The sequence below is a fragment of the Heterodontus francisci genome, chromosome 14 (genome assembly GCF_036365525.1).
Source record: "Heterodontus francisci isolate sHetFra1 chromosome 14, sHetFra1.hap1, whole genome shotgun sequence".
NCBI classification, from domain to species: domain Eukaryota; kingdom Metazoa; phylum Chordata; class Chondrichthyes; order Heterodontiformes; family Heterodontidae; genus Heterodontus; species Heterodontus francisci.
Genome location: NC_090384.1, coordinates 35,482,680 through 35,626,858, shown reverse-complemented (window position 1 = coordinate 35,626,858; position 144,179 = coordinate 35,482,680). Strand labels below are relative to the sequence as shown.

The 144,179-nt window shown below is 44.0% G+C and overlaps 1 protein-coding gene across 2 annotated transcripts; it reads left to right on the top strand.

The window, feature by feature from the left end:
* Positions 1-65,296: 65,296 nt before the first annotated feature.
* Positions 65,297-136,626, top strand: LOC137376966 (plakophilin-3-like). 2 transcript variants are annotated; one of them, XM_068045985.1, is made up of 13 exons: positions 65,298-66,112; positions 76,741-76,829; positions 78,797-79,593; positions 81,273-81,396; positions 86,414-86,621; positions 101,062-101,233; positions 106,141-106,258; positions 108,376-108,543; positions 109,024-109,203; positions 112,695-112,848; positions 113,868-114,054; positions 120,159-120,243; positions 134,387-136,626. In XM_068045985.1, exons 1-13 carry the CDS (start codon positions 65,890-65,892, stop codon positions 134,420-134,422), a joined length of 2,541 nt encoding a protein of 846 aa, XP_067902086.1. In that variant the 5' UTR covers positions 65,298-65,889; the 3' UTR covers positions 134,423-136,626. The 2 variants fall into 2 exon arrangements, with proteins under 2 accessions (XP_067902087.1, XP_067902086.1); XM_068045986.1 differs by lacking the exon at positions 120,159-120,243 and having other exon boundaries at positions 65,297-66,112.
* Positions 136,627-144,179: the final 7,553 nt, after the last annotated feature.

Sequence of the window (144,179 nt, the reverse complement as noted above, 5' to 3'; positions counted from 1 at the left end):
TTTCCTGCTTTCAGACACCCAAAAACTGATACCCAAGGAGGAAAAGAGAGAGAAAAACAGCACAACACTTATGTAGATGCCCCATCACTTGATCTGACACTCACAGCCACTGGGCTGGATTTCGTGGTGTCAGCAGGGCTCCCAGGGCTCGGCTGAAAATTCCAGGGGGGGATGGGGAGAGGGGTGAGGGTGGGGGGTGGCGGGGTACCCCGTCTCGGCCTTTTTGAGCCCTCCTGGCGCGATTCTACATTGTTCCGGAACCTAAGTGCCTGGTGCCAGGATCTCCGTCCCTTGAAAGACAGGGATCCCACCTCCAAGAGCTGCTGGCCAATCTCAGGGCCAGCAGCTCAGCAGTGCCACTGAGAGTGGTGGCCACTGCTGGTACTGCAGAGTCCTTCGATCCAGGCCCAGTGCTGCAAACCCGGTCTGCAGGTAAGTGAGGTAGGATCGCCAAGGCTAGTCCGGAAGGCCCGGCGAGGGGAGGTGGGGGAGTGGTCATGAAGTGCAAGGGGAGGGGGGCCCAGGAAGATGCAGTCTTTCCTGGTGAGGATCCTCCATGCGCCATAGATTGCCCATGGAGGAGGGCACCCCCTCCCAAGCCTGCAGGGAGGGTGCTTCATATTTAGAGGTGACAGCCGCCATGGCGGAGGCACACCCCACCACTGGTTAAATCCCAGCGGCGGAAGGAAGAGGCCGTTACGTGGCCGTTAATAGGTGAGGCAGTGGCGTAGTGGTATTGTCACTGGACTAGTAACCCAGAGACCCAGGGTATTGCTCAGGGGACATGGGTTCAATTCCCACCACAGCAGGAGGTGGAATTTGAATTCTGTTAATAAATCTGGAATTAAAAAGGTAGTCTAATGATGGCCATGAAACCATTCTCGATTGTTGTAAAAACCCATCTGGATCACTAATGTCCTTTAGGGAAGGAAATCTGCTGTCCTACCTGGTCTGGCCTACATGTGACTCCAGACCCACAGCAATGTGGTTGACTCTTAACATGCCCTCTGAAATGGCCTAGCAACCCACTCAGTTGTACCTAACCGCTACAAAGTCAACAAAAAGGAATGAAACCGGACGGACCACCCGGCACTGGAAACGACAACGGCAAACCCAGCCCTGTCGACTCTGCAAAGTCCTCCTTACTAACATCTGGGGGCTTGTGCCAAAGTTAGGAGAGCTGTCCCACAGATTAGTCAAGCAACAGCCTGACATAGTCGTACTCACGGAATCATACCTGACAAACAATGTCCCAGACACTGCCCGGGTATGTCCTGTCCCACCGGCAGGCAAGACCCAGCAGAGGTGGCGGCACAGTGGTATACAGTAGGGAGGGAGTTGCTCTGGGAGTCCTCATCATCGACTCTGGACCCCATGAAGTCTCATGGCATCAGGTCAAACATGGACAAGGAAACCTCCTGCTGATTACCACCTACTGCCCTCCCTCAGCTGATGAGTCAGTACTCCTTCATATTGAACAGCACTTGGAGGAAGCACTGAGGGTGGCAAGGGCACAGCATGTACTCTGGGTGGGGGACTTCAATGTCCATCACCAAGAGCGGCTCGGTAGCACCACTACTGACCGAACTGGCCGAGTCCTAAAGGACATATCTGCGAGACTGGGTATGTGGCAGGTGGTGAGGGAACGAACAAGAGGGGGAAACATACTTGACCTCGTCCTCACCAATCTGCCTGCCGCAGATGCATCTGTCCATGACAGTATTGGTAGGAGTGACCACTGCACAGTCGTTGTGGAGACGAAGTCCCGCCTTCACATTGAGGATACACTCCTTCGTGTTGTGTGGCACTACAACTGTGCTAAATGGGATAGATTTTGAACAGATCTAGCAATACAAAACTGGGCATCCATGAGGCACTGTGGGCCATCAGCAGCAGCAGAATTGTACTCAATCACAATCTGTACCCTCATGGCCCAGCATATCCCCCACTCTACAATTACCATCAAGCCAGGAGACCAACCCTGGTTCAATGAAGAGTGCAGGAGGGCATGCCAGGAGCAGCACAAGGCATACCTCAAAATGAGGTGTCAACCTGGTGAAGCGACAACAGAGGACTATCTGCATGCCAAACTGCATAAGCAGCATGCGATAGACAGAGCTAAGCGATCCCATTACCAACGGATCAGATCTAAGCTCTGCAGTCCTGCCACATCCAGCTGTGAATGGTGGTGGACAATTAAACAACTAACTGGAGGAGGTGGCTCCACAAATATCCCCATCCTCAATGATGGGGGAGCCCAGCACATCAGTGCGAAAGATAAGGCTGAAGCATTTGCAACAATCTTCAGCCAGAAGTGCCGAGTTGATGATCCAGCTCGGCCTGCTCCTGAAGTCCCCAGCATCACAGATGCCAGACCTCAACCAATTCAATTCACTCCACGTGATTCAAGAAATGACTGAAGGCACTGGATACTGCAAAGGCTATGGGCCCTGACAATATTCAGGCAATAGTACTGAAGACCTGTGCTCCAGAACTTGCCGCGCCCCTCGCCAAGCTGTTCCAGTACAGCTACAACATTGGCATCTACACGGCAGGACAAGTTCAACCCGGCCAATTACCACCCCATCAGTCTACTCTCAATCATCAGTAAAGTGATGGAAGGTGGCATCAACAGTGCCATCAAGCGGCACTTGCTGAGCAATAACCTGCTCAGTGACACTCAGTTTGGGTTCTGCCAGGGCCACTCAGCTCCTGACCTCAGTACAGCCTTGGTTCAAACATGGACAAAAGAGCTGAACTCAAGGGGTGAGGTGAGAGTGACTGCCCTTGACATCAAGGCAGAATTTGACTGAGTATGGCATCAAGGAGCCCTAGCAAAACTAAGGTCAATGGGAATCAGGGGGAAAACCTCCGCTGGCTGGAGTCATACCTAGCGCAAAGGAAGATGGTTGTGGTTGTTGGAGGTCAATCATCTCAGCTCCAGGACATCACTGCAGGAATTCCTCAGTGTAGTGTCCTAGGCCCAACCACTTCAGCTGCTTCATCAATGACCTTCCTTCAATCATAAGGTCAGAAGTGGGGATGTTCGCTGATGATTGCACAATGTTCAGCACCATTCGTGACTCTTCAGATACTGAAGCAGTCCGTGTAGAAATGCAGCAAGACTTGGACAATATCCAGGCTTGGGCTGATAAGTGGCAAGTAACATTCGCGCCACACAAGTGCCAGGCAATGACCATCTCCAACAAGAGACAATCTAACCATCTCCCCTTGACATTCAATGGCATTACCATCGCTGAATCCCCCACTATCAACATCCTAGGGGTTATCATTGACCAGAAACTGAACTGAAGTAGCCACATAAATATCGTGGCTACAAGTGCAGGTCAGAGGCTAGGAATCCTGTAGCGAGTAACTCACCTCCTGACTCCCCAAAGCCTGCCCACCATGTACAAGGCACCAATCAGGAGTGTGATGGAATACTCTCCACTTACCTGGATGGATGCCGCTCCAACAACACTCAGGAAGCTCGACACCATCCAGGACAAAGCAGCCCGCTTGATTGGCACCCCATCTACAAACATTCACTCCCTCCACCACCGACGCACAGTGGCAGCAGTGTGTACCATCTACAAGATGCACTGCAGCAACGCACCAATGCTCCTTAGCACCTTCCAAACCCACGACCTCTACCACCTCAAAGGACAAGGTCAGCAAATGCACGGGAACACCACCACCTGCAAGTTCCCCTCCAAGTCACACACCATCCTGACTTGGAACTATATCGCCGTTCCTTCACTGTCGCTGGGTCAAAATCCTGGAACTCCCTTCCTAACAGCACTGTGGGTGTATCTACCCCACATGGACTGCAGCGGTTCAAGAAGGCAGCTCACCACCACCTTCTCAAGGGCAATTAGGGATGGGCAATAAATGCGGCCTGGCCAGCGATGCCCACATCCCATGAATGAAAAAAAACTTAATCCTCAATGCTGTCATCGGCCGATCCCACTCCCGACAAAATTGCTTGGAGATGGGGAGATGATGGGCCTTCTGCTCCCCACCACCTATTGTGATTCCATGGGCCCCCCCGCCTCCGTACCCATCTCAGGGAGGCCCATAAAATCCAGCCCACCAGCACAGATACTGGCACTGCATGTACCTTGGAGGCTAATATAGAGTTGTGATCAACATGAGGTGGGACATCTGGCACAAGTGTGCTGCAGCCAGGCCAGTGGTAAAGGATGGTTTGTTTGCCAAGGCGAGGTCACAAATGAGTTCTGCTGCAAAGGACTTTGATGAGGATCTCGATGGGGTGGCATATAGGAGAACGCTGATGGGCGTGCACACCAAGATGCTGGGTGCATTGGCTGCAGTGCCAGACCAACTCCTGTCACTCTCAGGTTGACAGAGAACATTGCACAGAGCTTGCCCTCTCCACAGACACTGCTCCATCTCCTTGTTGTGCTGCAGACCCAGAGGCAGTGCCACTGCTGCCCCTTACTTGTGTGGACATGTCACCTACTCCTTTGCCTTTCCTGTTAGGAGGCAGAAACTCTCCCCAACAAATTCAGGAACTCAACAGAAAAGATCTCCAGAAACACTCCAGAGTACTTGCAGTGTGATGCTCGGTATGTAGGCTACATGTCCCAAAGACTGGCGGATCGTATTAAACAACATGACCCTTCTGCTGTTCGCAACGGGCAAGGTACAGGCCATACCCAACCAGCCTGTGCTTGCAAAACTCAAAACACAGTGTCCAACATTAGATATGATTCTTCCATTGGACAACATTTGCTAAATAATCCTCAGTGTGCTAATATTATGCTGACAACCAATTTAAGGTCATCAGTCGGGCTTGCAATGTGGCACATTTGCGCGTACTAGAAGCTACATATATTAATACACAGGGCCCTGTTTGTAGACAGAAAGAATATGCAAATACAATAAACAAATTTGCAAGGAAATTACAGAGAAGTGCTAAAATTATAGGGTAGTTACAATGGGGGACTTTCATTATCCAAACAGACTGGGATAATAATAGTGTAAAAGGCAGTGAGGGCCAAGTGAGGGCCTAGAGTGTATTCAGGAAAATTTTCTACAACAGTATATTGCTCGTCTAATGAGAAAGGAGGCACTGCTAGACCTGGTTCTTGGGAATGAGGTAGACCAAGTGGATCAAGTATCAGTAGGAGAGCATTTAGGGGATAGTGATCATTGTATCATAAGGTTTAGGCTGACTATGGAAAAGGACAAAGAGCAATCCAGGGTAAGAATAATTAACTGGGGGAAAGGCCAACTTCAATGGGATAAGAATGGAGCTGGGGTGAATAAATTGGAGTCAAAAGCTGGCAGGAAAACCCATAGATGAACAATGGGCTACCTTCAAAGAAGAGATAACTCGCGCACAGTCAAGGTATGTTCCCTCGAAGGGGAAAAGTAGGGCAAACAAATTCAGAGCTCCCTGGATGACAAAAGAGGTAGAGATGAAGATAAAGAAGAAAAAGTGTGCTTATGACAGATGCCAGGTAGAAAATACTACTGAGAACGAAGCTGAATATAAAGGGTCCAGAGGGGAAGTGAAAAAACAAATAACAGCAGCAAAGAGAGAACATGAAGAGGCTGGCAGCTAGCATTAAAGGAAATCCCAAAGTTGTCCGTAGGCTTATATATAGTAAAAGGGTGGTAAAAGGAGGAGTGGGGCCGATTATGGACCAGAAATGGGATTTACACATGGAGGCAGAGTGCATAGCTGAGGTATTAAATGAATACCTTGCATCTGTCTTTACCAGAGAAGAAGATGCAACCCAATGTTGAAAGAGGAGGTAAGTCAGACACTAGAGGGGTTTAAAATTGATAAAGAGGAAGTATAAGATAAGCTGTCTATACTTAAAGTGGATAAAGCACCAGGACCAGACGAGATGCATTCAAGGATACTGAGGGAGGTGAGGGTGGAAATCGCAGAGGCACTGGCCATAATTTTTCAATCTTCCTTAGACTCGGGGCTGGTGCCAGAGGACTAGAGAATTGCAAACGTTACATCCTTGTTCAAAAAAGGGTGCAAAGATAAGCCCAGCAATTATAGGCCAGTCAGTTTAACTTCAGTGGTGGGAAAACTAGAAAAAATAATTCAGGACAAAATCAATAGTCACATGGACAAATGTGAGTTATGTTTAGCTAACTTGCTGGAGTTTTTTTGAGGAGGTAACAGAGAGGATTGATGAGGGCAATGCTGTTGATGTGGTGTACATGGACTTTCAAAAGGCATTTGATACAGTCTCACACAACAGACTTGTGAGCAAACTTGTAGCTCATGGAATAAAAGGGACGGTAGCAACATGGATACCAAATTGGCTGAGTGACAAGAAACAAAGAGTGGTGGTTAATGGATGTTTTTTGGGGTGGAGGAAGGTTTGTAGGGGAGTGCCCCAGGGATCAGTGTTGGGACCCTTGCTTTTCCTGATATATATTAATGACCCAGACCTTGGTGTACAGGGCATAATTTCAAAGTTTGCAAATGATACGAAACTTGGAAGCATTGTGAACTGTGAGGAGGATAGTGTAGAACTTCAAAAGGACATAGACAAGTTGGTGGAATAGGCAGACAGGTGGCAGATGAAGTTCAATGCAGAGAAATGTGAAGTGATTCATTTTGGTAGGAAAAAAATGGAGAGACAATATAGAATAAAGGGTTAATTCTAAAGGAGGTGCAGGAGCAGAGAGACCTGGATGTATATATGTATAAGTCATTGAAGGTGGCAGGGCAGGTTGAGAGCGGTCAATAAAGCATACAGTGTCCTGGGCTTTATTAATAGGGGCATAGAGTACAAGAGCAAGGAAGCTATGTTGAACTTGGATAAGACACCATTTCAGCCTCAGCTGGAGTATTGCATCCAGTTCTGGGCACCGCACTTTAGGAAAGACGTGAGGGCATTGGAGACAGTATAAAAAAGATTCACGAGAATGGTTCCAGGGATGAGGAATTTCAGTTATAAAGATAGATTGGAGAAGTTATGACTGTTTTCCTTGGAGAAGAGAAGGCTAAGAGGTGATTTGATAGAGGTATTCAAAATCATGAGGGGTCTGGACAGAGTAGATGGAGCGATACAGTTCCCACTCGTGAAAGGATCGAGAATAAGAGGGCACAGATTTAAAGTATTTGGTAAGAGAAGCAAAAGCGACATGAGGAAAAACTTTTTCACGCAGTGAGTGGTTAAGGTCTGGAATGCGCTGCCTGAGAATGTGATAGAGGCAGGTTCAATTAAAGCATTCAGAAGGGAATTAGACAGTTATATGAAAAGGAAGAATGTGCAGGATTATGGGGAGAAGGCAGGGGAATGGAACTGAATGAATTGCTCTTTCAGAGAGCCAGTGCGGACAGAAGGGGCCGAATGGCCTCCTTCTGCACTGTAACGATTCTGTGATATGTACAGACATTGCGCCTGTGTTACAACCAGGTGAGAAGGGGTCTAGGGATTCCCTCTCAGCCTTTGCCTGCTTTAACCGTAACAGGGTTTAATTTTAAAACACCGTGTTTCTAGCTCCCCCTCAGTGAATCCTTGTTCACTGCTCCAATTGTAAGGCAAAGAAATCAGACAGGTTTCCTTAGATTTAAACAAGAAAGGTATTCAAGAAAAGTTTATTAATCTTAAACTCTAATCTGGTTAACGACTGCGAATCTGTGACACGACCACGCTAGCATGCATACATGATAAATACACACGCAGATAGAGACAGAAAAAGTGGAAAGAATAAAGGGGAACAGTTTGAGGTAATATCTGTTAGTTATTTACTGTCCTTCGAGTTCAATGTGGCGTCTTTGGTTGCCGGTAAATCCTGCTGTTCATTGGGGCCCAGTTCACGCTTCAACTTGTTTCGATGTAGAAGTCTTTTCTCACTTGAGGTTTACGTGTCTTCTGTGGGTCCGTTGGCTTGGGAGAAAGCGAGAGAGAACCAGACAGAATAGAGGCTTGCTTGTTCCAGCTTCAGTTGCAAAACTGCCTTCTGAATTCAAACTATGCTGTGGCTAGTTCAAAAAACCTGGACTCGTCAGTTAGTCATGTGACCAGACAGTTTAACCAGTCCTGGATTTGTGGATTGTATAATCTTAGCAGGCCCTGAAATGCATTTCCTTACACCTTCAATGTCTGGTGATCAAAATCCATTTGGGTTAATTGGAACAGGGAATAGACTTTTGTCTCCACAAGCAGCATCTCTTAGTATGCAAACGTCCTTCCAGCCCAATGTCTGGTGTTCTTCAAACAAGTCATTTCTTCACTCCAGCAATAGTTAAAAAAAAATGTTCATATGGCAAAATTAATATGCCTCTTTCTTGGCAGGTGGGGGTCTGCCTGACACCTCCATACCCTGCGGAATGAAATGCAATTTTTAAAAAGGAGCATTTCACTAAAAGCGACTAGAGAGAAGATAAGGATAGGAAGACACACATGCATCTCTCTCATTCATTCAGAAGCCTAACAATTGTTACAGCCTGTCTTTTCTAGGTAGCAGTGTTGCTTTAAGCAGCCCTTTTTGGCATCCCAATAAACATGGGTTTTTGGGGAAGTTTTTCCAGTTTGCACATTTCCATGACTGCCGAAGATGTCTTTGTTCTTGTTGAGGTCTGCAGGGGGAGGGTTAGGTTTAATTAGCCCTAGGTTGGAGTTCTGCTCAGGGGCAGCGGCAGTGGGCAGTTCTACCCTGAACACTCTTTCAGTGCTTTGATGAGTCATGCAAGGACTTTTCATCTCAGGGAATGGCTGGTTCCCTTTTTTCCTGACTGTGGGGGGTGGATTCTTTGCTAATCTTCCCGTTGTCCTCTGTCCAGATTCGACTACACTCCCCTGCGGTACCTCAACTAGGTGAGGCATCACCCTCACGGTTTCTTTTCCCTCTGGAGGACTTTCTTTGTCTCTGCCGGTTCCTGTAAATGCTGTTAGCAACTCTGGCAGGATGCTTCTACTGTCTGCATTTACACAGGGGGATGTGGGATCTAACTTTTCAAATATTTCGGGATTGGCTGACCAGACAGTAGGGGTTTCCATTCTGGGATTTCTCCCAGACTTCCTTTAACCTGCCCTTTTGGTTCCTTTTTCCCCTTTCCTTTCTAACCTTTTTCCAGCCCTGTGCATGCCTGTCCCCTTTTGTTCTCAGCAGGGGTCCCTTACAGTTCACCAGCACTCTGCTGGAGGGTCAGATTTCACTGTAGGTTGGGGTTTCCCCTCAACCTGGCACATGTGGCAACTCCTACAGTACTGTACCACATTTATGTGGAATTTTGGCAAGTCAAACTGCTGTCTTATGTGGGCTTTGGCTTTTTGTATACCGATATGTACAGCCACTGCAATCTCATGGGCCATTCTTATTATTTCTCTCCGGTACCTCTGCAGCACCACTAACTGGTGAACCACTGTCCACTCCCTGCTCTCAGGACTGTGAGGAGAACTCCATTTCCTCATCAGTACCTCATTCTTTACATAGTAGCAATTAGGGACTCCCTCTGCTTCAATTTCAGACTGGGCAGCCTGTGCTAACTCTCTCAATACTGGGTCAGCTCACTGAGTCGCAGCTAGGGAAGATCCATTTAACTCATTCCCTGGGTCTTCTAACTTTCCAAAGAAAGTCTCAGACAGACCTCACGGTCATCTGCCTGCAGTGCCAATTCAGTCTCCTTTGGGGGAGCTGGTTTGATCATGGCCTCACTCATTACACATTCAGGGAAACTGCAAGGGACTGCCATTGCCCTGTCTCTCTGACCTCCTGCATTCTCTCTTTCGCTACTGGGGAAGCTACCACCTTCATCCCCGCCAAATTATTAGCTAGGAGCAGGTCAACCCTGTCCACAGGCAAACTAGAGAATATCCTTATGGTCACCGGTCCCGAAACTAGGTCACACTCCGAGGGCACCTGTAAAGGTACAGACATACACTGCCCTCCAATACCATTCACCACCATGGTGGAGTTTACTGCACTCTCTGGGGAAAAGGTCAGGCCATTTCCCAGTAAAAGAGACCTAGTGGCCTCAGTGTCCCTGAGGATTACTATGGTCTTGCTTGCCCCACTCGACAGGCATGAGTTTACTCTTCCTTCAGACACAAACCCTGATAACCTTCAGGGATCCTATTAGATTTTCCTGCACTTGCAGAAGTAAACTTCCTGGATCTCACTCTTACTGCAGTTAAAGCCACAGTTTGTTCTGCTGTGCTTTCCATCAGCGTCTCGTCTTCACTGAGTGGGTGTGCCCTGATTAACCCTACAGGTTTTCCCTTTAGTTTCCAGCAGTCAGCTCTTAAATGCCCTGCTTTATTACAATGGGAGAACACAGGTCTCCGGGTCTCACTCCTGCTTACAGCACCTCTCTTTTTGGCTGGAGGAGGGCCCCCTGTGTCTCCTGCTTTTCTTTCCCTCCCAGGACTGCTTGGGTTTCTATCACCTTCCCAACCTTTGTCCTTTTTGGATTTGTGGGGGTGATTAGGAAAAGTTTTCTCCTGGGAAACTGACTTATAAATGAGAGCAAACTCATCAGCCAGAACTGCTGCCTGCCGAGCTCTATGAGCCTTTTGTTCCTCTACATGTGTCTTTATGGAGAGTGGGAGAGAGTTTTTAAATTTCTCTAACAAAATTACTTCTCTGAGATTTTCATAGCTGAGCTTTAACAGCCCTAAGCCACTGGTCAAAAGCTAGCTGCTTATTTCTCTCAAACTCCAAAGTTTGTTCAGCTTGCTTCTTGAGGATTCTAAACATTTGGCAATAGGCTTCCGGTACTCATATGCCCCGAGGATAGCATTTTTTATCAGTTCATAATCTGATGAACTCTCATCTGGCAACCTGGAATAAACTTCATGGGCTTTCCTACTAATTTACTTTGTAACAACAGAGTCAAAGCCTCAGCTGGCCACTTTAACTGCCTTGCCAGTTTTTCAAAAGACACAAAAACGCTTCCGCATCTCCCTCATTGAATTTTGGGATCAGTTGCGAGAGTTTTAACAATTCTGTATCCAGCCCTGAATTATGCTCCTCCATATTGGCCATGCTTTCACTGGGGTTACTCTGTTGCACCCTAGTTAACTCAAGCTGTTTCAGCTCTCTTCCTTCGCATTCTTTCTGGAAGGTTCTTTCTCTTTCTTTCTTGCTTGCTCTCTCTCTTTTTCTTCACGTTCCTTCTGGAAGGCTCTTTCTCTCTCTCCTGTCTCTCTTTCTCTTTCTCCTGTCTCTCTCTTTCATTCTCCTCTCTCTCTCTTTCTCTTTCCCCTGTCTTCTAATTCAAGTTTCCTTTGTTCCAATTGTATCTTTGCTAGCAATACCCTGCTGGGAGCTACTTCTAACCCTGCTTCTGCTTCTTCAGATTCAAGGGAAAAATGGTTCACCACTAGTCTTAGGAGTTCAGACTGCCTAGCCTTGCTACATACAGTGATCCCACACTGCTCAGCCATTTTCCTCAACTCCTCCATAGGCAGTGCTTTTAACTTATCCCAAGTTACTTCACTCTGGCTTGGGGAGCTACTAGCTTCAGTCACAGACATGTCAGTATTCTAGCACACACAATCACAAGAAAATATGTATTTGAAATCTTTTCTCTTTTTTGTTTGGGAACAATTTGGCTTCCCACTTCCAATTTCTCATTTGTCTGTGGGTCAAATCCAGGACAAGCCCCAAAATTTCTGTTACGTCCAGCTGAGAAGGGATCTGGGGGTTCCCTCTCAGCCTTTGCCTGGTTTAACTGTAACAGGGTTTAATTTTAAAACACTGTGTTTTTCGCTCCCCCTCAGTGAATCCTTGTTCACTGATCCAATTGTAAGGCAAAAAAACCAGACAGGTTTCCTTAGATTTAAACAAGAAGTTTATTAATCTTAAACTTTAATCCAGTTAACGACTACGAATATGCTACTCGACCACGCTAGCATGCATACATGATAAATACACATGCAGATAGAGACAGAAAAAGTGGAAAGAATAAAGGGGAACAGTTTGAGGCAATATCTATTTGTTCCTTACTGTCCTTCAAGTTCAATGTGGAGTCTTTGGTTGCCAGTAAATCCTGCTGTTTGTTGGGGCCCAGTTCACGCTTCAACTTGTTTCAATGTAGGAGTCTTTTCTCTCTTGAGGTTTACGTGTCTTCCATGGGTCCGCTGGCTTGGGAGAAAGCGAGAGAGAGCCAGCCAGGAAAGAGGCTTGCTTGTTCCAGCTTCAGTTGCAAAACTGCCTTCTGAATTCAAACTGTCCTGTGGCTAGTTCAAAAAACCTGGACCAGTCAGTCATGTGACCAGCTGGGTTAACCAGTCCTGGCTTTGTGGATTGTATGATCTTAGCAGGCCCTGGAATGCACTTCTTTGCACCTTGAATGTCTGGTGATCAAAATCCATTTGGGTTAATTGGAGCAGGGCATAGTCCTTTGTCTCCACAAGCAGTGTCTCTTAGTATGCAAACGTCCTTCCAGTCCAGGGTCTGGTGATCTTCAAACAAGTCATTTTTTCACTCCAGCAACAGTTTAAAATCAATGTTCATATGACAAAATTAATATGCCTCATTCTTGGCAGGTGGGGGTCTGCATGACAGCCTGTTTCAGCTAACCAAAGTAAGTGACAGCCATTCACTGGTTCATTCCTCAGGATAATGCCTTGACCAATCAGAGTCAAGCTGCCTGGTTTAAATTATAAACAAAGCTTGGCAGTGAACTGTCAGTCACCGTTAACTGATGCGTTCTCCATGGCAACGCCTCTACCAATCAGAGTTCACTTGCTAACCAATTAGCACTCTGTTCATACAATATAAAAGTTGTTGTTTTCCCTTACATTGGTATTCTTGCGGATTGTCCTGATGAGTACAAGACAAAAAGCTTTGACAACAAGTCTCTATTTGTAGCAATACTCAAGATCTATACTACCAAATGACTAAATATGTAATACCTTATCTATCGTCACAATTTCATTTGGTGCCTAGTCACTGATTATTAGCCTTAATTGGCCAGAGTTCCCAAAACTTCGAGTTCAGGCTGATTTACCTCTGATTTGTGCCCAGGGGATACTCAATTCCTAGATGTACCACAAAGAAAAAGGGGTCTCTGTGATACCTCGCTCCAAGGGCTTCACATTGCTCTGGGATTTTCCTCTGAAGGGCTGCAGAATGCATGTACCTGGGACAGATACAAGCATTGTAATCTAATGGAACTGAGGCAAGAGTGACATAACAACACTTTCTGCCTCATTTTCAGGGCTACTCATTTGAAAGGGCGCCTAGAAGCAGTAGGCCTTAGGCTCAGCCCTGTTCAGATCTGAGAAGTAGCAGGCAGCAGGAAGGTGGAGCCTGGACAAAGGAGGATCTTCAGGACTGGAGGCCTTCTGGTTGCTATTTTTGTACAAGTCAGAAGGCCCTGCAGTTGGCAACTGTTACTGTTTACTACAGGCCACTTAGACCTGCAGTATTGGTTGGGTTTCTATCCCCTTATTCTGTGAGCAGGCCCCTGCTGATTGGCAGGCCAGCACTAGAGAAACGGTGGGCTCATTCAAATAACCTGAATCTGGAAATGCAGACAAGTTATGGTCATGTCAGGTAGAATGTAATTCAAGAGTGTTCTGTTTGGCTAGTGACCATAGGCAGTTGGGAGTGTTGAGGAGGTTAGAGGGGTGGGTAAGAAAATCAGCCAAAATATTTCCTGAACCTTGTCCTTTATTTTTTATTTGAAAAGGGGCACCATTTTGGACAGGCCAGATTCCTGGGATTGTGCCGAAGATCAATTTCCAAAGCAACCATTCGGTTATTGGGAAAGATGCAGCAGATCCAATACTTTCAGCTTAGAAGATTGCAAAGCAGTTCTTCGGGGGATGTTTAATTCTTTTGCATATATATTATTGTACGTTATTGTGCACCAGTGGTTTACAAACCCAGCAGTCAATTGACCAGAATAATGATGCCCCTTTGAGGAGAGACTGCTGTTGCTCAGTGGGAAGCTTTCTGGCCTCTTAATTACAAGGTTGTGTGTTCAAATCTCCTTCAAGCACTTGAGCATAAAAATCAAGGCTGACACTCCAGTGCTGTACTGGTGGAGATGGCCCTGTTTGGAGGGGATATGAAACTGAGGCCCTGTCTGCCCTCTCAAGTGGATGTAAAAGATCCTGAGGTGCTATTTTGAAGACCAGGGATGTTATCCCCAGTAGCCTGGTCATAATTACCCCTCAATCATCATCACAAAAAAATAGAGTATCTGGTCATTATTACATTGCTGTCTGTGGGAGCTCGCGGTGTGTAAATTGTCTACCATGCTTCCTACATTACACACTTCAAATAGTGTGCTTCATTGGTTTTCAAGAACTTTGAGAAGTCCTGTGGTCATGAAAGGCACTATATAAATGCAAGCTTTTTTTATATTGTCAGATGTTTGTTAGCTTCACCAATGCCTCAGCAGGTTATGCTAGCATGTACCAGAAGTCCCAGATTTAACTGTTCACCTGTACTCAGCTGATCTTACATCAAGGCAGCAGTAGAAATACTACAATAAAAGCAAAATACTGCGGATGCTGGAAATCTGAAACAAAAACAAGAAATGCTGGATTCACTCAGCAGGTCTGGCAGCATCTGTGGAAAGAGAAGCAGAGTTAACGTTTCGGGTCAGTGACCCTTCTTCGGAAGGGTCACTGACCCGAAACGTTAACTCTGCTTCTCTTTCCACAGATGCTGCCAGACCTGCTGAGTGAATCCAGCATTTCTTGTTTTTGTTGGAGTAGAAATACTACCATTGGCCTCAACACACCTGAGGTAAGGAGGACAGAAAATGAAGTGGGGTTTTTGCTCCTAATCACTGTCCAGGGTTCTCCCTCCCTTCTTTCCTGTTGGAGGTGCACATTGTTGGGCTTCTGGTGAGGTGAGGTTTGGGCTCAGCTGTTGATTCTCCCCGGGATCAAATGATCTGGATAGATTGTAACCCTCAGGCGGCCAGCTGGTAGAGTGTGCGGGCTGATCACCTAAACCTGCTGAGGGCATTGCTTCATTACCATGCCACCGGTGGAGTACATGACCCCAATGGTCAATTTCGGGGTCAGGGAATCCAATCGTGGGGGAGGGTCTGATTGCAGGGAGGGAAGCAGGTTAACTTAGGAGGCTGAGAGGAAGCAGTCCTGCTCCTCCTGGTCCACAAGCAGTGCTGGAAAGGCACTTACCTCTTCCACGTAGCAATCCTTGCCTCCCTTTAGCTGTTGGGTATCCCAGGGCCCAGGAAACCCAGTCAGCCAGGGCTAAACCTGGAAGAGAGATAAAAGCTGAGGCATGGAGCCTCATTAAAATAGTTAAATGAGCAACTCATCTGCTGGCAGTGGGTTGATTGCCCACCATCCATATCACCTCTGTTAAAAATGAAAGTGATCAGGTTCAAGGTGGATTAGGTTCGAGTTTGAGATTTGAATTTTTAAAATCCCAAACCCACCCAATTTTGGGGTTTAACCCCCCCCACCGCCCCTTCACTGCCGAGTTGTCCCATGAAATTGTAGCAGGATTTCATGTACAATGTAGAACCCTGATTTACATATCGTAATGAGACCCCCACCTGCTTCAGGAAATCTCCTGGGCTGCCCAGCAGAAGGTCCTATGGCAGACAGGAAAATGGGGTAAATTCATCACAGCTATTCGAACTCTGCTACTGCCACGAGTTAAAATTGGGCCTTAATCTCCAGGCTCAACCTTGAAGATTTATCCTTGGCCAAGATATTGGAGAATGGCCAGGGCCCATGGAATTGTACGAGAACAGGAGGAGGGAGAAGAAAATTGCCCAAAATGGAAAAAAAAGAAAAGTGCTTTCAGTGTTTATTCTCACTGATACGCTTTACTTTAATTCTCAACAAAAGATGTTACTGTGTCATGTAAACATCATTGCATCAGTTGCCTGTTGTGTAATTCTGATGTAGATGAAGTGCTGTTGCTCTAGCTGTTCCTCCGTAAGAAAGACTGCACTTTTTAAAGGTAAGGTCCACTTCTACTGAGAAGCACCATCCTAGAAAATGTCACCTTCCTGCAGCTTTTTAATTCACCAGCAGTGGGCGCAAATTCTCCAAATATCTCAAACGACAAGAATTGGTGATTTGAGCCTCGATTGTTCAGTTCTCCAAAACAATACATTATGAATGGCAAACTTTACTCATATAGGATTCACAGAAAGGAAATTGTTTGAAATATTAAGATTATTGCACTAATTTTTGGAAAAGTAATTAATTTCAACAACAATAGGTGTGAAAGTAAAGCAGTAATGTTCAGCATCCTCCATCTTGTCATCCTAATTGAGGTGTACAAAATTATGAGGGGCCTAGATAGAGTAGACAGGAAGGACCTGTTTCCCCTACCAGAGAGGTCAATTACCAGGGGGCACAAATTTAAGGTGATTGGTAGAAGGATTAGAGGGGACATGAGGAAAAACTTTTTCACCCAGAGGGTGGTGGGTGTCTGGAATTCACTGCCAGGAATGGTGGTGGAGACGGAAACCCTCAATTCTTTTAAAAGGCACTTGGACATGCACCTGAAGTGTTGTAACCTGCAAGGCTATGGACCAGGTGTTGGAAGGTGGGATTAGATTGGGCAGCTTGTTTGTTCGGCCGGCACGGACATGATGGGCTGAATGGCTTCCTTCTGTGCCATAATTTTTCTATGGTTCTATCTGAAGAGGAGTGTCATAATTCCCTAAATACCCCCACCTGGACCCCTGCCACCAATACTGACAATTAATTTAACTCTTATATCAATTAAGAACCCAAACATTCAAATACCCAGCTTCTTATTAGAAAGTTCTGTGACAAACATACTGTTATGCAGCTGTCAAATGACAATACTGTATTTGTCTGGGCATCAGAATTCTGCTAGCAGCCAATATAAACACAGTAAGTCAAACACTGTTGAATGCCTTGGCTAGACTGATGTAAACAGGCCTAAGTTCTGTCCTCTTCTGCAACAAAGAATATTTATGACATGCTGCATTGTACTCAAAACCAGATTGCTTCTCAGATAGGTCTGCAATGTTGTGAGAATCTTCACTGAGATTGTTAACTGTGAGAAGTCATGGTAATTGTTCCAATCACACTCCTCAACTTTGTGTTTATTGTTCAACTGCCAGCTTGCCTCAGTTGGTGGCACTCTTGCCTCTGGATTAGAAGGCTGTAGTGTCAAGTCGCACTAAAAACTGGAGTACGTAATCCTTTTTGGCAGTCTACTAAACCTTAAGCTGAATTTTAAACCCCACACCCTATTCATTGTCAGACTGCTTACTTCCAGCTTTGTAACATTGTCCACCTCCATGCATACCACTGCTGTTTTTACCATCTCCAGACTCAACAACTCTAACATTCTCCCTGATGGCTTCCCATCACCAGCCCCCATTAACTCCTTATATCCTCAAGAAGCTCAACACCATCCAGGACAAAGCAGCCCACTTGATTGGCACCCAATCCACACCTTCAACATTCACTCCCTTCACCACCGACGCACAGTGGCTGCAGCATGTACCATCTACAAGATGCACTGCAGCAACTCGCCAAGGCTCCTTTGACAGCACTTTCCAAACCAGAGACCTCTACCACCTAGAAGGACAAGGGCAGCAGATGCACAGGAACACCACCACCTGCAAGTTCCCCTTCAAGTCATACACTAACATGACTTGGAACTATATCGCCGTTCCTTCACTGTCGCTGGGTCAAAATCCTGGAACTTCCTTCCTAACAGCATTGTGGGTGTACCTACACCCCAAAGACTGCAGTGATTCAAGAAGGCAGCTCACCACCACCTTCTCAAGAGCAATTCGAGATGGGCAATAAATGCTGGCCTAACCAGCGACTCCAACATCCCATAACCAATAAAAAAAAATCCTGTCCCATACTGAGTCCTGTTCTCCCATCATCCCCCATCCTCGCTGGTCAACAGTGGCTCCATATTCCCCAATGCATTCACTTTACAATAATTGTTACTCTCTTTAATTTCTTCTGTGACCTTGACCGACCATATCTTTACAATCTTCTCCAGCCCTGTATCCCCTCCCGAATGCTTCATTCCTTCTACTCTAACCTTGAGTGCTTCCTCCTCCTTTCACCCCACCATTGGTGGAACAGCCTTTAGGCACCTTGACCCTTATCTTTGGAAGTACACCCCCAAACCTCTTTGCCTCTCCACCTTTCTCTCAAACATGAAAAACTTCCTCATGAACCATTTCTTTGACTATGGTTACCCTTCCTAATCTATCCTCTCCTGGCTTGCTGCCCATTTGCCTTAAGTCTAGTTGTCAAGTGCCTTGAGACATTTCTTCTTATTAAAGATACTATATAAATGTAAGTTGTTGTTACTGTTGGTAGTGCTCTTGTCTCTAAGTCACAGAATTGTGAGTTCAAGTCCAATACAGACTTGATGAATGGCTAACACGTCAATGCAGTACTGAGTGGCTGCTATGTCATCAGAGTTGCCATTTGTCAAATGGGTGTTAAACTGAAGCCCAACCATTTGCTCACAGGTGGACAGAAAAGATCGCATAACATTATTTGAGGAAAAGCAGGGAGTTCTCCCAATGTCCTGGTCAACATTCCTCTTTCAACCAAACCTGATTCATTGGACAGTTATCTCTTTGTTATTTGTGAGACCTTGCTGTGAATAAATTGGCTGCCACATTTGGATACATAACAACAATGGCTGCACTTTAAATTATTTGTAGTGCTTTTGGTGATATCTGGATCACTGTCAGATTTTTCACACCCCTCACCCAATCCATATCTCACGAACAAGTTTAGCATTCCCTAGGGGCATTCGCCATGTTACCATGATCATGGAGGAGAAGGAGGAGGAGCAGCACAGGATGGAGCAGAGAAGAGTCAGGCAGCATTTAAGGAGGTTGCAGCTCACTAGACTTACTGAGGAGTTGTGCAGAGGAGGCGTGCACTTCAAAAGAGGCCATAAGGGATCCCAGTCACTAACTGCATGACAACCTAGAGTCAGACTCACCTGTCTGCAGTGCTTTCTCTGTGGCCATGAAGGTGGCCACTACACTCAAATTTAATGGCACTGGCTCATTTGTGACCTCTGCAATATCAGCCAGGGTGTAGTAAGAGGCAAGCATTTGTCAGCTTGACGATGTATTTTACAGAAGAGCTGGTAGCAAATTCATCACCTTTGACATCACAGCAAAACAGCGGGGCAATTTTAGAGTAACTCGTCCCTTGGATAACTGATTTTATCTGTGATAACACTGTGATTGCTCACAGAAACTGGTTTTCATTGAAGTAATTAGAAAGCTAAATCGATTGGAGTGTAAATCCAGTGTTGCACCCGATCCCATCAGTTTCCTGCCAGACAAGTGAGATTAAAATTGCTCAGTTGTTCCTTTCCTCATATGCATAAAGGAGTTTAAAGATGGGGTTCCTGTCTCTGGTGGCCTACCTCTGGCAGTCAATATTATCTGCAGCAAGAACGATTAAATGAGAGAAAGGCTTGCAGTTCAGCAGTATGGGTCCAATTAGCTATTTTGTCTTTGTTCTGTGTTAAAAACAATGTTAAAATATATCTATATTCTTACATAATGGCATAGGAGATCTGAAATATAAAATGTGGGATACCAGCCTGTTAAAAGGGTTTCAGGGTTGTGCACGTAAGTAATTGCTGCTCGGAGAATTGGATATCATAGTGCAAGATCTCGAATTGCAGCCTCCCTTAAGCAGAGTACATGTGAAGGGTTTGTCCTAGAGGTGCTGCTTTAAGATGGTGAAGCGTATGCGCAGGGAAGAAAAAGGACAGTGTCCAGTGTTTACCATGCCTGCCCTGGAGAGGTTGTTAAATGTTTTGCTGGTCATTGTTCGAGCGTGCACAATGGCCCACATGATACATTTCCCATGAAGTATCGTTGAACTTGTTTGTGAAACTCTACAGCAAGGAACTGACAGAAGTGATGATTTGACATCTAAAGGGTTAAAAGTTTGAAAGAGTACTGGATGTCTTTCAATAGCTGATGTTTGAACTAAATGAGATTTCTCAGAGAAACAAACTATAATTGAAACAAATCTTGACAAAAAGTGACTGGATTGACTGTGCTGGAATAAGAACATTGTTTGCTGTTTAAATGAAGTTGGGGAGTTGTTCTTAGAAAGGGTAAATGACCCATTATGGACTACCTCATTGCATATGTGTTTTTTTTTGTATTTTTAGGAAATTTGCTGTTGATTTTTAATATTTGAAATACGGAGATTAGTTATTTTTGTCTTACATTGAATTTAACATCACAGAATCAGGTTATTAGGCCCGACATGTCTATGGCAGTGTTAATGTTCCACACAAGCCTCCTCCCATCTTGCTTCAGCTCAACCCATCAACAAATCCTTCTATTCCTTTCTCCCTCACATACTTATCTAACTTCCCTCTAAATACAACTTTTGTTTGCCTCAACTAGTCCATGTGGTAGCAAGTTCTATATTCCCACCACTCTCTGAGTAAAGAAGTGAAGCTCCTTCTCATTTAGAGTCATTTTATTTATGGCGTAGAAGGCGGACATTCAGCCCATCAAGTCTATGCCGGCTTGCCGCAAAGCAATCCAGTCAGTCCCACTCCCCTGCTCGATTCCTGTAGCCCTGCAAGTCTATTTCTCTCAGGTGGCCATTCAACATCCTCTTGAAGTCATTGATCATCTCTGCTTCCATCACCCTTGTGGGCAGCGAGTTCCAGGTCATTACCACCTGCTGCGTAAAAAAGTGCTTCCTCATATTCCTCCTGCAGCTTTTGTCCAAACCTTTCAATCTGTGCCCCCTGGTCCTTGTACCATCAGTTATTAGGAACAGTTTTTCCTTGTCTAACTTATCTAAGCCTGTCATAATCTTAAACACCTCTATCAAATCTCCCTCAATCTCCTTTGCTCCAGGGAGAACAATCCCAGATTTTCCAACCTAGCCTTGTATTTAAAATCCCCCACCTCAGAACGATTCTGGTAAATCTTTTCTGTACCCTCTCAAGGACCTTCACATCCTTCCTAAAGTGTGGTGACCAAAATGTACCTAACCAGAGCTTTATAAAAGTTCAGCATAACTTCCCTGCTTATGTACTCTGTGTCTGTATTTATGAATCCCAAGATTCCATATGCTTTGCTAACCACTCTATCAATATGTCCTGCCACCTTCAATGATTGATGCACATGCACACCAGGCCTTCTGTTCCTTCACACTCTTTAGAACTGCACCAGTAAGTCTATATTGCCTCACCCTATCCTTTCGGCCAAAATGCATGACCTCACAATTGTCTGCTGTCACCCTCATGACAGGACCCGTTAGGAACTAAAGTGAAATGGAGCAATTATGAACTGTAAAAATGAACTGGTGAATTAAACTCCAAAAAATGGACATATTTTGCTGCAGACAAGATGGAGTAAGAGATCAGGTGACCCCTTCTGTACTGCAAATATACATTGTGACTGTTGGAAACTAAAACCATCATCAGGTCTGGACTAGTTCTGGGGAAGGCACATTAAAATGCTAAACAGGCCATTCAATGCTAAATGGCTTCTATCTTCAAGAATTGGGCTGACAAAGACCGTCACACATAGGGTGACTCTGGAAACAAAGCCAAGATAATAGGTGGGAAATAACATCACTTTATCAAGATAAGCCACATTCAAACCCCATTGTGTAACAATGGCCATGCGTTCAAAGACATTGTATGAACACACCAGGAAAGACCATCCATGGTACCTAACCTAAACCAAACCCAATAAGGTTTTTCTTTTAAAAAGGGATTTCTCTGAAAGAGAGAGAGAGAAAACCAGCAGCTGAGAGACCCATTCCAGCCAAGAAGAGGGCCCTGCTTGTAACATCTTTAAATTACCAAGACAAAGACTGAAAAAGGTGACTTTGAAAACTCCCCATCTGCGAAATTTTAACAAGATTGTTCACCGACTTTCACTGACTCATAAACAAAGGAATCTGCAATATTTCAGTGAACCAAGACAAGGAACATCAGGCCTACAACGCTGTTAAAAATTCCTCCCGGAAAATCAAGAAGTTTTCAAAGTGAACTCTTTTTATAACAATCGGACTTAAATGCGTGCTATCCTCTAATCGCTATCTTTTCTTGTGTGTGTGCATGTGTGTGGCCGTGTCAGTGGCTGAGGTTGCGAACATTTTTGGGTATTGTTTAATAAATAGCTATCCTTTTTAAACCTATGAGAAAACCTGTCATTTGTCTGTTTATTTGACCCTTAAACCACTCAGGGACTAAAACAATTCTTTTTAAAAAAACACTATCTGTGGTGATTTGAGAGTGAAAAGTGAAAGTCACCCACGCCATCTCCCACCTGTTCGTAACACTGTATTAAATTCCATCTCTCACTTGTCTGTTCATTCTGCTAGCCTATCTATGCCTGTTGCAAATGGTACGTATCATCCTCACTGTTTACCACTCCTCCACTCAACTCTTCCTCTTCACCATCCCTTTCAACTTATTGTATTTGGTCTGGTTCTCACTTCAAGAATTCACCTGGCATGCATCATACACCTTTTTTTGTTTCATCATAATCTCTATCTCCCTCATCATCCAACGAGCCCTTTTTTGGTTCCCCTACCTTTTGCCCTTGTTGGAATGTACATAGCCTGTACATGAAGCATCTCTTCCTTAAAGATAACCCATTGTTCTGTTACAGTTTTTCCTGTCAGTCTTTGGTTCCATTTTATCCTGGCTCATCACATTGAAATTAGCCCTCTTGCAATCTAGCTGTTCTACCTAATATCGTTGCTGGTTTTTCTGCATTATGAGTCTAAATCTTATGATACGATGATCACTCTTAACCAAGTGCTCCCCCTCAGACAGTTGGTCCACTTGGCTCACTTCATTTCCCAGCACCAGATCCAGAAATGCCTCCTTTCTAGTTGGGCTGAGAAGTTCTCCTGAACATAATCCAGAAGTTCCTCCCCCTCCTTTCCCTTTACTCTAAAATTAGCCCCCAATATCACCACTCTGTAGTTCTTGCACATTTCTGTGATTTCCCGGCAGATTTGCTCCTCTCTCTCTCTCTCACTATTTGGAGGCCTATAGAATACCCCAGGAGTGTGATCGTACCCTTTTTGCTCCTCAACTCTAACAAAATCGATTCTGTCCTTGCCCTTTCAAGGACATCCTCCCTTTCCAACAGTGCAATGTCTTCTCTAATCAGGACTGCCACCCACCTCCCTTTTTTCCTTCTCTACCTTTTCTGAACACTTTATATCCTTGTATATTAAGTGTCCAGTCCTCACCATTTTTAAGCCATGTTTCCATTATTGCCACCACATCATATTCCCATACTGCTATTTGTGCTTGTAGCTCACCAACCTTATTCACCACACTTTGGCCAGGACTTTGTTTTGGTGATGGGTTGGGGGTGTTGGGGAGTGGTCTCAACCACTGGCAAAAGCATCACCTCCTCTGGGGAAAGCCCGCCAAAGCAAGTGCCAATTAGGCACTTAAATGCATGGCGGACCCCGGCGATGGAAGTCCCGCATGCTGAGAGCTGCTGGCCAATCAGAAGCTGGCAGCTCTTTCACTGAGTAGCGCCATCATGGAGGTGGTGGCTGCTACTGGTACTGGACTCGCCTGAGGCGCTGGAACCAGGCCACTGGTAAATCAGAGCAGGAGGGGTTTCATGGGTTAGGGTCGTGGGGTATGGGGGTTCAGCAGCAAGGGCAGGGTGTGGCTCTCAGTGGGCCCCACCTTTTCGGTACTGTGTCCCTCATTCAGGCACCAAGTGCCTTTTAACAAGGGATCTCCCCACCCCGGAGCCGACAAGTAACCCACATGGGTTTGCTTGCCGTGCTCCCCGTGTGGCAACAGGCCTGCCTGCCACTGCGCTAAATCCAGCAGCAGCAGGATGAGTCCCTTACTTGGGCATTAATTGCCCTCTTAAGGGCCTCAATTGGCGGACATAATTTGGGTGGAGATGGGATGTTGGCGGGGTGTCCCCCCATCATCATTCTGCCCGATTATATGCTTTCCCTGCCTCCAAACTTGACGTGGGCAAGAGTATAAAATTCCTCCCTTTGTGTGTTTACATACATGCACTGTAATCCTGTCTTGCTTTCCTCGTAGCCCTTTCAGTCTGCTCCTGTCTAATATGGAACTCTTCCCAAGTACTCTCCAATAATCTCACATTATTCCTCTTTTCTGTTTCTATATGCTGGTTCCCATCCCCCTGCCAATTTTGTTTAAACCCTCCCCAACTACTAGTAAACCTTTCCACGAGGACATTGGTCGCAGTCCTGTTGAGTGGCAACTCATCCCTTTTGAATAGGTGCCTTCTGCCCCAGAACTGGTCCCAATGACCCAAGAATCTGAAGCCCTTTCTTCTGCACCATGTTTCAAACCATGCGTTAATCCACCCTATCTTCCTATTTCTACTCTGTCTAGTGTGTGGGACTGGGAGTAATCCAGATATAACTACCTACGCTTTAACTTGCTGCCTAGCTCCTGAAAATCTGACTGTGGGATCTCAATACCTGTCCTCTCGATGTCATTGGTCCCAATGTGTACCACAACTTCTGGCTCACTCCCCCCTGCCGCATATCCTGCACCCTCTCTGTGACGTCCTTTATTCTGGCACCAGGGAGGCAACACACCATGTTGGACGCACAATGACTGTTACAGAAATGCTTGTCTGTCCCCCTAACTATGGATTCTCCTATAACAACTGCATTTCTACACTTTGCTGCTCACTCCTGTACAATCCCATGCCCGTTGGTGCCATTGCCTGGGCTGCACTTCTTCAGGATATTGTCACACCCCACAGTTTCCAGTGCTGAGTACCTGTTTGAGAGCGACACACGCCCCGAAGACTCCTGTACCTCCTGCCTCTTCCTACTCTTCTAGATGGCCACCCACCTAGTCTCCTGAACTCTTACTGCTTGTGGGGTGCCCAGCTCCTGGAAAGTAGGATCCAGGAAACTCTTCTGCTCCCTGATGCTCCACAGTGACTGCAGCTGCCCATCCATTATCTAAAAAAAGCTCCATTCCCGGTCTTAGAATCTAGTTGGTACCTTGTTTAAACTTTTAATTTAATTAATGCCTCTAGACCTGCTCTGTGCTACTACTCTTATTAATTCACTTACTGTTATACACAGCTTGATTGAGGTTATTAATTTCGTGGCTGCTAATTTGAAAGAATGTCTTAGTTTTAAGAGAGAAAAAGAGAAATACCAACTAATCAGTTACCTGCTTTCCTGCAACATCACATTTTTTTCTTCATTTCCACTTGCAGTGCTCTCTCTCTGCCATGCTTTATCCCCGCTGTGCTCTTGGACCTTCCACTGTTCTTGCAGTGCTCTCTCTCTCTCTGTCTGCCATGCTTTATCACCACTGTGCTCTCAGACCTTCCACTGTTCTCACAGTGCTCTCTCTGCTGCTGCTTTGTCACCGCTGTGCTCGCAGACCTTCCACTGTTCTCGCAGTGCTGTCTCTCTCTCTGCCGCTGCTTTATCCCCGCTGTGCTCTCAGACCTTCCACTGTTCTCGCAGTGCTCTCTCTCTCTCTCTCTGCTGCTGCTTTATCACCGCTGTGCTCTCAGACCTTTCACTGTTCTTGCAGTGCTCTCTCTTTCTGCCGCTGCTTTGTCCCAGCTGTGCTCTCAGACCTTCCACATTTCTCGCAGTGCTCTCTCTTTCTGCCGCTGCTTTGTTCCCCCGTGCTACTCAGACCTTCCACTGTTCTCACAGTGCTCTCTGCCGCTGCTTTGTCCCAGCTGTGCTCTCAGACCTTCTGCTGTTCTTGCAGTGCTCTCTCTTTCTGCCGCTGCTTTGTCCCAGCTGTGCTCTCAGACCTTCCACATTTCTCGCAGTGCTCTCTCTTTCTGCCGCTGCTTTGTTCCCCCTGTGCTACTCAGACCTTCCACTATTCTCACAGTGCTCTCTGCCGCTGCTTTGTCCCAGCTGTGCTCTCAGACCTTCTGCTGTTCTCATAGTGCTCTCACATTGTCCTGAATTACTTATTGAATTTATTAGTGACTATCTTATATTTATGGCCCAAATTTTGGACTCCCCCACAAGTGGAAAACTTGCTCCATGACTACCCTATCAAATCCTTTCATAATTCTGACGACCTTTATCAGTCTTCTCTAGAGAAAAAGACCCCAGCCTTTTCAAACTTTTCTGATAGTTGTACTCTCTCAGTTTTGGTATCATCCTTGTAAATATTTTTCATATTTTCGTTGTGTTGAATTTTCCAGCAATTTAGAGCACAAGGCTACATTAAAATCAGTGAGCAGATTGTTGTAATTGGGACAATTATTAACATCTCTAGTCTTCACGTCTGCAAGGACAGAATTAAGCAGGTCCACTTACAGGATCCACTAGAGGTAGAAGACAGTACCAAAAACTCTGAAACTGTAACAGTGCATACAAAGAAAGAAAGACTTGCAATTATACAACACTTTTCACATCCTCAGGATGTTCCAAAGCACTTTAAGCTCTAAAGAAGTTTAATTGAAGAGTAGACACTGTTGTAATGTAGAAAACATTTCAGCCAACATACACACAGCAAGCTCCCACAAACAGCAATGTGATAATGACCAGATAATCTGTTTTAGTGATGTTGATTGAGGGATAAATATTGACACCTGGAATAACACCCCTGCTGTTCTTTAAAATAGGGCCATTGGATTTTTTACATTCACTGAGAGAGCCGCAATTAATGCCTCATCTGAAAGATGGCACATCCAACAGTTCTTCAGTACTGCACTGGAGTGTCAACCTAGATTTTCATGCTCAAGTCTCAAAGTGGGATTTGAACCCATAACCTTCTAATACCCACTGAGTCATTGCTGACACCTGAAAGGCAGAGCAACTGTTCATTTTAATGATTACTAGATAATGGGAAATAGCTATTGAAGACACGTGGGCGTGAAAACAGAACTGTGTCAGAAAAACAGGCTTCAACTATAAACATGAATGTATGAAAGAAAGTTTTAAAACAAGAGAAAGAGAGAGAGGCAAACAGGCAGGGGAGAGAGAGAAAATTCTCACACACGCACACACAATAAAATGGAATTCAGAGATAACTTGAGGGTTACCACCCACCAGGTTGTATAGTGCACAATGCAGTTTTGGAGTGGGCTTTCTGGAACTTTATAAGATATAAAAAACAAACAAAAAAGGGGAGAAAATAGGATGTCAAGTGGACTGAGTGATTGATTGGTGCACTGGTCTGTGCTGGCCTGAACCTTGAGCCAAATTTAACATCAGGCCTTACTTATCTGAATGCAAGCACCAAGTTGCAGATGTCAAATAGGCATTCCAATGTAGTTAACCAGTTGGGGCCTTATGAGTTACAAACAGCTCTGACACCGAGTTGGCCAACAGTTCGGTGCAGGGATGGCCGTGGACATGGCAATTGGAGGGAAGCAAGCTCGGGTTGGCAGCAGCGCCGGTGTTTTTGTGGATGCAGGAGGAGCATTACTGCTCTTTTGATGACTTTCCAAATATTTTGTGGCCTTGTCTGAGAATCCTCTAGCAGTATCTTTAAACAACCTCTGTCCATTTGTACCTGAACTTTGTATCGGGGATGTACAACCAGTGTAGCGTACCGATTTACATAGAAAAGCAGCCTTGTGCCTGTTTCAGGTAAGTGACCTGCTCGCTCAGTTATAGACCCACCTGAATATAGCATCAATGGAGTGCTGAGGTGCCATGCCCCTGCCAATTAAGGCGTCACCCACTCCCACAAACTTTCAACTCATAGCCACCTGTGTTTCAGGTGCATAACAGGTGCTGTGAGTTGAATTTCTCCTCCCAAAAGTCCATTCATTAAAAGTTGGGCTGTGAAATTCATCTCTGTAATGTTCGGTTTTACGACGCTAGGAATGTTGTTTTGCTTCCAAAATAGCCTCCACGGTGTGCATGCAAACTTCTGGTGTTAGCCATGGTGGATGCCATTTAGCACGTGTGCAGGGAATGTATTGCTGCTTTGAGGCCAGCAGTGTCATTTTGGAGATCAATGCTCCAGCTAATGCCATCTCTTAAACACACACAGCTGAACATACGTTCAGCAGCAGGAAGGGCCACCCACAGCGCTATTTAAAGGCATTATCAACTACTTTTGAGTTAGTTGCTGATTGATTTCTACTAGCTCTTGCTGCGAACATAGAAGCACTTGCTGGTTTCCAGAGTTGCTTAAAGTTGCTGAAGTCTACAGGGAGTAGTGTGACACATGCTGAAGGGCTTTGTCCTGTCTTCAAGGCTTCTGCAAAAAACATTTGCTCCTAGACATGGGTGCAATACTATGCATCCCCCTTGGCCTACAGTATAAAACAGAAAATGTATAGAGGTGGCACAGAGCAGGGCAAGCTGCTGGAGGAAGGAGGAGGATAGAGGAGAAGTGCTCTCAGCAGGAGGCCGTATGTGCTTAGGGTATTCAGGCAGCAATTCTCCTACCTGAACCTCAGTGAGGAAGTGTATCAAATGTCTCCGCTTCATTCTGCTTTCACTGAAATCTGCCACCTGCAGGGCAAGAACAGCATTGCTAATGGCTGTGAAAGTCTTTCCAGGTTGAAGCAGGCAATATTTGCAACACCTTCCTGTTTGCCAACTACTGTTACATAAGGGTGGTAGGTCACTGAGGCTCTGTATTCCAAGAGAGCTGAATACATTTCCTTCTCTCTTGTCAGAGAGAAGCAGGTAGAACGAGCATGCAGTTTTGTGAGGACTGCAGGCTTCCCCACAATGTAGTGTGCCATTGACTGCATACACAATGCTTTGCAGGTGCCACATGCCGACTCTGAGATATACCACAACTAAAAGGGATTCCACTCTCTCAATGTCCAGCTGGTGCGTGACCATATGTAGCATATCAAGCAGGTGAATGCCCAAATACTGGTAGCAGTCATGATGCTTTCATTCTGCAGCAGCCCACTGTGCCATCTGCATTCGAGCCACCACTTGTGTGAGATCAGTGAACCGCTTGTGACACTGCATCAGGTCTTCGGGGCTAGATTCCTGGTATTGACCGCCAGAGCTATCTGGTCCCACTACCTTCACAAAGTTTGTTTGGAGAGCTTCCTGGCCTCCTGTGGACAGATGACATCTCTCTTCCACACCACTTCCTGCACCAAGGCTTCCAGTGCATCATCAGAAAATCTGGGCGCCCACTCTCTGTCATGTTGTGCCTTGCTTGTGTCTTTCCCGGGTCACAACCACTTTTAGAATGACTTCCAGCACCTGCACCAGCCAAATGCACCTCCCTTTAAGAGGTGCAGGCTGGCTTTAAGTACTGCAGACTAACTGAACTCGTACTAGCCTCTCACGATTTTGCGCCCCCTGCTCAGGCGTGCAGCCACTCAACAATGCACTTAGCACTGGTTGCATGCTACAATCATTTAAATTAGCAGGCAGAATGAAGTTTGCATACTGCCTGCATTGGAAGTGACTGACACAGGTTAATCAAAAATTGCATTTCCACTCCACCCCCCCAGCCCCACAACACCGTTTCAGGGGTTATCGAATTTTGCAATCTCGGTGTTTCTCCCTTGCTTCTGTGTCTGAAGATGTGAAGGGATTAATCACTAAACCTTTTGATGAGCTTTTCAATGAGTTATGACAGTAACAATGCCCATGTCAGAACTCAAACCATGCTCCCACTTCCTGCCATTCCAGTATCCCACCCTCTGCATTTGGACTGGGCTCACTATGGAATGGCATTATTCCAACTTGTTGCTATGGCCAGGTTCCAGATATACAACATAAATAAATTTCACTGATGCAAGGCCCAAACCTCTATTACTATGCATTGTGACAAATTTATTATATTAATCACACACCAATGATACACCCAAACAGTCCACACCTATAAAGGGCAGTAACTCAAGCAACGCAGTGTTCTGTACTTTAAAAGCATAAAGAGAAGCTCATCATTGAAGCAAGATCTTTAACAGCTACATGAGTAAGTAAAACAGATTTTTTTTTAGATGATGCTATTATAAAAGGTTTGACTTAAAACCGTGCCTATGTAAAGACAGAACTGAATGTCAAAATCAGTTCAGAGCGTGGAGTGTTTTCAGGCGCTTTGATGTGAGAAGATGCTAAATAATTACATTATTACTATGCTACATTATTTGACTATAGGAGATCGTCGATGGCAAGTATGATCCTGTTGCGCCTACATGTCCACACACAACTCATGCACACACTTTGCTGCAGTGGCAGGGAAAGTGTGCCCTTGAGATTTAGATTAGAGTATATTATTGGGGACAGGATGTGCTCATTGCTAACATTATGTCTACAGCAGATAAGAGTTCCATTCCCCAGCAGCAACACCTTTTATCCTGGTGAGCAGGTAACCTCCCAGCACTATGTGCTGTACTGAATCTACCAAGCAGGACTATATATCATGCTCAATCTGACCAGCCACACAGACTTTGTGCAGTTCAGTTAATGTGCATGGTGACGCACCTAGTTGCTTTGTGATACCAGTTTTTTTATAGCAGCCTGGCATTTGTTTGCTTTGTAACTCTCTCCTTGGAGAGAATGGCTATGAGCTGGGGTGTGGAAAAATCAACCTGCTGTGTGACCCCTGATAGAAAATCTGTGATCTGGATGCCAGGTAGATTGGGATTGGCGCACTGTAGGGTAGCTAGCACCTGTGGAATTTTATCCGAGCAGGAAAGGAGGAAAATTGTGGGGTGGGGGGGGGGGGGGGGGGGGCGGTGTTGGGGAAGAAGGAAGAATTAGAAATGGACAGAACAAAACAAAAGCACAATCGAGATAGTTAAAGTTCTTTGCTTTTAAAAAGAAGGCTTTAACAGTGAGACACCTTTAAAAAGCAATATAAGTATTAAAAAGTGATATAAAAACAAGAAATGCTGGAAATACTCAGCAGGTCTGGCAACAACATTTCTTGTTCTTATTTCAGATTTCCAGCATCCGCAGTATTTTGCTTTTATTAAAAAGTGATATCTGGCTTTCTTCAACTTTGTAACAACAGGGTGTATCTGACTGCAATAAGAGCAAAAGCACCTGCCAGCGACACCACCCTATCTCTGGCACTCCCAATGTTTCAGGTTCACCCCACCTATTAGGAACTATGACCTCAGTCTTGAGTAAGGTTGATGCCTGCACCTGAAAAGGAATTGCTGCCAGCAAATTTTCCTATTGCAAAACAGTGACTCCCAACCTGCAATGAGATAGGTCATAAAGGCAGCCCATGGGCTGGGGCAGCTAAGCTAACATCTGGCTTGAGATGTGGAAACTAAATGCTGAAATTATCATCAAATTGGCTGAGTTTTTCTGAATTTCCTCACTGGACTTTGCACAAGTGCTGGCTGCTTGGACAGATCAAGTGCTGCTTTAGGATTATGAATATCGAAATTGCCACCAGAGATGAAAGCCACAGACTCTTTGCTCCCTAATCCTGTAGTTACTGCTCCCAGTGAGACAGTGTGGATGCACCCGGAGACTCTGCACACCACCAAAAGAGGTGGTTTTGCTTGCATGCGTCCAGCAACTGTGCTGTCATTGGAGTTACCAACCCTTCAGGAGTGTCCAGGATACAGTTGCATCCAGGGACAAAAATCATAGGGGCAATAAATTGTGTGTTTTTTCACTTACTTTGAAAACTTTCATTTATTAGTTATAAAAATATTGGACATGGGAAAAAAGGCTGTTTGACTGACAGTCGAGGATCATCTATTTAATTGGATTCCATGGGAAAGCCCTGCAATGAGGATGGACGTGCTCAGCAACCAATGGCCGAACATGAGGGTGGGGTAGTGGAGACTGAAGGTCGTGTGATGAACCTTTCACAAATGCGTCCAACTAGACTTGGCAACCCTTTTACTGGGAGTAATGTTGTTCTTAATAGCAACAAAAAGAGTGAGCTTCCTTTCTGAAGCAGAAAGAGCTATGGTGAACAGAAATTGCTTGAAGAGATGAGATAAGCAGTTTTAGACTCATTGCTCTAAACAGCTTGTTCCAGCCGTTCAAAATGTCACTTTAAAACATCTGTGCATCCGTATGTTCATTGTCTTAAATTAGAATCAGAGGCTGTAGAAACTGCTGCCACAATAGAAACATGGTGGCTTCTAAAGCACTCATAGGTAGTATCACAGAATCAATTCCTGAAAGGGTTTTGCAGTATTATCACATGGACTTAATGGGAAAGTAATGCTTGTTTCTTGAAAATAAACACTTCCTAAAGAACAACAATCTTATCTGTGAATGTCCTGAACTCTGGGAACTTTGCAGATCATTGCACTGCCTGAATCATTTTATAATTGGCCTCTTTACTTTTTTAATTCGTTCACAGGATATGAGTGTCACTGATAAGTCCAGTATTTATATCCCATTCCTAACTGCCCTTGAGAAGGTGGTGGTGAGCTGCCTTCTTGAACTGCTGCAGTCCATGAAGTGTAGGTACACCCATAGTGCTGTTCAATGTTCCAGCAACAGTGAAGTATTGGTGATATAGTTCCAAGTCAGGATGGTGTGTGACTTGGAGGGCAACTTGAAGGTGGTGGTGTTTCCATATACCTGCTGCCCTTGTTCTGCTCGGTAGTCGAGAATGCAGGTTTGAAAGGTGCTGTTGAAGAAGCCTTGTCGAGTTGCTGCAGCGCATCTTGTAGATGCCACGGTGCGCTGGTGATGGAGGGGGTGAATGTATCAAGGTGGGGTGCCAATCAAGTGGGGGCTTTGTCCTGGATGGTGTTAAGCATCTTCAGTGTTGATGGAGCTGCACTGATCCAGGCAAGTGGAGAGTATTGCTGGCAACAATTTGAAGATTAATAGAATTTGATGAATAGCAGAGGAGTGCACTGCCACATGCATGTTAAAATTTGGCACTTAATAAAACTCACAATCCTGTAATCTCTTAATTCATAAATAATACCACAAAAAGAAAAATCTCCAAACAGCACTTGGGGAAAATCACTGAAGACTAATTTCTGACGTATTAGCAAAATCTTATTGATTGAGTCAAAAGCATTCAAGTTACAACTCAGTCATAGCTCAGTTTTTCTCCCTGCTTCTCCTTGCCAAGGTATGATTCCATACATTGGCCCAGTGACCATTATTCATGCGTGAGGTTTGGCAGTGAGTGAGAACAGGATATTCAAACATGTGGGATATTTCAACTGGATTCACACTTGTTCTCATGATCCATTTCACTATTCAGTGGCACAGTGAGGTATGAGCAGAGGTGGGCAGTGTTGTAAAAGTGGGCATAAATGTTCATAATAATGGATAGAATGTGGAGTTTGTAGTACCAATGTTTTCCACGGTCTGGTTCAACTTGATTAGAGTAGAGTTTATGATAGGGCCTGACAATATTAACATTGATCTTCCCAAGGAAATTTTCATTCACATGGTGATCATATGGTTGAAGAAAGTGGTGGACAGGTAGAGATGGTTGTCAGTGGCATAAATATGCCTGTTGATGATGCCATTGTGGGGCTGCAAGTAAACAGGAAGAGGAGAGGACCAATGAAAGTTCATTGAGTGACTCTAGAGGTGACTGATCAGGGACAGGAAGAGAAACCATTGCTGCAGGTGTAGCTGCTGTCATTGGATAGGTAGGAGTGAAACAAGTGGAAGGCAATCCATGAAGCTGCACACCAGAAGAGAGGCAAGGGAGGAAGATGGCATGCTCAACAATATCAAACACTGTGGAGAGATTGAGGAGGACAAGGATGGGTTAATTATAGATGGTCTCATTGCAGTGAGCAGGTTGACAGGGGTTGCCAGTACCTGTACTGTATCCTGTATGCCTATGTGAAGCACCTTGGGACATTTTCTACATTAAGGTGAGATAGCACAGAACTGGGAGATTGTAACACATTCAAGCGCCTTAGAGAGGAAGGGGAGATTAGAGATAGGACAGTAGTTGGAGACAATGGATAGCTTGAGTGTGGGCTTTTTGAGGAGAAGTAATGGGGCCTGAGCAAAGGAAGACATTAACAATGCCAACAAGCATGGTGGTCAGGTGGGGTAGGTGAGTTACCAAAAGTTGAATGAAGAACGAATCAAGGGAGCAGAAGGTGTGTAAGATGGAAGAGAGTTGCAACATGGCAGGGAGGTGATGGCAGAAAAACTGGTGATAAGGGATCATTGGTGGGATAGGTGGAAGACTGGTGTGTGGTAAGGAATGGGTGGGGGTAAGAGGGAGGTAGCAGCAAAGGCAGGTGCACAGATGATCTCAATCTCAAAGGCAAAGAAATCCATCAGCACTTCAAATTGAGGGGAGGCTGAAGGGGTGAGTGAAAGAGTTTTGAGGAAATTGTCACAGAAAAGGAGCCTCGAGTTGTCCTTGCCCTGCTGAGTGATCTTGACATTTTAGAAAGAATTAACTGAGGAGAGTGAGAAATGGTGCTGCTCAACATAGTCATGCCAGATCTGACAATAAATGACTAAGCTAATCAGTGACACTGACTTCTTTTTATGTCTTAGGCCGGAAGTTTACGCGCCCATCCCCCCTAAGAGGGTGGGTTCGTGGCGGGTAGGGGGGCATAAAATGGAGTGGAAAGCTCGGGGGGCCCTTCCCGACCTGCTGCCGCCTCCGTTGCCATCAGTCGTGGGGCGGCAGTGGCGAAAATCGGCCCGCCCATCGCAGGCCAATCAAGGTCCTTAAGTGGCCAGTTAACGGCCACTTAATGGCCTCTGCCCGCCACCACGGGGATTTTACCCTTGGCCGGTTGGGCAGCCCAGGCCTGCAAAAAGCTGCCTGACAAAAGCAGGCAGCTTTCTGACTGCCGGGGGGGGGGGCGGCCCTCATGATCAGGTACCCTGTGCCCAACGGAGGGCCGCTCCTGATGCCCCAACCATCCCCAACACCCAACACATCCCCCTGTCCTCCCAATGGACCACACTTGCCTCGCCGGGGCCCAACCGATCACCCCCAGTGAGGCCCCAAAAACTTACTTTTTCCCCGGGGCCATCCTTCCTGTCCTTGTTGAAGTTGAGTTGCAGTCCCAGCAGTGGCCACCGCTCCTGGTGGCGCTGCTGGCACTTACAGCTGCCGGTCCACTGATTGTCTGGCAGCTCCATTAGGCAGGACTTCCTGTCTCAATGAGGTGGAAGTCCTGCCTCTGACCAATTAAAGGCCTAGGGACCGTAAAATGTGGATATGGATCCCCAGGCCAGGCGGAGGCAGGTTCGCCACTGACTTTTCAGTTGGTGAATGGCTCCCGTCCGACGAGGGTAAAATTCAGCTCTTAATGTAGAAAATGTCCCAAGGTGCTTTACAGAGGCATACAGGAAAAAGTGCAGGCACTGGCAACTATCCAGTTTCTTACACAGTGGTCGTTCATGGTGTGTGATCCTGAGATGGAAAGACTTTACAAAGTGACACTGTCTTTATCAAATGAATGAAGAAGCCCAGAATAGTCAGATCCAATCTTTGTCACAGTGTCATTGTGTGCAGGCAGAGTAGTGTTAATGCAATAACATATTCTGGTCTCAGTCACATCATCAGCAAGTCACACTATTTGTTAAATAGAAAGGTTTGCTAAAACACATTTGAAAAAAGAGGGCGCTTCTTTAAAGAAAAAGCAGCTATAAAACACTGAACAAGCGTAACTGAGCAGTTTGTGGGTTGCAGGTGTCTGCAGCTCATCCTGCAGCCATGATGCTAAGACTTCCACATTAACCAGATAATCAATAACTACTTGCAGGTGCAAATAACTGCTTGGGTTCAACCATGCCCAGGCTTGGAGGTTAAAACTACTGCTATTTAAAGAGGCACTTCCCTTGTGAAAACATATTTGGTGGACATTTTTTTATTTTTGGGGAGACAATATGGTTGCAATATATTTCTGTTACAATAATGCATTTTTCACATGATTTACATTATTGGTGTCACAGATAATGTTATAGGATGAGGAGGAGTTCCACAAGAATGTCCAGAGGCAGGTTGCTTGCATTTGAGACCATTTGCCCCTATCCGCTGTTACTCAAAGTGCCGGATTAATAGGCACTGCTAGAGATATTGGGGCATGTCCAAGGAGGTCTGCCCTCACCTTCTCCAGGGAGGCACTCTTACAACTTTGCCATCTCCTGCAGCCTGACCAGTAAACTTGGCCCATGTAGTAAAAGTTACTGTCTTAAACCTTTATAACTGACTCCGTTCAAATGATCTTAGGCGACATCTGTCAAATGAGTCAGTCTGTAGTTCACTGCTTTAGATCATTTTACTTGGTAGAGCTAAGTGTCACCCTTGGCTCTGTGTTGTGGGTTCAAGCCCCACTCCAGAGACTTGAGGATATAATCTCAGTGGGCCCAATCTAGGGAGTGCCACATTGTTGGAGGTGCCATCTCACAGGTGAAATGTTAAACTGAGGCTCTGTCTTCCAGCTCAGCTAGCTTTTTATATACGTTATTCATTCTTGAGATGTGAGCATTGCTGGTAAGGTCAGCATTTATTGCACATTCCGAGATATCCTGAACAACTGAGTGGCTTGATAGGTCACTTTAGAGGACAGTTGGTGCCGGACTGGAGTCATATATAGATCAGGCAAATAAACAGGTTTTCTTCCCTAAGGACATTTACTAAAGGACATTAGTAAACCAGTTAGGTTTTACCTTTTACTGGTACCAATTTCTTTTAAACTGAATTAAAATTCTCAGACTGCCATAGTGGGATTAGAACTGGTATTCTCTGCATAGATAATCCAGGGCTCTGGATTAGTCGTTCAGTAACATAACCACACATTACTGTACAAAGACCCATGAAAGTATAAAAGATCTCCTGGCTAATATTTTCTTCCCTAAACCAACATAATTTTAAAAATGATTATCTGGTCATTTATCTCATTATTTGTGGAACCTTACTGCTGAATTTACCTATCCTAAACCAGTGACTATACTTCAAAAGTTCTTCATCGGCTGTGAATTAATGTGTGAAAAACGCTATATATATGCAAGTTCTTTCTCTCTTTAATGATCATCACATTTATTATTACAGAAAACTACCAGTAGCAGGACAGGGTTCTAACCCTTTTCAAGGTCATTGGGTTCCTAAGAGAACAGACCCTCATTAATGGAATCCATATGGTTATATGGGCTTCTTCAACCAATACCATGGCTTTTACAAATGGAAAGTAGTTTCATTCAATTACCAAACATGTTGTATGTGACTTCATCATGTCGGTAGATGCAAGTTACCCCAGTGATGCCACCATATTATAGAATATCAAGATTAGACATGTGATTCCTAGGGGCAAGGGATTACTCTCTTGAACTGTAGCTCATGATGTGTGTCTGAAATCTGCAAACTGTGCTGTAAAATAATAAATTGAGACACACGCCTCCAATTTTCCAGATGGTTATTCGAGTACAGCTGGGTTTATCTTTGGGTTTATTCTTGGTGGGGAAAAACGGAAAGTGGTGTACCTTGGCCTGGGAAGTCAAGAAAATAAAAAGAGTAGTTAAAGTACCCTAGCTGCGGAAACACTGGCATTAGTAGAAGCAATGGATATAGGATTCTATTTATCTAATATTTTGAAGGATATCCTATACAAGGGGCATTCAGGGAAAAGTTTGTCCATTGAATGCTATGTAGATAACCATTCTCTATGGGATAATGTTCATTCGACAAAGAGTGTCACTGAGAAAAGATTAAGGATTGACCTTGCTAGCATAAAGGATATGTTGGAGAGAAAAGAGATCACTAAGATAAAATGGATCGACGCAAGTCACCAATTATCAGACTGTTTTACAAAGCGGAATGCTTGATCCAAGAAATTGTGGAGGTACAAGAGGGACACCTTGTATTATGAAGAGTCACGAGAAATATGGAAAATCATTTTATTTTCTCTTTTTGATTGATTTGTAATTGTTTAAATATGTTATAAAGTTTTGTTTAAAGAAAGGGGAATATGTTAATGCTAGGTTAATTAGGGATAAACAGGTGAAGGACATTGTTTAATTAAGGCTCCAGAGCAAATATAAGGAGAGCCTGCTGGGGCAGGGCGAGAGCAAACAGGAGGCAGAGATTTATAATGCTGCATTCTGTGAATAAACCAACCATCAAGCTTCATTCTTTACCATTTGGCTGGGATTTACTTAACACACTGGTCCTAGATGCCATTAATCCCAGAAGGTAGCAGCTGTTGGTGACCTTGAATTGTCCCTCCAGGCATCTCTTTCCTGCTATTCTACAGCTACTCCCACTTGATTCTCCTTTTTCATGCTCGGTGCTTCACCTAATACTCCCACCTCAATGTCTAAATCTGAATCCAAGGAGTAGCTATTTCTGTATGATGCATGCCACTGTATGCTGCATGATGGTAGGGTTGGCATCCTCAGCAGCTGCAGTTGGTGGTCCCTCAGAGCCATTTATGAAAAGACAAGGAATAAGAAATATACAACACACTCCTTTTATGAAATGCATCTTGCCATTATATTGCACACTATAATGCCATAACAAATTGTCAATGTCACAGTACCTGAGTGTGTGAAAAATTAGGGCATGATAAAATAAAAATGATGGAGACTAGCTTGGAGATTTGAGATATCTTTTGCATGATCCTCTCCAATTAGCTCCACCAGTTCAGGGACCATTATTTGTATTTCCTCAAGATAAGTGGAGCTTCACATTGAGGGGCAGGGGCAACACCAGCTGTTGTACTTTCTATTGTGGGCTTCTTTTTCATGTAAGCATAAACAGATTGTTGAAGTGATATGCAAATTGTCACCCTGCCTAGTAAAACATGTGTGAGTCGGTGAGCATGCAGCAGGCAAGTGGCTGTTGGTAGAAACATTATTTGGCCTAGGTTTTCCGATAATTGGAAGTTTGCTTTGGAAGCTGAAAGGTGATCCGGGGTAAATATGGGCTGTCTTGTGATTGTGTGAAAGACTAAAGGATTTTCAAACACCTGTGCCATGGCAGTAGACTTGAAACAGCTATATTCAGTGTAATCTAGACAAACTTCCTCAAGATGTTTAACTTTTTCCTCATCTGTGCAGATGGCCTAGAAGTACAAGGACAGCAGCTGCATAGGAACAGCATTACCTCCTAGTTCCCCTCCAGGTCACTCAATGTTCTCGGACATATATTACTATTCTTTCATGTCCAAGTCAGTATAGCCTGTGACTTGCAGATATACTATATATAGGTATACTGCACATATCTATATATGCACATGTATACAAGATAAATCGTTTACTGGGTGTATTGAGTGGGCTGGGAGGCTTGTGGGGGGGGGGGTGGGGTGCGTAAATTTGGGTGGGATGGCAAGTGGTACTGTGCCCGTCACCTACTCACCTCCGCTGATATTTTACCAGTGGTGAGCGACTAGCCCACTCTTGGGTCAATTGAGGCTCTTAAGTGGCTAATTAATGGTAAAATACCAGTGGCAGTTGGACATTTTTCTACCTGTGGCCTCGGTGGTGGTGGGGGGGGGGGGGGGTGGTGCGCGGCAGGGTAGGGAGGGTGCGCGGTCCCTCCTGTTTGGGCACCCTGCGCCCCAAGGAGGGCCCCCAAGTGTCACCCCCACTGCAAGAACCACCACCCACCCCCGCCACCGCCCTCACGATCGTTACACCCCCCCCCCCCCCCCACCCACCACTCGCCAGCACCTGCCTGATTGGCCCGGGCGATCCCTTACCCCATTTACCTGCACTCCAGGTCTCGTCGATGGCTGCTTATCTGGGGACTGCTGCAGTCCAGCAGTGGCCCCCACTCCCAGGGACTGAGGAGCACTGTTGAGGTCCTCCAAGAATGTAATTTATTACAAATCGTTAAAGAGACGAGAACTTTTGTTCTCACACAAGGGCGGCACAGTGGCGCAGTGGTTAGCACCGCAGCCTCACAGCTCCAGCGACCCGGGTTAAATTCTGGGTATTGCCTGTGTGGAGTTTGCAAGTTCTCCGTGTCTGCGTGGGTTTTCTCCGGGTGCTCCGGTTTCCTCCCACAAGCCAAAAGACTTGCAGGTTGGTAGGTAAATTGGCCATTACAAATTGTCCCTAGTATAGGTAGGTGGTAGGGAAATATAGGGACAGGTGGGGATGTGGTAGGAATATGGGATTAGTGTAGGATTAGTATAAATGGGTGGTTGATGGTCGGCACAGACTCGGTGGGCCGAAGGGCCTGTTTCAGTGCTGTATCTCTAAACTAAACTAAACTAAAACTAAAACTCAGTCTGCTTGTAAAAACTTTGAATTCCAACTTGTTGAATGAGGTGTAACTGGGTTTTTAACGAAGTACTAAGTTCATAATTACAGCCCTCTGATTGGCTGGCAGCTCTTGGAGGTGGGACATCCTGTCTAAGAGGGGCGGAAGCCACGACTGCAGGCAGTTCATTGCCTGAGGACTGTAAAATACATTTGTGGCTTCCAGGGCCATTGGAGGTGGGCTCACCCCCGACATTCCAACCGGTGGACAGGGCCACCGCCTCCATGTTAAATGCTGGCCAATGTCTATATTGTATAAAGCCAGAATATTGTAGGAAGTTAATTAGAGCTAGAAGTTGTTGACCATTGCCAAGGAGTGAGTGCTAAGAGTCTCAATAACTAAAAGATTTGGACTGGATTTTGAGGTCAGCAGCAAAGCAACGGCACTCACCGCTGACCTCAAAGCTGCCTACAAAGTACTAGTGAGTTCTGGGGTGTGGGCTTCCACTTTCTCTACACCAGGTTGAATCTGGTGCCAAGTCAATGGGATTTCTTGCCATCCAGCAACAGTGATGTCATTAATCAGGGGTAAGCAGCCAATCAGCAAAGTATTCTCACAGACACCAAACCAGGAAATAAAAAAATCACTGAATGCCTTCATTTTAAATTTTACATTTTACAATTAGCAAAATAAATGATTGGGACATTCACATGGGATTAAGGTAGAAACTAAAATATCATAAACAAACTTTGAAAATATATATTATTTTAAAAATATGTGGAATTTCTTATAATTGAGAAATTTGACATTCAACAAATATAAAAATAATCATTCAGGGCCAGTGAGGCAGTTTAGCTGTAATTATGAATTTAGTACATCATTAAAAACCCAGTTACACCTCATTCAACAAGTTGCAATTCAAAGTTTTTACAGGCAGACTGAGTGTTAGAAAAGAAGTTCTTGTCTCTTTAATGATTCATAATAAATTGCATTCTTGGAGGACCTCAACAGTGCACCGTCTGGAGAAGCATAGCATCGGTGACAGTAACTTTTGAATTTCCGTGTCTAATGCCATGTGTGGACTCCAGAAGTTGATGTCAGTGTCAGAGGGAGAATGACAGCGAAATGCTACCAGTTTCGCTGCCAGTTTCAGAGGAGTAATGATGGCGAATGCTGACAGTTTTGGCATCATTACTACTGCAAATCAGTGGGCCAATATCTTGAGTTCCTATGAGTAAACTGCAACATGCATTTGCATAGATTCATGGAGCCATAATGGCACAGGAGGAGGCTACTTGGCCCATTGAGCCCATGCCAGCTCTCTGTAGAGCACTTCATTCAGTTCCATTCCCCCACTCTAACCCTGTAGCCCTGCAAGTTTATTTCCTGCAAGTGCCCATCAAGTTTCCTTTTGAGGTCATTGATTGATTCGGTTTCCAACAACCTCGGAGGCAGCGAATTCCAGGACATTACCACTCGCTGCGTAAAAATGTTGTTCCTCCCATCCCCCCTGCATCTTTTACCCCAAACCTTAAATCAGTGTCTGCTAGTCCTTGTACCCTCCAGAAGGAAAGGGTGGTCCTTGAACATGATGTTCTTTCCCATTGTGACACTTCAGGCTTTTATTAATCTCCCTTCAGTGGGGTTCTATTCAGTTGTGTCCCTACTTTGGTTCCCTTCACCCCAATCACTTGGTCCATTTACCATGTCAACACCATTTGCTTGTTTACATGGTTTCTCAAGGAGCAGTCAAGAGCAACCAACTAGCCAGGTACAAATTGTAAAATCAATGGGATTATGAGCTATTACAGAATGTTGATGAGGCTGCAGCCTGGACAGAACATGTTAGATTGTGCTATCAATAGCAGAACATTTTTTTTTAATGTTTCAGAGGCATACCAGGAATGAGTACGCTCTACTCTCCATGCAGGCAACATTAGTTAGAACTCTACTGGTCAGCAGAGGGAGTTTGAAGACAATTTATTAACTGAAATAAAACAGACATTTTTAGATACAGGCTGCCTTGTTTCGAAAGCATTTACCACATAATCAAGTAGATTTTGTTTCTCAGTCTATCTGGTAAAGTGCCATTTCATTTCCTATCTGATAAATTGGCTGGTTCTCAGCTCTGGCACTCATCGTAAAGCAACTGTAAGATGCTTTGTTTTCATTTTGCACTGCCCCTTTTTTTAAATAATGGGGACAAAGGTGCAACGTCATAAAAATTCTAAGTGATTTATTTTGCATTAGGTGGTTGAATAAATTCTCATTGAGTATGAAGGTTCTGCAGAGCCTGGGCTGTAAGGGTATTAAGTTGTTTTGGGGAGGGGAGAAAGAAGAAGGGTGCACAGCAGGCCAGAGTTGGACAACAAAAGTGTGGAGTTAGATGAATATTTTAGAGTTTTACATGATTACTTTTAGAATTAGAGGCTATTTTTGGAGTGTGTCAGGAGGTTAGATAGTATGGGGGCAGATTGAGTGGGTTACGAACATACGAATTAGGAGCATGAGAAGGCCACTTGGTCCCTCGAACCTGTTCCGCCATTCAATAGGTTCATGGCTGAACTGATTACTCCACATTTCCACCTACCCCCGATAACCTGATAAAAACAGCAGGATGTAGTTGAATGGGTTTTTATGTCTCAAAGGGATGCAAATTTGTTGTAAACCACATATTAATTCTTTAAATGTTAGCCACTGCCTGTCTACCGTCATACCTTTTAATGTAGTTTTGCCCCTCATACCTTCGTAGTTTCCTTTGTTTAAATTTAAGACCCTAGTTTCAGATTGAATTACATCACTTTCAAACTTAATGTAAAATTCTATCACATTATGGTCACATTTCCCTAGAGGCTCCATTACAATGAGATTGTTAATTAGCCCTTTCCCACTGCACAATACCAGATCTAAAGTAGCCCATTCTGTAGTTGGTTCCTCAACATACTGTTCTAGAAAAGCATCTCTTATACTTTCCAGGAGTTCATCCTTCACAGCATTAGTGCAAATTAGGTTTATCCAATCTATATGTAGATTGAAGTCCCCCATGATTACTGTATTACCCTTGTTACATGCACCTCAAGTTTCCTGATTTATACTATGTCCTACATTAACACTACTGTTTGGTGGCCTATAAACAACTCCTAAAATTGTTTGCTGCCCCTTGCTGTTTCTTAGCTCTACCCAAACTGAATCTACATCTTGATCCCTCAATCTAAGATCCTCTCTTACTAATGTACCAATCTCATCCTTTATTAACAGCGCTACCCCACCTCCTTTTCCTTTTTGCCTATCCTTCCTAAATGTCGACTACCCTTGAACATTCAGTTCCCAGCCTTGGTCACTCTGCAGCCACATCTCCGTCATGGTAATTAGATCATACCTGTTTACTCCTATTTGTGCTGTCAATTCATCTACCTTGTTGCAAATGTTGTGTGCATTCAGATAGAGTGCCTTTAATTCTGTCTTTTTATTATTTTCACAATCTCTAGCCTTATCTGCAGAGGTACTCTTAGGTTTGTACGTTCTGTCCCTTCCTGCCATACTCAGATTATCAATTCCCTTAATTGGTAGGTGGTAGGGAAATATAGGGACAGGTGGGGATGTGGTAGGAATATGGGATTAGTGTAGGATTAGTATAAATGGGTGGTTGATGGTCGGCACAGACTCGGTGGGCCGAAGGGCCTGTTTCAGTGCTGTATCTCTAAACTAAACTAAACTAAACTTAATGCTACCTTGCTTTCTCCTCTCTCTTTAAATTATCACATTTTTTTATTCATTTCCTGGGATGTGGACGTCACTGACAAGACCAGCATCTGTTGCCCATCCTTAATTGGCCTTGACAACTGAGTGGCTTGCTCGGCAATTTAAGAGGGCAGTTAAAAGCAAACCACATTGCTGTGGGTCTGGAGTCACATGTAGACCACACCAGGCAAGGATGGCAGATTTCCTTCCCTAAAAGACATTGGCAAATCAGATGGGTTTTTACGACAATCGATGATAGTTAAATGGCATCATTATTGAGACTAGCTTTCAATTCCAGATTTAAAAAAAATATTAATTAATTGAATTTAAATTCCACCAGCTGCCGTGGTGGGATTTGAACCTGTGTGCACAGGGCATTATCCTACGTCTCTGGATTACTAGTTCAGTTGCATTACCACTACGTCACCATCTCCTCCAATCTTCCCTCACCCCCACTATTTAGTTTACAGCTCTCCCTACTACCCTAGTTATACGACTCGCCAGAACTGGTCCCAGCATGGTTCAGCTAACGTCATTCCAACGGTACAGCTCCCACTTTCCCCAGTACTGGTGCCAGTGCCCCATGAAGTGAAACTCATTTCTGCCACACCAATCTTTGAGCCACGTATTTAACTCCTCTAATCTTATTTACCCTATACCAATTTGCCCCTGGCTCAGGTAATCCAGAGATTATTACCGTCGAAGTTCTGCTTTTTAATTTAGCCCTTAGATGCTCATACTTCCTATGCAGAACCTCTTTCCTAATCCTATCTATGTCGTTGGTACCCACGTGGACTATGACAACTGGATTCTTCCCCTCCCATTGCAAGTTCCTCTATAGCCTTGAGCAGACCATGTGGCACCGGCAGGCAACACAGCCTTCTAGGCTCTCGCTTTTGGCCACAGAGAACTGTGTCTATCCCCCTGACTATACTATCTCCTGCTACCACTACATTCCTATTTACTCCCCCCGGTTGAATGGCTTCCTGTATCAGGGTGCCATGGTCAGTCTGCTCATCTGCCCTGCAGCCCTTGCTCTCATCCATACAAGCTGAAAGCACCTCAGAACTGTTGGACAATCACAAGGGCTGAGGCTCCTCTACTTCTTCCTTCTTGGTCTTCTTATCTGCCTCACTTGCAGTCACACCCTGCTGTTCCTGACCACTGACCAAATCAGAAGACGATATCCTAAGGGGTGTGATTGCCTTCTGGAACAAAGTACTCCTAAGACTCTCTGTTCCTGCACCCCCTTTAGAATTATAACCTTTATTTTATATTGCCTCTCCTCATTTTTTCCTACCAAAATGTATCACTTCACACTTCTCTGCATTAAATTTCATCTGCCACGTGTCCGCCTATTCCATAGCCTGTACATCTCTTGAAGTCTATCACTATCCTCCTCATAGTTCACAACACTTCCAATTTTGTGTCATCTGCAAACTTTGAAATTGTGCCCTGTACACCCAAGTCTAGGTCTCCAGTCATGCCTTCTTGCTCTCAGTGACAGACTTCTTCCACCTGTGGGCAGGGAAGTGTCATCTTTCTGTGGGCCCTTACTGACCACAACATCAAATCTATGGAGGCATCAGTGAAGGCTTGCCACATTGGGACTCCATAATGCCAGTTGCTTCATTTGTTCCCCCACGTCCACAATCCATCAACTGACTCCTTTGCAGTGTCCCTTTAAGTAGTTCAGTTGAATCTGACTCATGCGGGTCGTCATCATGCCTGCTCCTGCTAATTGGTCGGAAAACCTGGAAGTCAGATGCAAATGCAATGGCTGGGTTAAAAAGCCACCGACAGCCACGTGGCACTTACTTCAAGGTTCCCCGCGCGCTACTGGTGCCTCCCTCACTCCCAGCATGTCATCACGTTAAAATTCTCCCCATGCAATCAGCTTTCACATGTATGCTAACAACACTCAGTGGTACCACTCTTGACCCTTCCGCTGCCTCTGTGTTATCAGACTGCTTGTCCCACATACAGTCTTGGATGAGGTGTAATTTCCTCCACTTAAACCAAAGGCATGGGGGAAGAAATTAATTTGCATAGCTGCAGACTTACCTCGATTCCCCAGGGGGTCGGCAGCTCCATGAGCCACTATCTGCATGGCTTACACAGCATTCTTCAATGGCTGGCTGGCTGGCTGCCCCCAGGGAATCGAGGCAAGTCTTCCAGCGGCACTATGAGCATTAATTTCTCCCCCGTAGTCTTTGTCTCTCAGCCACAACCTTGCCAGTGAATTCATTCCCCTCTCAGCCAATGATTGAATACAGGTTGAACCATTTGCAATCTTAGCATCTTATTTGACCCTTAGCTGAGTTTCTAACCCCATATTCGCTCCATCAGAGTGACTGCCGACTTCCATCTGTTTAACATCACCCTCATCATCCATGCATTTTTCATTTCAAGACTTTACTATTCTAATCTAATCTAAAATCTATTCTAATGCTCTCCTGGTCAGATTTCATCATCCATGCTTCATAAAATTTAGCTCATTCAAAGCTATGTCGCCAGTATTCTATTCCACATCTCTGTTCACCATCACTATAAAAAAAGTTCTGATGAAAGGTCACAGACCTGAAATGTTAACTCTGTTTCTTTCTCCACAGATTCTACCAGACCTGCTGAGTATTTCCAGCACTTTGTTTTGAATTTTAGATTTCCAGCATCCGCAGTATATTGCTTTTACTATAAAGAAATGGACTGATAACTATTGCATTATAAACCATATCGTACTGTGAAATAATAGGCCAACTTGCTGAAAAAATAATGTGTTAATGACGCACGGTGTTTTTAATGTGCAAATTGTCCAGTGACTCCAAGGAATTAAGAGGGATGCTGTGAGTTGCAAATTTACACATCTTACTAGTTGATCTCACCCCAAGGCATCTCACCCTTAGCCTCCCTGTTTCTTTGCTGTATTTGCACATTAATTGCCCATTAAACTCGCTGCAGAAAGCTAGTAATTAAGAGCATAAATACTTTTTTAACAATGTGACTAATGTTAATACAATACCAATCAACCTCTCTGGCCCAGAAATAGAACAGTTTAAACTCGGGAGTCTCATTCCTTCCTGAAGTAAATTCTTCTTGAGAGTTTAAAAATTTTAAATTTTTTTCTTACTTTTCCTTTCTGCTTTTTCTCTCTCAATTAAATCTTTCTTTCTCTCTCTTTCTGTACCAGATTTGACTCTAATTCTCCCACTGTAATTAACCCTGTTTCTCCATTGTTCCTGTTTCTTTCTCAATCCCTAAATCTCATTGCTTAAGGAGACAGACTGTTGCTTCTGCCATTCACTAAGATTCCAGAAACCTTTGCCACACCATTATCAGCTGGCACTTCCAGCAAGTTACAAGGCAAGGTGCAAAAGATTTTTGAGGTCAACAGTTCAGAAAAAAGTCTAAGGAATTGTGTATGTCACGAGATGCCCAGTTGCAACAAGATTTGGCTCAATGAAGCTTTGTTTGTTGTATTGCAAACCATCTGTATTAGAATTGATGCATACCAGGGGTGTCCAACCTTTTTGCATGAGGGGCCACATTACAAACTTTGTCCTACATAGGGGGCCGCTGAGCAAATTTCAGATAAAGGCAATAAAAGTTTATCTGCTGTCATGCAAGGCCCCCACGTGCCAAGAATGAGGCTCATCAATTCTGTCATGAACACTGATTTTTAACTGTTGTCGGAGCGAGGAAATGACTTGTTAAACAGATCAGCTATGGCTGGAAAAAAACATTTACACGCCAACAGATATTGAGGGTGAGGAAGTGCATTCCAGAGCATGCTAAGGAGGATACAATCCCCAACGGCCAGGACTGGTTAGACCAGCTGGTCACATGACTACCTGGCTGATCCAGGGTTTTCTTTTGAACTGGCCACAGAGGGTTTGAAGGCAGAGTATCTGTTTGCTCCTGTACTGAGAAGATCTCTCCTGTCTGCCCCCATCTCTTTCTCACAAGCCTCTGAATCCATTGAAGACACATGAACCCCAAGAGAGAAAAGTCTCCTACAGCGAACAAGGTTTAAGAAGAATACTGGGCCCCAACGAAAAGCAAGATCTACCTACAATCAAGGACTCTACAGTGAGCTCGAAGAACCATAACAACAACTCTTCAGATATTGCCTCAAACTTTTCCACTTTATTTTTCTTCTGCTCTTTTCTGTTTAGTTTAGTTTAGAGATGCAGCACTGAAACAGGCCCTTCGGCCCACCGGGTCTGTGCCGACCATCAACCACCCATTTATACTAATCCTACACTAATCCCATATTCCTACCACAATCCCCATCTGTCCCTATATTCCCTACCACCTACCCAAACTAGGGGCAATTTATAATGGCCAATTTACCTATCAACCTGCAAGTCTTTTGGCATGTGGGAGGAAACCGGAGCACCCGGAGGAAACCCACGCAGACACAGGGAGAACTTGCAAACTCCACACAGGCAGTACCCAGAATTGAACCCGGGTCGCCGGAGCTGTGAGGCTGCGGTGCTAACCACTGCGCCACCTATTTGTCTCTATTTGCTCCACTGTGTCTCTATTTGCATGTGTGTATCGCATATGCATGCTGGCGTGTCGGCACGCATCAACCGAATTAGAGTTTAAGTTTAACAAATTTCAACCTTCTTTAAACCAAGAAAGCATATTTGTGCTGGTTTCTTTGCCTTATGATTGGAAAGCGAGGATTCACCAAAGGGGAGCTAAAAACATGGTGTGTTTAAAATTAAACTCTGTAACAGTAAGACCAGGTGAAGGCTAAGAGGGACCCCTAGACACCTTTCTCACCGGGTCGTAACACTACTATTAATCAAAACAAGAAAAAATGTGTATTTTTGTGAACAAGCTTTAAATGGAAGATGAATTTATTAACTTACTTTCTCGTAACTTTGTTGAACACTGATTTAGGGAGATAACTGGCATGCTTCTTGGTTGCACAAGTAGTCAACGTCTGTGAACAACTTCAGTTCATCACAATTCAAGATCAGTACATATCGATGCTTGAAATTGAGAATTTAAGTCATGAGAGTGAAAAACTCATCAATTGGGGATACCATTATTGAGTGCGAATGTATGCTCACTTTTGTAATACTGATTCTCTCTCTCTCTGATGATACATAAGAATTTGTAATACTGTTATTCAGTGTGATATAGACACACTGTTAGGAATGGTAAGAGTGATTCTCTGAATCTCTCTTTCACTTTTGTGTTGTATATAAAAGGGGGACAATGTTATTGAGTGTGATATGGACACACTGAGTGGACGTGTCACACTGCCACCATGAACCCTCCTCCTGTGTGGCAGATGAGACGGTCACGGTCCTTTCTCCACTCGGTAAGTTCAGGTATGACAGTGCATTTATCGTCTTCAGTCCTGAATCAAAGGATGGACAGAAACAGCTGGTCACTGATTGAAAATCCATTGTCCAAACGTGGGATTATTCTGTAACTAGACATCTCTGGTTGTTGAGAATGGGAAGGATAGGATGCCAGTTATTGTTATCTATGATTCTCTGATCTGACAGTGCAGGAGGAGACAGAGAAACAAAGAGCATGGAGGGTCCAAGAGCAGATAATTTGTATTTTCACCATAATGAAACATGTTTCTGTGTGCGATCGATATAATAACATAACACTAGCTACTGATTTAACATAGTCACTGCTGTGATTCACTCTTGCCGCGGAATCTGGTTAACAGACATGCTTTGGAGCGCGGACTCAGAGGGCTGGATTTTACCAGCGCCTCGGCGTCATGGATGGTGGCAGGGAGGCCCGTAAAATGCTTGCCAGAGCGGCCCGCCACGACCCACGATGCCGAGAAGGCCCCGCTGGATATTAGCGGCAGCGGCAAGGCCTCAGTGCAGCCCCCGCGCCGCCAAGTTGCAGGGCTTCATTAAAATGTTTAATTGAGGGTAATAAAATGCTAATGAACTTAACTGCTTCCAGCGGCCATCCCACGCCGATTTTATGGCCGCCGGTCGCAACTTGTACGCCTTTGGATCTCCATACAGAGTTCTAAGGCAACACACTGGTGGGGAGGGGGAAGGAGTCAAATTATCAGGGTTGGGGGTAAGCAGGAAAAATCTGTTTCATTGGCTGTGGGGATGGTGGGAAGGGGTTTAGGGTCAAAGGGAATAAAGTTCGGGGGGAAAAGGTCGTTACTGATAACTAATTGTTTTTGGGGGGATAGGCCAAAAAACAAACTTTTTATGGATTGGGGCGTGTGGGAGAGGAGATTACATTTGTGGACAAATCTTTACTTAGATTTGTATAGAACCGGCACCTTCAAAAATCTAAATTTCTCCTGAAGGGCTTGAAGCCCTTTAAAAATGGTGCCAGCGTGGTGGCGCCAGACGCCATTGCCAGGGTCGCGGTGGCTGTTCCCACTACGTCATTGGGGGTGGTCACTCTGCCCCCTCCATTTAAATGAGCCCCGTGCGTAATATCACGGGGGCTCTGCGGTGGCGCTTCAGTGTTGAAAGGCCGCCCACTTCACAAAGCATCACCGCGGAGCGCAGCGCGCTGAGAAAATTCAGTTACTGAGCTGAGAAACTACAACTACCTGCTGAGAATCTGCAGCATACAGGCCAAGCAGAGGGGAAAACCTGTCCTGGAAGATTTACATTTGGCAAACAGTTTGTCATGTAAAAGTGCAGATGTGAATATTGTGTAAGAGAGAGTGTATGAAAGGATCGGGCTGGTGGGCTAGATAGAAATATTTGGTGGGCCAGATTCTGGCCCACTGGCTGTATGTTGGAAACCCTGATCGATTCTGTGGTGAGATATGTTGTACAGTGATTGAAATACAGTTAACCATTCATTATATTGGGACACAAATTATAGAAGACAATTATATTGTCATGCAGGCCCCCACCTGCCAAGAATGAGGCACATTAATTTCGCCACATGGACATTAAATTTCAAATTGTTGCTGGGAAGCAGAGAAGGCCTGTGACAAGGGGTTACCAGGCCGCTGGCTGGAAAGATGTTTTTGCATATTAACAGACAGGCTTGTAGACAAAGGGTCATTCCCTGACCCACCCAATACACAAAGCCAGAAGTGGTTGTACCAGTCATGTGACTACCCTGCTGGCCAACTAGGGGAGTTTTAAATTGTAGAGACAGTGTTTGAACTGGCAGAAAGCAGAATGCTTCTGGACTGAAGAAGACCTCCTATCTGCCTATCCGTCTCTTTCTCAAGGAACCCGAAGACACATGAACTCCTGCAGTGAACAAGGTTTAAGAAGAATACTGGGCCCCAACGAAAAGCAAGACCCACCTACAAAAGGACTCTACAGTGAGCTCGAAGAAACGTAACAACTACTCTTCAGATATTGCCTCAAACCTTTCCACTTTCATATTTCTTCTGCTCTTTTCTGTCTCTATTTCCATATGTGTATCGCGTATGCATGCTAGCGTGGGTGCATCGTGTATCCCTAGGCGTCAACCGAATTAGAGTTTTTAAGTATACATTTAATAAAATTTCACCTTTCTTCTTTAAACCGAAGAAAGCCTGTTTGTGCTGATTTCTTTGCCTTACAACTGGAAAGCGGTGAACAAGCATTCACCAAGGAGAGCTAAAACACAGTGTGTTTAAAAATAAAACCCTGTTACAGGAAGACCAGGTGAAGGCTGAAAGGGAACCCTAGACCTCTTTCTCACCTGGTCGTAACAATATTGATAAACAACATTCTCGAATTACAGCCAGGATAGAATAAACTTGAAGTTGTAGCAATGCATCAGAGAACATTTTTGAGAACAAGGCTAAAAGTTACTTATACCAATGGAAGCAGGCCCCTTCAGTAAGGGGCACTACAATTACATTTATTTCATCACTATTCACAAGTTTGCTCTAGAATAATTAGTACTATTTTGCTTTGTGAACAATATTAAACATCCTACTGAAATAGGTCTTTTAAAGTAGCTATTGTGTTTCCTAAGATTAAAAAGAGTCCTTCAGCATAGTGAAGTTATTGGGGTTGTAATAACAGAATCAGGTCACACATTTTACAAAATCTTTAGACACTTATAAAGTTTAGACTTTAACTTGAAAAAAAATGAGATTAAAAAGCTGCTATTCAACAATTGGCGGTTCTACTATTACACAATTTGTTACTCAGGGTAAATGCGAGTGGTGAGACAGGAGACAAGTATAATTGTAAGGCTCCCTAAAAAAGACCACATGCTCGGCATTCCTGAAAAGGATGAAAGCAGGGTGATGACAGCACCTGAAATACTGCCCAAGAGAAAAGAGCTGAGATCCCTGTATTCCCATGATTACCCTAAAAGCTAACAGATAGCTGTACCATTAGTCCTCCCAAATAGGATGATTAAATAATAACTGTCCACTTCTACCATAAAGGACAAAAGGAAAGTTGAATAGAGAGGAGTGAATGCACATTGTTCTCTGTAAGGACAGAAGAGTGGAAATGATAGTATTCCCAAGTGAGTCCAAAGCAGTAAGAAAATAGAGATGATGGAAGACAAAAAGAGAGATGATGGTATCCCAACATTTTCAACAATGGAACTGTGATTAATTTGTAGCAAATACCCTGTGGGTTCTATCGGAACATGCAATGATAATTCCTACTGAACTCAAAGATCAGTATAGATTGGCTCAGCTAGCTCATTCTTCAATAAAAACAAATCTACAATTTCCATCCTCTATCAGAGAGTCTAACTGCCTCTTGAATGATGAGTTTCCCTCCTACTATTCTATCCTACCAAGAGTATTCCAGTGTGACGAAATGCTCCTCAGATTAGTCCTAAATTTACATTCACCAGTTTGCATCTATATCCTCTTATCTTGCAGTTATAGTTTACTATGAAATAATGTTCTGATTAACTCCTTCTATTATACTTAGTATCCTAAACTGTCATAAGATTTGTTTGTTTAGAGATACAGCACTGAAACAGGCCCTTCGGCCCACCGAGTCTGTGCCAACTAACAACCACCCATTTATACTAATCCTACATTAATCCCATACTCCCTACTACATCCCCACCATTCTCCTACCACCTAACTAAACTACGGGCAATTTACAATAGCCAATTTACCTCTCAACCTGCAAGTCTTTGGCTGTGGGAGGAAACTGGAGCACCCGGCAGAAACCCACGCGGTCACAGGGAGAACTTGCAAACTCTGCACAGGCAGTACCCAGAACTGAACCCGGGTTGCTGGAGCTGTGAGGCTGTGGTGCTAACCACTGCGCCACTGTGCCACCCCAAATCCCCTCTCATTTGCCCTCTTTCTTTTGAAAATTTTGGAATAGTATTATTTTTGTGTTTTTGTCTTTTGTCATTTCTATTTACTTGTTGCTTTGGAAACACTTGGGAAGACCATCAATTCAATTCCACTGTCCTTACAGAGAACGATGTGGGTACACTCCCCTCTATTCCATTTTCCTCTAGTACTTTATGGTAGAAGTCCAATTTTTGCCTTATAACTTACACCTCGAATGCTTAGGATCAGACTCATCACCTTTCAATACACCATTTCCAAAGCCTGGATATTTCCTTTGTATCTTGATGATCAGAGTAAATTTCTGTAAGCAATACGAGGTCTAAACAGAAACTATGCAGCTTTAATATTACAGCTTCAGAAGGATTTAGCTAGATAGTTCAGTATTAGAGTCACAGAGTCATAGAGTTTTACAGCACAGAAACAGGCCCTTTGGCCCAATGCGCCTGCACCGACCATCAAGCACCCGACCAAACTAATCCCATTTTCCAGCACTTGGCCCATAGCCTTGTATGCTATGGTGTTTCAAGTGCTCATCTAAATACTTCTTAAATGTTGTGAGTGTTCCTGCCTCTACTACCCCTTCAGACAGTATGTTCCAGATTCCAATCACCCTCTGGGTGAAAAATATTTTCCTCAACTCCCCTCTAAACCTCCTGCCCCTTACCTTAAATCTATGCCCAATGGTTATTGAGCCCTCCGCTAAGGAAAAAGTTTCTTCCTATCTACCCTATCTATGCCCCTCTTAATTTTGTATACCTCAATCAGGTTCCCCCTCAGCCTTCCCTGCTCCAAGGAAATCAACCCCAGCCTATCTAGTCTCTCTTTATAACCGAAATGCTCCAGCCCAGGCAACATCCTGGTGAATTTCCTCTGCACCCTCTCAAGTGCAATCACATCCTCCCTATAGTGTGGCGACCAGAACTGTACACAGTACTCCAGCTGTGGCCTAACTAGTGTTTTATACAGCTCCATTATAACCTCCCTGCTCATATTCTAAGCCTTGGCTTATCAAGGCAAGTATCCCGTATGCCTTCCTAACCACCTAATCTACCTGTGCTGCTGCCTTCAGTGATCTATGGACAAGCATCCCAAGTTCCCTCTGTACTCCCGAGGGTCCTACCATCCATTGTATTTTTAGTCTTCCCAAAGTGCATCATCTCACAGTTCTCAGGATTAAACTCCATCTGCCATAGCTCTGCCCATCTTAATCATCCTGTAATCTAAGGCTTTCCTCCACATTATTTACAACACCACCAATTTTCATGTTGTTTATTTTATTTAGAGATACAGCACTGAAACAGGCCCTTCAGCCCACTGAGTCAATGCTGACCAACAACCTAATCTCTAATCTAATCTACAGAAAGCCAAGAGGAGTCTAGAAAGTGGAGGGGTAAAATCAAAAAGGAAATTAGGAAAGCAAAGATAGGGCATGAAAGAATATTGGCAAGGTGAACCCTAAGATGTTTAATAGGTAGGTGGTAGGGAAATATAGGGACAGGTGGGGATGTTTGGTAGGAATATGGGATTAGTGTAGGATTAGTATAAATGGGTGGTTGATGTTCGGCACAGACTCGGTGGGCCGAAGGGCCTGTTTCAGTGCTGTATCTCTAAAAAAAAAAAAAAACCACCCACTGATACTAATCCTACATTAATCCCATGTTCCCTACCACATCCCCACCATTCTCCTACCTACACTAGGGGAAATTTACAATGGCCAATTTACCTATCAACCTGCAAGTCTTTGGCTGTGGGAGGAAACCGGAGCACCCAGCAGAAACCCACACAGTCACAGGGAGAACTTGCAAACTCCGCACAGGCAGTACCCAGAACTGAACCCAGGTCGCTGGAGCTGTGAGGCTGCAGTGCTAACCACTGTGCCACCCATATGTGATTTACTGATCATACCTCCTATATTCACGTCTAAATCACTAATGTACACTACAAACAGTAAGGGACCCAGCACCGATCTCTGTGTTTCCCCACTGGTCACAGGTCTCCATTAGCAAAAACAACCCTTGACCATCACCCTCTGCCCCCTTCCACTAAGCCAATTTTGGATCCAATTTGCCAAATTACCCTGGATCCCGGGGGCTCTGACCTTCTTAACGAATCTTCCATGCAGGACCCTATCAAAAGCCTTACTGAAGTCCATGTAGACTACACCAACTGCTTTACCCTCATCTACACATCTAGTCACCTCCTTGAAAAACTCAATCAAATTTGTTAGACACGATCTCCCCCTGACAAAGCCATTGCTGACTATTCCAGATTAATTCCTGCCACTCCACGTGGAGATTAATCCTATCTCTCAGAATTTTTTCCAATACTTTCCCTACCAAGGTACTAAGTATGTACCTGTCAGGCAGGGAGGAAGTTGTCGAGCGAGGGAGCCGTGGTTTACTAAAGAAGTTGAAGCGCTTGTCAAGAGGAAGAAGAAGGCTTATGTTAGGATGAGACGTGAAGGCTCAGTTAGGGCGCTTGAGAGTTACAAGCTAGCCAGGAAGGATCTAAAGGGAGAGCTAAGAAGAGCAAGGAGAGGACACGAGAAGTCATTGGCGGATAGGATCAGGGAAAACCCTCAGGCTTTCTATAGGTATATCAGGAATAAAAGAATGACTAGAGTTAGATTAGGGCCAATCAAGGATAGTAGTGGGAAGCTGTGTGTGGAATCAGAGGAGATAGGGGAAGTGTTAAATGAATATTTTGCGTCAGTATTTACAGTAGAGAAAGAAAATGTTGTCGAGGAGAATACTGAGATTCAGGCTACTAGGCTAGATGGGATTGAGGTTCACAAGGAGGAGGTGTTATCAATTTTGGAAAGTGTGAAAATAGATAAGTCCCCTGGGCCAGATGGGATTTATCCTAGGATTCTCTGGGAAGCTAGGGAGGAGATTGCAGAGCCTTTGTCCTTGATCTTTATGTCGTCATTGTCGACAGTAATAGTGCCGGAAGACTGGAGGATAGCAAATGTTGTCCCCTTGTTCAAGAAGGGCAGTAAAGACAGCCCTGGTAATTATAGACCTGTGAGCCTTACTTCGGTTGTGGGTAAAATGTTGGAAAAGGTTATAAGAGACAGGATTTATAATCATCTAGAAAAGAATAAGTTCATTAGCGATAGTCAGCACGGTTTTGTGAAGGGTAGGTCGTGCCTCACAAACCTTATTGAGTTTTTCGAGAAGGTGATCAAACAGGTGGATGAGGGTAAAGCAGTGGATGTGGTGTATATGGATTTCAGTAAGGCGTTTGATAAGGTTCCCCACGGTAGGCTATTGCAGAAAATACGGAAGTATGGGGTTGAAGGTGATTTAGAGCTTTGGATCAGAAATTGGCTAGCTGAGAGAAGACAGAGGGTGGTGGTTGATGGCAAATATTCATCCTGGAGTTTAGTTACTAGTGGTGTACCGCAAGGATCTGTTTTGGGGCCACTGCTGTTTGTCATTTTTATAAATGACCTGGAAGAGGGTGTAGAAGGGTGGGTTAGTAAATTTGCGGATGACACTAAGGTCGGTGGAGTTGTGGATAGTGCCGAAGGATGTTGTAGGGTACAGAGGGACATAGATAGGCTGCAGAGCTGGGCTGAGAGATGGCAAATGGAGTTTAATGCGGAAAAGTGCGAGGTGATTCACTTTGGAAGGAGTAACAGGAATGCAGAGTACTGGGCTAATGGGAAGATTCTTGGTAGTGTAGATGAACAGAGAGATCTTGGTGTCCAGGTGCATAAATCCTTGAAGGTTGCTACCCAGGTTAATAGGGCTGTTAAGAAGGCATATGGTGTGTTAGCTTTTATTAGTAGGGGGATCGCGTTTCGGAGCCACGAGGTCATGCTGCAGCTGTACAAAACTCTGGTGAGACCGCACCTGGAGTATTGCGTGCAGTTCTGGTCACCGCATTATAGGAAGGATTAGATTAGATTAGATATACAGCACTGAAACAGGCCCTTCGGCCCACCGAGTCTGTGCCGACCATCAACCACCCATTTTTATACCAATCCTACACTAATCCCATATTCCTACCAAACATCCCCACCTGTCCCTATATTTCCCTACCACCTACCTATACCAGTGACAATTTATAATGGCCAATTTTACCTACCAACCTGCTAGTCTTTTGGCTTGTGGGAGGAAACCGGAGCACCCGGAGAAAACCCACGCAGACACAGGGAGAACTTGCAAACTCCACACAGGCAGTACCCAGAATTGAACCCGGGTCCCTGGAGCTGTGAGGCTGCGGTGCTAACCACTGCGCCGCCCATTGGATGTGGAAGCTTTGGAATGGGTGCAGAGGAGATTTACTAGGATGTTGCCTGGTATAGAGGGAAGGTCTTACGAGGAAAGGCTGAGGGATTTGAGGTTGTTTTCGTTGGAGAGAAGGAGGAGGAGAGGTGACTTAATAGAGACATATAAGATAATCAGAGGGTTAGATAGGGTGGACAGTGAGAGTCTTTTTCCTCGAATGGTGATGACAAACACGAGGGGACATAGCTTTAAGTTGAGGGGTGATAGATATAGGACAGATGTCAGAGGTAGTTTCTTTACTCAGAGAGTAGTAGGGGCGTGGAACGCCCTGCCTGCAGCAGTAGTAGACTCGCCAACTTTAAGGGCATTTAAGTGGTCATTGGATAGACATATGGATGAAAATGGAATAGTGTAGGTCAGATGGTTTCACAGGTCGGCGCAACATCGAGGGCCGAAGGGCCTGTACTGCGCTGTAATGTTCTAATATCTAATTCTAATACCACTGACATTAGACTCACTGTCCTGTAATTACCAGGTTTATCCCTGCTACCCTTCTTGAATAATGGTACCACATTCGCTGTCCTCCAGTCGTCTGGTACCTCTCCTGTGGAAAGAGAGGATTTGAAAATTTGTGTCAAAGCCCCTGCTATCTCCTCCCTTGCCTCACATAGCAGCCTGGGATATATCTCATCTGGGCCTGGGGATTTATCCATCTTTAAGCCCACTAATACAGCCTCCTTTTCAATGCTAATTTGACCAAGTATATCACAATCCCCCTCCCTGATCACTACACCTACATCGTCCCTCTCCATAGTGAGCACAGATGAGAAGTAATCATTCAAAACTTCACCTATGTCCTCCAACTCCACACACAGATTGCCTCTTTGATCCCCAATGGGCCCCACTTTTTCTCCTGCCCTTAACATACTTAAAAAATGCCTTGGGATTTTCCTTTATCTTGTCTGCCAGTGAATTTTCATTATTCTGTTTGCTTTGTTAAGTACTACCTTGCAATAGAAAGAATTTGCATTTATATAGCACAATATATTTTCCTCAAGTTATCCTAAAGCAGTTTATAACTAAAGAGTCACTGATGTTGTATTGGTGAAGAGATCAAGGTCCTATGAACAGCAAATCAAATGACTGACAAGCATTTTTTTGGTGCTGTTGGATTGAGGAAGCATGATTGGTTTGAGGACCTTGGAGAAATCCCTACTCTTCTTCGAACAGTGCCAATGGAATTTTTATATCTACCTTAACCATGCAAATATATTGGTTTAAGGTCGCATGTGAAAGATGGCACCTGCAATAATACTCTAATCACTCAGTGCTGAAGTGTCAGCCTTGATTATGCACTCAAATCCTGAAGTGGGACTTGAACTCAACCTTCTGACTCAGAGGTGACAGCGCTGGCAACTGAGCAAGCTGATGCTTCGTAAAGGACAGCAATGGTTCTATCCGGACACACAGTTTTACTCCCCTACTGATCACCAAGTACAGAAGAAGGAGGCAATGTCTGGACAAGGACAGAGTTGAATTAATTACACTCCTTGACCTCTTCCAGTTCTTTCCCTGGCTAGTTCAACATCATGCTTTAAGTATGTTCTCACTTATTTTCTTCTTAGAATAAGACTTTGGTTACATGATACATGCACATGTTAAGATTCTTTCTTTTGGGCCTCCTTATCTCGAGAGACAATGGATACGCGCCTGGAGGTGGTCAGTGGTTTGTGAAGCAGCGCCTGGAGTGGCTATAAAGGCCAATTCTGGAGTGACAGGCTCTTCCACAGGTGCTGCAGAGAAATTTGTTTGTTGGGGCTGTTGCACAGTTGGCTCTCCCCTTGCGCCTCTGTCTTTTTTCCTGCCAACTACTAAGTCTCTTCGACTCGCCACAATTTAGCCCTGTCTTTATGGCTGCCCGCCAGCTCTGGCGAATGCTGGCAACTGACTCCCACGACTTGTGATCAATGTCACACGATTTCATGTCGCGTTTGCAGACGTCTTTATAACGGAGACATGGACGGCCGGTGGGTCTGATACCAGTGGCGAGCTCGCTGTACAATGTGTCTTTGGGGATCCTGCCATCTTCCATGCGGCTCACATGGCCAAGCCATCTCAAGCACCGCTGACTCAGTAGTGTGTATAAGCTGGGGGTGTTGGCCGCTTCAAGGACTTCTGTGTTGGAGATATAGTCCTGCCACCTGATGCCAAGTATTCTCCGAAGGCAGCGAAGATGGAATGAATTGAGACGTCGCTCTTGGCTGGCATACGTTGTCCAGGCCTCGCTGCCGTAGAGCAAGGTACTGAGGACACAGGCCTGATACACTCGGACTTTTGTGTTCCGTGTCAGTGCGCCATTTTCCCACACTCTCTTGGCCAGTCTGGACATAGCAGTGGAAGCCTTACCCATGCGCTTGTTGATTTCTGCATCTAGAGACAGGTTACTGGTGATAGTTGAGCCTAGGTAGGTGAACTCTTGAACCACTTCCAGAGCGTGGTCGCCAATATTGATGGATGGAGCATTTCTGACATCCTGCCCCATGATGTTCGTTTTCTTGAGGCTGATGGTTAGGCCAAATTCATTGCAGGCAGACGCAAACCTGTCGATGAGACTCTGCAGGCATTCTTCAGTGTGAGATGTTAAAGCAGCATCGTCAGCAAAGAGGAGTTCTCTGATGAGGACTTTCCGTACTTTGGACTTCGCTCTTAGACGGGCAAGGTTGAACAACCTGCCCCCTGATCTTGTGTGGAGGAAAATTCCTTCTTCAGAGGATTTGAACGCATGTGAAAGCAGCAGGGAGAAGAAAATCCCAAAAAGTGTGGGTGCGAGAACACAGCCCTGTTTCACACCACTCAGGATAGGAAAGGGCTCTGATGAGGAGCCACCATGTTGAATTGTGCCTTTCATATTGTCATGGAATGAGGTGATGATACTTAGTAGCTTTGGTGGACATCCGATGTTAAGATACAAGTGCACTGCAACTCACTTTGTTTTTAACACTGACACCAGCTCTGCTTGGGTTACATATCATGAATAGTAATGTTGCAAAAAATAAACTATTATTCAAAGTTGCCATTTATCTCAAATTATATCAACAGTTCCAGCTGTAGCTGTTATAGTACTTTGTTTTACCTGTAATTTGCCATATATGCATTGTCTGTCATTGAAGGTGGCAGGTTGAGAGAGCCGTTAATAAAGCATACAGTATCCTGGGCTTTATTAATAGGGGCATAGAGTACAAGAGTAAGGAGGTTATGTTGAATTTGTATAAGGCACTAGTTCAACCTCAGCTGGAGTATTGCGTCCAGTTCTGGACACCGCACTTTAGAAAAGACATGAGGGTATTGGAGAGAGTACAGATAAGATTCAGGAGAATGGTTCCAGGTATGAAGAACTTCAGTTATGAAGATAGATTGGAGAAGTTAGGGCTGTTTTTCTTGGAGAAGAGAAGGCAGAGAGGTGATTTGATAGAGGTATTCAAAATCATGAGGGGTCTGGACAGAGTAGATAGGGAGAAGCTGTTCCCACTTGTGAAAGGATTGATAACAAGAGGGAATAGATTTAAAGTATTTGGTAAGAAAAGCAAAAGTGACATGAGGAAAAACTTATTTACGCAGAGAGTGGTTAAGGTCTGGAATGCGCTGCCTGAGAGTGTGGTGGAGGCAGGTTCAATTGAAGCATTCAAAAGGGAATTAGACTGTTATATGAAAAGGAAGAATATGCAGGGTTACAGTGAGAAGGCGGGGAAATGGAACTGAGTGAATTGCTCTTTCGGAGAGTCGGTGCGGACACGATGGGCCAAATGGCCTCCTTCTGCGCTGTAACAATTCTGTGGTTCTGTTTCATTCCTTCTCGAGTCTTGGGTTATGCAATTTTTGTCTCAGCAGCAACCATTCAATCCTTCCATCTGACATTTTGCTGGTTTCTATATACAGGCCAGTGCAACCCTGTTTTCCCCAAGTTCCATCTTGAACTTTTTGTGGTCCTCAGCAAAAGCACCATATTTCATGCTTCTACAGCACGTCACATACAGTTCCACTCAAGACGTAATCCCAATACATGCCTCGTAGTCATCTGCTTGCCCTTGTGCTTTATTCATTCATATCACTGTGCTCCCATGGCATCTTATCTTTCACCTCTTCAGTATATTGCATGGTGCTCCTGATAATCATCTGATACTTTTTCAGACCTCTCTTGCATCTGTACCTCATTGGTCTACTTCTCACCTGACATAGGGCTAGATACTCCCCAGCAGATTCTTGACCCATTACCTCATCTTCAGGTAGACCAGAAAAGTTTATATTCATCAGTGCACTCCCAACACTCCATCTTCCTGTCCTTTTGACACTTTTCTGCTCTCCTTTCATAAAATATAAAATGCAAAAGCTTTTTTACACTTCTTCACAGGTGATGGGATTATAAAGAAAGACTTGCATTTATATAGCGCCTTTCACAACCTCAGGACATCCCAAAGCACTTTACAGCCAATTAAGTACCTTTGAATTGTAGTCACTGTTGTAGTGTAGGATACTCTGTTTTAGTGAGATAAAAACAGAAAGTGCTGGAAATACTTAGCAAGTCTGGCAGCATCTGTGGAGAGAGAAGCAGAGTTAACGTTTTAGGTCTGTTCTGATGAAGGGTCACGGACCTGAAACGTTAACTCTGTTTCTGTCTCCACAGATGCTGCTAGACCTGCTGAGTATTTCCAGCACTTTCTGTTTTTATTTCATAATGTGTGCATATGCAGTATTTTGCTTTTAATCTGTTTAGTGATGTTGGTGGAAGGATAAGTATTGGTCAAGACCAAGCCACTATCAATCAAAGCAAATGGGAGGACAAAAAAATAGCTCTGATTATGGCGATAATTAGATTTTAATTAGCTGAGACTAATGCCAGTGATTCCCAAGTGTACACCTTCCCAAAAGTATTTTCTAAGATAATCATTCGCACAGGGGATATCTAAACAAGTCAATAATATAATAATAGAAGCAAAATATCTAAACAAGTCAAACTGTTTGAAGATATTGAACATTTTGGGGCGTAGATCAATTTACAAAATGTGGGGATTGTGCATTCTTTGTTGTTGAATGTTGACCTCCAAGTCTTTACCCCTTGATTCTAACTTTGTGATTAGCAGGAACCAAGTGATGGGAGATGACAGCAGTCTTCTTCTCTTCTTCTTCTTTGGCCTCCTTGTCTCGAGAGACAATGGGTAAGCGCCTGGAGGTGGTCAGTGGTTTGTGGAGCAGTGCCTGGAGTGGCTATAAAGGCCAATATTAGAGTGACAGCACCACAGGTGCTGCAGAAAAATTGTTTGTCGGGACTGTTACACAGTTGGCTCTCCCCTTGCACCTCTGTCTTTTTTCCTGCCAACTGCTAAGTCTCTTCGACTCGCCACACTTTAGCCCCGCCTTTACGGCTGCCCGCCAGCTCTGGCGAACGCTGGCAACTGACTACCACGACTTGTGATCAATGTCACAGGACTTCATGTCGCGTTTGCAGATGTCTTTAAAGCGGAGACATGGACGGCGGGTGGGTCTGATACCAGTGGCGAGCTCACTGTACAATGTGTCTTTGGGGATCCTGCCATCTTCCATGTGGCTCACATGGCCTAGCCAACTCAAGTGCTGCTGACTCAGTAGTGTATATAAGCTGGGGATGTTGGCCGCCTCGAGGACTTCTGTGTTGGAGATATGGTCCTGCCACCTGATGCCAAGGATTCTCCGGAGGCAGCGAAGAGGGAATGAATTGAGACGTCGCCCTTGGCTGACATATGTTGTCCAGGCCTCGCTGCCATAGAGCAAGGTACTGAGGACACAGGCTTGATACACTCGTACTTTTGTGTTCCGTGTCAGTGCGCCATTTTCCCACACTCTCTTGGCCAGTCTGGACATAGCAGTGGAAGCCTTTCCCATGCGCTTGTTGATTTCTGCATCGAGAGACAGGTTACTGGTGATAGTTGAGCCTCGGTAGGTGAACTCTTGAACCACTTCCAGAGCGTGGTCGCCGATATTGATGGATGGAGCATTTCTGACGTCCTGTCCCATGATGTTCGTTTTCTTGAGGCTGATGGTTAGGCCAAATCCGTTGCAGGCAGACGCAAACCTGTCGATGAGACTCTACAGACACTCTTCAGTGTGAGATGTTAATGCAGCATTGTCAGCAAAGAGGAGTTCCCTGATGAGGATTTTCCGTACTTTGGTCTTCGCTCTTAGACGGGCAAGGTTGAACAACCTGCCTCCTGATCTTGTGTGGAGGAAAATTCCTTCTTCTGAAGACTTGAACGCATGTGAGAACAGCAGGGAGAAGAAAATCCCAAACTGTGTAGGTGCGAGAGCACAGCCCTGTTTCACGCCACTCAGGATAGGAAAGGGGTCTGATGAGGCGCTGCTATGCTGAATTGTGCCTTTCATATTGTCATGGAATGAGGTGATGATACTTAGTTACTTTGGTGGACATCCGATCTTTTCTAGTAGTCTGAAGAGACCACGTCTGCTGACGAGGTCAAAGGCTTTGGTGAGATCAATGAAAGCAATGTAGAGGGGCATCTGTTGTTCGCGGCATTTCTCCTGTATCTGACAAAGGGAGAACAGCATGTCAATGGTTGATCTCTCTGCACGAAAACCATACTGTACCACACTACCTCAGGGTAGACACGCTCGGCCAGCTTCTGGAGCCTGTTTAAAGCGACTCGAGCAAAGACTTTCCCCACTATGCTGAGCAGGGAGATTCCACGGTAGTTGTTGCAGTCACCGCGGTTACCTTTGTTTTTATAGAGGGTGATGATATTGGCATCGCGCATGTCCTGAGGTACTGCTCCCTCATCCCAGCACAGGCAAAGCAGTTCATGGAGTACTGACAGTATAGCAGGCTTGGCACTCTTGATTATTTCAGGGGTAATGCCGTCCTATCCAGGGGCTTTTCTGTGTGGTGTAGAGTGGTATAATGTTTATAAAATTTACCTTTGCTGCAAAAACTTGAATGCCTTCACAATGGAAGATGCTTATCAGTACATTTTAACAGATGGGCTTCTGCACATCAGAAGAAGTAATTATAGGGTAATGTAATATTAAGGCATGTCACAGCACACTATGCCACAAAATGGTAAAACCTGTGTTCTCAACTATGATTTCCCCATTCATGAAACAATCCCCTATCTCAGTGATGCCATTATGGAAAGGCACTGAGTTTAGACAAAATGCTTTCCTATCAGAGATAAGGGGAATTCAGAGGGATAATCAAGCCCCTGCTATGCTTTTCTTTCATACTCCTTTGAAGCTGCTCTTCCAGTAATATAGGTGTGTAGGGCCAGGTTGCCTGCCTCGCTTCCCAACTAGGGATGCTGCCAGGAATGTAACTGTGAGACTGACTCCCAAATGAGGAAGATACGCTATAGCAATATTAATGAAGACAATATTGCATAAAATGTGGTATTTTTAAGGATTTAAAACTTCCCAGATTTGAAGCATCAAGTTGGTACTGAAGAACTTCCAAGTTTCACTGATAATTGTTTTACATTTTCTGACGTAACAGATCACCTGTCAACTAGGTACTGTTAGTGATAGTGTGATTGCTTGATGCTTCTAATCTGGGAAGTTTTAAATCCTTAAAAATACCAAATTTTATGCAATATTGTCTTCATTAATATTGCTATAGCGTATCTTCCTCATTTGGGAGTCAGTCTCATAATCTGCCTGATTTTTCTTAAATAATTCTTAGTTGCTTTACTTAAAATTAAGATTTTATAAAGTTTTTTTGCATGTTTAAAAGGGCACTATCCTCACACGCAGAGAAAAAGTACTTGGAATGTTTTCCCCCTTATTTGCTTGCTGCAATGTAAAATGTCGTTATGGCACATTATTGACAGCGCAATTGCAGCCAGTAGAAAACAGCCTTCCTTAATTTTACCTTCTGTCCTAAAATGACCACTAGTAGACGTACAAAAGGTAAGTTGAACAAAAAAAGCCTTGTTACATGCGCACAAGCAACTTAATAAAAGCTGCGCATGAAACAGGGTAAAGTCAAAGTGCCAACCCCTTGTGGGCTGGGCGGCCATGTGCCTTCACTCAATTCTGACCCCGATTTACGACAGTGACATGCTTCTCCTCCCTTCCAACATTAAGCAATGTTGTAGGAACTAACGTGAGGCGGGAGTGATTTTAATCCCTAACCTGCCGCCCATCGAAAGGCAACCGAACAATAGGAATATGTCGCGATTTGCCCAAAGTTTGACTGAGCTCCATTTTGTAATTTGTGAACGGGAGCACACCAAACTTAATACAAAAGCACTGCAGACGCAGAAAATGTTAAATTAAAAAATAAGAAAGTGCTGGAAATGCTCAGCAGGTCAGGCAGCATCTGTGGAGAGAGAAACGAGTCGATCCGGCAGAACCGTGAAGTGAACGGTGTTCCTTCCTCAGGAGGAGGAGGAGGCGGGAAGCTGACTCACCTGAGTAAGGTGGAGGAAGGGGCGGGATCTCCTGCCTTCACTGATGTCACCCTCAGGGTGTCGCCTCTTGCGCTGCAGCTGAATAAGAGCGGCTCGCAAGCAGCGAGGTCGTCGTGCGGATCCTGAGGTGTGCGCTTTTAGATCTGCTGAGCATATGGACTGATTGGATATATGATAAATTCGGAGAACTTCCTCGGTGAAGAAAGTTGCTTTAAAGATGAATGTGACGCCAGAGAGTTATTTTCTCAAGTCCGCCTTGCCAACGGACGCCCCGGTCTCCACCCTGGCCATGCCCTCGGACGTGGAGCTGGACCACAGGAACGAATACCCACAGCGGGCTCAGCACAAGAGCATGAGGGTCCAGGAGCAGGTCCTCACCATGCTCAAGAGCAGCAGCAGCCAGGCCAGTGGCTCGGTGCGTGGAAGCTCCGTCAGTGGAGGTAAGCAAAACACATACCAACAGGAGCCTGACTTCAAACCCTGCCGCCCAATTTATCTGTTTGGTTTTTGTGTGTGCGCGCTTTTTATTCCTCCAACTTGTGTCTGGAATTCCCGGTACTTTCTCCGCGGCCACCCCGCGTAATATTCGTTTCCAGTTGCTTTCGAGTTTTATGGTCTAAAGGATTGCTTCGAGTTCGTTCAATTTGATGCTGCAGTGGAATTCTTCAAGCTGTATTGCGATTATAGATATGCCCTTGTTTATGTGCTGAGTTCGAAATGTATGGAATCTCAAATTGAAAACAGGTTCAATCTGCCTCTTTTAATGAAACCTAGAACAGAAAGTTGTTCGGACTGTCTTCAAACTACGGATACTATGTACAGTGTGACTGTAGGGCAACATCGGGCGTGGTCCTGCTGTGTAAAGTTCAGGGTTGTAGGCAGATCTGATCTTGTGTACAAAGGTGTCACTTACAGGTTGCAGCGCTAGTTCTTAACCCTTTTTGGGCAATCTTAATCACAATCGCAAGTTCTAGATACTATGTATAGTTCGGAGTTCACAGGGTAATTACATTCCATTTTCTTTTTTGTACATCGTTTGAACTTTTTTTTTTAGTTTAGAGATACAGCACTGAAACAGGCCCTTCGGCCCACCGAGTCTGTGCCGACCATCAACCACCCATTTATACTAATCCTACACTAATCCCATATTCCTACCACATCCCCACCTGTCCCTATATTTCCCTACCACCTACCTATACTAGGGACAATTTATAATGGCCAATTTACCTATCAGCCTGCAAGTCTTTTGGCTTGTGGGAGGAAACCGGAGCACCCGGAGAAAACCCACGCAGACACAGGGAGAACTTGCAAACTCCACACAGGCAGTTCCCAGAATTGAACCCGGGTCGCTGGAGCTGTGAGGCTGCGGTGCTAACCACTGCACCACTGTGCCGCCCTGTGTTTGGTGACTTCTACATAACCACTGTATGGTAACCATTATTTTACATATAAGCCACTGAAGAATATAAATGAACTGACAACAAGGCACAAAAAGCCTTTCCACTTTTGTGTAGATCAATCACACCTGTCTACCCTTTTTCCTCCTTTCTCTCTCAAAAATGTTTTTAATTGGCTCTTAAAGCCATTTTATATTTATCAATTTGCTGGCTGTAATTCGCCTGGGTCAGCTTTGCCAATCCCCTTCAGAGAATGGTGAAATTAACGGGTCACCTTGAAGTCTTCTCCAGAGAGAACAAATCCCTTAACCTTTTCTCATAATTTGCGAACAAAGTTCAGCTACAGACTGCAAGACACAGCTCAGTCATACTTCATGGTAGATCCACATCCTACATCAATAATTAAAGTAATTACAGATATGATAAAACTGTATCTGTCAGTACTGTATCTACCGTGTGTCAGTCGTGCTGCTGCTGAGCATGATACCTCCCACTCTCCAATTAGCTACTATTCAGCACTAAAGTTCTTGGCGGCCTTTTCAACCAGTACAAAATTTAAGTCTTTCTGTGAACTTGGTGGATATTTGTTGAACATTACATTGTGTGTCTTTTGTTTCAAGGAACATCATGGAGTTTAGATAAATTTCTTAACTTTTGAGCTTTGCTGTTACTTTTTATGCTGCCATCTGAAACTCTTAAAACATTAGCTTTTTGAGAAACACAAAATATGGGAAAAGATTATTCTCAAAGCTCCTATGGAAATCAATGAGTACAGAAGGCTTCTGATGCATTCATTGTGTAACCTCATCTGGTAGTTCTTTACACAGCATCTTGTAACTTCCTTTTTTTTAAATGGAAAAACTGGCAAGCTAATCTTGTGGATATGCCAGTCACCACCCATCTCTAATTTTTATGTTGCAAGTAACATTCGTGCCACACAAGTGCCAGGCAATAACTATCTCAAACAAGAGAGAATCGAACCATCTCCCCATGATATGCAATGACATTACAATCACTGAATCCTCCACTATCAACATCCTGGGAGTTACTATTGACCAGAGACTGAACTGGAGTAGCCATTTAAATACTTTAGCTTTAAGAGCAGGTCAGAGGCTAGGAATCCTGTGGTCAGTAAATCACCTGCTGACTCCCTAAAGCCTGTCCCCCACTTGCAAGGCACAAGTCAGAGGTGTGATGGAATACTCTCCACTTGCCTGGATGGATGCAGCTCCAACAACACTCAAGAAGCTCAACACCATCCAGGACAAAGCAACCTGCTTGATTGGCACCTCATCCACAAATATTCACTCCCTCCACCACTGACGTGCAGTGTGTATGATCTACAAGATGCACTGTAGTAACGCACCAAGGTTCCTTATACAGCACTTCCCAAACCTGCGACCTCTACTACCTAGAAGGCCAAGGGCAGCAGACACATGGAAACATCACCACCTGCAAGTTTCCTCCAAGCCAAACAACATCCTGACTTGGAACTATATCACTGTTCCTTCACTGTCGCTGGGTCAAAATCCTGGAATTCCCTTCCCAACAGCACTGTGGGTGTACCTACACCCTAAGGACTGCAGCAGTTCAAGAAGGCAGCTCACCACCACCTTCTCAAGGCAAATACTGATAGGTAATAAATGCTATCCTAGCCAGTGATGCCCACATCCTATGAATGAATTAAAAAAAAAATTGGAGATACTGAAGAGAATACAGTTTTTAAAAAAATCCTTCAGCATCTGAATCTTATCAAATTTGGCTTCCTTGTAAGTATACATTTTAGACAACTTCAAAAAGACTTCGAGTGTGGAGATTAGATCTTTTACCACACCAGATTTTCATAGGATATATTTGTGTTAATATCTTTATCAGTGATTACTTTACTAAAGGTCTAACAGCAGAGTTGTTCTCACTAATGTTCCCATTGCTACCACTAAATACAGCACTTTTCCAGCAGCTGTAAAGTCAGTGGGCCTATGATATTCAAAAGCAAACATCTATTGAAATGAATTAGATATTCTATAGTTGTCATGTACTTTTTGGAAAAAAAAATTTAGCTCCACTCTTTCCAATGAGTAAGAGACCAGGATTTCTGGAATTAATTACTTGTCCAAATTATTGAACTGTGATTCAGAGCATGGCTGAAAAAACTTCCCTCTTTCAGTCTCTGCAGATTTGCTGCCTCACATATCCATCAAATCAAATTTGGTGCCACCAGCGAGGAAGTACTTGAAGCTAAACTATAGGCTCTCACATGACTGCTCCTTTCACCTTGCCTTCCATTATTACAAAAAAGATCTTATTACCTTTCATTAGCAGTGCAGCTCCTGCAAATTCTCTGAAGTTAATACTTCAAGATACATTCCAGGCTTTATAATTAGAATTAGAACATTACAGCGCAGTACAGGCCCTTCGGCCCTCGATGTTGCGCCGACCTGTGAAACCATCTGACCTACACTATTCCATTTTCATCCATATGTCTATCCAATGACCACTTAAATGCCCTTAAAGTTGGCGAGTCTACTACTTTTGCAGGCAGGGCGTTCCACGCCCCTACTACTCTCTGAGTAAAGAAACTACCTCTCACATCTGTCCTATATCTATCACCCCTCAACTTAAAGCTATGTCCCCTCGTGTTTGCCATCACCATCCGAGGAAAAAGACTCTCACTATCCACCCTATCTGACCCTCTGATTATCTTATATGTCTCTATTAAGTCACCTCTCCTCCTCCTTCTCTCCAACGAAAACAACCTCAAGTCCCTCAGCCTTTCCTCGTAAGACCTTCCCTCCATACCAGGCAACATCCTAGTAAATCTCCTCTGCACCCTTTCCATAGCTTCCACATCCTTCCTATAATGCGGTGACCAGAACTGCACGCAATACTTCAGGTGCGGTCTCACCAGAGTTTTGTACAGCTGCAGCATGACATCGTGGCTCCGAAACGCGATCCCCCTACTAATAAAAGCTAACACACCATATGCCTTCTTAACAGCCCTATTAACCTGGGTAGCAACATTCAAGGATTTATGCACCTGGACACCAAGATCTCTCTGTTCATCTACACTACCAAGAATCTTCCCATTAGCCCAGTACTCTGCATTCCTGTTACTCCTTCCAAAGTGAATCACCTCGCACTTTTCCGCATTAAACTCCATTTGCCATCTCTCAGCCCAGCTCTGCAGCCTATCTATGTCCCTCTGTACCCTACAACATCCTTCGGCACTATCCACAACTCCACCGACCTTAGTGTCATCTGCAAATTTACTAACCCACCCTTTTACACCCTCTTCCAGGTCATTTATAAAAATGACAAACAGCAGTGGCCCCAAAACAGATCCTTGCGGTACACCACTAGTAACTAAACTCCAGGATGAACATTTGCCATCAACCACCACCCTCTGTCTTCTTTCAGCTAGCCAATTTCTGATCCAAAGCTCTAAATCACCTTCAACCCCATACTTCCGTATTTTCTGCAATAGCCTACCGTGGGGAACCTTATCAAACGCCTTACTGAAATCCATATACACCACATCCACTGCTTTACCCTCATCCACCTGTTTGGTCACCTTCTCGAAAAACTCAATAAGGTTTGTGAGGCACGACCTACCCTTCACAAAACCGTGCTGACTATCGCTAATGAACTTATTCTTTTCAAGATGATTATAAATCCTATCTCTTATAACCTTTTCCAACATTTTACCCACAACCGAAGTAAGGCTCACAGGTCTATAATTACCAGGGCTGTCTCTACTCCCCTTCTTGAACAAGGGGACAACATTTGCTATCCTCCAGTCTTCCGGCACTATTCCTGTCGACAATGACGACATAAAGATCAAGGACAAAGGCTCTGCAATCTCCTCCCTAGCTTCCCAGAGAATCCTAGGATAAATCCCATCTGGCCCAGGGGACTTATCTATTTTCACACTTTCCAAAATTGATAACACCTCTTCCTTGTGAACCTCAATCCCATCTAGCCTAGTAGCCTGAATCTCAGTATTCTCCTCGACAACATTTTCTTTCTCTACTGTAAATACTGACGCAAAATATTCATTTAACGCTTCCCCTATCTCCTCTGATTCCACACACAACTTCCCACTACTATCCTTGATTGGCCCTAATCTAACTCTAGTCATTCTTTTATTCCTGATATACCTATAGAAAGCCTGAGGGTTTTCCCTGATCCTATCCGCCAATGACTTCTCGTGTCCTCTTCTTGCTCTTCTTAGCTCTCCCTTTAGATCCTTCCTGGCTAGCTTGTAACTCTCAAGCGCCCTAACTGAGCCTTCACGTCTCATCCTAATATAAGCCGCCGCCTTCCTCTTGACAAGCGCTTCAACTTCTTTAGTAAACCACGGCTCCCTCGCTCGACAACTTCCTCCGTGCCTCACGGGTACATACTTATCAAGGACACGCAGTAGCTGCTCTTTGAATAAGCTCCACATTTCGATTGTTCCCATCCCCTGCAGTTTCCTTCCCCATCCTACGCATCCTAAATCTTGCCTAATCGCATCATAATTTCCTTTCCCCCAGCTATAATTCTTGCCCTGCGGTATATACCTGTCCCTGCCCATCGCTAAGGTAAACCTAACCGAATTGTGATCACTATCACCAAAGTGCTCACCTACATCTAAATCTAACACCTGTCCGGGTTCATTACCCAGTACCAAATCCAATGTGGCTTCGCCCCTGGTTGGCCTGTCTACATACTGTGTCAGAAAACCCTCCTGCACACACTGGACAAAAACTGACCCATCTAAAGTACTCGAACTATAGTATTTCCAGTCGATATTTGGAAAGTTAAAGTCCCCCATAACAACTACCCTGTTACTCTCGCCCCTGTCGAGAATCATCTTCGCTATCCTTTCCTCTACATCTCTGGAACTATTTGGAGGTCTATAAAAGACTCCCAACAGGGTGACCTCACCTCTCCTGTTGCTAACCTCGGCCCATACTACCTCAGTAGACGAGTCCTCAAACGTCCTTTCTGTCACTGTAATACTCTCCTTGATTCACAATGCCACACCCCCCCTCTTTTACCATCTTCTCTTTTCTTACTGAAACATCTAAATCCCGGAACCTGCAACATCCATTCCTGCCCCTGCTCTACCCATGTCTCCGAAATGGCCACTACATCGAGATCCCAGGTACCAACCCATGCTGCAAGCTCACCCACCTTATTCCGGATGCTCCTGGCGTTGAAGTAGGCACACTTTAAACCAGGTTCTTGCTTGCCAGTGCCCTCTTGCGTCCTTGTAACCTTATCCCTGACCTCACTACTCTCAACATCCTGTACACTGGAACTACAATTTAGGTTCCCATCCCCCTGCTGAATTAGTTTAAACCCCCCCCGAAGAGCACTAGCAAATCTTCACCCCCCCCCCCCCCCCCCCGCCCCGCCCCCAGGATATAGGTACCCCTCTGGTTCAGGTGAAGACCATCCTGTTTGTAGAGGTCCCACCTACCCCAGAAAGAGCCCCAGTTATCCAGGAAACCGAAACCCTCCCTCCTGCACCATCCCTGCAGCCACGTGTTCAACTCCTCTCTCTCCCTATTCCTCGCTTCGCTATCACGTGGCATGGGCAACAACCCAGAGATAACAACTCTGTTTGTTCTCGCTCTAAGCTTCCACCCTAGCTCCCTGAATTTCTGTCTTAAATCCCCATCTCTCTTCCTACCTATGTCGTTGGTGCCTATGTGGACCAAGACTTGGGGCTGCTCCCCCTCCCCCTTAAGGATCCCAAAAACACGATCCGAGACATCACGAACCCTGGCACCTGGGAGGCAACATACCAACCGTGAGTCTCTCTCGTTCCCACAGAACCTCCTATCTGTTCCCCTAACTATGGAGTCACCAATGACTAATGCTCTGCTCCTCTTCCCCTTTCCCTTCTGAGCAACAGGGACAGACTCTGTGCCAGATACATGTACCCCATTGCTTACCCCTGGTAAGTCGTCCCCCGCAACAGTATCCAAAACGGTATACCTGTTGTTGAGGGAAGCGGCCACAAGGGATCCCTGCACTGCCTGCTGGTTCCCTCTCCTTCCCCGGATAGTTTCAATTAAATCCCTAACTCAATGCCTGCTGGACTTTGAGTTGCCTCATTCAAATTTTCCTACTGTATGGAGCTCCCAGCTAGGCTTTACTGCATATATTCTCAAATCCTTAATTTGCATTCCAAGATCTGTCACAAAACCGTCCGCATCATGCACGACTTTCATTGTGCTTCTGTCCTTTTTATTATAACAAGGTTATATCTACATTGTTTACATTTTTAAAAAGTAAAGGAAATATTGCAGCAGTTCTTTATAAAAAGAGTTTGAACTGCAGTTTTGAAGCAAAAGAGAAATTCTTTTCCAACAATGGAAGTGTGTTTGTCTTGGCCTAGTATTTTGAGCTATGACGAGTGACTGATTAACTCTTGAAGCAAAGTTCATGGTCACAGGTGTTATTTTATTTGAGTTTTCACAATGTTCTAATGTTAATTTAAAATACATTTTTGCAATTTTGAAATGGTGCACTGTTATTTGGTTTCTTCCAGTAAGTGAATGTGTAATAATTACTTATTTTGCGGTAACATGAAGCGGGATAGATTTTCTTACCATTCATCGTCAACCTAGGCAGTAGAAGCATCAATGTCAATTTCAACAGATCTTAAGTTTCTATTAAAGCTCAAATGTGTCCAGAATATCAATAATGTCCCCTTAACTGAGGAAGCTTCTTTATCTCACTTGCATTCCTGGACAGAAGATAATCAAGAATTTTTGTCATCTAGTATTCGATCTATCTATCCAAATAACCTTCCATCCCCTCTCTTTTTGAAATTTTCCTTCTATGTTTTATTGGCATCAATGTTTCTCCTTTGCTCATTTTCCTCAAGTTGCAGTACACTACATGCAATAATCATGGGTAATTTTAATCTTCACAGAGATTGGACAAATCAGATTGGCAAAGATAGCCTAGAAGATGAGCTCATAGAGTGTATTCGGGACAGTTTCTTAGAGCAGTACATTCTAGTGCCACTCAGGGAGCAGGCTGATGTCTAATGCGACAGGATTAATTAATGACCTCAGAGTAAGGGAATCCTCTAGGCAAGAGTGATCATATCATGACAAAATTTCATATTCAGTTTAAGGGTGAGAAATGTTGTTCTAAGACTAGTATCTTACCCTTGTAATTGCCTTTATTTAAGTTTGAGGTCACAGTTGGCTGAAGTGAGCTGGGAAAATAGATTAAAAGGTAAGACAGTAGAGAAGCAGTGGCAGACATTTTAAGGAGATACTTCTTAACTCTCAGCAAAGATATATTCCATTGAGAAAGAAAGACTCTGAGAAGGATGCACCATCCATGACTATCTAGGAAGTTAAAGATAGTGTCAAATTGAAAGAAAAAGTGTACAATACTGTGAAGATTAATGGTAGGTCAGAAGATTGGACAGATTTTAGAAACCAACAAAAAATGACTTTTTAAAAAAATAGGGAGAAATTAGAGTATAAGAAGGCTAGCTTGAAATATAAAACAGATAATAGGCGTTTCTAGAAGTATTTAAAAAGGAAAAGAGTACTTACAGTGAGTGTTGGTCCCTTAAAGGGTTAGACTGGGGAATTAATGGGAAACGAGGAAATGGCAGTAGTGTTGAACAGGTATTTTGTGCCTGTCTTCACTGTAGAAAACACAAAACACAAAAAAACTCAAGAATACTTGAAAATCAAGAGGTAAAAGCGAGGGTTGTTCTGTGGAATTCTGTTCCCCAGAGAGCAGTGGAGGCTGGGTCAAATATAGTCAAGGTGGAATTAGATTCTTGTTCGACAAGGGAGTCAAAGATAATGGAGGACAGGCAGGAAAGTGGAGTTGAGGCTACAATCGGATCAGCCATGATCTTATCGAATGGCAGAGCAGGCTTGAGGGGCCAAATAGCCTACTCCTGCTCCTAATTCTTGTGTTCTCATGCTATTATCCTCCCTCAATCCTTTAGTGTATTTGATTCACTACTCTCCACTTCCAATTCTAACATGTTATTTTCTGCCAGATCAAAACTGTTCTTGCTTCACACAGTCTTCCCTTCCTCCAACAATCTACCTGCTTGAAAAGACAAGTGTAGCATTATCTCATCACAACTTCTTTATTTATCTAGTCTGGCTTTTTGTGATTGCATGGGAGGACCTTCGTGTGATTATATGTTTAAAAAATTCTAATACTAAGCTCAATTCGGGAAGGGGGGGGGGGTTCAGTTCACAGGGTAGAAAATCTTAACATGAGTAGGTTAGGTGACCCAACAACCCATAGGGAATCAGCAATAATTTGCTCTTATGACAAATCTATTCATTAGAAGGCAACAGTGGTCATTTGCCATGAGTAAGTAAAAATGGGATACGGCATCAATTACTCTCCCCTTCCGCAGTACAATTGCCATCACTTTTTATTTCTTTGGTCTTTTGGTTTTGCTTTAGATCCCTGCATCATCTTATATGATGACCATATCGTTCTTGAATTCTAAGATTGTAAGACTTACTGTTTAGGCAAATAATCTACTAGTTTTATTTGTTCCAAATTTACCAAGATCTTTTTCTAGCAAAGTACAATATTTTAGGCAAAGATGCCCATGATATAGCCCAGAAGGCAGATGAATTATTGATAAAGGCATTGTGTGACTTGGTGTTGTACACACTCATGCTTTTGCATTCTTGAATTTGTAAATTATAAATATTCAACAGCATTTGGAACTAACTACTAAAGATTTAGGTTGACCACAAATATTTAAGTAGAAATAAAAATATTTAAGATTGATAGTGTAAAACAAGCACCCAGCTAATACTCATTTTTGTTTTACTCCACATGTCAGTGGAATTATCCCTGATGTCCTTTGAATCATTTGGAGTATTGCTATATCTTTTTGGTAACCATAACTAGACACCCATACTTGTGAATACAGCAAATCAATTCCTTGGACTTAATTTCTATGGACCTGCTTCCATATTGTGCTGTTAATTAGGTTGTCCTATCCTGCTGCTGAATTCTTTAGATGGTTAACGATCATTTATCTGTAACCTTTTTGTTTGTACTTTTTTTCAACTTTTAGAGAGGAGTAACTGAGTAAGCAGCAAATGTTTTTGAAACCCCATGACCTGGTGTTTGAGGGATCAATCAGTGTAACACTGAGACATACAGACAAAAAGATCTATGGTTTGGATCCCTGATCTGTGCTGGATTAGCTAATCCTGGTTGGGAGCACTGCCCCTGGGCTGAAGAGAAAATGAGAAGATTCCAGTTGCAAAGCATGCTGACGTTGGTGAGGCCAATATCAGACTCTGGCATGATCTTTGTTATAGAATGGTCCACTGATGTTCAAACATAACATTTCTATGGGTTTTCCTGATCTCCCAGTGTGAATTCAGATGATCTGCAGCAACCCTGGAGAAGCAGCTGTTTAGGTTGTTTCCGCTGAAGTTACGATGGGAGATTAGGACCATCACGTAAGTTTCTGAAGTGAATGTCTGTTTTCTTCGTTGAACAACGGACACTTCAGGATGGTATCACAGGGCCTCCCTGGGTAGTTATAACAATAGCCCAGCAAGAGTAATATGCTGAAGAGAGGGGGTGAGAAATTGAGAGGGAACATTTCCATAATTTGATTAAAATTAATCTTCTGCCTTTTTATATTACAACAGATTCTCGAGGAATGTCAAGATATCAGGTGTCAACCATGCCAGGCTTCAGCTCCAAGTCTCAAGCTTTTATAACAGACAGAAAGTACTCTGTGAGTATATAGCCTTCTGTGTTGTAACACTTGAGATGTGTTTTCTTTCATGCAGTGTCATGGTTCCATAAGCAGACTGCCAGCTCAAACTCAACCAAGATTGCAATAGGGTCACTACTTGCTCTCAGCATTTCTTAGCTAGGGATGGGGATAAAAAAGCAACAGCCATAGTTCCTGCTCCTTGGTGAGTACAGAGTTTTGTTCAGTGCAGCAGGATTTTGGAGTAAATGGTTCCAAACACCATCCATCAAAGAATTGGAGACAAGAAACTGCTGTCCCTTCAGGAATCACAGCATGTGTAGAAAGTGTAAATTGTCTGCATACAACACTTTCACATATAATTTGAGATTTTTTTTTGTGCTTGCGAAAAATTGAATTGTTCAATAATTTGGATTGAGCAACTTTGAGCTGAGAAAAGATCGTATCCCATTTCTGTTGTGGAAACTGCTTCATTGCAAAATAAATTCCTGATGGTATTCTTGTTGCATTCAATTTGTCCCAATCACATTGTAGAGTGGATTCAGAAACACCAGAGCAACAATGGAGGTGTGAGAACTGTGCACAAGCCAGCATTCCAATGTTGTGAATGTACTTACATGGTTGATCTATTCACATTCATGACTTTCCTAATGATGCCATGAATGTTTGCAATGAAGTAGCCATTTTTGTTTTTGTAGGTTAGAGGCACAACTACAGAAGATCTCCTAATTTGATCTGTGTTGAGATCCCAATCAGCAAAGCAGCTGGCCTCGGCACTCCTTAGTTAAAGGGGGAGGGGGAAAAGGAAAAGCCAAAGCTCCCACTGTTTGGGTGGTTCAGCTGCAATTGGAGCATTTAACCTGATGCCCTGAACAGACTGGAGCTTTCAAGACTGAGATAGATATATGTTTAAGTAAAGGTATCAAGGGATAGGGAGCAAAGGTGGGTAAATGATGTTGAAGTGTAGACCAATGATGATCTGAATGAATGGCAGAATGGGCTCAAGGGACTGAATGGCTTAGCCCTTCCTATGTTCCCTAATTGGTCACTTGCAGTGAGGAGCAGTGCTTGTAGAGTTCACTGATTTGGGAAATCATGGGCTGAAGCAACAAACTTTTTTTTTTTCTGCACAGCTTGCCATTCAAGCCTCCCTATAAACACTGCTCCTTGACAGGAATGTCAGTTCTGGGAATCATCCCTATGGTATATGGTTTTGTCCATCCAACATAGGAAGGATATAAATGTAATGGGAAAGGTGCAGCGTAGGTTCACTGAGCTTGTACCAGGGATAAAGGGCTACAGTTCTGAAGAGAAACTTGAAGTAATAACCTTTTTATTTTGATACAGTTGGGAAAGTTAAAGGGTGACCTGATAATTACAGTAAAGACCAGTAATAGATTGATCCTAGTGGTTGGTGGCAAATGTGACAAATTTATGATAATCACACACAAATGGTCAAGTGGTTGAAAAATGTCTTTACCTTGTGGATGGTAAAGTGTTAAATCATCTGCCACAAACTATTGTTGAAGCAGACACTATAATTTTTTTAAAAAGGGTATTAAACCACTCTTTAGGAAAGAGAAATATTAAGTGGGATTACACTTGATGGTTTATGGAGAATCAGCACAGACTTAATGGACCAAAGAGCCTGTTTCTGTGCTAAACGTATAATTTTTGATTGCTATCTGATGATCCCAGCTGGTAATACCATACAGGTGGCCATTGGATGAGAATAGGACAGGGCTGCACTGTGAAGTCACGACAGTCAAAAAGCCTGTCAGCGCTCACCCAGGAAGAATGACTTCCTGGGCAAGATACTGCAGAGTTGCCAACAACTGTAAAACTAGCATAAGTCAGTATTTTTTCAGGAGAGTGATGTGGAGAAGTGAATTAATCATCAAATGGTAATGAACTTGATAATTGAATTGTATTGCTCTGGTTTGTGATTTGCTTAATAAGAGGTTGCAGAGTTAATGTTTTTCCCTCAGACTGTCAAGCCACCTGGGTACAAACAGGGGAGCAGTGGAAACTGGTCATCACGCTCGGCTGTGGGGGATTATACCTTTAAAGGGGCGACTGCAGCAAATCAATATGGCAGACAAAGGGACTACAGACCTATTTCTGCTTATCCGACTGCTGCTAGACCAGTGTCTTTTCACCAGTCTACAAATTACAGATATGCCACCCAAGCAGAGATGGATCAGCAGGACATTGATAACTTGTCCCTCCGCTCAATGCAGTTGCCTGGCAAACATGCTCAGTTCATGAGGAAACAATCTTGGACTGGAACACAAATGAATGGACAGACCATGAACCAAAGATTAGACGATGGAGAGATGAGCTTGATTTCGGATCAGGTTGATAATGGCTATTTATCTTCAGCTGGGGGTAATGGCTATAGCAGCAGCACCTATAATTCAAGCTACATGATGTCTCAACCTCCAGGGAAGCAATTGAATAGAATGAGCATGGGAGACTCCGTGAGAAGTCTGCCACAATTGTTAAGTGGCTCAATGGGCATGACTGGCTATGCAGCAGAACAGATGGAAGAGACGTCTGTACGTCGACAAATCAGACCCCCGGCCCAGCGTACACTGCAGAGGATCCAGCAAACCAGCAAATCGGGTCGAGGAAAAGCAGTTTCAAGTTCCTCCTCAACAGCATCTAGCGCGATGCGAGTGACACGCGCTCCATCCCTGCGTAGCTTGGGCGGAGTAGATGTTGGTTACCAAGAACCAGGAGACCTGCAAATGCAAGAACTAGCAGCATCCTTTCCAATGTCACAGTAAGTTTGAGACTGATCTTGTGAGCAGTGATATGTTAGTGATGTGGTCAATTTACTGTATAGCAAACCATATTTACTGGTGATGGTGAAATCTTTCCTTCCTTTTGGCTCACATTTCTGAAAAAAAAACAGAAAATGCTGGAAATATGCAGCATCTGTGGAGAGAGAAACAGTTATGTTTCAGGTTGATGACTGTCATCAGAACATATTTCTGGTTGGCTCAGTGGATGTATCATTTGCAAATTGTGGTGGGGAGGGGATCTATTATTTAGAATTGTCCTGAATTTTCTAAAAATATTTTTCATTTGCATGGCATTTTAAGAAATGTAGTTCTTTAAAATGGCGCCAGTCTTCCAAAAACGCCAAAGCTTTCTAGTTTAGCATTTAGCTCTGTGGCCATTGAAATGTACCATTAGACAGTAAAACAGTCACTGGTTATCTCTGGTTTTTGCAGCTCTACTTGCCAGCAACAAAGAGTGTTCCCCATTTTAATAGATCTGGATACTAAACTTCAGTACAAATAGTTTATATTAAAAAAAAATTGAAGGAAATTTAAAAAAAAATGTCTTTTGTAGTTTCTCTTTGTAAAGCTGCCTAATAACTTGAGCAGGGAACAAATGGATAAACTCGTCTCGTAGCTTTTTGCGTTTCGAAATCCTTTACAATGTCTTCTGAGAAACCTGAACAAATGGAACAGTTCTACATCAGTAAGGTAACAAGTTGCAATGAAGGGCCTGACTGAACAACTGACATTAGGAACTGGAGGCAGGGCTGGAATGCAACATCACGCCATATAATTCATTCGATCTGTTCAGCATTTTCAGGGGTATTATTCGCTGGGGAGTGAGGCTATCTTTTTTCCATCTGTTTCCAAAAGCTGCAGTGTGATGCCATCCATCTCCTAAACCATTCTTTATGTTACAGTAATGCCATTGTAACATGTGTGCATGTGGTGTCACAATGGCAAAGAAGCCACTTGGCTCTCCCGGAACGGAGGTGACTGTTGGTAAAACAATTTATTTACCTGCACTGATGTATAGAAACTTGAACAGTCCTGGATTCAGTTGATGGTCTGTACTGAGCTAACTGATCTTTTAGAGAGCTTTTGGAGACCTGCAATCAGCCACAGTGCCCATGGTCTCTGGAAGGTCAATGTCTGCTCCTGATCTCTGATCAGCAATCCTTGCTAGAAAGTACACTTGTGCGAATGTGAGGGGTGGACAAAATCTAGCTCCGCTCTGATGGTATCCAAGACAGAATAGCCTGGCAACATGCATCGCTTGTGCTTGCACAGGAGAACAGCCATTTGCCTGATGATTCCCAGGGCTACCAGCATCCATGGAACCAAACTTCAATTTTGCTTACTTCCTTGGAAAATAGATATTTGGGAAACAAACGCAGCATTTACAAACTATAGGAATAGATTTTGGGAATTTACACTGTAGGGGCAGAGCTCTGCTTGCCTCCAGCCCATTTTGGGAACATAGACCGACAATGCATCTCACAGAATTTTTCCATTCATTGATTTTTAATGAACAAAAAGTCTTGCAAGATGCACCATGCCCAATCTGCACCCCTGAAGCACAACTTCTCAAAATCTCGTCAATAGTTTTTTCATTTGAGGATATGTTTCTGTAGATATGTTGAGCGGCCTGAATTCTTGTTACTGCTCTCTTTAGGACTGATGAGTTAGACCTGCCTACAGCTGTGAGTCTTCTGAACAGCACCGATGTTAATTATCAAGTGGTTGGAGCTGGATACATCCAACATAAATGCTACCATGACGCAGATGCTAAAAAGCAGGTAGGAACTGATGAACATGGAGGGGTGGGTGGGGAGGCAGAATGGATAAAATACGTAAAGATATTTTTCTTAACTTAAATTCTTACGACATATCACTCTCTTCATAAAGTAATCCTGATAGATTAGTTATGTTATACCTTTGTTATAAATTCAAGTTTTGATCTAGATATTCGCTTGCTTATAGCAGTATGTCACTCATGTCAGCTGTCTGGATGTCTGGCATTTAAGGGTGTGCACATACTACTCAATATTTAATAAAGTAGTGTAACCCAGGGTTTTTTTCCCCTCCAACTAAATACTGGGAAGACCAAAGCCATTGTCTTCGGACTCTGCCACTGATTCCATCCCTCTCCCTGGCAATTGTCTAGGCTGCCAGATTTGACCGTGGGACGAGCTTCCGACCACATCTCCACACCTTTTACTAAGACCGTTTATTTCCAGCTCTGTAACATCACCTGATTATGGCCTTGTGCAGGGCAAGGCCTTAGAGAGATTAGAAAACAAGGATGACCATTTCAAAATCAAGGCATTGCTTGACTCGGAGCTGATGTAGGTCAACGAGCATAGGGGTGACAGGTGAACAGGACTTGTCTGCTGCTGAATCCCTCATCAGTGTCTTTATTACCTCTAGGCTTGAATGTTCCAACTTCTGGCTGGCCTACCACATTCTACCCTCCATAAAATTGAGGTCATCCAAACAGCTGCCCATACCCCAAGTTGCACCAAGTCCTGCTCAACCATCACTCCTGTGCTCGCAGACCTGCAGTGGCTCCCAAATCAGCAAAGCCTCTATTTTAAAATTCTTATCCTTGAATTCAAATCCTTGCATGGCCTCACCACTTACTATCTCTGCAATCTACTCCAGTCCTACAACCATCAACCGCAACAACTCATTTATATAGCACATTTGATGTAATCAAACATGCCAAGATGCTTCACAGGAGCATTATAAAACAAAGTACGACACCAAGCCACAGAAGGAGATATTGGGTCAGATTAGCAAATGTTCAGTCAAAGTTGTGGGTTTTAAAGAGTGTTTTAAAGAAGGAAAGTAAGGTAGGGAGGCGGAGAAGTGAGGGGACGGAATTGCAGAGCTTTGGGCCTAGGCAACTGAAGGCACTGCCATCAATGGTGAAGTGATTAAAATTGGGAATGCTCAAGAAGCCAGAATTGGAGAAGTGCAAATATCTGGGAGGGCTCTGGGGCTGGAGGAGATCACAGAGATGGAGAGGCCATAGAGAGATTATAAAACAAGGATGAGAATTTCAAATCGAGGCATTACTTGACTGGAAGCCATTGTAGGTCAATGAGCACAGGGGTGTCAGGTGAACAGGACTTGGTACAAGTTAAGACATGGGCAGCAGAGTTTTGCGTAACCTCAGGTTTACAGAGGGTAGACTGTGGGAAATCAGCCAGACTTATGTTGGAATAGTCAAGCCTAGAGGTAACAAAGGCATGAATGAAGGTTTGCAGAGCAGTTGAGCTGAGATGGGCAAATTCGGGAAATGTTATGCAGGCGGAAATAGATGATCTTGGGGATAGCGCGAATATGTGGTTGAAAGCTTGTCTTGGGGTCACATATTACACCAAAGTTTGGAACAGAGTTTGGAGCGGGGACTGAAAACAGTGGCTTCAGTCTTCCTAATATTTTAATTGGAGGGGTCGAGCAAAGGTGGTAATGGAGAGCTGGGTGTCGTCGCGTACGCGTGGAAAAATACCTCTGTTTTCGGATGATGTTGTCGAGGGGCAGCATGTTTCCCCTTGACGTTCAAAGGCATTACCATTGCTGTATTTCCTCACCATCAACAGCCTGGGGGTGACCGTTGACCAGAAACTGAACTGGAGCAGCCATATAAATACTATGGCTACAAGAGCAGGTCAGAGTCATTCACTTCCTGACTTCACCAAAGCCTGTCCACCATCTACAAGGCACAAGTCAGGAGTGTGATGGAATACTCTCCACTTGCCTGGATGGGTGTAGCTTCAACAACATTCGAGAAGCTCGACACCATCCAGGACAAAGCACCCCATCCCAACCTTAAACATTCAGTCCCTGCATCGCTGGCACACAGTGGGATAGCAGCATGTACCATCTACAAGATGCACTAAAGCAACCAAGGCTCCTTTGACAGCACCTTCCAAACCTGTGACTGCTACCACCTAGAAGAAGGGTATAGCCGTTGCATGGGAGCACCACCTGCAAGTTCCCCTCCCAATCACACACCATCCTGACTTGGAACTATATTGCTGTTCCTTCACTGTTGCTGGGTCAAAATCGTGGAGCTCCCTTTCTAACAGCACTGTGGGTGTCCCTACCACCAAGTGGACTGCAGTGGTTGAAGAAGACGGCTCACCACCATCTTCTCTAGGGCAATTAGGGATGGGCAATAAATGCTGGCTTTGCCAGCGACATGCGCATCTCATGAACAAATTTTTAAAAAATATAGATGAGAAATAGAAGGGAGCCAACGATAAATCCTTTGGTTACACCAGAGGTAGTGGTACGGGAGCAGGAAGAGAAGCTATTGCAGTTGATACTCTGGATATTAGATGGATAAAAATGGAACCAGGTGAGAGCAGTTCTACCCTGTTGGATGACAGTGGAGAGGCATTTGAGGACAATAGTGTGGTCAACCATGTCAAGGCTGCGGACCGTTCGAAAAGGACAAGGAAGGAAGTTTACCCTCTGATATCTGTGCTCCTGCAATTCTGGCCCTTTGAGCATCCCCGGTTTTAATCACTCCACCACTGGTGGCTGTGCCTTCAGCTGCCAAGGCCCTAAGCTTTGGAATTCCCTCCTTAAACCTCTCCACCATTCTACCTCTCCTACCTCTTTCAAAACACTCCTTCAAACATATCTCTTTGACCCAGCTTTTCATCAATTGCCCGAATATCTCCTCTGGCTCAGTGTCAAGTGTTGTTTGATAATGTTACTGTGAAGCCCCTTGGGTCATTTGCTACATTAAATACATGTTGAGTGTAGCGGACATATCCCCTTGTTATTTGAACTGGACGTCTTGTGACTTTCGCACATGCCTCTCCAATCCTCTCAAAGGTGGATAAAGAAAGCACCTGGTAAGATGATGTCAAATACAAAATGTTAAGCTGCTTTATTTCATAGCAAATGAACATACAGGACAACAGTTCTGACTAGACTCTGTTATAACTACTCTTCTGTGTGTGAAATTTCAGAGCTTGGCCAAAGTGTAGCCTTGCAGCTGAACATTTTTTTAAAAAACCTAACTGACATAGCAGCCTTTGCTAGTTCTGAGTGCCTGCATCTCTGCTTTTGTTTTTATTCATCATGTGTTCAGAACCAGGTGGAAAGACTCTGATTGACCAGCAGCTCTTGGAGGCAGGATTTCCATCCTTAAAGGGAACGGGGATCCTGGCGCCGGGATGCGAATTGCTCGAGTGCCATTAAATCTTGCCGGGGTGGGGCTTGGAAAGGCCAAGGTGGGGTTCCCCTCATCTTTTCAGCCCACTGCCGGGGACACTGCTGGCATGGCTAAATCCAGCTCGCCATTACAGCTTAGCTCGTCAATATTCAAACCTTTTTTTTTAAACGTGTGAATACACTTTGTTTTAAGACACAGAACTGCTATACAGTTTGCATCACTGCAAAGTAAAGGAGGTAGTCTCACACAGTACAAAAGCAAAATACTGCAGATGCTGGAAATCTCAAATGAAAACAGAAAATGCTGTTAAGTACTCAGCAGGTCTGGCCGCATCTGTGGAGAGAGAAACCAGTTAACTGGTGGAATCTTACCATCTTAGAAGATTCTCTGCTATTGGCATCATAAGTGGGTGCCAACCCCAATGGTGGCCGTGTCTTGTCCACCTGCACAACCATTCCAGAAGCGGCCAATTAAAAGGCTGCCTCCAGGAGCCCAATTAGGCACAGTGGGTGGGATCTGCAGAAGGGAAGTCCAATTGGATCACCCAAGGCTGTGAACGCCTGGCAGCCCCTGGGAGAGATGGGCTCTGTGGATGTTGGGTGGAGACAGTAAGGGCTCCTCCGGATGGAAGCGCCCTTAGAAGAATTAAGTCATTGTGGGGTGGGGGGGGGGGGGGGGGGGGGGGGTGGAAAAAGAACTGTGGCCACCGCTGCAAGGCCATCATTATGAAAGGGTTTTCCTTCGACACAATGGCCTGGGCCATCGTTGTGGCTCTCTGGCAGCCGCAGCTCTGGGGTGTGGGTGGTTAGTTAAAGGAGGCCTTTCTGGCCTTCTGCCAGGAGGCTGCCTCCAGCCATCTGCTGGGCTTCAGCTGCTGTCAGGAAGGTTTTGAGACATGACCATTCTGCCCCAATTGGGCACTTAATTTATTTTTCCTTCATGGGATGTGGGCGTTGCAGGCTAGGCCAGCAATTATTACCCATCCCTAATAGCCCTTGAGAATGTGGTGGTGAGCTGCTTAATTGCCAGTAGTTGTCTAGCTGCCCCTGCCAGGCAAGCCACAGTTGCCATTTTGAGCCCACCTCCAGCAAGTTTGCTCTGAGGCAGGAATACCTTGGGTAGATGACTGACTCGCAACTTTCACAAATTCCCCTCCCTCCCGCCTCCAAAGCTGCCTCCATGTGACTGATGAGATTCCGCCCAACATTTAAGGTTGATCATCTTTCATCAGACCTGAAACACAGACTCACTGTGCTTTGGTTTCATACGAGCTGGAAGTATGCTGTTGGAAATTTTAGTGTAACCTATTGGAAAAAGCTTAAAATGTAAAGGGTGCAACCATTCCGCACCCCCCCCTCCCCCACCCCCCACCACTGCAAAATTAATGTATAAAATGGGGCTGAATTTTATAGGCTGTGAGCACTAGGTGAGTCACTGCCAGTGACTCTGCAGTTTTCCATAAAGAGTAAGTCCTTTTATCTGGGATGGTTGAAACTAGTCTTGGGTTACATAATTCTTGTGTTTAAATAATGGTCCTGTATTTTACAAAGTTAGATTAGAGTTCTTAATGCTGAGCTCAGTATTGCTCTTGCTAAAATTAGATATTTTCCTCCTATCAGGCTTATAACCTGAAGGCCATCACTAAGCTTGTGAAGCTCTTCAACCACAATTCTGTGGAAGTGCAGCGGAGTGTTACAGCTGCAATGCGTAATCTGATCTACAACAACAATGTAAACAAACAGGAGCTGGTTAAGCAGAATGGAATCCCCAAAATGATGCAGGCAATCAAAGGCATTGATGATGAAGAACTGAAAGCCAACATCACTGGTATGTTTAATTCAGCCCTTTACATAGTTGCTAGGTCCCCAGGCCTGTCACAGACCAAATCAAGTGCGTTGCAGTAATGACCAATGCAAATATACCTCTTGTAAATAAACTTGCTAAGGATCTGTGTGGGCCAGACTAGAATAATTTCAGAGATTTTTGATAATTACTTTTGGTCCTTCCTCAGACATTATTGGATAGAATTACTGAACCAATCCAAGGACTGAAAAGGGTTTAAAAATCCTCAGATATTTCCCATGTATTTTTATTTATAATTGGTATAGAAACATAGAAAATAGGAGCAGGAGTAGGCCATTCGGCCCTTAGAGCCTGCTCCATCATTTATTATGATCATGGCTGATCATCCAACTCAGTAACCTGTTCCCACTTTCGCCCCAAGAGCTATATCTAACTACTTCTTGATAACATACAATGTTTTGGCCTCAACTGCTTTCTGTGGTAGCGAATTCCACAGGCTCACCATTTTCTGGGTGAAGAAATTTCTCCTCATCTCAGTCTTGAAAGGTTTACCCCGTATCCTTAGACTATGACCCCTGGTTCTGGACTCCCCCACCATCGGGAACATCCTTCCTGCATCTACCCTGTCAAGTCCTGTTAGAATTTAATAGGTTTCTATGAGATCCCTTCTCACTCTTCTGAACTCCAGCGAATATAATCCTAACCGACTCGATCTATCCTCATACGTCAGTCCCGCCATCCCAGGAACCAGTCTGGTAAACCTTCGCTGCACTCCCTCTATAGCAAGAACATCCTTCCTCAGATAAGGAGACCAAAACTGCACACAATATTCCAGGTGTGGCCTCACCAAGGCCCTGTATAATTGCAGCAAGACATCCCTGCTCCTTTGCTCGAATCCTCTCGCTATGAAGGCCAACATACCATTTGCCTTTTTTGCCGCCTGTTGTATCTGCATGCTTACCTTCAGCGACTGGTGTATGAGAACACCCAGGTCTCACTGCATATTCCCCTCTCTCAGTTTATAGCAGTTCAGATAATCTGCCTTCCTGTTTTTACTACCAAAGTGGATAACCTCACATTTATCCAAATTATACTGCATCTGCCATGCATTAGCCCACTCACTCAACTTGTCCAAATCACCCTGAAGCCTCTCTGCTTTCTCCTCACAACTCACCCTCCCACCCAGTTTTGTGTCATCTGCAAATTTGGAGATATTACATTTAGTTCCCTCATCTAAGTCATTAATATATATTGTGAATAGCTGGGGTCCCAGCACCGATCCCTCCGGTACCCCACTTGTCAATGCCTGCCATTCAGAAAAAGACCCATTTATCCCCACTCTTTGTTTCCTGTCTGCCAACCAATTTTCTGTCCATCACAATACACTACCCCCAATCCCATGCGCTTTAATTTTACATTCTAATCTCTTATGTGGGACTTTGTCGAAAGCCTTCTGAAAGTCCAAACAAACCACGTCCACTGGCTCCCCCTCATCAACTCTACTAGTTACATCCTTGAAGAATTCTAGTAGATTTGTCAAGCATGATTAACCTTTCGTAAGTCCATGCTGACTCTGCCCAATTCTACCACTGTTCTCTAAGTGCTCTGCTATAAAATCTTTGATAATGGACTCTAGAACTTTCCCTACTACCGACGTCAGGCTGACTGGTCTATAATTCCCTGCTTTCTCTCTACCTCCCTTTTTAAATAGTGGGGTTACATGAGCTACCCTCATTCCAGGCTGTATGCCAGAAATATTTATCATACTCCCATTCACACAAATTAACAAGTGATTAAACTTGCGTGTTATCTCTTCATTCTGTGCCAATTTGCATGTGCAACAATTAGCCTAATTTATGGCCATTTGTGAAGTTACATACCATATTTTATGTGATTTCAGAAAAGCAATATGTGAAAGCAGGAAATGGAAAGAAAGCCCCTTCTGACTAATTGTTTTGAACTTCTGCTTACATGTACAAGTTGGATATTCTCGTTATCCCATGGTCCCCTTTCTCCAGTGTGTGTGAATTACATCCTCCCCACCAACCCCTTCTCTCTAATGTGTAACCACACCATCAACAACTCCCTCTCTAGTTTATTACACCCCCACCAATCTTCCCTCCTCTCTAGTCTGTAACTGCATCTTCACCATCCCCTTCCTCTCCAGACTGTAATAATGCCCCTCATCTAGCATGTAACTAAACATCATCTACCATCCACTGTACTCCATCTAGTCTGCAACTACACCTCCACAAATCTCCTCTGTCTAGCCTATAACTATATTGGTCTTCACTATTGAAGATACAAGTAACATTTCAGTATTAGCTGTAAGTTGGGAAATGGAAGGGAGGGAGGAACTCAAGAAAATTGCAATTACCAGGGAAGTGGAACTGAACCAATTGTTGGAGCTGCAGGCTGACCAGTCCTGATGGACTTCATCCTAGGGTGTTAAAAGAAGTGGCTAGTGGGATAGTTGATGCATTAGTTTTAATATTCCAAAATTCTCTATATTCGGGGAAGGTTCCGTTACATTGGAAAATAGCGAATGTAACTCCTTCATTCAAAAAGAGAGGGACACAGAAAGCAGGAAACTACAGGCTAGTAGCTTAACATCTGTCTTGGGGAAAATGTTAGATGCTATTATTAAAGACATTATAGCAGGGCATTTAGAAAAATTTAAGGTAATCAGGCAGAGTCAACATGGTTTTGTGCAAGGGAAATCATGTGTAATCAATTTATTGGAGTTCTTTGAAGGAGCTGCATGTGCTGTGGATAAAGGGGAATCGGTGGATATATTGTACTTAGATTTCCAGAAGACATTTGATAAGTTGCCACATCAAAGGTTATTGCAGAAAATAAAAGCTCATGGGTAACATATTGGCGTAGATAGAAGATTGGCTCGCTAACGGGAAACCGAGAGTAGGCATAAATAGGTCATTTTCTGATTGGCAAGATGTAGCAAGTGGTGTGCCACAGGGATCAGTGCTGGGCCTCAACTTTTTACAATTTATATAAATGGCTTAGATGAAGGGACTGAAGGTATGGTTGCCAGATTTGCTGATGACACAAAGATAGGTAGGAAAGTAACTTGTGAAGAGGACATAAGGAGGCTACAAAGGGATATAGATAGGTTAAATGAGTGGGCAAAGATCTGGCAAATGGAGTATAATGTGGGAAAGTGTGAAATTGTCCATTTTGGGAAGAAGAATAAAAAAGAAACATTATCTAAATGGTGAGAGATTGCAGAACTGTGAGATGCGGAGGAATCTAGGTGTCCTAGTGCATGAATCGCAAAAAGTTAGTATGTGGGTGCAGCACGTAACTAGGAAAGCTTATAGAATGTTATCGTTTATCATGAGGTTGAATACAAAAGTAGGGAGGTTATGCTTCAGCTATACAGGGCATTGGTGAGAATGCATCTGAAGTACTGTGTACAGTATTGGTCTCCTTATTTAAGGAAGGATGTAAACGCGTTAGAGGCAGTACAGAGAAGGTTTACTAAACTAATACCTGGAATGGGTGGGCTGTCTTATGAGGAAAGAATGGACAGGCTAGGCTTGTATCTGCTGGAATTTTGAAGAGTAAGAGGCGACTTGACAGGGTGGATGTGGAAAGAATGTTTCCCCTTGTGGGAGAATCTAGAACTAGGGGTCACTGTTTAAAAATAAAGGGTTGCTAAAGGCTGGCTACCCGACACGAACCCGACGGGACCTGACGACATGTGTCGGGTTCGATTGGGTCAGGTTCCACTTCCAGGTCCGGCATTCGGGCTTGGGTTGGACACGCTCTATCACAGGTGAGTGGCTTCGATGTTCATTTAATTTTTGGACTAGAAAGGTGGTTTTGTTATCTTAAGCTTGTGTAGATCAGCAAGAAAGTGAAAAACGGAAGGTAGGTTAATTGATGGTTGGGCCAGTTCAGGCTTGGGTCGGGTTTTTTTTTTTGCAGACCTGAGCAGGTCTTTAGGGGTCACCCATTTAAAACGGAGATGAGGAGAAATTTTTTCTCTGAGGGTCATGAGTCTTTGGAATCCTCTTCCTCAAAAGGTAGTGGAAGCAGAGACTTTGAATATTTTTAAGGCAGAGGTAGATAGATTCTTGATGAGCAAGGGGGTGAAAGGTTATCGGGGATAGGTGGAAATGTGGAGTAATTAGTTCAGCTATGAACTTATTGAATGGCGGAGTAGGCTTAAAGGGCCGTGGCCTACTCCTGCTCCTAATCATGTATGTATGTTCGCATCGCACCTATCCCTTCTCTAGCCTGCAACTATACTCTATCTCTTCCCTCCTCTCTAGCCTAATAACTACACCCCCACCAATCTCTCTCCTCTCTAATCTCTAATTATACCTCCACAACCCTCCTCCTTTCTAGTCTTTAACTGCATGCCCACCAATCGTTTTCTGCTCTCTAGCCTTAAACTACAACCACCAATTAGTGTCCTCTCCAATCTAACTACATTCCTGTCAAATGCTCTTCTCTCTAGTTTCTAATTGCAGCTCCACAATCTTCTCCTCTTCCCAGCCTATTACACCCCTGCCACCCCCTCTCCTCTCCAATATGTAACTGCATTCCCGCGATCTCCTCTTTTAATCAGCTTATACCATCACCTCCACCATCCTCTCATTCTTTTTGTGTAATGTGACCTGAATCAGCTTGATTATTAATTGTGTTCATACTGAATATTCCCATTATTATCATCTTGCTGTTGGAAGAGAATCTTTTGCCAGCAATAGATTGCATTCCTCCACAGGTAAAATGACACTACTCCATGTGTCTGACAGATATCCTGGGTTCAGCAGCAATTGAGCCTCAGGCTGGAGTTGTACTGGGTAGGGTATGAACTCAAGCTGGTGGGACTGCCTCCTGGAAGAGTTCTCTCACCTCTGTGCTTCAATGTTCTTTGTAGTCTCCATGGGTTATACTGCTACCTCTGCATTGATGCACATCAGTGCAAATATGGCACACTCATAACTGCCCAGTAGGTCTGTTGTGGATGTTTTTTGGGAGGATTGAGGGGGGCAGGTACATAGAAAATAGACCAGAACAGCAAAGATTCCTACAAAAGGAAAATAGTGTGGATCCTGGAAATGTGAACTAAAGACAGAAAATGCTGGAAATACTCAGCAGGTGAAGCAGCATCTGTGGAGAGGGAAAAACCAGAGTTAAAGTTTCAGGTTGATGACCTTTCATCAGAAAGAACATCAACCTGAAACATTAACTTAATTTCTCTCTCTTCATAGGTGCTGTCTGACCTGAGTATTTACAGTATTTTCTGTCTTTATTTTATATTGGCTAAGAATCCTGCTGCAAAACATTGCAGTCACAACACAGCAATGCTTACTGAAGGTCATGCAGTATGTTAGTCAGATAACAATGCGAGAGGGTGGGCGTTTTTGGCTTCGGTCCAGTTGATGCAGTCATACCTTGTAGTGTTTGATTTCTAAAGTACCAGAGTGAGTACATTGCTGCAATTTGGGACAAATCAAAAGGATCCAGGATGAGATAACTTCGAAGGGAAATATTAAAAGTCCTCAAATGTAACTTAAGGAATCTTGAGCCTGAGTAGTAATTGTTGAGGCAGGTTCAGTCCCTGGAATAGTCAGAAAATCACCTGCTTATTCACCCCAGAGTCATCACATGCACCTTGTTTATGAAATGTGAACTGCTTCAACATATTGTACTTGTGGTTCTGAGCAATACAGAACAGAAGGTGCCAAATTTGAGTTTGGTTTGCACTACTTTCAACCAGGGGCTGAATTTAGTCTGCTACAATTGGCCATTGCGTCTCGAGGAAAGAGGAGTGGCAAGTAGAAGGAACTGGTCAAGATTGTCACTGGTAATCGTTAACCAAAGACTGAGCCGTGCCCTCACCCCGGCCTCCTCCCCCCACAGGTGTATGAATGTCGGACAAAAACTGGATTGGTCTAGGCAGTGGTGCCATTGGTTGCTGAATAGCTTACTGTTGCTCAGTATCCAGACTCGCATGCTATGTGGTCATTTGAGTGTGGGTGTCCACATCTGTAGAACTGGACTCCATGAAGAATGTCTGGCATCAAGAAAGGAAGAGCATTAAAGAACTATATAAAAACACAATGTTATATAATTGTAGCACTAATACTGATCCGATCACAAATCTTGTCCTTCCCATATTTATAACCATGGCCAAGGGAATTCATCTTCATATTTTGAGTCCTTAAGACTTCTCTTTTGCTAGAATTGGCAGTTTTTGCTGGTTTTCTTTCCAGAAATGCAAATGTACATATGCTGAATGCAAATGCCTGAACTGCCTCGGATCAGGTTAGAGAAGTGAGATTTTCCCTGGCTGTTTAGCTGAGCCACAAGATTAGCACCTTGCTTCTGGGTTTCCCGACCCATCACAGGTCAGGCGTAATGATGACCCGCACGTGTCACTGAAAGGATTTCTACTTAAGGGGACCCTGGCAGGGTCAGTGGCTGCAATGTGGATTGGTTGATTCCTATGCTTCAAGTACAAGAATGGAAGTGCAACATGAAAACGCTGGCCTCCTATTTGCTGACTGAAGGTCCAGCTGGAGGCTGTGAGGGCTTGCAGAGAAGTATTGTTTCCTGCAGACGGTAGGAAGAGACCAGCCTCTCAGATCAAGTAGACATGTCTGGAAGTGACACGCAGTCAGCAGCAGGTGGACAGACCCTCGCACCTGAATTCAACCCTGCAAGAGGTTCAATGACCTCGGTCAGGAAAGGTGAGTGGTATCCCACCTTCAGGTGCCAACCCCCACACTCTGACTTCCCAGTATTCTCCTGCACAGCATTCCTTAGAAGAATACACCTAGTAGCTCCCCTCATTCCTCTCTCTCAAGGCACCTCCTCACATCCCCATCTGAACAGCCAACACTGACACTCACCCTCATCTTAGTGCATTCTCACACCTATCCCTCACACTCGCCCTCCACAAATGTCATTTTGTCTTCTCCACCAATCCACTTGTCACGCTCATAACTCTTTGCTTTCGGTCCTTGCAGAAGAGAGTGTAGAACTCCAGGGAGCGACAGAGAATCAGGGGTGGCCCTGCTGTCATATCCACCCTGACCACAATAGAGGAGGTGGTTCTAGAGATTGGCAGGGTGGCGGAGTGCATGATCATTGGTGATGGAGAGATACCTAGTGATAGAATTAGAAATCACAATGCCACCTGGCACACAACAATCACGAATGTCAATTTGCTGTCACCACTAACTGAAATGTGAACGTCTGCACAATGTTGACTTATTAACCCTTTCCCCATGTCAGTTCAGATTCATATCTTTCATCTCCCACAAGTCCTTGAAACGTGACACAGGAGCTGGAGTGGGAGGAGACTGAGGAGTCCTCGGAGGAGGTTGCGCACTCTGAAGCACTGTCACATGACTCCTGAGCAGATACGCACACCTCAGTGGGGATCCCAAGCGAGATGGCTAGGTTGTCACATGGTGAGACGCACCACATGTGAGCAGGTGTTGGAGACAGGAACAGCAGCGGAGACTCCCCATCAGAGGATGCAGGAGACTCCAAGCTCTGCTCAGCTGGACGTAGATGCTGAGCCTCAGGGTTCATCCATGAAGTGGACAATTCTGGAGCAACAACAGAAAATTTGTGAGGTTCTGTCATCATTTGCAGAGATTCTGTGCATCTTTGGAGTGAGACTTGGAGTCCGACTCAAGCATGTGTACCGTGATGTCACAGGTCTCTATGCTGATGTCCACCTCCATGAAAAACCTGCCCACCTGCGTGGAGCATCTAATACAGCAGACAACTAAATGCATGCTGGCCCTAACCAATGGCCTGCACACTCAGTCTGCCACTTTAAATAAGATGGAGAAAAGCCTCACTGAAGTGTAGCAAAGTGCTCTCCAGCTTTTGGCTGGTAGGGAAGCGAGGATGGGCCATGGGAAGGACGATGGAGAAAGACCACATGGAAGTAGGGACTTTGCTCAAGGCCCTTGCAGTTCTCATCTCGAGCCCCACGTGCTCTGTCCTGCCCTGATGACAGAGTCTGCCCCTGTACAGATACAGGTGCAGGTGGGACAAGCTCTGGCAGGGCCCCAAAACCTAGAGGACTGTTGGAGCAGAGGATTGAGCAGCCTATATCTAGCTCTGCTGAAGCCAAAGTGTTAGCACTATGTAGAAGTAATAGCAGCAAAAAACTTTAGTTGTACAAGGGGATTCACTGTATTGGGAAATGTAAATGAATCATACTTTTATTTCTATTCTCCATTGTCCAGTCATCTCCATTGTTGCCTTCTGACTTTTAAATGGATAATAGCCTTCGGGCGAATGGTATGACCAGAGTGGAAGATGAGCAAAGGGTGTGAATGAGATGGAGGGATTTCTGACTGGGAATGATTTGTGTTTTGGGCTGGGAGGGGCATAGTGGTGGGGATGGGCAAATATGTGTTCAGCCTTGTTGTGCCTAAGCCTTCACACATTTAAGTTATCTGAATCGTGTCTGTGTCCACCATTGGTTTCTCTGGCAGTGAGGTGAGTGACTGCAGGCATCCTGCTTACATCAGGCTCTTCCCCTTGCAGCTCCAGTCCTCTCTGCAGCACAATGTGCAAGGTACAGCAGACCACTATCATTCTGGAGACCCTTGTTGGTACATGCTGAAAGGTGCCCCAGATATGTCCAGGCACCTGAATGGCATCTTCAGCAACTCAATGGCTTGCTCAATGATCACCCTTGTACTCATGTGGCTCTGGTTGTATCTTTCCTCTGGATCAGTGATATGGCTTCTCACGGATGTCATCAGCCATGTCCTCAAAAGGTAGCCCTCATCTTTAAGGTGCCTCCTGCTGGTGAGAAGACCTGTGGGAAATGTGACTGGCACAAAATGAAGGCATCATGGCAGCTTCCAGGATATCTTGCACAGACATGAGTGAAAACATATAGGTGGTCACATATCAACTGAACACTGAGTGGAATCCCTTACCATTGACAAAGACTGCTCTTGATCTGAGGCAACCTTGATTGTTCCATGTGTGCAGTCTGTGACTCCCTTTACATGTGGGAATCCAGCCACTAGTGCAAATGCAAGAACCCTCTGGTTCTGACTGGCTATATCAGTGACAAAGTTTATGTAATTGGCGGCCCTGGCATCAGTCACCTAGGAGATGCAGTTGATGGTGAAATCAGCTGATGTCACCAGCAAACACTTGAAAGCTGCCAGGGGCTGTGGTGACCTTGACGGCCACTGGCAATGCGTGACCACCTGTTCCACTGGGAAGGAGGTCTCCTTTCAGGAGAATGCAGATGTCAGCAATGACCTGCTGTGAAAGCCTGAGCCTCCTGAGACACTGCTGCACAGTTATGTTGAGCAAGCTGATCCTCTGCCTGTTGACCCTGAGCTGGGGGTATCTCCTCCTTTAGAGCTAGAGTTCTGTTTCCGTCCCCTCTGTCTTGTGGAGTGGTAGGTGGCTGAGGAGAAGGCAACGACTGCTCCTGCTGGCGTTGCTGTTCCTGGTACTGTCTGTATTGCTGCTTCCCTTCAAGGTGGAGCTGAATAAGCTGCTTCTATGCTGCAGGGAAAGCTGACAGCAGGAAAATGGGAATCAATGTCAAAAAAGTCAAAGATAGTAGAAATGAATTCCAAAATGTTGGAAATCGCTTATAATGCAGTGAAAGCACACTCTCAGAACAAGTCCCATGAGCAAAAACAGCTGTTCACTTTCAGTGTTAAAAGGTTTCCCAGCCTGTAAATCTCTCCGAGCACTATGCTCTCGACTTGTTGACTCAGGCAAGTTTCACACAGCTTGGGAAAGTTGTTAAAGTCTGAATTAATTACCTCTTAGCATATTTAAATTGAAATCCACCCTTCCCCCTTGCCAGTTAAAATTTTGCTGCTTGTGTCTAAGTCATGCCTTAACTATGCATTAATGATCAGTAGACCATTTGCTAGTGGTATGGACCTGAGGCAGTGCCTAGAGCAGACAGGTAATAAAGAATTGTTTGGAGCAGACAGGGGAAGCCAACTACAGAGTGAGATTCCAAAGTACTGAAGGTAACCAGGACATTTTTTTGCCCCCTTGAAAGTCTCAACAGTTATCTTGTGTTCCTCAGCACTTCTTCATATTTTGTGCCAGTTCAGGAATATAAACTTGAATGGTTCTGGGAGTGCCCCAGTAAAATTGTTCAGTGAGAGTAAATCAGTTGACTGAACACACACAGCAATGGAAGCTGCATTACGTCCTTAATTATTGGGTGGGGCATTGAATGAAGTAAGAGAAGTTGTTTTAAATCTTTTTTTTCTGTTAGAGTCAGGTAAGTCAACACAATAATCTTAGGCTGCACCTCAAAGAGAGAATAAGGGCCTGATTATGCCAATTGTTTTGTTTTGTTTTTTCCTCATTGTAAGACCTGCACAGACTCCGTCTTGGTCTCAGTGTGCAAACTAATGCTCATGCCCTCATCTTGATAGTTTTGAAAACTGAAATGAGAAACCCTGCTAAGCAGATCAGGGCTGCTCCTTCAATGTTGATGCTCAGAGATTTCAAGAATGCGATTTAATCTTAAGATTGAACTTTTTTAAAACTGCTGAATTTTCCCTCTTCTGGTTTATGTCACTGAAACTCTGAGATTACAGTTCTGCTTTGTAATCACTTCTTTCTTTAAAGAGGGGATGTCCACGTATGCAAGCTTTGCAGTGTTGGGGGGGACGGAGGGGTGGGGGGAGGTGATCTGTCTCTGGGTAACAGTTGGATCTTTTTCCTCCCTTGCCTCCCATCTTTACCTCATTAGGTTTCAAGGACAATTGTAGCACCTCCATTGCTGTTTAGTTTAGTTTAGAGATACAGCACTGAAACAGGCCCTTCGGCCCACCGGGTCTGTGCCGACCATCGACCACCCATTTATACTAATCCTACACTAATCCCATATTCCTATCACATCCCCACCTGTCCCTATATATTTCCCTACCGCCTACCTATACTAGGGGCAATTTATAATGGCCAATTAACCCATCAACCTGCAAGTCTTTGGCATGTGGGAGGAAACCGGAGCACCCGGAGGAAACCCACGCAGACACAGGGAGAACTTGCAAACTCCGCACAGGCAGTACCCAGAATCGAACCCGGGTCCCTGGAGCTGTGAGGCTGCGGTGCTAACCACTGCGCCACTGTGCTGATAGAGGCTAACTCTGTACACACCTGGGATCTAAGTTGGGTCATTGGTGCCTCCCCTATGCAGTTCTTGACCCCTGAGTCATCACATGAGCTCGTCAACAATCATTTCAGTTGCATGAATGGGGTGAGGGGTATTATAAAGCTAACACTATGAAGGCAAAAAGAATGTCATCGCATTGACTTTAAGTAAAGGAGTTTTCAGGTTTCCCTCCCCCTTTTTTTGTTTACTAATTTGATTGCAGCCAAACACAGAGTGCCCTTGTGAGTGGATACCTGTTCTATTGTATAATCATTGTGCTGTTTGCCATGCAGTCTTTATGAATCAATATATTTTTCTGTAAAGAGAGCTAACTGAGTAGTTTATCACAGGCATACTGGCCTTGCAGCATCCCAGTAAGTGATAGTTTATAACTTTTATTCAGCTTTAATTGTTTTAACTTGGCCCATGTTAATCCATACATTGCAGAGAATAAAGATGCAGATTTAAGTTCACAAGAGATTTGGTCTTCCTCTGGAAGCTACTGTGAATACAGGATAAAAAAGTCCAAACTGTAACAGTGCGATATTTGACATTTATGTTCCAGTGCTAACCTGCTCAGTCACAGTCAGATATTTTGTTCACTTGCTTTATTTTTTCCATTTAGAAGAATTGTCGAGGGAGGGAAACATTCCAAGAGTAGAAGTGCACATTCCAGCAGAAGTCCCATGTACAAAACTGTCACTTGACACAGAAGTGACAGGGCTGCCTCCAGTGATTTTAAGTGTAATTTTTCTTTGGTTCACCAGCTGGGACTCATAGGAATCTGCATAGAACATATGCATATCATGTGTTTGAGAGAGAGTTGCTCACCACTTGTGAAGCATGCAATCTTCTACTTTCTTTTGTTTGCAATCTTTAAATAGAGGAACGTTAGTTCCATGAACATTTGAATTGGAAATGTTTGTGTCTGTTGATGCAGAAAGATCTCGCATATTCCACATCCCATTGATATAGCCTGGATCCAATGTCACAGCATTTTCATTATCCTCTGCCACAATCTAGTAATTTATTAAAAGAATAGATTACTAATACTGCACATTCCTAGTGATTTCTTCAGGGAGAAGTCAACAGAGATTGTAGGCTGACTGGAGTCAATTGTTTTCAATTTTGGTTTTAAACCAAAGGCTAGTTATTTACTACAACCTAGGATCCTAGGTTCATGAACCCTGTGATGTTTTATGATGCACTTACATTGTTATGTCACGTCAACAGTAGCTCCAACATCTGTGACAATGGTAATGTAAATAAGGTGCTCTTATGTATTCTGAGGCAGTGTATGCCACCAAAAGAGATGGTTTTGTCCTGTACTTCCTTTGGTAAACTCAATCTGAAACTGGCCCAGAGATTGCTGGTGATCTGAATTTCTGAAGCATGGTGCTGGCCTAGCATAGACCAGCGAAACAGCTTGTTCCATGCGATTGTCCCTAATAAGCAACAGCATTTAAAACAAAATACTTGCATATGCACTTTAAGTCCTGTAACCTACAGGGCTACGGACCAGTCGGAAATTCAAATTAGGCTGGATGGCTCTTTTTCGGTTGGCAGGGACATAATAGGCCAAATGGACTCCTGTGCCATAAAGTTTCTATGTTACACATGTAGCTTAATGCAGAATTACTTTCTGTTAGGATCCACTACACAGTATGAATAGGATGGATTCTAACAATAGAAATTGAAAATAATACAGAAGCACAGCAGAAAGGGGTACTAACAATATTGATGGAGTGTTAAGCTGGAATCTTTACAAGAAACCTTTGTTAATGAACTTAACTGTGTTATTGCCTGTAGTTTGTTTGGAAGGGAGGTGACTTGTAGAAAATGTGGTAAGCAAGGCTATAATTTGATACTAATTCCAACATAAGCGGTCATCTGAAGTCTCATTCAATGTTTCTTTTCCATATTGTGCTTGTGGTTTTGCTGTATGTTTTTTTTTACATCTGGAGAATGAATGCCAACATTGTTTGAACTTGTTATCTGTTACCTAATTATGCAGGATCAATACTTTATGTCCAATCTTGTCATTGCTGTTACTTACATGTTGTTTGTTGAATTAGTTGCACTGATCCTTTTGAGGATAAAATGGTACCTTAGTTGTTAGTTAAGAATCTGACTGGGCCAATTGTTGGGTTGAGGTATAATCTAAACTGCCCAACGGACAACTGAAGTTCTACTTATGTACCACAGGAAAAGATCTGTGCTATCTAAACAAGATGGCCTTTCCACAAAATGACAAAAAGTTGCTCCACAATTGATTTAGTTGATAGTACCACATTTAATATATACTGTATCACATTCTTCCATTAGGAATGTCATTTAGCCCATCTTGAAAGTCTCTAGTCTCCCATTGCAGCATCCCACTGTTTCTTAAATAAGCCCAGGGTGTATGCCTCCTTTTATGAAACTTGGCAACATAGAAGATGGTGGTGAGGATAGTTGCAGACTTCAGGATGGCTAAATAGGTGGAAGCATGGAAGACGGTGCTAAATGTAGGGAAGTGTGAAATGAGGCACTTTGGGAGGGCTAATGTGAAAAGACAATATTCTGTAAATGGCATGATTTTGAACAGTGTAGATGAGCAGCAAGACCTTGGTGTCCATGTACACAAATCTTTAAAAGTGACAGGGCAAGTTGATATGGTGGTTTTACAAAAAAAAGCATACGGGTTACTTGGGTTTATAAGTGAGGAACAGAATATAAAAGCAAAGAGATCGTGGTAGAACTCTCAATCACAGGTTAGTCCCCAGCTGGACCACACTTCAGGAAATATGTAAAGGCCTTAGAGCACAGAGGAGTTTTACCAGAATGTTACCAGAGATGAGGGATTTCAGTTATGAGGAAAAGTTGGAAATGTTAGGATTGTTCTCCGTGGAACAGAGAAGGTCAAGAGGTGACCTAATAGAGGTTTTCAAGACAATGATGTTTTGATAGAATAAATAGAGAAAAGGTATTCCCTCTGATGAGTGTGTCAATGACCAAAGGCCATAAGTTTAAAATTATAAGCAAAAGATTTAGAGAGAAATGAGAATTTTTTTTTTTCTGGGAGTTGTCTGGATTTGGGATGCTGTCCCTGAAAAGGTGGTTGAAGCTGATTCCGTAAATAGTTGAAAGGACAGTTGGGCAGTTCCTTGAGGCTGAGGTTATGGACAAAAAGCAACAGTATGGGACTAAGCACCATTGTTTTTTCAGAGAGCCAGCACAGGCACGAAAGATCAAATGGCCTCCTTCTGTGCTGTATGTTGCTTTGAATTTATTCTTACACTGAACTGAGTATCTCTCTCTCTCTCTCTCTAGGAATCCTGTGGAATCTGTCTTCCAATGAGAATCTGAAGAACACTCTTGCCCGCGATACATTAGAGGAAATCACACAAGAAATCCTTGCCCCCATCTCGGGCTGGAGTAACAGTGTGAACACCCTAACATCATCAGAGGATGATGTCTTCTATAATACCACTGGCTACCTTCGGTACTGTTTCATGCCTGGAGATTGTCTGTCTATAATTTCATTGATACTTATACTCATTCTGTAAATGTTTTTGTATGTAAATCAATCACTTAAATTTGTGCACTTGCACATCACTTAAATTAAAGTTTTAAAAATTCAAGTATTAGAATTAGAATATTACAGCGCAGTACAGGCCCTTCGGCCCTCGATGTTGCGCCGATCATCTGACCTACACTATTCCATTTACATCCATATGTCTATCCAATGACCACTTAAATGCCCTTAAAGTTGGCGAGTCTACTACTGTTGCAGGCAGGGCGTTCCACGCCCCTACTACTCTCTGCGTAAAGAAACTACCTCTGACATCTGTCCTATATCTTTCACCCCTCAACTTAAAGCTATGTCCCCTCGTGTTTGCCATCCTCATCCGAGGAAAAAGACTCTCACTATCCACCCTATCTAACCCTCTGATTATCTTGTATGTCTCTATTAAGTCACCTCTCCTCCTCCTTCTCTCTAACGAAAACAACCCCAAGTCCCTCAGCCTTTCCTCGTAAGACCTTCCTTCCATACCAGGCAACATCCTAGTAAATCTCCTCTGCACCCTTTCCAAAGCTTCGACATCCTTCCTATAATGCGGTGACCAGAACTGCACGCAATACTCCAGGTGCGGTCTCACCAGAGTTTTGTACAGCTGCATCATGACCCCGTGGCTCTGAAACTCGATCCCCCTACTAATAAAGGCTAACACACCATATGCCTTCTTAACAGCCCTATTAACCTGGGTAGCAACTTTCAGGGATTTATGTACCTGGATACCAAGATCTCTCTGCTCATCTACACTACCAAGAATCTTCCCATTAGCCCAGTACTCTGCATTGCTGTTACTCCTTCCAAAGTGAATCACCTCACACTTCTCCGCATTAAACTCCATTTGCCATCTCTCAGCCCAGCTCTGCAGCCTATCTATGTCCCTCTGTACCCTACAACACCCTTCGACACTATCCACAACTCCACCGACCTTCGTGTCATCCGCAAATTTACTAACCCACCCTTCTACACCCTCATCCAGGTCATTTATAAAAATGAGAAACAGCAGTGGCCCCAAAACAGAACCTTGCGGTACACCACTAGTAACTAAACTCCAGGATGAACATTTGCCATCAACCACCACCCTCTGTCTTCTTTCAGCTAGCCAATTTCTGATCCAAAGCTCTAAATCACCTTCAACCCCATACTTGCGTATTTTCTGCAATAGCCTACCGTGGGGAACCTTATCAAACGCCTTACTGAAATCCATATACACCACATCCACGGCTTTACCCTCATCCACCTGTTTGGTCACCTTCTCGAAAAACTCAATAAGGTTTGTGAGGCACGACCTACCTTTCACAAAACCGTGCTGACTATCGCAAATGAACTTATTCTTTTCAAGATGATTATAAATCCTGTCTCTTATAACCTTTTCCAACATTTTACCCACAACCGAAGTAAGGCTCACAGGTCTATAATTACCAGGGCTGTCTCTACTCCCCTTCTTGAACAAGGGGACAACATTTGCTATCCTCCAGTCCTCCGGCACTACTCCTGTCGACAATGACGACTTAAAGATCAACAACAACGGCTCTGCAATCTCCTCCCTAGCTTCCCAGAGAATCCTAGGATAAATCCCATCTGGCCCAGGGGACTTATCTATTTTCACTCTTTCCAAAATTGCTAACACCTCCTCCTTGTGAATCTCAATCCCATCTCGCCTAGTAGGCTGTATCTCAGTAATCTCCTCGGCAACATTTTCTTTCTCTACTGTAAATACTGACGAAAAATATTCATTTAACGCTTCCCCTATCTCCTCTGATTCCGCACACAACTTCCCACTACTATCCTTGATTGGCCCTGTTCTAACTCTTATCATTCGTTTATTCCTGATATACCTATAGAAAGCCTTAGGGTTTTCTTTGATCCTATCCGCCAATGACTTCTCGTGTCCTCTCCTTGCTCTTCTTAGCCCTCCCTTTAGATCCTTCCTGGCTAGCTTGTAACTCTCAAGCGCCCTAACTGAGCCTTCACGTCTCATCCTAACATAAGCCTTCTTCTTCCTCTTGACAAGCTCTTCAACTTCTTTAGTAAACCACGGCTCCCTTGCTCGACAACTTCCTCCCTGCCTGACAGGTACACACTTATCAAGGACACGCATTAGCTGCTCCTTGAATAAGCTCCACATTTCGTTTGTGCCCATCCCCTGCAGTTTCCTTCCCCATCCTACACATCCTAAATCTTGCCTAATCGCGTCATAATTTCCTTTCCCCCAGCTATAATTCTTGCCCTGCGGTATATACCTGTCCCTGCCCATCGCTAAGGTAAACCTAACCGAATTGTGATCACTATCGCCAAAGTGCTCACCTACATCTAAATCAAACACCTGGCCGGGTTCATTACCCAGTACCAAATCCAATGTGGCATCGCCCCTGGTTGGCCTGTCCACATACTGTGTCAGAAAACCCTCCTGCACACACTGGACAAAAACAGACCCATCTAAAGTACTCGAACTATAGTATTTCCAGTCAATATTTGGAAAGTTAAAGTCCCCCATAACCACTACCCTGTTACTCTCGCTCCTGTCGAGAATCATCTTCGCTATCCTTTCCTCTACATCTCTGGAACTATTCGGAGGTCTATAGAAAACTCCCAACAGGGTGACCTCTCCTCTCCTGTTTCTAACCTCGGCCCAGACTACCTCAGTAGACGAGTCCTCAAACGTCCTTTCTGCCGCTGTAATACTTTCCTTGATTAACAATGCCACACCCCCCCCCTCTTTTACCCTCTTCTCTGTTCTTTCTGAAACATCTAAATCCCGGAACCTGCAACATCCATTCCTGCCCCTGCTCTACCCATGTCTCCGAAATGGCCACAACATCAGGATCCCAGGTACCAACCCATGCTGCAAGCTCACCCACCTTATTCCGGATGCTCCTGGCGTTGAAGTAGACACACTTTAAACCAAGTTCTTGCTTGCCAGTGCCCTCTTGCGTCCCTGTAACCTTATCCCCTACCTCACTACTCTCAACAGCCTGTACACTGGCACTGCAATTTAGGTTCCCATTCCCCTGCTGATTTAGTTTAAACCCCCCCGAAGAGCACTAACAAATCTCCCCCCCAGGATATTGGTACCCCTCTGGTTCAGGTGAAGACCATCCTGTTTGTAGAGGTCCCACCTACCCCAGAAAGAGCCCCAATTATCCAGGAAACCAAAACCCTCCCTCCTACACCATCCCTGCAGCCACGTGTTCAACTCCTCTCTCTCCCTATTCCTCTCTTCGCTAGCACGTGGCACAGGCAACAACCCAGAGATAACAACTCTGGTTGTTCTCGCTCTAAGCTTCCACCCTAGCTCCCTGAATTTCTGCCTTAAATCCCCATCTCTCTTCCTACCTATGTCGTTGGTGCCTATGTGGACCACGACTTGGGGGTGCTCCCCCTCCCCCTTAAGGATCCCAAAAACACGATCGGAGACATCACGTACCCTGGCACCTGGGAGGCAACACACCAACCGTGAGTCTCTCTCGTTCCCACAGAACCTCCTATCTGTTCCCCTAACTATGGAGTCCCCAATGACTAATGCTCTGCTCCTCTTCCCTTTTCCCTTCTGAGCAACAGGGACAGACTCTGTGCCAGAGACCTGCACCCCATTGCTTACCCCTGGTAAGTCGTCCCCCCCAACAGTATCCAAAACGGTATACCTGTTGTTGAGGGAAACGGCCACAGGGGATCCCTGCACTGCCTGCTGGTTCCCTTTCCTTCCCCTGACGGTAACCCATCTACCTACTTCTTTTACCTGAGGTGTGACTGCCTCCCTATAACTCCTGTCAATAATCCCCTCCGCCTCCCGAATGATCCGAAGTTCATCCAGCTCCAGCTCCAGTTCCCTAACGCGGTCTGCGAGGAGCTGGAGTTGGGTGCACTTCCCGCAGATGCAGTCAGCAGGGACACTCTTGGCGACCCCTACCTCCCACATTCTGCAGGAGGAACATACAACTGCCTTTACCTCCATTCCCACTATTCTAGATTCCCAATAAATCTACTGAAAAACCAAACGAAAAAAAAAGTCAAAACTTGTTCGCTTAGCAATCCGACGGACTGAAGTTTTAAATAAAAAGCTTACCTTATCAACACCCTAGAGTACTTTACAAAATTCTATGTCTCTTTAGGTTCCAGTCATCCTATTCCCTGGCCATTAGGGTAGGCAACAAACTTGCACTCAGGTTCATGTCATAGCCACTGCAGAATTTATTTCCCACTATCCTTTTTCCTCTAAGGAAATATATGATCCTTTATTGAGTTTTTCTTCTTCAACAACTTGACCAAGAACTGGAACTTGCCTAGTTGGATGATGGTGGACATGACTTAGCTCTTAAGTATGAAAATCCACTGTAAAATGTCATCCAACAATTTTTTATATAAAAGGTATATTTTCAGGCATTTTCCTAGTTGTCCACTTCTATATAAGCATGTCAGAGGTTAACTGTTTGCAGCCTGGTAGTGGATAAAGTAGGAAACTTGGCTTTTGCTGTAATGGTGAATTAATCAATGGATAGACTACAAAACTGGGGTGTGGGGGGAGCTTGACATGAACAGACCTGTCCTACAGAATGTGCACTTTGCAAACCAATGGTGGGAATACTGTTGACAATGGCTGTAGAGAAATAAAAGTTTAACCTGTCTGCCCCATGTCGTTTTGAAATGAGGCATTTCGAATGTGGTGAGGAAGATGAGTTACTGAGCAATTAAAATTTTGTCATATGCCTGGAAATCCTGTGACTTTAATGTTCATCCAAGGGGCAGTTGTTTAGTCAGCGCTCCCTTTTTTTGTTTTGCAATATTCTCTTTTTAGTGCAAACAACAATCCTATTATGCATTTATATTTTGTACAGAAACCTAAGCTCTGCGAAAGAAGAAACACGTCAGAAAATGCGGGAGTGTAACGGTTTAGTGGACTCGCTAGTTTACTTCATCCAGCACATGCTTGATATCAACAATGGAGCAGACAAGGTAGGGATTCTCCATCCTGCAATTGGGCAAAAATACCTTAACTGGGAGCACAAGCCACCTTCAGGGTGCATCTAATGGGGGCCAATCTTCAACACGTCTCTTGCTTGCGACTGTAACTCCAGTCCATTTTCGTGGTTTGGGGCATTTATATATTTATACTGCCAGTGATATATTATTGAAGTTGCAGGTTCTGCAAATGGTAGTTTCTTTAGTGCAATAAACTGCTTTGCCATTTAAACTTTAGCCCACCCCTCCACACAAGACCCTTAGTACTAAAGATAGTGACAGATACCTGGGCATCCCTTGTACCCAGCATTGCTAGGGCACAAGTAACATTGCCATTCTTTCCCTCCATTTGCATGGTGTCATAATTCATCAGAATCTTTGCCTGATCCAAAAAGGGATGAAGTCCTGGTCTTCTGCTCCATTTCACATCTCTACAGTAACTAGAGGAGAACCTTTGCTCCACTATGATGTTTGTATAGTATTGGGAGGCTAAATGCCATGCCTGTCAACATCATTTAATGAGAAATCATGAGAGTACAACATAAATTCTAAAAAGTTGGGTCAAAATCCTGGCAATCCCTCCCTAACACCACTGTACCTACACCACATGGACTGCAGCGCTTCAAGAAGGTGGCTCACCACCACCTTCTCGAGGGCAATTAGGTATGGGCAATAAATTCTGGCCTTGCCAGCGACACTCCTATCCCATGAATGAATAAAACAAAGTGTTGCAGCTTGTAAATGGAGAGGCACTATTATTTTCATTCTGTGTTATACCATTTAATAACTGCACTTGTATAATTTTCACTTTCAATTTTCACTCTGTCTTTCATTGTGTTTGGGCTTGCTTGCTGTGTATTGTAGTTGTTTGGTGTTTTGAAGGATGCCAGTTTGTCATTTACAGGAACGGTTTGTAGTGACCATCCAGTGTCCTAGTGAACACTGTGTATGATAATTGGCTAGGTAGAGGAGATCCTGTTGCCCAGTTTACAGTATTGTCATGAATCTGTAGCTTTTGTACTGTTGCTGAGTATCTAGATTATGAAGTCAAAGGCATGTCTTGTAGAAACACACATATCAACAAGTCTGTCCTTAAGTTAGTTTTTACTTGTAACATTTGGGTCAAGATGCAAAACTATGGTAGATTGTTGGAGTCTATTTGTCGTGAAGAATTTTTGTTTAAAAAAAAATCCCAAATAAATTGTTTCAGTGGGGCAAGGATTAAAATGCTAGCTGTAATACTTGTGTAACTATGAAGTTCCTATTTATTCAAAAAGATAAATAGCTTTGTTCTTTGGTTGTTGTGTTGATCACTGTGTTTAAAACTGAAAGTATTGCTTTTCTCAGAAAATTTTGTTTCAGTATGATTCCCAATAAAACCAGTTTTTTCCCAGTCTGGTAGGAATACACTGCAGAAACAATATGGGATATTGAGACATCTAGGGGCTTGTCTTGGAGGTATTTTTAATTTTTTTTTTAAAACGAGCACACATTTAGGTTTCATTCCTCCATGTTACAATTAAAACCGTGGAAGTGAACAGTTCGTCCATCACTAGTTGCAATCCTTCAATGAATATGGACAAGAAGTGGGAAGACAGCATGACGTCATTTGTAGATTGAGTTTTATATTCGTTTGGAGAGACATACTTTTGGTTTCAATCTAATTTATCAGTTGTTGATCTCATTCATTTTAAACCAATCTAGATTGGAAGTACAGCTGCTTGGTGTGATGGGTCATTGTCATTTCTCTGGTTCAATTTTCTTGGCTGAATTCTGACCACATTTTAGAGAAGACAATGACACTGAACAGGGGCTTGCCTCACTGTGGGAGAGACAGCTAATGGGGTTACTGACCCAAAATGTTTCAGTTCTTTCTAGAAGGCAGGGATTGTCTTCAGACAGGGAGTTGTGGAAGACCTTTCCTTCCATTTCTAAACATAGATAACGAGCTGAACTGCTGAGAAAGAACAGATGTTAACCACACAACAGGCAACATTGTTTCCACCACTTTGTAGTAAATTGCATTTGTCATTAAGCAGATTTCTTAAAAGTGTATACAGGCATAAACTCAACTTATTAGAATTTGTATTGTTTCTCCTTCATCTTAATAGAGCGTAGAGAATTCGGCCTGCATCCTGCGCAACTTGTCCTATCGTCTGTATGAAGAAATACCATCGTATTACCAGAACCGATTGGAGGGCCCTGGCAGGAATGACAGAAGTATGAAGAAAGATGATGTCGTAGGGTGTTTCACTCCTCAGAGCAGGAAGATTAAAGAGGTGAGAGAGTTTTATTCTCTATATTATGGAGGTCAACAGAAGCCATCCTATTTGGTGTACACAATCTTTCACTAAATATCATAATGAAATACTTTTTCCACCAGAATGTAATTACTTCTCACAGGAAATGGGTTGGCGTGGTAGTGGGGGGGTGCAGTCAGTGTGTGGTGATGAGGGTGGAATCGTTCAGTTGCTCTCTGGTTAAAACTGTTTTTGATAAACGTTATGATTTTGTTATACCTAGCACGGAGAGGAAACCTTCACCTGTTGAGTATATATGAGCAGGGTGCTGTCGTCATTTGAAACCTCCCATGGTTTTTATTTCTGTACCATTTAAACAGAAGTGGATTTTTAACACTAACTGTTGCTGAGTTTTACTGCTATGGTATAATTTAATTCATTTCTCTCATCTGGCTAAGCATTAGATTAACTTAAAGATAAAACGTGCACAGAGTTACATATGTAATCTTGTTCTCTTAGATCAATACAGATATGGCAATATTTTCAGAAGTGTCAAAGGATCCTAAAGGAATGGAGTGGCTGTGGAACCCAGCCATAGTGAAGATGTATAGCAGGCTCTTGGACAAGAGCGAGGCCAACCAGCAGACTACGGAAGCTGCTTTGGGGGCATTACAAAATATTACAGCAGGAGACTTCCGGGTAAGGGAGCACCCAGAGGCTTCCCATTTCTTCCATTTAACAGCTAACTCTGCTTTTTATTTTACATGTTCATGGGATGTGAACGTTGCTGGCAGCATCTAATTCCCCTTGAGTAGGAGGAGGTGAGCCACCTTCTTGAACCGCTGTAGTTCTTGTTGCTTAGGCACACCCACAATGCTGTTGGAGTACCAGGATTTTGACCCAGCGACACTGAAGGAACAGTGATATCGTTCCAAGTCTGGATGGTGTGTGATTTGGAGGGGAGTTTGCAGGTGGGGTGTTCCCATGCATCTGTTGCCCTTGTTCTAGGTAGTAGAGGTTATGGGTTTGGAAGGTGCTTTGAAGGAGCCTTGGCGAGTTGCTGCAGTGCATCTTGTATATAGTACACACTGCTGCAACTATGCACTGGTGGTGGAGGGAGTGAATGTTTAAGTTGGTAAATGGGGTGCCAATCAAGCCGACTGCTTTGTCTTGGATGGTGTTGAATGTTCTTGGAGCTGTACTTGTCTAGGCAAGTGGAGAGTATTCCATCACACTCCTGATCTGTAGATGGTGGACAGGCTTTGGGGAGTCAAGAGGTGAGTTACTTGCCACAGAATTTTCAGCCTCTGACCTGCTGTTATAGCCACAGTAGTTATATGGCTTGTCCAGTTCAGTTTCTGGTCAACTGTAATCCACCTCTTTTGGTCCGTGTTTGGATCAAGGCTGTAATGAAGTCTGGAGCTGCGTGCCCCTGGCAAAACCCAAACTGAGCATCGGTGAGCAGGTTATTACTGAGTAAGTGCCACTTGATAGCACTCAGAACTACACCTGCCATCACTTTGCTGATGATTGAGAGTAGATTGATGCAGTGGTAATTGGCTGGATTGGATTTATCCTGCTTTTCATTTTGGGCAGGACATGCCTGAGCAATTTTCCACACTGCTGGGTAGTTGCCAGTGTTGTAGCTGTACAGGAACAGCTTGACTAGGGGCGTGACTAGTTCTGGAGCACAAGTCTTCAGTACTACCACTGGGATGTTGGGGCTCATAGCCTTTCCTGTATCTAGTGTGTTCAGCCGTTTCTTGATATGGACTGAATCAAATTAGCTGACGACTGGCATCTGTGATGCTGAGGACCTCGGGAGGAAGTGGTGATGAATTATCCATTCAGCATTTCTGGCTGAAGATGGTTGCAAATGCTTGAGCCTTTTGCATTGACGTACTGGGCTCCCCCATCATTGAAGATGGAAATGGTGTGGAGCCTCTGCCTCCTGTTAGTTGTTTAATTATCCATCACCATTCACAGTTGAATGTGGCAGGACTTGATCTGATCTGTTGGTTATGGGATCGCTTAGCTCTGTCTTTAACATGCTGCCTCTGCTGTTTAGCATGTATGTAGTCCTGTGTTGTAGATTCACCAGGTTGGCACCCCAATTTTAGGCATGCCTGGTGCTGCTCCTAGCATGCTCTCCTACACTCCTCATTGAATCACAGTTGGTCCCCTGGCTTGATGATGATGATGGTAGAGTGAGGGATATGCCGGCCATAAGATTACAGATTGTGGTGGAATACAATTCTGCTGTTGCTGAAGACCCACGATGCCTCATGGATGCCCAGTTTTGAGCTGTTCTATCTTTTCTGAATCTATTGCATTTAACACAGTAGTAGTGGAGGATGTCCTCAGTGTGAAGATAGGATTTAGTCTCTATAAGGACTGTGCGGTGGTCACTCCTACTAATATTGTCATGGACAGTTGCATCTGTGAACAGGTAGATTGGTGAGGATGAGGTCCAGTAGGTTTTCCCTCTTGTTGATTCTCTCACTACCTGCTACAGACCCAGTCTGGCAGCTCTGTCCTTCTGGACTCTACCTATTCTTGGTGATGGACATTAAAGTCCCCCACCCAGAGTACATTCTGTGCCTATTCAAAGACATTAAAAAAAAAACAACCAATTTGTTTTTATAATATCTGGGGTATGTAACCATTTTCTGTCAGTATGTGGTCAGCCTGTCATAGCCCCATATAAGCACTAACCTGTTAATTGGATGTTGTATCTACTGGAGTCCAGCCAATGGGAATTTTCCATTCTAAACAAATTATTCTAACTGCCTGCCTAGCTCCATCAGTGAAACCTGGTGTCAAATAGTTGCGGAGCCAGTAGAGGCCCTGAAAGATCAGGGAATAGCTTTTATTTTTAGCTTCCATGTGGGTCAAAAGGAGCGGTCATGCTCCTCCAACCCCCACGAGGATACCTCAAAGCCTCCTGCCTGGGACTACCCCCCCACACCCATCCCCACTGCCAACAAACTTTACACGGGACTATTCTCTTGGTTCCCCGGAAGGCAACCTCTTATCATCCAAAGTCCCATTCCAGCTTGCTGGGTTCAGCCAGGAGACTTGGTGTCCGGCATTTAAATGAGGCCCAAGAGTTAAAATCTCTGCTGGCTTCACAAGCTTCTGCCCACAGGCTGCATTCACAGCCTGAATTAAATTTGGGCCTTAAGCTTTCCATATAATGGTAATATGTTGTGCTGTAGTTTAAAGACTGGGCTAAAGTGTGGCCAGTCGAAGGACTTAGTAGTTGGCAGGAAAAAAGACAGAGGCGCGAGGGGAGAGCCAACTGTGTATCAGCCCCGACAAACAAATTTCTCTGCAGCACCTGTGGAAGAGCCTGTCACTCTAGAATTGGCCTTTATAGCCACTCCAGGCGCTTATCCATTGTCTCTCGAGATAAGGAGGCCAAAGAACAAAAAGTTTAATATAGGGCCTGATGTTTATAAATGCACACTGCCAAACAGAGGGACAGAATAAGCTGCTATCTATTGCACAATGGGTAATTCAGTGCAATAAAAACAAGAAATGCTGGTTTGGCAGCATCTGTGGAGAGAAAAACAGAGTTAACATTTCAGATCAGTGACCTTTTCCAGCATCTGCAGTACTTTGCTTTTATTTTAGTGGTTATTTAGTGCATATGGCTATTTTTATTATTTTTTGCAGAAATTGGAAGAACAAAACTTACCATTTGAGTGAAATGCACATTTTCTACAAAATGTTGGACTGTTTTCCCTATGCTTGTGCTCTAAAATGACTTTTTGCCTAATAACAGTACCAATTTGAATGTGTGTGTATCCATGTATGAGTTTTGCATAGTCTATAAAGGTTAATTCTTTCTGTGCTGTACAGTATTTGCTGGAAATGTGCACAACTCTATTTTCTTCCTTATCTTGTCTGTTGTCCCCCCCTCATGCAGTCAAGGCTAAATTTATCACTGAAGACTCATCCACGTCTGGGTACTTGTGTGCCTTCTGTTCCTTCATTTTCTTTATGGCTCTCTTTACTTCCTCCTCCTAGTTAAACTGCTAGTATGCCTTTACAATAACTGTTAACAGTGTATTAAAAAGATGCAATATTCTGCTCTTAAAATTTGGCGAGTCATTTGTGCTTGATTCAAGTGGATCCTAGATCTCTGGTCTTGAACTGTGCTTATGTCTATCCCTCTGTATTCTCAGTGGGCCTCTGTGATAAGTCGATTGACAATGGATCAGGATAGAACGTGGTACACTCTCATGGACCATCTGAAGAACAGTAACGATAATGTACTAAAGTCGTTGACAGGCCTCATTCGAAATCTTACAGTGCATGCAAGGAACAAGGAAGATATCTGTAAGTAACTAGATAACCTCAGATACAAACTGTTGTTTATCCGCACAAATAAGAACATTTGATTTATCCAATAGCTCAATTCTCAGTAGGCAAGGCATTGGCCTGCATTCCTAATTTTTATATTTGAGCATTAACAGAAGTTAGCGTTTGCTGAGACTGAATTGGAGGAGGCAGGAGAAGAGGGAGAAATATATCAATCCTACTGCAGGTAAATGGAAGCCAGCCTGAAATAAACCTGATGGATATGTCAGCCATGTGAACATTTTACTGATTGGAGGCCCAATATGGTGGATCACCATAAGGAAGATTCTATGCTGAGAAAACTTCTTAGAAGACTGTTGCATGTTAAAAATCCTTTCCCACCCCCATTATATTGTCCTTTCATCAGAATGGCAGATGTAGTTCCCGGTGGCTCAGTATCACAAGTGAAATTTTATAGCTACCAGATAACTCTGATCTGATGAGCCCATGAATAAATAGCCCAACAACACTGACTCTTCAGATACTTGAGCAAAATACTAAACCACCCCTGTTGCTTATGGACCCAGTATAAGCATCTGCCTTCAGACGAGGAGGTGAATGGAGAGGGAGAAAAGTGCAAGAGAAAGAGGAGCGAAAGAACATGTAATCAGTTGTAATGAGGTTCTGCCACATTGTACAGCAATGAGCTACTCATTGTGCTAGTTAAAGGAAGCAGTTATAAGGTGGCTACCTTCATAAGAACCAGTGTGTAATCGCTTAATCATAATAACATTCTCTGTCACTAAATGATTGTTCGCAGCAGCCACCTTCAGAAATCATCTTTTCTGCCCACCCACCATAAAAAAAGTGCCACAAATGAGATTTGTATATATGGCTGTCTGTCCCACTCAGAGTGCAATTTAAATACAAATCATGCAGCATCTGTTTCCACTAAAAGTACTATCTTGTACTATACAAATGTGGTACATCATTGCAATTGTAAATTTGTTCTTTTTTTTAAAAAAAACCTTTCAACAAATGTTGTTTCTTCTCTACAGCAATAAAAGTCATTGGACCCCTCTTGCACAAGTTGCCAGAGGACAGCAACTCTTCATCGAATGAGGTGGCTGCTAACATTTGCTCGATACTTAACAATCTAGTGGTGGAGACCAGTCAAGCTCCCAAACAAATTGTAAACCATAATGGATTAAGGAAGCTTATGAACATCAAAGGCAGGAAGAATAGGTAAGTGGGTCCAAATATATTTGCAGTAATAGTATGGAGGATGAGTTCATGGAATGTATACAAGATAGTTTTCTGGATCTGTATGTCGAGGAACCAACTAGGGAACAGACTATTTTGGATCTAGCATTGTGCAATGAAAAAGGGTTAATTACAAACCTTGTTGTAAAGGAGCCTCTAGGGAAGAGTGACCATAATATGACAGGATTCTATGTTGAGTTTGAAAGTTGTTTAGTTAAGTATGAAACTAGGATTTTAAACCCTAAACAAACTACATGGGTATGAGGGGTGAATTGGCTAAGGTAGATTGGGAAACTACATTAAAAGATGTAATGGTAGACAAGCAGCGACTAGCATTTAAAGAATTAATACATAATTTGCAACAAATGTACATTAATTTAAAGCACAAAAACCCCACAGAAAAAGTGTTCCAACCATAGCTAACAAGAAGAGTTAAAGGTAGTATTTGATCAAAGGAAGAGGCTTAGAATGTTACCAAAAAGAGAGTAAGCTTGAGGATTGAGAGGATTTTAGAATTCAGGACCAAGAAATTGATAAGGAAGAAGAAAAGAGAATGAGAGTAGATTAGCAAGAGACATAAAAACAGATTGTAAATGACTCTTTGTATGTAAATAGGGAGGGATTAGTGAATGTAAACCTGGGCCCTTTAGTGGCAGGAACAGTTGAAATTATAATAATGAATAATGAAACGGCAGAGACATTAAACAAATTCTTTGTATATGAGCATGTGGTAGAAGACACAGAAAACAATCCGGAAATAATGGGGAGTCAAGGGTCTAGCGAGAATGAAGAATGTAAAGAAATAGTACGGGAGAAATTAATGGGACTAAATGGCAACAAATCCCCTGGATCGGATGACCTGCATTCTAAGATTTTCAGAGGTAGCTGCAGAGATGGTAGATAAGTTAGAGTCCGAGAGTTATACAGCACAGAAACAGGCCCTTCGGCCCACCGTGTCTGCGCAGTCATCAAGCCTGTCTATTCTAATCCCATTTTCCAGCACTTGGCCCATAGCCTTGTATGCTATGGCATTTCAAGTGCTCTTCTAGATACTACTTAAATGTTGTGAGAGTTCCTGCCTCTACCAGCCATTCAGGCAGTATGTTCTAGATTCCAACCACCCTCTGGGTAAAATTTTTTTTCCTCAAATCCCCTCTAAACTTCCTGACCCTTACCTTTAAATCTATGTTCCCTGGTTATTGACCCCTCCACTAAGGGAAAAAGTTTCTTCCTATCTATGCCTATCATAATTTTCTATCAGTTCTCCCCTTAGCCTTATCTGCTCTAAGGAAAACAACCCTAGCCTTTTCAGTCTCTCTTCATAGCTGAAATGCTCCAGCCCAAGCAAGATCCTGGTGAATCTCCTCTGCACCCTCTCCAATGCAATCACATCCTTCCTATAGTGTGGTGCCCAGAACTGTACACAGTACTCCAGCTGTGGCCTAGCTAGCGTTTTATACAGCTCCATCATAACCTCCCTGCTCTTATATTCTGTGCCTCGGCTAATAATGGCAAGTATCCCATGTGCCTTCCTAACTACCTTTATTGACCTGTGCTGCTGCCTTCAGTGAACTATGGACAAGTACACCAAGGTCCCTCTGTACTTCCTAGGGTCCTGCCACCCATTGTATATTCCCTTGCCTTGTTAGTCCTCCCAAAATGCATCACCTCACACTTCTCAGGATTAAATTCCTTTTGCCACTGCTCTGCCCATCTTACCAGCCCATCTATATTGTCCTATAATCTAAGGCTTTCCTCCTCACTATTTACGACACTAATTTTCGTTTCATCTGTGAACTTACAGATCATACCTCCTATATTCAGATCTAAATCATTAACGTACACGACAAACAGCAAAAGTCCCAGCACCAATCCCTGTGGTACGCACTGTCACGGGCTTCCAATCGCAAAAACAACTCTCGACCATCACTCTCTGCCTCCTGCCACTAAGCCAATTTTGGATCCAATTTGCCAAATTGCCCTGGATCCCATGGGCTCTTACCGTCTTATCCAAGTAATGAAAAGTAATTATTTAAAACCTCACCCATGTCCTCCAGCTCCACACACACATCGCCACTTTGGTCCCTATTGGGCCCCACTCTTTTCTCTGGTTATCCTCTTGTCCTTAATATACTTATAAAATGCCATTGGATTTTCCTTTATCACGCCCGCCAGTGTTTTTGCATGCCCCCTCTTCGCTCTCCTAATTACTTTTTTTGTGCCCCCTTTCACTTTCTATATGCCTCTAGGGCCTCCACTGTTTTCAGCCCCCTGAATCTGCCATAAGCCTCATTTTGTTTCCTTATCCAATCCTCTATATCCCTTGACATCCAAGGTTCCCTGGGCTTATTGGTCCTACTCTTCACCTTTATGGGAACATGTTGGCCCTGAACTCTCACTATTTCCTTTTTGAATGACTCCCACTGGTCTGATGTAGACTTTCCTACAAGTAGCTGTTCCCAGTCCACTTTGGCCAGATCCTGTTTTATCATATTGAAATCTGCCTTCCCCCAATTCAGTACCTTTATTTCCAGTCCATCTTTGTCCATTTCCATAACTATCTTAAATCTTGGAGTTATGGTTACTATCCCCAAAATGCTCCCCCACTGACACTTCTACCACTTGTCCAGCTTCATTCCCTAGGATTAGGTCCAATACTGCCCCTTCCCTTGTCGGGCTTTCTACATGCTGGCTCAAAAGGCTCTCCTGTATGCACTTTAAGAATTCCACCCCCCTTTAAGCTTTTTAGCACTAAGACTATCCCAGCTGATATTCTGTAAGTTGAAATCCCCTACTTTATTACCCTATTATTTTTACACTTCTCTGAGATTTGCTTATATATCTGCTCCTCTATCTCTTCCTGACTGTTTGTTTGTTTGTTTGTTTGAGGCCTGTAGTAGACACCCAGCCCTACCCATATGGCCTCACTTGAGGAACCATCGAAGATATCATCCCTCCTTACTGCAGTAATTGACTCCTTGATCAATAGTGCAATGCCACCTCCTCTTTTACACCCCCCCCCCACCCCCCCCCACCCACCCCTGTCATGCCTGAAGATTCTATATCCTGGAATATTAAGCTGTCCTTCCCTCAACCACGTCTCTGTGATGGCAATAATATCATATTCCCATGTGTTAATCAACGCCCTCAATTCATCTGTCTTACTTGTCAGACTCCTTGCGTTAAAATAGATGCAGTCCCGCCTTGCGTTATTCACTTGTGCCTTAACAGCTCTATATTTGCTCTGCCTTCCAGACTGACTTAGTTTTTCTTCTGTATTTGGCTGTGCATCACCTACTACTGTATTTACACTCTGTATCCCATCCCCTGTCAAATTACTTTACCCGCCCGCCCCCAACCCCAACAGCACTAGCAAACCTCCCAGCAAGGATGTTGGTCCTGTTCCGATTCAGGCTGCAACTTGTACAGGTCCCACCTTCACCAGAAACAGACCCAGTGATCCAGGAAACTAAAGCCCTCCCTCCTGCACCATCTCTTCAGCCATGCATTCATCTGCTCTATCCTCCTGTTCATATACTCACTAGTGCCAGGAGTAATCCAGATATTGCAACCTTTGAGGCCCTGCTTTTTAATCTGCTACCTAGCTCCCTAAATTCGTTGCAGGCCCTCATCCCTCTTTCTATCTATGTCGTTGGTATCAAGGTAAACCACGAGCTCTGACTGTTCACCCTCCCCCGTCAGAATGTCCTGCAGCTGCTCCGTGACATCCTTGACCCGAGCACCAGGGAGGCAACGTGCCATCCTGGAGTCATGTCTGCGGCCACAGAAACGCCTATCTGTACCCCTTACGATAGAATCCCCTATCACTATAGCTGTCCCACTCCTTTTCCTCCCCTCCTGTGCAGCTGAGCCACCCGTGGTGCCACAGACTTGGCTCTTGCTGCATTCCCCTGAGAAGCCATCTCCCCCAACAGTATTCAAAACGGAATATCTGTTAGAGAGGGAGATGGACCCATGGGACTTCTGTACTACCTGCCTAGTTCTTCTACTCTGCCTGCCGGTCACTCATTCCCTTTCTGCCTGAGCAGTCTTTACCTGTGGTGTGACCACCTCCCTATACGTGCTATCCACTAGTTTTGATCTTCCAAAATTCTTTAGATTATATAACAGTTCCCAAGGATTGGAAGGTGACAAACATAACCCAGCTATTTTAAAAAAAGGAGGAAGAGAGAAAACGGCGAACTATAGGCAAGTTAACCTGACATAAGTAGTAGGCAAAATGTTAGAATTTGTTATTAGGAACATGGTAACAGGGCACTTAGAAAATTATAATATGATTAAGAAAGTCAATACGGATTTATGAAAGGGAAATCATGTTTGACATATCTGTTGGACTTATTTGAGGATGTAACTAGCAGGATTGATGAGGGGGAACCAGTGAATGTAGTGTATTTGAATTTTCCAAAAGCATCCAATAAGGTCCCACACAAGAGGTTATCGCACAAAATTAGGTCTCATGGATTGAGTATTGGTTAATGGACAGAAAGAGAAGAGTTGGAATATACGCGACGTTTTCAGGTTGGCACGCTGTAACTAGCAGGGTGTCACAAGGATCAGTATTTGGGCCTCAGCCATTTACAATCTGTATTAATAACTTAGATGAGGGGACTGAGTATAATGTATCCAAATTTGCTGTTTATACAAAGTTAGGTGGGCAGGTGAGTGGCAAGGAGGATGCAAAGAGGCTGAAGAGGGTTATCGACAGGTTGGGTGAGGGGAAAGAACATGACCGATGAAATGCAATATGGTGAAGTGTGAAGCTATCCACTTTGGTAGGAAAAAAAAAAGCAGAATAGTTTTTGAATGGTGAGCGACTGGGAAATGTTTGCATTCAGCATGATTTGGGCGTCTTTGTACATGAAACACAAAAAGTTAACATGCATGTACAGCTAGCAATTAGGAAGGCAAATGGCTTTTGTTACAAAGGGATTGGAGTATGAGTAAAGAAGTTCTACTACAGTTTTATACAGGACATTGATGAGGCCACACCTGGAGTACTGTGTGCAATTTTGGTCTTTCCTAAGGAAGGAAATACTTGCCCCAGGGGGAGTGCAATGTAGGTTGGCTAGACTGGTTTCTGGAAGAGGGGATTGTTATGAAGAGAGATTGAGTAGATTAGGCCTATATTCCCTAGAGTTAAGAAGAATGAGTAGCAATCTAATTGAAACATGTAAAATTCTTAAGCGTGGCAGGGTAGATGCTGAGAAAATGTTTCTCCTTGCTTAGGAATCTAGAACATTGGATCATAGTTTCACAATAAGGGATTGGCCGTTTAGGACAAAATGAGGAGAAATTTCTTCTCTCAAAGGATTCTGTACCCCAGAGAGTGGTGGATGCTCAGTCGTTGTGTATATTCAGGACAGAGGTTGATAGATCTTTGGGAATTAAGGGATATGGGGATAGAGTGGAAAGATCGAGTTGATGTAGAAGATCAGATATGATCTTGTTCAGTGGCGGAGCAGGCTCATGGGGCTGAAGAGCCAAATGGTCTACTCCAGCTCCTTATGTTCTTCTGAATGTTCAGAATACTAACTGGAGCACAATATTTTAATTTCTCTCATTAGTGAATAAACCTTAAATCAGAACATTAAGATCTGTTGGTAATCAGTTCGAGAAATATGCAACTTAATGGTAAGATTAAATTAAGCTTCTGAGTCTCATTTAAAGGGAGCCCAATTATCTCATCTCTGAATTTCAGGGTGCAGAATGTCTTGTGTTATTTGCATGCGATTGACCCACTAAGATAAAAGTCTTGGCCATTCCTACTTGTTTGATGTGAAAGGAGGTTGTCTGCATGCACCAATGCAGCTATTGGTTTGTGGTTTACTTTGGGTAGCCAGGATCACTTACCTGAGAAGACAACTGCAAGCTAAGTCTTGTTGATGCCACATTCTGATGTCTACTTGATTGAGAGGATATTCCATGGTCAATGTTTGATCTAGGCGCCTGGTCAATGTAAACTTCCATGATAAGTGTAATTTTTTTCACCTAAATAACTGCAGGAATCAATAAACACCACAGATTTTGGGTAGCTCTGCTCATGTCTGGTTGCTTTTTGTTTTCAGTGAAGCTGAAAAGGCTGTGAAATCTGCCTCCAGTCTTTTGGGAAATATGTGGTATTACAAGTCCCTGCATCGTGAATACAGATCGGTAAGTACTCTTTTGGGCCTCCTTATCTCGAGAGACAATGGATACGCGCCTGGAGGTGGTCAGTGGTTTGTGAAGCAGCGCCTGGAGTGGCTATAAAGGCCAATTCTGGAGTGACAGGCTCTTCCACAGGTGCTGCAGAGAAATTTGTTTGTTGGGGCTGTTGCACAGTTGGCTCTCCCCTTGCGCCTCTGTCTTTTTTCCTGCCAACTACTAAGTCTCTTCGACTCGCCACAATTTAGCCCTGTCTTTATGGCTGCCCGCCAGCTCTGGCGAATGCTGGCAACTGACTCCCACGACTTGTGATCAATGTCACACGATTTCATGTCGCGTTTGCAGACGTCTTTATAACGGAGACATGGACGGCCGGTGGGTCTGATACCAGTGGCGAGCTCGCTGTACAATGTGTCTTTGGGGATCCTGCCATCTTCCATGCGGCTCACATGGCCAAGCCATCTCAAGCGCCGCTGACTCAGTAGTGTGTATAAGCTGGGGATGTTGGCCGCTTCAAGGACTTCTGTGTTGGAGATATAGTCCTGCCACCTGATGCCAAGCATTCTCCGAAGGCAGCGAAGATGGAATGAATTGAGACGTCGCTCTTGGCTGGCATACGTTGTCCAGGCCTCGCTGCCGTAGAGCAAGGTACTGAGGACACAGGCCTGATACACTCGGACTTTTGTGTTCCGTGTCAGTGCGCCATTTTCCCACACTCTCTTGGCCAGTCTGAACATAGCAGTGGAAGCCTTACCCATGCGCTTGTTGATTTCTGCATCTAGAGACAGGTTACTGGTGATAGTTGAGCCTAGGTAGGTGAACTCTTGAACCACTTCCAGAGCGTGGTCGCCAATATTGATGGATGGAGCATTTCTGACATCCTGCCCCATGATGTTCGTTTTCTTGAGGCTGATGGTTAGGCCAAATTCATTGCAGGCAGACGCAAACCTGTCGATGAGACTCTGCAGGCATTCTTCAGTGTGAGATGTTAAAGCAGCATCGTCAGCAAAGAGGAGTTCTCTGATGAGGACTTTCCGTACTTTGGACTTCGCTCTTAGACGGGCAAGGTTGAACAACCTGCCCCCTGATCTTGTGTGGAGGAAAATTCCTTCTTCAGAGGATTTGAACGCATGTGAAAGCAGCAGGGAGAAGAAAATCCCAAAAAGTGTGGGTGCGAGAACACAGCCCTGTTTCACACCACTCAGGATAGGAAAGGGCTAATATGCGAATAAAGTAATGTGTACACCCAGACCAGTTTTACCAGTTCTATCACTTCATCCTTTTGCTGACAGCAACAATTTGCAAGGTAATGACGGATCTTTGCTTTCTGCAAAACAGTCACATTCTTACACAATGATAGTGTATTTTAATTTCCCATTGACTCTTAAAGCAACATTGGCCCTCTGTAATTCAGTTAAAAATTGAGGGCTTCCCCCTTCCCCAAATCTGGACCCTCCTCCAGCCCTACAACCCTCCAAGAGCTCCTAGTTCCCCTAATTCTCGCCTTTTGTGCATCCTCCACTTCCTTCATTCCACATTGTTGTTTGAGCCATCTAAGCCCTTGGCTCTAATTACCTGCCTAAACCTCTCCACCTGCCTTTCCTCATTTTTAAGAAGCTCCTTAAAACCTACCTCTTTGCCCAAGCTTGTAGTTATTCATTCTAATATCCCCTTCTTGGTGTCTGTTTTTGTCTGATTATGTTTCTCTGAAGTACCTTGGGATATTTTACTTCATTAAAGGCACTATATGAATGAATGTGTTGTGTGGATGTTGAGACTTTATTTTGTAGCAGTGCTGATTGCAAGAGACTTGGCTTGTTTGCCGTTTTATTTTCCGAGAGGGTCTTAATTTTCTTTTGGTTTCACTAGAAGTGTTGAACGTTCAAAATAGTTAAGGGAAGGCTTTGTTGTGACCAGAAGTACAAATTGAGGCTTATCTTATTGCTTCCAACAAATCTGTTTATAGTCTACCACCATTGGTCTACTGAATAAAATTTTTTAAAACTTATTAAATTTGGCTGCCATTTTGTAGCTTTATGCATCATGAGGAGAGGTTAACTGCGTTGTCGTGCCGCTCATCTAGTCATTGGGGTGCATCTTAAAAGATTCATCCAGATTTTTCGATTGCTGGTCTGTCCTAATGAAGCTTACACTCTGTATTTTTTGTTGAATCAGCAATGTGTTATTTTCCTTATTCCACTGAGTAACTATTTCAATTCTAGGTGCAAGATTAATCCATAGGTTAACCTCTCCTTCCAGGTGTGGAGTACTTGCTTCTTGATATGGCTCAGTGAATAAATAGTGTGGTATTGAGCCATACAGATTAAGAAGGCCCAGGTTTGTTCCATGGCCTCTGCTGAGTCTGTCAAGGTCAATTGGATTAGCTGTAGGGATGCTACAAGTTGCCTTAACATCAAGGAAGGCAGGAGAATAAAATTAGCCAGAAACTTGCATCCAGATCACAAGTCATTATCCTTGTTAGAAGTTTTTATATTCAGATGTTGGGTATGGCAGGATGAGGCTTGGCTTCTAAGGTCCCCTTGGTTAAATAGCCTAATGACACTATTCAGCTTCAAAGATAAAAGATGAGCAAAGGATCAGAGTGGCAATGCATACTCCAGCATGGGTCAGAAGAGGAATTAAGGGGAGAAAATGAGTGGAGGGAAAGAGAAGAAATTTTGAACTCTGTTCTTTCAGTTTATAATGCTGTTTACTTCCAGCAATAATTAACAGGAATGGCAGCCATATTTACTTTTCGGACTTGAAAGGTATTGAAGGCATTATTAGAGTATAAATTCATATGTTATCACCATAATATCAATCAACGAGGGAGTTGTAAAGCTTCTCAGCATTTGAGAGGTGCAACAAGTGCAGTAAAATGGTGAGCACTCTGATCTCACTCATTGAATGGATAGCAGACAGCACCACACTGGGAGGGGAAGAAATTTGGAAAGCTAAACTCATGAGTCATTCGCCATATCTCGTGTTGATGAGTTACAGATCACCAACCGACCCCTTTAACGCAGGATGGCCTGTTGCACAGTGACTTTGGATTGGACAGGCTAGCATTTGAGTGGGGCAATTAGAAATTTCTAAATGTAACCAGGCAACATCATTTTTGATATTTTTTTTCAAAGCAGAAGACCACTTTAAGTGAATTCTAGATATTAATTATGTGCAGACCTTAGTTGAATTAATAAGATTTGCAGTTAATTTATCATCAACAAAAAATGCTAGCCTACAAATTCCAGCCATGTTCCTATACTGCTTCCTGAAGGCTTTTGGACTTGGCACAATTTCAGTGGGATGGGAATGCCAAATTTAAAGGGTTAACAAGTGAGAGTTTATCTCCATGGTCCAGAAATTTTGGGCCGTGTCTCATAGTAATCCCCAAATTTAAAATCAAATGTCCAAATGATTGTAGAGGAGGGTAGTTTCATCAAGTTTATACAGAGGGCAGCTAACCAAAAATATTCTTTTCATTTTAAGGTTTTACTGAGCTTTCTTTGCAGTAAATGAAATGGAAAAATCTGGGCCACCTAGCTTCCTCAACCTCCACCAGTTGTTTGGTCTTATTTGATAGATAAACCATCTCTTGCTTTTTATCCAAAGGCATCTTTACTGCAGTTGTATTGGAGAGGCAGGGGTGTGGTTCTGTTATTTAAACCTTTCGTCAACTGCCTGAAGCAAGTGTAGGAGTGCTCATCAACAAATAGTCATGGTGCTGAAGACCTGCAGTACAGCAGTGGGACCATGGCCCACCAGGGGTCCACGGAAAGGTTTCAAGGGGTCTGCCAAAACTACAGATTGTTCTAAAATTATTTCACGTGGACTTCCTATTGTTTTATACTCTGACCACCAGAGGTACTACTATTGATGGCACAGTTCCCTAGTACTGATCATCTTTCTGTGGACAGATGCAGGGTTAAAAGAATTGATAGCCCTTTTGAGGCCGAATGTCTCAGGAAGATTTTAGTATATCCATATAGAAGAGACAAAGAGGTCTATTTGTACAGCAGCAGCTTGCTGTCCTGGTGGGTGAAGGATGCAATGTTGCTGGTCAGCTGTGCATTTGCCTTTCAGCATTCCATGACCCTGAGAGAGACTTCATGGTGCAGTGAATGTCGCTGTTGTAATCAGCTTAATAAATAAAATGCTTAATTCTTAAATGTGTCAGAGTGATGCAAAGGTTAGTATCAAGCATCTTACTCTGACACGTGCCAGAATTATTTTTTGACACATTTAATTTTAATTCTACACACGAGGGCCTGAATTTTATCCACATGCCGCGCTGCGTGGCAACGTGCTTTGAACTTGGCGGCATGCCCACGTTCAGCGGCTGCTGATGAGCCCCCGCACGTAATATCGCGGGGGCTCATTAGCATCACTGCGACATGCCACCTCCCATTATTACGTGGGGAGAGGCGGGACATCTGGAGCAGTGAGGAACCTTTTGACAGCTGTGCAGCAGTAACTAGGGCCCTATTTAAAGCACCACAGCACCTGCTTCCTGACAGCTGCCAAAGAAATACTTACCTCACTATTGAAGAGTGGGGATGCTGTCAATCTGGCAGCAAAGCAGAAAGTGCTGGAGAAACTCAGCAGGTCTGGCAGCATCTGTGGAGAGAGAAGCAGAGTTAACTTTCAGGTCTCTGACCAAGTTTACAGATCTGAAAGTTAACTCTGCTTCTCTTTCCACAGATGCTGCCTGACCTGCTGTGAGTTTCCCCAGCACTTTCCACTTTGCTGCCACATACTTACCCTGTTGTGTCCCAGTGTCCTGTGAAGTTGTGATCCTCTTCCACTCAAGTGTAACATTCCTTCTTGTTGACGTGCTGCACCTGGGTGAATAATCTTAATTTTGCACATTCCAGGACGTGAGACTGAAATGTATCATAAAAGGCAAATACACAACAGAAATAAAACCATAACTGAAGAATATTTACATGCTATGGGCTTCTAATCATCTGACTGTGAAAAGCTGCAGACTAATATGCATTTGGAATCTGTATTCATTAATATTACACCAATAACCATGATCAGCTGCTGCAGAAGCAAAGTGCTTGTGAACATGTGTCAATGTGTAATAGTTGAAAAACCATGACAACAGCACAGATTTCCTCACTGGTCCTGCATTGGTTTTCAAACATGTGCAAGACAAACCTTGCAGCCAGAAATTAGAGTCACCTTTGCATTTAAAGGACTACACCAAAAGTCTAGGATGGCAGAGGGGTACTCTAGGGTGGCCCCACAGTTTAGCGAAGCCTCCCTGATCACTCTCCTCCAGGCTGTGCGGGCAAGACGGGAGGTCCTTTTCACCAGCGATGGGAAGAAGAGGCCCTCCTGCCTGAACAAGGCAGCCTGACAGGAGATGGCAGAGGAGTTGAGTAGCTGTGGGACCATCTGGCGTCAGAGTCCAATGCCGGAAGGAGATAGACAGTCACTCTCCCAGCCAGCCTGGGCCCTTCTAGGCCTCGTGCGCACAGGGTACGACTGCCAAAGTTATCCACAGCCAAAGGGCCATCATATCATGGGTGGCGCAGTGGTTAGCACCACAGCCCCACAGCTCCAGCGACCTGGGTTCAATTCTGGGTACTGCCTGTGTGGAGTTTGCAAGTTCTCACTGTGTCTGCGTGGGTTTCCTCCGGGTGCTCCCAATTCCTCCCACATGCCAAAGATTTGCAGGTTGATGGGTAAATTGGCCATTATAAATTGCCCCTAGTATAGGTAGGTGGTAGGGAAATATAGAGACAGGTGGGGATGTGGTAGGAATATGGAATTAGTGTAGGATTAGTATAAATGGGTGGTTGATGGTTGGCATAGACTCGGTGGGCCGAAGGGCCTGTTTCAGTGCTGTATCTCTAAATAAAATAAAAATAAAAATCAGCAGCCTTCCTACTGTCAGGCTGCTAGCGCTGAAGTGGCACTGCGTAGGAGCATCCGCAAACATTTCCAAAAAGCGTCGTGACACAAATGGTTCTGCATGGGTGACACAGCAATGTAGAAGGGCCAAAAACAAAATCATCTTCACTAACATGCATTGCTTTTACTGTGTGAATAAAGTGACCCAGCATGTACCGATCGTGGCTCCTACCATTACATCATTGACTTTTCAGAACTGCCAATGTATGAAATAACATCATTGCCATGCCAGTATTACTCATGTGCCTCTCCATGGATGTAGTAACATGGACAATGGCTCAGTATTCTGCTGCCAGTAATGGACGCAAAGATGTTGCAGACGTGGACTGCTGCATAACAGGTGAATGAGGGTGCTGTGTGGCTTGCAGAGCCCATGGTAGTTCCTGTGGCGTGGAGAACCTTTGATCAGTGAGGCGTTGCTGTGCATCCCCTGCTCGCTGCTCACCCTGCATGCGGTGACTGGATGCTCTCTGTCCTCCCATGTGCCTTACCTGCTGCGAAGTCTTTATCGTCCGAGGATGAGACCTGCTCATGTCTTCCCTCATCCTGCAAGGCCTCCACCACCACCGCCACCCCCCCCCTCCCCATGCAAAGCGCAGCAGACACTAATGATGCAAGCTACCCTTTCCAGCTCATATTGCAGGGCACCACCCGATCTATCCAGGCAGCGGAATTGCATTTTCAGCATGCCGATTGCCTGCTCAATGGTGGCTCTTGTCGGCCCATGGCTGGCGTTGTATCTCTGTTCTGCAGCAGTGCTGGGATGTCTTACTGGTGTCAGGAACCATGTATCTCCAAGAATCCACCCCTCCATCTGAGCCATTTCAGTGAACAGCTATGCCAGCTGAGACTGGTGCAGGATGAAGGCATCATGGCAGCTGCCTGGAAAGCAGGCACAGATTTGCATGAATCGTTTTTGATGATCACCTATGAGCTGCACATTGAGTGGAGGGCTTACAGTTTACATATTCAGCTGGTCACCCGGCGGGAGCCTGGATGGCCACATGGGTGCAATATATGACCCCTTGCACCTGTGGGAATCTCGCGATGGAGAGTGGTGGCCCTTTTGGGCTTGGCTTCCCCCTCCACTCCCCCACTCACCACTCTTTCTCTCCCTCCACCCCCCCCCCCCCCCCCCAAACCTACCACTCACTCCCTCCCTCCTTTTTCCCCCCCCCCCCTCAAACCCCCACTCAAACCTCCCCCCCACCCTCTCCCACTCCCTTTCCCCACTCCACTTCAGCCTCCCCCACGCCCTTCCTCACTCTCGGCCACACTGCTCTTTCCTGTGCCCCACTGCCTCCCCCTCCCCGCTCCCCAACAGCCCGGCACCACTCTTTTTCCCCCCCCCCTCCCCTCTCCCCTCCTTCCAGTAGGCAGAATGAAACCCCTGAATATCTGGACCTACCTTCGCTGGCGAAAACTGACTCGCCGGCTTATCTGTTCGGGAACAGGACTGCATGTGACAGCCGCCTGTTCAATGTAAAATCTGGAAGTATGCATTGAGAGGGAGCGGGCTGCATAATCAGTAGATGTAAGTACCATTTTGAATATGGTAATTGGGGTGCCACCGCTGAGCGGCGGTGGGGGGGGGGGGGCCGCACTGAGGTCCCCCTGCCACTGGTAATATGCGGCGGACCCTTCTCGACGTCGGGGGTCAAGGCGGGTTTCTCCCTGCAGAATTTTACTGGCACCCGCACCGTGACCCACAGCGTCGAGGGGCTGGTAAAATTCAGCCCTAGTTTAATGCCCATGTAATGTAGTAGCGGACTGCCTGGGTTTAAATAGGATGCAGTGTCAGGGCTGTTTGATTTCATGAGGACTGCTTGACAGAAGTTGGAGTGCAATTATTTATTACATCTCCAAAGAAGGTTTAGTGTAAAATTGTGTTTCATCTGAAATGATGGCATCACATTTCTTGAAATCATGAACACTGATTCCTGGGTAAATATGTGACAGGCTGAAAACATTAAACTGTAACTTTCTGTTCTAAAGCTGCAAACCACCTCCTCAAATGGTCAATTCTGTTTTTGCATTGTCCTTTTTAGTTCTCAAATATTAATATTTAATGTTGAGGTGTTCGGTTCGACTGGTGTTTCAGAAAGTTTTCAGACATGAGAAACAGAATCGAAATTTATCGTTGTGAGACTACCGCAAAGTGTAAAGATTTAAATATTTTTAATTGGGAAATGAGATTTGATAGTCATATGATTGTTATTGACCATTTTAAAGTTGAAGATTAACATTTATCTTAACTGGTGCAGTTAAGTTTACAAAGATGATTGAATTTATTAAAGGCATTAGTTGCTTGCTAATTAGTTATGCTTATCGAAGCATAGAAACATAGAAAATAGGAGCAGGAGTTGGCCCTTCGAGCCTGCTCCACCATTCATTATGATCATGGCTGATCATCCAGTTCAGTAGCCTGTTCCTGCTTTCGCCCCATACCCTTTGATCCCTTTAGACCCAAGAGCTATATCTAACTCCTTTTTTGAAAACATTCAATGTTTTGGCCTCAACTGCTTTCTGTGGTAGCGAATTCCACAGGTTCACCACTCTCTGGGTGTAGAAATTTCTCCTCATCTCAGTCCTGAAAAGTTTACCCCGTATCCTTAGACTATGACCCCTGGTTCTGGACTCCCTGACCATCGGGAGCATCCTTCCTTCCTAAACAACCATTGAGAATCCTGCCAAACATGTTAATACAACCTTTTGCTTCTAACACAGATTTGTAAATAAAACTTGTGAATTTTAGGAATTTTGAGGCCATGCAGACAATAAATTTGGTTGAATGGCTGCTGCAGATCTATTGTCCCAAATGTGTACATCCAAACATTAACCTACTGGAATTCATCAAATTTTTCCAAGTAATATCATAATTTATTTGCATAAATTATACCTAAAAAAAATAAAGTCCGTTTCAAGCTGATGTTTGCTGGAAATTTTGGTGCCTGACATGGGAAATGTTCTAGAACTATCATTAAATAGTGCATGTATTGTACTGGTGTTTCTTGGTCATACATTTTTATTTTATTGAAATATCTGGTGGGCTGGCTGGAGTTTCTGTGCACTTGTACCAAAATCATGTACCTGCTGTTTATAAATGGATTCATGATATTATGTGAAGGAATCTTCCAGTGAACTGTTGGAAGGTTGATACCATTTGTACTCAGACTGTACAAAATTGATGGATCACCTTTCATAAAATAATATGACATAGAAGGAGGCCAATCTGCCCTTTGTGCCTGTGCAGCTTTTTGTTTAATTGTACAACTAATTTTTATACATAAAAATTACCTGTTACAAGGGGTCCATTGAATTTTTCTAACATAAGAGGGAGGGTCTCAGAAACAAAAAGGTTGAGAAGCCCTGCAGTTCAGGAACATCTCTCAGTTCCGCAATACTTACTTCCCAAATCCACAGCTGTACAGTTTCCCATTATGGGAATGTACTCCATTGCATTGTGGGAGGACATCTTAAAAGATATAAGGGGTAATTTTCACTTTGGACACAGGCGGAAAACTGGTAGATCGGCCGCCCATTATAGACGCGCCCTATTTTCCTTTCCATTGACTTTGATGTGCTCTTCCAATTCTAGCCTGTGGTGTATCCCTGATTTTAATTGCTCCATCATTGGCAACCGTGCCTTTTAGCTGCTTAGATCCTAAGCTGTGGAATTCCCTCTCTAAACCTCTCTGCTCTCTACCTCTCTCTCCTTTTAAAAGGCTCCTTAAAATCTTTGACCAAGCTTTTGATCATCTAGTCTTAATATCTCCTTATGTGGTTCGGTGTCTAATCTGTTTGATAATGCTCCTGCAAAGTGCCTTGGGATATTTTACTATGTTAAAGGTGCTATATAAATGCAAGTTGTTGATGCGGGTACTGAAAATTAGGCAGGGTATATAATGGGTGGCCAAGCTGCAACCAGCAGTGATAATTTACACACAACCCCACGCCCTCCCCCTGTAGAATTTGCTCCTTGTGGGTGACTGAAGTCAAAGTGTTAAGTTCCAGTCCTGTCCAACATACAGATGAGCTTCAATAGCAGTCAGAAGTTTTTCATCCTAATTTTCTCTGGGGTATAATTCCAGAAGCACTCTGGTGCCTCAGCTCATGACCATCCTTTTATATTTTACCTCAGTAATTGTCAGCAGCCTATCAACCAATGCAGCTGAGCCCGTCAATTCCCCTATGTTGATTTATTACTTTGACTCAGCTGCAGATTATTTTCTGGCCTTTTCTTTTTTCCCACACTGCATTTTCTTCCTTTGGTAGTATATGTACAGGAGAGAAAGAAGCACATTTATATGTAAGAGTCATTCATGTCAGGACCTCCCATACCAACTTCAAGCCGATGAATTAATTTTGAATTGCAGCTACTGTTGTGCAGGTTGTTATGAAAGTGACTCTTTTGTTTAAAAAAAAAAAAATTTTTTTTTTAAAGGAATTTATAGTTAAGCTAAATAAATGTTGGATCAGTTTGTTAATCAAGAGGACAGAGAGGGAGCCGGATTGGCAGCAGTGTTGCTGTTTATCACATGGCGCAGGCTAAGCTTCGAACAGAAACCCTGGCAGCAGGGACAGAACAGTGACAAGCCCAGTAGCAGGCAGAGCACCCCTGGGATGGGCAGTGAAACAAAACTCACCAAGCTTTTTGGTTATTAGTCAGTCCGTATGTGTGTGTCACCTTCTGGAAGGAGATAAAAGTTGTTTGCTGCAGGAGGAGGAGAGAATTCCACGGAAGAACAGAACACTACAACCCAGCTCGTTTTCCTGCAATTCCCTAAATTATTTTGTGAAGTTCACTGTGTCAATTCGTCTTGTTTCCTGTATTTCAAGAAGGCCTGCTAAATTACTTTACAACGCTGCCTGAAGAGAACTAATTCTGGAAGATTCTAAAGATTGTGCCTGCGTGTGCTCAGAGTTTTCGACTGTGTGCCAATTTGGTGCAGCGTGTCTCATCTATTTTTCCAGGGGTGGGCAGTGTCTATAATAGAGGTGTGTGTGTGTGTGCGTGTGCCTTGTTTGCCAGTGAAGCATGCATTTTGTGACTATCTACATGCATGTTCTTTCTTCTCTATTACATTGGTGCCTTCATTCCCATCTGCTAACATCTGTATTCTGTTACACTCATTTTGGAAAGTACCATAACTTTTAAATAGTGTCTTACAATTGTTCGGCCTATAATGCCTTTGGCGGCTCTTTGAAACAGTTACCCAAGTAGTCCCACTCCCATGCTCTCTCCCCATAGTCCCGTATAATTTTTCCCCTTCAAGTATTTATCAATTCTCTTTTGAAAAGTATTGTTGATTCTCGTTCCACCACCCTTTCAGACAATGTGTTCTGGATCATAGTAACTTGCTATATATTTTGTTTTCCCTTTTGTTGCCTTGGGTTCTTTCAAAATCTTCAAGAAATTGAACACCTATCAAATCTTCCTTTAGCCTTCTCTGCTGTAATTCTCCATGTAACTGAAGTTTAGTTTAGAGATACAGCCCTGAAACAGGCCCTTCGACCCACTGAGTCTGTGCCGACCATCAATCACCCATTTATACTAATCCTACACTAATTTCATATTCCTACCACATCCCCACCTGTCCCTATATTTCCCTATCACCTACCTATACTAGAATCAATTGCTAATGGCCAATTTACCTATCAGCCTGCACGTCTTTGGCATGTGGGGGGGAAACCGGAGCACCCGGAGGAAACCCACGCAGACACAGGGAGAACTTGCAAACTCCACACAGGCAGTACCCTGGTGCCATTCTAGTAAATCTCTGTACCACCTTGAAGGCCTTGACAATGTTCCTAAACTGTGGTGCACAGAATTGGCCACACTAATCTACCTGGGGCCTATCAGGTGTTTTATTACAGCCCATTTCAGATCATAACAACTTGGTTGTTTTTTTAAAAATGAATTCTCATCTTCCCTCTGGTTCTTTTGCCAATTATCTTAAATCTGTGCCTTCTGGTTACTGACCCTCCTGTCAGTAGAAACAGTTTCTGTAATTATCTGAAGTGGAGGAACAATAAAGATATTCTCTCTCTTTTATGATGATGTATACTTCAGAAATCCTCAGCCTGCCAGTTCTGACTAGTTGGAACCCTTTGGCTCGGGAGGGTGGAAAGAGACCAGTTTCCTCTGCTGATTGCAAGCTACTGACAGAAATGCATGTGTTTGGATGTCAGCTAAAGATTGTGCTTGTTTATAATGCCCCCTAAAGTTGAATACCTGGTCATCATTCACCCCATAGACATGACACCTTGAAGTTGTTGCTCATGGAAATACTGGTACCTCACTGAGTCAGAGTCCCGGAGTGTGGATTAGGAAATTGAAGAGAAGGACAGAGACTGTTTGTACTTGCATTTACACAGTCATACACACATTTCACCCCCTCCCCCCAAAAAACACCCCCCTCACACACACACCTCTACCTGGGGGGAATTTTAACCTCAAAAAGATGCAGGTTTAGTGTGAGTGGGAGGTTAAAAGTGTTAAAAATCTGAATCCCAATCCAAACCTTCCAGCTTCTAGTTTTAATAGATGGGGGCAGCCAACCTACTCAAAGAGGCAGGTAGGCAATTTAAATATTATAATGAGTCTGCGCAGCTCATTTATCCACTGTTTCAAATTTAACTCTGGGCAGCACAGTGGCGCAGTGGTTAGCACTGCAGCCTCACAGCTCCAGCAACCTGGGTTCAGTTCTGGGTACTGCCTGTGAGGAGTTTGAGGGAAATGGGATTAATGTAGGATTAGTATAAATGGTCGGCACAGACTCGGTGGGCCGAAGGGCCTGTTTCAGTGCTGTATCTCTCTTTCTCTAAATGGATTTCCTGGGCCTCAGGAAACCTGACAGCAAAAGGAAGGTGAGAACTGCTGGATCCAGCATACCTGCCTCGCTGACCCGACTTCTGATTCATTGAACCTCCTCTGATCTCCTCCCCTAAGTGATCGGACCCCCACCCCCAGTTCAGGTCTTGGACCTACTGATCCTGTGGCCTCTTCTCCAACGTTCTCCACCCGACTGAAAGCCAAGGCTGACTTCCAGCTGGCAACCCTGATAGTGACGTCACATGCTCACTGCTGATCCCTCCCCTCTGCCCCACTCCTGGAAGATCAAAGAGTTACAATTTTCCCCCAGTTTCAAGTAGAACTAACATTTTAGAGATTGGCATTTTACAGATCAAGGGATTTGCAGCAACTTGTTGAAAAATGTTCATTCAGGTTTCAGGAATGGTGTGGAGGGGTTCTGGGTGTAGTTAGAACAAGTCTGATCTATCCGATTCTTTTTCTGACAAGATAAACGTTGCTTCAGAGTAAATCTTCCTCAAGACTGCCTGTTTTAATTTGGTAGATTCTTTTTAAGATATAAACCGCTCTATGAAAGAGTGGTACTTTCCCTACTGTATTGAGATGGTTTGGGCTGGGGAAGAGAATAAAAATGCTCTGAAAAACAGTTGAAAGCCTGCATGTGAAAACTTGCCATCTGAAATTTGCAAACAGTTAAACGTTCTTGACATTGGCAGTAGAGAGACACTACACAGTAGTATGACATTCTAAACTACAAATTGAGCAGAGTGGTGAACAGCTTGTCAGAGGCATAGGAATAAACCAGAGTCTCTAGTACAGATCCTGGTCTTCTGCTTTTGGTGAAATGATAGCCTGACCTTCAATTCTGGGAGTAGTGTATCTTGTTTATTTTGTGAATTCGCTCTGAAAGGCTATGGCGACTCCACTCTTGTACCTAAGGTTAGCATCTGTGTATGGTTGTATGGGTAATGGGATAGAATCAATACTGAGCCTCCCATCCTCCACTTTCCATTAACCTTCAGCTCATCCAAAATTCTGCTGCCTACTTCCTATCATGCACCAAGTTCCACTCACCCATCACCCCTTTCTTGCTGACCTGCTTTGGCTCCTAGGCCACCATTGAATCAGATTTAAAATTCTCACCATCCTGTTTAAATCCCTTTTATGGCCTTCTCTCTATCTCTAACTCCTTCTATCCCTACAACTCTTTGACTGAACTTTTGGCCACCCTTTCCTAATATGTCCTTTCTGGCTTCGTGTCCATTTTAGTCTGGTTATGCCATTATAAAGTGCTTTGGAATGTTCTTAAAGGCTGTATAAATGCAACTTGTTTCCATTGCTGGTTTCTTAAAAAAAAAACACTTCATGGAAGATTTAATTCTGCTAAATTCAGTGTGATTTTCTTTCTTTCTGCAGAAGGGCTACCAAAAAGACGATTTTATATCCAACTGAGGTCTAATCTGGTACCATATGCTTCAATAAGAACCGCAGACAAAAGTGGATACGACTGAATGCTCCTTCCCAAAAAAGATAAAATAAAAGATCCATTCCATTTTTCTTTACAAGTAGTTACAAACTGCTCTCAGGCTAGCAGAAACCTGCCTACCAGTGTCCGAATCTACTAAAAGTCCATTGGGACTAAACATTACCACAATCAAGTTTGAAGTTCAGTGACTGTGAAACTTGTGTATATTTATCAAAAATGTTTTGTATTCAAATGTTGTATTGATGTATAATAAGTCTATCCTTTTTGGAGTATCTGAATAACGTTTGTCTACAGTGTCCTTCAGAATGTGTCAGTAAATCCAGATTTTAGCCTTTTGTTTATTTTCAGAGTAGTACGGCGCTAAAAATAATACTTTAATTGAAATCTCAAGTCCTGTCTCAACTCATAGCAGTCCGATACTCCAGCAAGCTGAGTGGTTTTAACAGGATCTAAACCATTTTAACTGATTGGTCACGTTGCTTTACAATATAGTTAAAATGTGCCATTTTCTGTACCTGAAATGTATGAAAACTTTGTAACTTCCAAAGTGCCCAACTTATTTATATTGCACTGTGTTTATATAATTGTTCACTCATCTAGTTTTCTGACGACATAATTTTGAAACACACTTTGACAAGTTGTTCGCTGTGTTCTCTTCACGTATATTAGATAAAAGATAGATCAAAAATCCATGTGGGTAGTTTAGTATGGAATGGCACCTCATGGAGCTGTAAACTAAGATTAATGAGATAAAGCCATGGAAAGTGGCTAGAATGCCAATATTGGCAAGGTCCATGTGCTAATGTAATAAAGGGTAATGACAAATTCTTAGGGTGGTCCATATGACTTTATTTACAGTTTATTGCTTATTAAGGTGGCAGGAGTTGGACGACATCCATCAATTCCAACACTGGTCTTTTTATTCTTTTGTGGCATGTGAGCATTGCTGGTAAGGCCAGCATTTGTTGCCCATCCCTAATTGCCCTTGCTCTTCAGCTAAGTAGAATTGCAAAAGAGCACAAGAAGCCCTTGCAACTCTTGTGAACCATAAGTATTCATTCTACAGCGAATGGGAGTTCATGTTGCTGAACCATGAATCTTGGGTCTGGAATAGCTCAACCACATAGAAGGACAAAGAAATAAAAGAAATGCATTCAGGAAGTCATAGGCCAGGTGGTTGTCAGATCAGAATTGTACAGATAATGTTTAGACAAAATGTAATAATCTGCGAAATGGGATTTTAAATATAATTAAGTTTGTTAGTGTTTAAAAATCATAAATAATTAAATAGCTTTAAAGAGTACATTTATTTTATGGTGAATATTGTACATAGAATGTATATCCATATATTAATGTCTCCTTCCCACTGCTTTCCCCGAACAAGTCTGTGGAAAACCTGTTCGATTTTTCTTTGTATTTCGAGGACTGATGCAAGAATTTGAAAAACACAATCCGAGAGTAACTATTTTAGTTAAAACAGTTTTTCAAACAGGCTAAATGGATGGAGCAGAAGTTGACTTTAGGGGGGGCCTTGGCTTGTATGGGAACCTGACTCTCTGCTTTGCTTTGCCAGTGGCAGATGTTTCGCGTCTTCTATCAGGGTGAGCGGGAGACCTAACACTGAAGTTGGGATAGTGGAAAGCAGATATTAAGGACACAAAAAAAAAGTGGATGAGGGGCCGGTAGAGCCAGAACCAAGTGTGGAGGGAAATGAGAATTGGTGGAGGCTGAATCCTGATGCTGACTGCAAAGTTAAAGAATGAGGGCTTGTCCAGCCAAGAGGAGTGCCTATGGTAGGGCTGGGAGGACTGCATGGAACAGAGACCCAGGGAAGAGAATGGCTTAATTTGTAGAAACTGTGACAGATCATGTGATCTTTACAGAACACTCAAATTACAAACAGATGTGTTTATCATGTGATTCTCACTGACCAATCAGATGGCTGGAAAGTGACAGTCTCTGAGACAAGGTGATGATGAGAAGACTGGAGTTGAATATTTTAATGTAGATAACTGGGTGAATGAAAAGATTCTTTGTAAATGTCTGGATTTTTATTAAAAAAAACAATGGTTATTCCAATTTGAACTTTAAAATGCCAGCTTTCTTTGCTTTTATAAAATTGTATTTTATGTTTACATTAATATCTACTCAAAAACTAAATAAAAAGCTTTTTTTTAATCTAATCCAAAGTTTTTTTTCATTTTGCTTTTATTTGTTCATGGGATGTGGGCATCACTGGCAGGGCCAGCATTTATTGCCCATCTCTAATTTCCCTTGAGAAGGTGGTGGTGAGCTGCCTTGTTGAATCGCTGCAATCCATGTGGTCTAGGTACCCAAAGTGCAGGAAATTCCAGGATTTTGTCTCCATGACAGTGAAGGAACAGCGATCTATTTCCTAGTCAGGATTGTGTGTAACTTGGAGGGGAACTTGCAGGTGGTACAGTTCCCATACATCTGCTGCCCTTGTTCTTTTAGATGGTAGAGGTCACAGTTTGCAAGGTGCTATTGAAGGAGTCTTGGTGAACTGCTGCAGTGCATCTCAGAGGGTACAGACTGCTGCCTTTGTGCGCCAGTGGTGGAGGAAGTGAATGTTGAAGGTGGTGGATGGGGTGCCAATCAAACGGGCTGCTTTGCCTGGATGGTGTCAAGTTGCTTAAGTGTTGTTAGAGCTGCACCCATCCAGGCAAGTAGGGAGTATTCCATCACACTCTTGACTTGTGTCCTGTAGATGGTAGACAGGTTTTCAGGAGTCAAGAGGTGAGTTACTCACAAGAACACAAGAAATCGAACAGGCTTGATGGACCATATGGTCTACACCTGCTCCTGCCATTCAGTACGATCATGGCTGACCTTGGGCTTCAACTCCACTTTCCTGCCTGCTCCCCATATCCCTTGATTCCCTGACGGACCAAAAATCTGTCCATCCCAGCCTTAAATGTATTCAATTATGGAGCATCCACAACCCTCTGGGATAGAGAATCACAAAGATTCACAACCCTTTGTGTGAAGTAATTTCTCCTCATCTCAGTCCCAAATGATCGGCCTGTTATCCTGAGCCTGTGCCCCCGTGTTTTAGATTCCTCGACCAGTGGACACAATCTCTCAATGTCTATCCTATCCAGCCCCTTCAGGATCTTGTATGTTTCAATGCAGAATTCCCATCTTCTGACCTCCTCTTGTAGCCAGAGTATTTATATGGCTGGTCCAGTTAAGTTTCTGGTTAGTAGTGACCCCCAGAATGTTGATGGTGGGGGATTCAACAATGGTAATGCTGTTGAATGTCAAAGGGAGATAGTTAGATTCTGAAATAAAAATAGGAAGTGCTGGAAATACTCTGGACTGGCAGCATCTGTGGAGACAAAGTGTTAACGTTTCTGGTCTGTGACCTTTCATCCTGTTCTGATGAAAGGTCGTTCACCTGAAACGTTAACTCTCTTTCTCTCTCCACTGATGCTGCCAGACCTGTTGAGTATTTCTAGCACTTTCTGTTTTTATTTCAGGTTTCCAGCATCCGCAGTATTTTGCTTTTAGTTAGACTGACGTTTGTGTGGCATGACTTACTTGTTACTTATCCCTTGCCTGAATGTTGTCCAGGTCTTGCTGCATGTGGGCACAGACTGCTTCATTATCTGAGGTGTTAAGAATGGGACTGAACATTGTGCAATAATCAGTGAGCATCCTCATTTCTAACCTTTATGATGGAAGGCAGTTCATTGATGAAGCAGCTGACAATGGTTGGGCCTAGGACACTGCCCTGAGAAACTTCTGCAGCTATATCCTGGAACTGAGACGATTGACCTCCAACAACCACAAGTGGGCGGCACAGTGGTTAGCACCGCAGCCTCACAGCTCCAGCGACCCGGGTTCAATTCTGGGTACTGCCTGTGTGGAGTTTGCAAGTTCTCCCTGTGTCTGCGTGGGTTTCCTCCGGGTGCTCCGGTTTCCTCCCACAGCCAAAAGACTTGCAGGTTGATAGGTAAATTGGCCATTATAAATTGCCCCTCGTATAGGTAGGTGGTAGGGGAATATAGGGACAGGTGAGGATGTGGTAGGAATATGGGATTAGTGTAGGATTAGTATAAATGGGTGGTTAATGGTCGGCACAGACTCGGTGGGCCGAAGGGCCTGTTTCAGTGCTGTATCTCTAAATCAAATCATATCAAAAACCATCTTCCTTAGTGCTAGGTATTATTCCACCCAGTGGAGAATTTTCCCAGATTCCCATTGACTTCAATTTTATTCGGGCTCCTTGATGCCATACTTGGTCAAATGCTGTCTTGATGTCAAGGGCAGAATCTCTCGCCTCACCTCTGGACTTAGGCTCTTTTCTTCATGTAATAAGGTCTAGAGCAGAGTACCCTTGCCAGTACCCAAACTGAACATTGGTGAGCAAGTTATTGCTGGATAAGTGCCGCTTAAAAGCATCTTCGACAACACTTTCCATCACTTTGCTGATGATTGAGAGTAGACTGACGGGGCAGTAATTGGCCGGATTGGATTTGTCCTGTTTTTTGTGGACAGGACATACCTGGACAATTTTTCACATTTTCAGGTAGGTGCCAGTGCTGTACTGGAACAGCTTGGCTAGAGGCATAGCTAGTTTTGGAAAGCAAGTCTTCAGGTAACATCCTCTGTCTGGTGATGGTATTCCCACAATAGGAAGGAAGTTCCAGGATTTTGACCCAGTGACAATGAAGGAAGAGGCAAAATATGTCCAAGTCAGGATGGCATGTAACTTAAAGGCAATGTTGTTTCTATGCTGCCCTTGTAACCGGTAGAAGTTGTAAGTTTGTGGGGGGTGCTGTCGAAGGTGATCAAATCAAACAAATAAATGTTGACAATGTTATCAATGGGATAATGACTTCTATTTCATCTCTGGGGTTTTCCAGTATCTCCACTAAACTATCATCATGTGATAGGGCAATTGGAAGTTGCATAATAGTCTGCAAAATGCTACATATACATTACCATTTTAATTGTACTACTGCTCTTCTGCTTTATCTATTTTGACAATCTAATTATGTTATCACTAAAAGAATGCTATAAATATGCTTCGACCTTTTAGGTCACATGCCCTAGAAATGAGCTGAATCTCGTATCATATATCGCGCCAAGGCCTATTGACCCATCACCCCTGTGCTTGCTGATCTACAATCACTCCTGGTCTGGCAATTCCTCAGTTTTACAATTCTCATACTAATTTTCAAATCCCTCCATTTACTCACTCTCCCTATCTCTATAACCTTTTCCAGCTGTACGACCCCCTCAGATCGCAGTGGTCCTTCAATTCTAACCTCTTGTGAATCCTTGATTTTAATCACTCCACCATTGGTAGCCAGGCCTTCAACTGTCTAGACTCCAAGCTCTGGAATTCTCTCCCTGGGCCTCTCTACCTCTCCAACTTTTAAAACGCTTTTTAAAAACTACCTCTGACCAAGCTGTTGGTCACCTGCCCTAATATTTCCTTATGTGACTTGGTGTCAAATTGTATTTGATAACGTCCCTGTGAAGTGCCTTGGGATGTTTAACTACGTTAAAGGTACTATATAAATGCAAGCTATTGTTGTAGTGTCATATCTTTCCTGGTTGGACTTATAATATTTTGGATGAAAAAAAAGTTTTGTACAAATGTGTGCACTTCTGACTATTTTGTCCACTATTACTAGTCCTATCAAAGGCTTCCTCTGGATAATTAATGCCTGTATTATTACATACATAGTGCTTCTGTAAACCTCTTTGAGTTGTCTAAATCTCTTCCTCTAATTCTTTGTCAATACATAATGGATGTCCAATATTGTTGCACAGCTCTCGTTATTTCCCATTTTAAATCAAGGGGACTCAATCTGAAAATGACCTTTGACAAAATTCTTTATTTCCAGTGTTGTAAAAATATCAATTTAATGAGGGGTGCAGAGAGCATGCCAGGAGAAGCACCAGACCTACCTAAAACTGAGGTGTTAACCTGGTGAAGCTACAACACAGGACCACGCGCATGCTAAACAGCACAAGCAGCATCTGATAGAGCAAAGCAATCCCTCAACCAACAGATCAGATCAAAGCTCTGCAATCCTGCCACATCAAGTTGTGCATGGTCGTGGACAATTAAACGACTGACCTGAGGAGGCTCCACAAATATTGATAAACAAAGCCTAGCATGTCAATGGAAAAGACAAGGCTCAAGCATTTGCAACCTTCTTCAGCCAGAAGTGCCAAGTGAATGATCCATTTCGGCCTCCTGAGGTGCCCAGCATCACAGATGCCAATCTTCAGCCAATTCGATTCACTTCACGTGATATCAAGAAATGGCTGAAAGCACTGGATACAGTAAAAGCTATGGGCCCTGACAACATCCCGTACTGAAGACCTGAGCTCTAGAACTAGTCACGCCCCTATCCAAGCTGTTCCAGTACAGCTATAACACTGGCATCTCCCTGACAATGTGAAAAATTGTCCAGGAAAGTACTGTCCACAAAAAGCAGGACAATTCCAATCAGGCCAATTACCAATCCATCAGTTTACTCTCAATCACCAGCAAAGTGATGGAAGGTATCATTGACAGTGCTGTCAAGCAGCACTTACTCATCAATAACCTACTGACCAATGCTCAGATTAGGTACCGCCAGGGGTATTCGACTCCAGACCACATTACAGCCTTGGCTCAAACATGGATAAAAGATATGAATTACAGAAGTGTGGTGAGAGTGACTGACCTTGGCATTAAGGCAGCATTTGACCAACGAGAATCAGGGAGAAAACTCTCCACTGGCTGGAGTCATACCTAGCACAAAGTAAGATGGTTGTGATTGGTGAAGGCCAATCATCTCAGCCCCAGGACATCACTGCAGCAGTTCCTCAGGGTAGTGTCCTAGGCCCAACCATCTTCAGCTGCTTCATTAATGACCTTCCAGCTGTCATTAGGTCAAAAATGGGGATGTTCGCGGATGATTGCACAGTATTCAGTCCCATTTCACAACTCCTCAGATGTTGAAGCAGTCCATGCCTGCTTGCAGCAAGACCTGGATAACATCCAGGCTTGGGTGATAAGTGGCAAGTAACATTTGTGCCACACAAGTGCCAGGCAGTGACCATCTCCAACAAGAGAGAATCTAACCATTTCCCTTTGACATTCAACGGCATTACCATCGCTGAATCCCCACTATGAACATCCTGGGGGTTACCATTGACCAGAAACTTTACTGGACCAGCTATCTAAATACACTGACTACAAGAGCAGGTCAGAGGCTGGGAATTCCACGGTGAGTAACTCACCTCCTAACTCCCCAAAGCCTGTTCACCATCTACAAGGCACAAGTCAGGAGTGTGATGTAATACTCTACACTTGCCTGGATGAGTGCAGCTTCAACAACACGCAAGAGCTCGACACCACCCAGGGCAAAGCAACCTTTTTGATAGGCACCCATCCACCACCTTAAACATTCACTCCCTTCACCACTTAAGCACAGTGGCAGCAGTGTGTACCATTTACAAGACCATGCCCCCTTCCAAACCCGCAACCTCTATCACCTAGAAGAACAAGTGTAGCAGACAAATAGGAACACCACCACCTGCAAGTTCCCCTCCAACTCACTCACCATCATGACTTGGAAGTATATCGGTGTTCCTTCACTGTCACGGGTCAAAAACCTGGAACTCACTTCCTAACAGCGCTGTGGGTGTACCTACACCAAATGGACTACAGCATTTCTCCTGAGAAGCTGGAAAAAACCTGCCAGATTAATTCTCAATGCTGCCTGAAAACAGCTGCTCCAGAAAAGATCCCAGTGATCCGTCTACATGTACTCGGACTCTAGACCAAAAGGGACAACTGACATCTTTCCCTATATTCTTTTAGTTCTCTTCAAGAATTAGCAAGTATTTGGCCAAAGACTTTTTTTGTCTTTTTTTTGTAACAGAGCTCTGCAGAGAGAATTTCTTTTTCTTTTCAGTGTGTGTGTGAGCTTGTATCCAGGGGATTTAAAAGAGGAACTTTCATATTTCAATCTGTGTGTTAATGCTTTGCTTCATTACTGGATAAATCTTGTTTTTAGAGTAAACTCATAATTTTGTTGTGTATTAAAGAAACCTGGTTGGTGTATTTTATTCAGGGATAAAGATTAGAGTATATGATTGACCATATCGGTAACTAGGTAAACATTTAAAAAATATATGTTGTGACCTGTGGAAAAGTGGGACTAGAAAAGACAGTGCACTCCTCCCACTTCAGTCGTAACAAAATTTACTTTCAATGTTTACACATTTATTTAGAAATAATTCAATCTTGCCATTGTCCTTGGAATCTTTCTCCCTTTTTTTTCTGTATTATTTGCTGAACTAAACTTATTAGTAACCCCCCTTCATCTGCTCCAATATATATACCTCTATGTTTAAATCCACACTCGCTGTATTATATATTCTTGATGCCAGAATATTAGCTCTGCTTCAGTTGAGGTGGAGTCAATTCCTCTTGTTTCGATTTGTCTTTTTCCAGGACTGGTGCCAATACCTTACAAACTTGAAACCATGTCTTTCATACCATTTATTTAATGACACATTTCAGCTGCTTAATCCTCCCATTCTCAATTAGTTTAGCACTTGGAACAGGTAATATTCCAGAGATTACTGGCTTTTTAGCTTCTTTGTCAGCTCCTCAAGAATCCTTCCTATGACCTGCAATCCTGCCCACATTGCTTGTTGCTACATGAACTACAACCACTGGATGTTCACCCAGCCCAAAAAAGTCTGTTTGTACAATACTTGACAGCCTTTACATTGTCACAAGTCACTGTCACGAACATACCTGTTTATCCCTTAAATAAAAACAAGAACTGCTGGCAATACTCAGCAGGTGGGCAGCATCTGTGGAGAGAGAAGCAAAGTTAACGTTTCAGGTCAGTGACCCTTCTTCAGAACCCTTTATCCCTTGATCACTTTGTCTCCCAGGACCTATCTCTTCCCAATCTCTTGCCAACAGGACCATGGTTGACATTGTCTCCAACAATCTTCTCTCCACAAGAACACAAGCACACATTAACACAAGAAATAGGAGCAGGAGTTGACCATATGGTCTATCGAGCCTACTCCACCATTCAATACGATCATGGCTGATCCTAGGCTTCAACTCCACTTTCCCACCTGCTCCACAAATCCCTTGAGAGACCAAACATCTGTCTGTCTCAGCCTTAAATGTATTCAACAATGGAGCATCCACAACCCTCTGGGGTAGAGAATTCCAAAGATTCACAACCCTTTGAGTGAAGTAATTTTTCCTCATTGGCCCTTTATCCTGAGACTGTACCCCCATGTTTTAGATTCCCCAGACCACTGGAAACAAACTCTCAGTGTCTATCCTATCCAGCCCCTTCAGAATTTTGTATGTTCAAATGAGTTTGCCTCTCATTCTTCTAAACGCCAGGGAATATAGGCCCAATTTACTCAGCCTCTCATCATATGACAACCCCCTCATCCCAGAGACCAATTTAGGGAAACTTCCAATGCAAGTGCATCCATTCTTAAATGGGGAGACCAAAACTGCACATGGTATTCCAGATGTGGGGCTGCATTCTAAGACTCCGCCGCCGAAGTAGGTGGCAGACGTAAATAAATGCAGCCTGTGCGCATGGGGACCATGTCACGGAGCCGCCGTGATTTCAAACACGGCTGCTCATTTGCATGGGCACGGCGCCCGCCCCCTCTCACATTGATGTGGATGGGCGGGTGAGCGGG

Bases quoted from the DNA above. Each gene is read 5' to 3' on its own strand.
- LOC137376966 (XM_068045985.1), top strand. From the start codon at position 65,890: ATGAATGTGACGCCAGAGAGTTATTTTCTCAAGTCCGCCTTGCCAACG. The intron at 81,397-86,413 runs GTAGGAACTGAT...TCCTCCTATCAG, and splicing joins ACGCAGATGCTAAAAAGCAG to GCTTATAACCTGAAGGCCAT. The intron at 109,204-112,694 runs GTAAGGGAGCAC...CTGTATTCTCAG, and splicing joins TTACAGCAGGAGACTTCCGG to TGGGCCTCTGTGATAAGTCG.